This window comes from Ursus americanus, chromosome 22, assembly GCF_024610735.1.
Source record: "Ursus americanus isolate L20-20 chromosome 22, mUrsAme1.1.p, whole genome shotgun sequence".
In the NCBI taxonomy this organism is placed as follows: Eukaryota; Metazoa; Chordata; class Mammalia; order Carnivora; family Ursidae; genus Ursus; species Ursus americanus.
In genome coordinates this window covers 50,068,785-50,211,059 of record NC_142148.1, presented here as the reverse complement: position 1 = coordinate 50,211,059, position 142,275 = coordinate 50,068,785, and the positions used below count along the sequence as shown (strand labels likewise).

At 47.6% G+C, this 142,275-nt stretch overlaps 2 protein-coding genes and 1 long non-coding RNA gene across 9 annotated transcripts in view; 1 reads left to right on the top strand and 2 right to left on the bottom strand.

Moving 5' to 3' along the window:
* Positions 1-21,167: 21,167 nt before the first annotated feature.
* On the top strand, positions 21,168-99,588 carry LOC148108121 (focal adhesion kinase 1-like). Of its 3 annotated transcripts, XM_087853829.1 has the most exons (8): positions 21,168-21,316; positions 25,946-26,043; positions 88,942-89,109; positions 90,372-93,574; positions 95,432-95,669; positions 98,082-98,244; positions 98,883-99,098; positions 99,466-99,588. In XM_087853829.1, exons 6-8 carry the CDS (start codon positions 98,152-98,154, stop codon positions 99,571-99,573), a joined length of 417 nt encoding a protein of 138 aa, XP_087709955.1. In that variant the 5' UTR covers positions 21,168-21,316; positions 25,946-26,043; positions 88,942-89,109; positions 90,372-93,574; positions 95,432-95,669; positions 98,082-98,151; the 3' UTR covers positions 99,574-99,588. The 3 variants fall into 3 exon arrangements, with proteins under 3 accessions (XP_087709955.1, XP_087709956.1, XP_087709954.1); XM_087853828.1 differs by lacking the exons at positions 21,168-21,316; positions 25,946-26,043 and adding an exon at positions 69,416-69,555; XM_087853830.1 differs by lacking the exons at positions 88,942-89,109; positions 90,372-93,574; positions 95,432-95,669; ... (1 more) ...; positions 98,883-99,098; positions 99,466-99,588 and adding exons at positions 60,539-60,765; positions 69,389-72,603 and having other exon boundaries at positions 21,172-21,316.
* A 4,686-nt stretch (positions 99,589-104,274) lies between these two features.
* On the bottom strand, positions 104,275-112,347 carry LOC123779679 (uncharacterized). Of its 2 annotated transcripts, XR_015721041.1 has the most exons (3): positions 112,243-112,347; positions 109,851-110,969; positions 104,275-109,327 (listed from the first exon to the last, which is right to left on the bottom strand). It is a non-coding gene; the product is annotated as an uncharacterized LOC123779679 (long non-coding RNA). The 2 variants fall into 2 exon arrangements; XR_015721040.1 differs by lacking the exon at positions 112,243-112,347 and having other exon boundaries at positions 109,851-111,435.
* Positions 112,348-123,920: 11,573 nt separating this feature from the next.
* Positions 123,921-142,275, bottom strand: part of LOC148108120 (ral-GDS-related protein-like) — a 50,787-nt gene continuing 32,432 nt past the window's right edge. For 2 of the 4 annotated variants that reach the window (XM_087853820.1, XM_087853821.1), the window contains exon 7: positions 123,921-142,275. This exon is cut by the window's right edge and continues 2,349 nt beyond it. The gene's annotated coding sequence lies outside the window, so the exon portion shown is untranslated. The other 2 variants (XM_087853822.1, XM_087853823.1) reach the window with 1 other exon arrangement.

Sequence of the window (142,275 nt, the reverse complement as noted above, 5' to 3'; positions counted from 1 at the left end):
CTTGTTCATTTCTTCTTTGCTTATGCTTCTCTAAACCAGTGATTCTCAACTGGGGAATTCTGTCCCCAGGGGGCATTTGGTAATATCTGGAAACATTTAATGTCCCAACTGGGGGAGGAGGGGTTGCTGGTGTCTCGTGGATAGAGACCGGGGTGCTGCTGAAATCCTGCAATGCATAGGGCAGCCCGACAACAAAGAATTCTCCACCCCAAATTTCAACAGTGTCAAGGTTGAGAAGCCCTGGTCTAAACCAAATCCCATCCACTCTCCAAGCTTCACCTCCTCCAGGAAGCCATCCTTGGTCTGCTGTCCCTGATTATTCCTACTGGCCTTTAATCAGGTTTTCCAGCAATAGTAACCAGCCTCCCCCACGAGGGGAACAGCGTCTACCACCTTAAAAATCACCTTTCTTTGTTCACGTTTGTATCGTAAGATAAAACATCTACAGAGAAACACACATAACCTATGTACAACTTAGTGAAGTGTCATCAACGGGATCCCTTTTAACTGCCGTCCAGGCCAGGAAAGGAAACTGTCGCCCCGCCTCAGCTGCTCGACGGGCCACGTGACGTCATAGCCTTACCTGCCCTGAAGCAAACGCCGCCCCGTACAGAAATGGCTTTCCTGCAGGCTCTGTCTCCCCTTGTCATCTCCCATTGCCGTCGCTAGACAAGGTGGTTCAACTGCGCCCTTTGGAAATACTAGAGTCTTTCCTTTTTGTTGCCAGTGTGGGAGTAATGAACTGACCTGCTTTCACCCCATGCAGGTGACCAGTCAGGGTCTTTGTTTACTCAGCGTGGACACATGGATGTGGACGTAGTTGAAAGTCTCAATCAGTTGCAAGTACGATGGTTTTTCCAGCTGAACTTGACCATCTTTGGCCAGTGGACACTTCTGCAAGTTTGGACCCAGAGATCTTTCAATACGACCCTGGTCTGTGGCGGCTTTCTTGCTCTCTGGTGTGTCCAGATGCTCCAGGCTCATCTTGTCTATTTCCTGCTGCAAACCCGGAATCAGCCATTTCTCCAAAAAGCCTTGGTTTATTTATGTAAGAAACTGCATTTCAAGACCACAGTGTGGACTCCAGGGACGCTCATTTATACTGAGTTAGTCCTTTTTTTTTAAAAACGGCTTTTTTGGGGACGCCTGGGTGGCGCAGTCATTAAGCGTCTGCCTTCGGCTGAGGGCGTGATCCTGGCGTTCTGGGATCGAGCCCCACATCGGGCTTCTCCACTAGGAGCCTGCTTCTTCTTCTCCCACTCCCCCTGCTTGTGTTCCCTCTCTCACTGGCTGTCTCTCTATGTCAAATAAATAAATAAAATCTTAAAAATAATAATAATGAAAATTTTAAAAATTAGAAGCTTTTTTGGTGGACAGAGCTAGGAAATATACCAATATTTCTTTTAACTATAAAGTGCTTCATGAGTTCAAACTGATACTTCCAACTCAAACTCCAGGCCTCCAGCATTTTGACTTAAAGTCTGTCGCACACCTGCTACCCCTTTCCTTGCACGTTTAGAATTCAGGCTCAAAGAACCTGATAATCACATCACAGTATCTCATAATTACTCATTTGCTCTCTCCCTCATCCCACACTCCACCGGCTTGGAGTAACAATACCAGCGTTACTGCCACAGGGATGATTCCCGAGACAACCCACCGTCTCGCAGGCTCTCCCCAGTCTCACTCTGGTTTCTATGTCTCTCCTGTGCCTATGCCGTTGGTAGGATCCGCGATCCTGTGCGATCCTGTGCAGTCCTAGATCCTCACAGACGTCTCTTAGCTTTGGTCCTAGAGCCAATCTTCCTTCCAGACTTTCCCTGGTTGCTCATTCTCCAGATGGTTGTTTGGGACCCTCAGACCCTGGCGGGAGCAGTCCCTGACTCCCCGCAGCCCGTGCCCGCGCACCTCTCCTGCCGGAAGGTCCGGTTTGCTGGAGGCTCGGTACTGGGCTCACATTTACTTTGCTGGGTATCTTACACATGCTTCTCCACTTTCCTCTGGCAGGAAGCATTGCCATTGGAAAGTCTGAAAACAATCGAATTTTCATCCCTGTAAGTCCCTCACTCTTTTTACCTAAATTCCTGAGGGATTTTCCTCCTTTTTCTTTAAAGGATTTTACTAGAATGTGTTTGTATTCTCAAATACACGGTGTGCTCTTGATACGTAGTTCCAGCTCCGATTTCAGGGAAGTTGTCTGGAATTGCAGTGCTAGCGTTTGTCCATTCCTCGTCCGTGACCGCCTCGTGCAGGGGCTCCTGCTACCTCTGTGTTGGGTCTTCTTTGCCAACGGACCTCTGGTAGGCGAGGGTCAGCTTTCTCTGGAATGCTTTTTACCTGCGCCTTTGTTTCTTTTTGGATTTTAAGAGCGTTCCTCCTAGTCACTGTTTTGTTTCTCGCAAGGCTTTATCTACCGTGCTCTTTCTATTTTAGTCTTTATTTCCACAGTTGTTTATTCCTTTGTTTTGAATCTTTCCTGAATTTTGGTGCCTCCTATCCTGGGTTTTCTATCTCCGGTCTACACTGCTCTTTTCCTGGCTTTTACTGTGTCCTTAACATCTGTCAGCTCACCTTGGAATGAAGAGCAGGTTACTTTTCTTCTTTTTCATTTCACGTGGATCATTTTTGGTCCTGAAAACGGTAGGTCACAACTTTGGTCTGGTTTGTGGTGTGTCTTTCTGGACTGCTTTCCTTGTCTACCTGGGGTATTATTCTGCCTTTTATTCTCTCTTTTTACATAAGAACATCATTATGGAATTTTAATCTCAGTGCTTTTCTGTTGCTCACATTTGGGTGAGATTAGTTGGTTTCTGAGCTTTTAGGTGCTATGGTCTGGGACTGCTTCTCTAACTCTCTGAGCCTGCATCTGCCTGCATCGGGCAAGACACATGGCTCGGTGTCTCACATTCGGGGCTCCCTGGTCATTCTGAGGGTTCACGAGGCTCGGCCCCCACACCTCCTGCAGCCCTTGTGCTCACCTGCTTTGGGACAGTGAGACTCCTGCAGCCAGCGGCTGTCCTCTGAGGCTGTGCACGCTGCTGGCAGGGTCCTGGGGCCGCTTGAGGGCTGTCCTGTTGTCAGGCCGCCCAGCTGCATCCTTCTTTTCCACCCATATGGATGTAGGGTCCTTTGGGGGCCAAGCCCCTACTCTGAGGCCCATCCTCTGACGGGTGGAGTGACGGAACTCCAGATGGGTTTAGGGAAACTGAGATCAGAGGGACCTGAGCTCCCTTTTCTGGGGAGAACCTGAACACTGTCAGCTTATCTCCACTTACTTCTATTTTGGGGGTCATGGGGACATCTTTATCTGAGTCTTGTCATAAATGCTATTCTTTGATTTTGCTCTCCAATTGTTCTTTTTTTTTTTTTTTAACATGGGGATTCGGGGGTATTTACAGCTAGGCTGCCCTCCAAACTGCCATCACCTGGAGGCTTCACAAGCCCTTCCATTCCTATGCCTGTTCCATTTGCTCCTCCCGGTAACCCGGAGCAGCATGCCATGTGACCGGCCCCGAGGGGGAAGCAACCTGGCCAAGGGCCCTCACCTGACCTGTGGCCAGCTGGGATTTGTCTCGGGAGATGACATCGTGGGCCGTGACAGCACCTGGCACCGCACCTGACAGCTAGCGAGCCACCCGGCATCCCTCACTTGCTGAGCACCTACCATGTGCCACACCCCGCGTGAGGATGGGGGTGGGGAGGGCAACTCACCACTGGGCAGCCCAGACTGTGGCCCCCACCACCTGCTGATTCTCCACCCAGACACCTCGCCGACCAGCCACTGCCCCTAGCGGGACCTCACCACTGCTCCCTGGACGACAGAATATTGTGTGGTCTCTACCTTCACCCCATACCCGTTCAGTGTCCATACAGCCAGAGCCCTCTGGGGCTCCCTGCTCCCGAAGGACCCGGACCAGCCCCCTGGTGGGGCGTTCTGGACCATCTTGGCCTTCCTCATGTCTGTCTCTCTGGCCACATCTGAGCAGGGCTGTGTGCGGGCTGATACTCATGAGCTGCTAACCGCTCAGGGTTTCCCCTAGACTTCCTGCCACCTGCAGCACTTCCCGGATCTGGCCGCGGCCTGGAGGAGAGTTCCAAGCTCCCGGCCCGGGGAAGGGCTGACGGAGCAGTTCACAGAGAACGAGAGAGCCGGCTGCAGGCCGCCGCGCACCTCCGCGCTCCACTCTCCGCAGAAACACATGGGTGAGAGGCACCTGCCTGCCCCCGGCCCGGCCTGCCTCCCACAGTGCAGGCCAGCCAGCTTCCGTCCCCGGCTGAGTCCCCTGTGACAGTGAGGTGGGGATGAGGAAACCCCGGAGAATGCGGGGAAACTGAGGACAGAGGGGATTGGAGCCCTGGCCTGCACCTTCACACTGGGCTGAGGCAGCCTCACGGACATCTCTGCACCTCAGAGTGTGACAGAGTGTGGGTCCCCATGGGCGCGGCAGTGGGCGCCCCACAGAGGCCTTGCTGTTGAGCACAGAGCACGCGGCCATTCTCTGCGTAGACCAACACCCAAAGGTGACAGAAATGGGGCCACTTCAGCCACGTCAGGGCAGGTAGGTGAGGACTCAGAGGGTCAGAGACCCCACATCCAGGCCCCCACCCCCGGGAGCCCAGGACAGAGGGGCAGTGCTAGGGGACCAAGAATATGCCCACAGCTGGGAGCCAGCTGGCCACAAACCCATGTGGCACTGAGCCCGCCCCAGAGCCACGTGCCACATTTGGCACATGGTAGGAGCTGATCAGTGTTTGCAAAGCTGGAAATCCCACGAACACAAACAGAAGGGTACTCTGTCTCACAGATGAAGAAGCTGAGGGACTTGCACGGGTGACCCAGCAAGACTGGCAAAGCTAGGGTCTGACCTGGGGTTCTCTGAGCCCAGAGCCCTGGCTCCCAGCTGGTCCACATGTGGCAACATGGTCTGGACAGGCCACAGGGGCCCTGAGGCCAAGAGAAAGTGCCAGGTGCTGCCAGGGAGGGTACCTGTCCGGCCGGGGAGTCCCAGGCCCTTGCTGCGGTGGAATTGAGGCCTGGGTGAGTGCGGCCTGGCTCGGCAACCCAGAGTTTTCGGGAGGGAAGGACACCGCCTGCCCCCTGCAGCACTACAGGCCTTCCCTCCTGCCCAGCCCCTCCACATGCCGAGCTGTGCTGGGAAGAGGAAGAGTGTCTCAAACCAGTTCCCCAGGGTCTGGCCTGGCCCTGGGCCCCAGCTGTCCACCCTCCTGAGTCAGCTCTGACTTCCTGATGGACAGGAGCTGGGCCGGGGGCTACCTGGGCCCCGCGCCCTCTACATCCGAGCCCTGGCAGGCTGCCCGGGGCTGCGCCCGCATCCTCGAGCATGGACTGCATGCGCGCTGCGTGGCGGGTGCCAGTCTGGGTGGGGTGGGTGCAGCCAGAGCAAAGCTGAGGGGCCGCCTGGGAGTCAGAGGCCACGGGGCTCCGCGCGGAGACGCGTTATTGTCTGCGGAGGAGAGTCTCAGGTGCCGGACAGGACGGTATCTTCCCAGGGCCCCCCAGCCAGCACACCGCTGCCCTGGACTACGTGCTTGTGTCACCCCAAATTCGTGGTGACACCCTAACCCGCACTGGGGCAGTATTAGGAGGTGGGGCGTTAGGAGATGGTTAGGTCGTGAGGGCGGAGCCGGCCTCGCTCCACCATGTGGGGGCACAGTGAGAAGACTGAACCAGGAGGAGCCCCCCAGGAGCTCCCCCCAGCCGGCTCCCTGCTCTCAGGCCCCTGCCTCCAGACTGAGGATAAGTGTCTGTGGTGCCCGTTACAGTAGCCCGAGCTGACCGAGCGGGGGCCGAGCCCGGCTGTGAGTCCAGGAAACCTGAACCCCAAGTTCATGACAAACACGTGAAATAAATAGTATGTTAGGTGAGGATACATGCAGGCAGCAAAGTAAAGCAGCAGGGGTGGAGTGTGTGTGTGTGTGCGTGCTTGTTCCCGTCTCCGTGTATAGATGTGCGTATCGCTGCGTGTGTGCATGTACACACACGTGTCTGCCTGTGTGTGTGCACATCTGTACCTGAGTGTGCAGCACGTGTGTCACTGTGCATATGTGCACGCACGCGTCTGCATGAGTGTGTCTGTGTGCATGCATGTGTGTGCACGTCTGTATCTAGGTGTGCAGGCACGTGTGTCACTGTGCATATGTGCACACACGCGTCTGCATGAGTGTGTGCGTGTGCGTACCCGGGCATGCTGGGGGAGTGGGCCGGTCTTCTCATGGCTGGAACCTGCCCTGCGGTGGAAGCTCCCACTTGACCTTGCTTGTTCCTGGGGTCTGTCCCAGGCACGTGGGGCAGCTCTGTCTCCTGTCTTTACTCCCTCTCTGCACCCGGGCCTGGCTGGGGGCTGACCCACGCAGACCTCGCCCGCTCTCCATCAGCCTGGGGCTGGAGGGGGGGCAGCTCGGCCCCGGCAGCGAGGGAAGTGGTGAGGACGAGGCCAGCAGCACTGAGCCTCCGTGGAGCACCTGCTGCCCGCTGGGCACCGTGCCGGGGCCTTAGCGGCATCGCCCTGAACCCTCCCGAACCGGGAAACCTCATCATGCCCACGTGAGGGCTGAGGATTCCAAGGCCAGCAGAAGTAGCATTTCATGCCCAGGGTCCCAGAGAACAGGCTCCCCACACCGGAGTCCCCTGCCACCAGACCTGGAGGTGGCTCGCCCAAGGGCATACGGGCCTGGAAGCCAGTCTCCTTTCTGCTGCAGCCCAGGCAGATGGGCCCAGAGATGGAGCATTCATTCATTCATCCATCATTCATTCTCCATGACAAGGTGGCCAGCGGTGCACCGTGAGCCCCGAGGACTGGCTAACCCAGAGGCAGGAGACACGCTCCGCTCCAGCTCTGCTTCTGCATCCGAGAAGTGAGGGTCCTAACACCTCCCTCATGGCGAGATCAGGGCTGGCGTCCTGCCAAGTGCACAGGCTGCCTCCTGAGATGCCCCTCCCCTCCTGCCCTCATTGTCGCAGGGGAGCTCTGGTCTGAGGGGCCAGCAGTCTGCCCCGTGGGAGGACGAGGGGCTCCTCCAGAGCGAGCCCAGCCGCGAGAGTGTGCCCCACAGGAGGGCACGGCGGGGAAGACCCCAGGGTGGGGAGCCAGGGCCCCGTCACCTCCACGCCGCAGACTCACCCCAGCAGCTGGGCCATCGCTCCGGCGACACAGGGTTGCACCTGGAAGGGCTTGGCAGGGAAATCTGTGATGTGGAATGCCCTGCATACCCGTCTAAATGGCACGTGTGGGAGCGGCCTGGAGGCACACTGTTTGAGATACCGCGGTGTAGACAGCCACGCCATGACACGCTTTGTTTTCTTTAAAGACTGATTTATTAGGGCTCCTGGGTGGCTCAGTCAGTTAAACATTCAACTCCTGATTTTGGCTCAGGCTCTGATCCCAGGGTCATGAGAGGGAGCCCTGTGTTAGGCTCAGCAGGGAGTCTGCTTGGGATTCTCCCTCTCTCCCTCTTCCACGGCCCCTCCCCCATAAAATAAATAAATAAATCTTTAAAAATAAATAAATAAATAATTTTAAAAAGAGAAGATATTCTTCTATTTTAAAAAAGATTTTGATTTATCTGTTTGAGAGAGAGAGAGTGTGAGAGCGCCCGGCAAGGGGAGGGGCAGAGGGAGGGAGAGAATCTCGAGCAGACTCCCTGCTCAGCGAGGGGCCCGAGGCGATGCTCCATCCCACGACCCTGAGGTCATGAGACCTGAGAGGAAACCAAGAGTCAGTTGCTCCGCAGACTGAGCTGCCCGGCGCCCCAGCCGTGACATGCTGGGGGCGGGGCACAGATGAGAGGTACTGAGGTACTGAGGCGGCCCTCTCTGTAAATGCACGTCTCTGTTTGGTTCATTTTTGTACCCTGGGCACATAGTAGGTGCTCAGTAAATCTCTGCTCAATGAACAGATCAACAAAGGACGGGCGCTGCTGAATGGTCGTGGGATGACAGGTGGTTTTTCTTTCTTTTTGCCTATTTTTACATTTTTTTGGCAATAATTACATAGAATTTTTAATGTGAGAAAAAAAGAACCGCAGAGATTTCAAAACCTCGTCACTGCACATCTGGTGTGGCCACAAGGAAGTGAAGGGGCTTTGGGGCAACAGCAGCTCTGTGAGGCCCCAAGGGTCACAACGGCCAACGTGACATCTGCATGTGGCTGAGACGCACAGAGGGTCTGGAAGGAACCAAGCCATGGGAGCTGGGGGGCTTTTCTTCCCTCGCTCATGCCCCCTGCTTATCACACTGCTGGGGTAATGGGTCTATTCCAGGAAGGGACACAGGACTGCGGGGCACGAGGGACACGGCTCCAGAGCCTCTCACTTCACTCCAGGGGCCTCGGTTTTCCCACCCGTGAAATGGGCTGACGACAGAGCCCTCGGCCAGTGTGAGAAGTGACTGCTGCCGTCCCAGGGCTTGGCCCCCGCCGTGTCATCAGGCGCGCTTCATTTCCTTCCCTTTTCCTGCCCTGCTGTTCCCAGGGTTAAGCAAGACGTTGCCCATACACGTTACTGCCGGTGGCAGAGGCGCGGGAGAAGGGCCCATTCCCGCATCACTGAGGCTGGCCCGGGGAGAAGGAGGACAGGAGGGTCCTGGGCAAGGAGCGGGGCTGAGCCCACAGCCCAGGGCTGGGTCTCAGCTCGGCCACTCAGCAGTGGGCACAGCACCCCTCTGTGAAGGGGGCACGGCGGGGCCCACCTGTCAGGGCTCTTGAGATGGCTCGCTCTTCCGGTGGGTACCCCCCCCCCCCCGTGCCCAGAAGACCCTCTGTCCCCACCCTCCTGTGCAACCCTGGCTCAGCCGCCAGCCTGTCTCTGCCGCCCGCCCTTCTCCTGCATCCACTCTCCAGCAGGCCCGGGGCTGGCCTGGAGCACAGCTGGGCCTTTGCTCTTCTCCCTCAAAGCCCAAACTCAAGGAGCTTGACTCACGGTACTGACTGGTCTGCTTCCTTGTGGTTTGGGAGGAAAGGAACATGTGAGACACAACATCGGAGCCTTGGGGCCCATCTCTCTGCTCAACGACCCTGTGCCGGTCCCGCTGCTCGTGGCCCCGCGTAAGCGCTGGTGGGCCCACTGTGTGTGGGACTTCGGTGGGACCGCAGGGAGCACTGGGGAAGCCCAAGGAGCCACGGCCCGCTTCCGTGGAGGATCAGGGAATGTGCACCTTCCCAGTGCCACAGAAACTGTGCGGTTTGTGCGGGGTCATTTGCCAGGATGTGTTCCACAGCAGGGTGGGGGCGGGGCCTGCAGGTCCCTGGATCGAACCAGTCCTGATGCCAACCCACATCTCCTATGCCCCACCCCACGCCAGCCACACTGGGGTGGGTGAACAGCTCCGGGCAGGCGCCCACTCAGGGTGTCACCTGCCGGCCCCTCGCCTGGGCCCGGGATACATCCCACCTGCGTCCTCCCCAAGGCTTCTCCCCAGGTGGGAGGCCCTTGGGGGCAGCTCCACGCTTGAGCAGTCATGCCCGTGCAGCCACCCCTAACCACTCAGCCAGGGGAGAAGCCAGTGGGTAAATGCTGCCCCAAAGACAGTTCTGAGATCCCTCCACAGGCTCCCCGGGAGCTGACACAGGATGGACCCCGGGTGCCCCGGCCGAGCCCAACATGACACCTGCGCCTCAGTTCCTCCTCTGACCCTGCTCCCTGAGGTCAGACTGCGGGCTCTGCAGAGTGGCCACCCCTGAACCGGTTACTCCTGGCTCCTGGGTTCAGAGCCACCCTTCTGATCCACTTGCAATCAGAAGGAAGGAGGACGGCAGTCTCCTGTTCAGAGCAGGGGCACGAGGGGGGCCTCCTGCCGGACAGCGGCTCAGGGACGGCTTTCTCAGAACGGGGGGACCCTGGAAGGAAAAGGCCACCAAACGTGTGTGCCAGCCGGCTCTGCTGGGGAACAGAGTCCCCCACAGTGAACACCCATCCTCCCTCCGAGGGCCTGGGATCCGGGACTGAGTCGCCGGCTGCTTCTGCCCCAGGTCTCTCACCTGGAGTCTGGACCGGGCTGACGTGCCCTCGGCCACGCTGTCGCACTCACGTGGCTGTCCTCCCCACGCGGGCCTCTCCACACGCGCCCAAGCGTCCCCACGGCCCGGCGCGCCTCCCCTGCAGCAGCGGTCCGGGGCCAAGACGGAGGCCACGCCGCTGGCTTCCGCCGCCCCCGTGGGTCACATGGGTCAGCCCGCCCCCGATGGGAGGCCACTTCACGATGTGAGTCCCAGGGAGCGGGCTCACTGGAGGTCAGCGTGGAGGCTGGCTGCCCCTGCATAAGAGTAAAAGCTCTGTGACCCGGGTGTCTGAACCGAACCAGCTGATTTGGACACAATGTTACATTTCCCCGTATAAACACCAGAACTAAGTCCCCGCGAGGTCCTTCCTTCGCCCCCTGATCTGCTGCTTCTCGGTTGACACGTCTGGGCAAGGACGGAGAGCATCTAGGACTGGCCTGGTGTTCGCTGGGCCCATGAGAGGGTCCCTCGGTCCCCCCAAAGCCCCCGGTCTCCAGGCCCTGGGCTGGGGGAGGCTGAGCAAAGAGGCGTGACGTTCAGGCACATGGTCAGTAAGGGGTGGGGTGGGGATTTGGACTAGGCTGGCCAGAGCCCAGCCATACGCTGCCCAGGGGAGGGGACAATCTGCAAATAGGGTTGACCCTGGGTCCCACCCCAAGTGTTCGTGTGCCATAGGGCCCCATGCCCCAGCCTCCCACCACCAAGCCCTTTTGGGGCCCTTCCCGCCCCCCCCCCCCCCCCCCCCCCGGCCACTGGCTCATGAGTTCCTGGGCCTTGCAGCTTGGCTCTGCCCCACATGCTGTGACCTCCTTTGTCCTTCCCAGACACTGCAGCCCAGCCCAGGCCATTTGGCCTGACCCAGTCAGTCCCCCTCCAGGGGATGGAGTCTGGAGACTGCCTTTGGCCCCACTAGGGCCAGAGACCCACGGTCTGGAAGCCCTCAGCACTGCTCCCAGCAGGTCCTATCTATTCCGTGTGCACCTACTGTGTGTCAGATGCTGCGCTGGGCCCTGTGACAAGCGACGCCTCGTGCCTGCTCTCAGGGAAGTTACGGGCAGCAGAGGGGACAGGCAGAAAACCAGCGAATGCCTGGATACATTGGGCTCCTTGTTATAAGTGCCTCCTGGCTGGTCACTGGATTCTGTAAGGGGGCTGCGGGGGCGGGGGTGGGGGAGGGGCTTTCCAAGGAGGTGACATTCAGGCTGAGATAGGAAGAACACCAAGGAGTCGCTGAGGCACATAGCAAGGGGAACAGAGCTCTAGCGAGGAGACAGCAGTGCAAAGGCCCTGAGGTTGGAACACTTGGCACAGTGGAGGGACTGGGAGAGGCCAACCAGGTAGGCACCCCCGCCCCGACCTCGCCTCTCTGACCCCAGCCTGTGTAGGAAAAGAGAGATAATAAACCTAGTCCTGGGAACTGAGGATGACGAGGGTGGAACGTCTGTGTGCTCCGTGACTAGCACTAGTATTAACGACAGTGCAGGGGCACCCAGGAGGCTCAGTCAGTTAAGCGTCTGCCTTTGGCTCAGGTCATGATCTCAGCGTCCTGGGATCCAGCCCCACATGGGGCTCTCTGCTCAGCGGGGAGCCTGCTTCTCCCTCTGCCTGCTGCTCTCCCTGTTTGTGCTCTCTCCCTCTCTCCCTCTGACAAATAAATAAAATCTTAAACAAAACAAAACAGTGTAGACAGGCAGTGGGGTGGCAGGGGCAGCACGGTCCTGGAAGGAGGGGCCGAGATGGGGTCTTGCAGCTGACCCTTCCCTGCCTGTGACTTGGGGCCGGGTTCCACGGTCAGATGAAGTTGTATGCTCAGGAACAATGCCCCCGGGGGCCAAGCATCTATTTTGTGCGATCCAGACACAGCCCCCGTGTGCCAGGAAAGTGGGGCTCAGAGGTGGGTGCGGGAGTGGGCCCTGGGTCTGGGCTTCCACAGGCCGTCCTCACCCAGGCCACCCCATCCCTGCACAGGAGCAAAAGAGAGTGTCTCAGGGACCCGGAAGCTGTCCCACCAACCACAGGACAGCTGTGGGCCTAGAGGCTGAACAGCAGACATGGATGGTGGGGGAGCTGTTGTCACATCATCCCTGAAAGGTAAGCCTGGACCAGGGGAGGGCCATCTGTGCAGGAGGAGCTGTGTGTGGGGAGGGTGGGGACACCTGCTTGGAAGCTGGGGTGCTCCCCTCCTCCCTAAATGAACTAGGCCCAGAAAGGGTCTGGAGGACAGAAGCTGGACCCTTGAGGCCCCACTGTGTGCTGGGCTGTGTCTCTGCCCAGCTCCATGCTCAGCTCCATGCTCGGCTCCATTGGGCTTCCATCCTGCTTCTGTCCTGGCCTCCTTCTGGTTTCCAAAGCTTCCAGGAAAGGGCAGGAGGAGGGAAGTGGTGGGATGGGCCGGGAACTGCCTGTTCTCTGAGTTCCACTGGGACAACCCAGAAACTGGGGCAGGGAGGCCCAGACAGAAAGGAAAAAGAGGGGAGGGGAAGGGAGGGGAGGGAAAGCAGGGGAGAAGGAGAGGAGGAAGGGAGGGGAGAGTGGGAGGGGAGAGGAGAGGAGAGGGGGAGCAAAAGGGAGGGAGAGGGAGGGGGGAGAGGGGAGAGAAGGCCAGGAGAAGGGGAGGAGAGGGAGGAGAAAGAGGGGTGGAAGGGAGGGGAGAGGAGCCCAGAGAGGGGGAAGGGAGACCTGGCATCCTGGAAGATGCTGTTTGCACACTCGCTAGGGGGAGTGTCTGGCGTGAATGGCGGCCAGGAGGGGTCAGTGTGGGTGTGTGGAGCAGAGCATGTGAGCAGGAGTGTGTAAGAATAAGTGTGTGCTTGTGAGTGAGAGCAAGCGAGGGTCTGTGTGAGTGTGTGTGCAGGTGTGAGGGGTGCTGTGGTGACAGCCAACAGAGCCCAGGAGGCCCAGGGACCAGGAAGGCCCCCCCCACCCTGTGCAGGACTTTCCCAAGGCTCTGCCCTCAGCCCAGGAGCTGGGCCCCCCACTCCTGCGTCATCCCCATTCCCCTGGGACAGAGAGGGCCTGTCCCACCTTGGAGGGGACACCCCCACGGGCCCAATGCTGAAGTCACCCCCTGCAGCCCCCTGCAGAGCATCACCCGTTTCACTGACGAGGGCGACTGAGGCCCTGGCAGGGTGCGGCTGAGACGGGAGGTTCACCCCATCGCCCACCTCCTGCCCGGTGGCAGTGAGGGAGCCACGGGGCCGGGCCGCAGCAAGCCCAGGAAGGCCCAGGGTCGCTGGGCAGGACTTTCTGCAGGCACTGGGTCCTAGGAGGAGCCTGGAGGGATAGCAGGACCCTCGGCCATGGCAGGCAAACACAGGGACATGACCTTGTCCTGCATGCATGCACGTGTGTGTGTGTAAGTGTGGCTGGGGGGGGGGAGAGTGGGGAACAGGGACCCTCATCTCCTGGCTCAGTCCCATCTTCCTTTTGCTGGTTCTCCCCCAGCACTGACCCACCATCCCCTGAAACCCCGCCCCACCCTACCCTCTGGGATCCCCGTGGGAGTGCTCCTCCCCAGGACCTTGGCTTCACCCCTGCCAGCTCCCCCACCCCGGCTGCCCAACAGGTTGGAGGGGGTTGAAGTGTCCCCCCAAAATTCATGATCCCCCAGAACCTCGGAATGTGGCCTTATTCGGGAAAAGCGTGTTTGCAGATGGCATTAGTTAACACGAGGTCATGTGGGAGCAGGGCGGTCCCTACTTCTAGGGACTGGTGTCCTTGTAGGAGGAAGGGGGACTCACAGAGACACGGGAGGAGGCCACATGGAGACTGAGGCAGAGACGGAGGGGTGCGGCCACAAGCCAGGGAGGCCTGGGGGCCCCAAAGCTGGACGAAGCAGGAAGCATGCTCCCCCAGAGCCTCACAGGGACCCGCCTCGGGGACACCTTGACTTCAGAGCCTCCAGACCCTGGGAGGGTATTTCCTGTTTTCTAAGCCACTTGGTGGTCATTTGTGGTGCAGCCCCAGGACCCAGACACAGGGCTGCCCCCTCCTTCCCTGTCGCCTCCTCACTTCCACCGAGTTCTGGAAAGAGCAAAGCCCCAGTACCTCGGCAGAGGAGGGTTTGTGCAGTGGGGCGGCCCCAGACCCCCACTCAGACCCCCAGCTACAGGTGGCCGCCACCACCCCGGCTTCCCACTCGTGGCGCAGCCCCGGTGTCCCCTGGGTGCTCCAGGGCAGAGACTGAGGCTGGGGAGGGCCACGAGCTCCGGGAGAGGTGCAGGCCACCTCTGATGGGCCACTGGGCTGCAGGACTCCCCGATGGCCTTGCATAACGGAAAGGGACCACGGAATGCTTACGGGCTCCCTCCCTTACCGCACAGACTTGCCCCACAATCCTGCCTGGGCATCTGCTCCCTGGGGGGCCGTGTTCAGTGCTGCCAACACTGCATCGCTCTCCCCACACTGCAGACGCCAAAACCGAGGCTAGAGCAGAGCGGCCTCTCCTGGCCTGCACCCCAGCCTACCCCCTCCGCTAAGCAGCTCTGGGGCAGGCAGTTCCCCCCAGCTGTGGGCCTGGTTGCCATGGCTTCGGAGGAGAAGAAAGAGGAGAGGATTCCTGAGCTGCATCCAGAAAGACAGGCTCGCCCCCCCCCCCGCCCCTCCTTCCTCACTCCCTTTCTCTGACGTCAAAGTGGCCCTTTGTGTAGCCAGAGGCCCGTGCCACTTCCTCCCCGACGGCCATGGCCGGGAGCAAAGGAGGTCAGAGAGCCCAAGGGGCCAGGAAATGAGTCAGGGGACCCCAGCCTGGCCAAGACTTCCTAGAGTGAGGGCTCCAGACCCTCCTTCCCACAGGGAAGGGCTGCCAGCAGCTCTCCTACTAGCCGCTGCTCTCTTGCCTCTGTGCCTTCGGCTATGCAGTTCCCTCCATGTGGGCAGCCCTTCCTCACCCCTCACGTCCAGCCCCACTGGGAAACGTCCCCCTGCATTCTGCACCTGCCTCCATCCCTGCGTCTTCATGGGGCTCTGAGGTCTCCTTTCCACCCGGTATTCCCAGGGCCGGGATAGGCTGCTGCTCAGTAAATGAGTAGATGTTGCTTCATTGTTGCAATGTCCCCTTCCAGATGAAGAAGGGAAGGAAGGAGGGAGCTGATGAGATGTCAGTCCCCCTGGTTATCCTCCCCCATTCGCACTGGACCCAGCACGTGGGTCCGGCTGTCCTCGTGCTTCCCAGCACAGATCTCCACCCTTTGTGGTCTGTCAGCTTCCTGGCCTATGAGAGTCTCCTTCCTGGGGGAGTGGGTGCTCTCTCCACACCACAGAAGAGTGGGTGCTCAGAGAATGTGTGGGAAGGAAGGAAGGAGGGAAGGAGGGAGGGAGAGAGAGAGGGAGGGAGAGAGGGAGAGAAGGAGGGAGGAAGGAGAGAAGGAAGGAAGGAAGGAAGGAAGGAAGGAAGGAAGGAAGGGAGGGAGGGAGGGTAGGAGGGAGGAAGGAAGGAAGGGAGGGAGGGAAAGAAGGAAGAGAGGGAGGAAGGGAGGGAGGAAGGAAGGAAGGAAGGAAAGGAGGGAGGGAGGGAGGAAGAGAGGGAGGAAGGGAGGGAGGGTAGGAGGGAGGAAGGAAGGAAGGGAGGGAGGGAGGAAGGAAGGGAGGGAGGGAGGGAGGGAGGGAGGAAGGAAGAGAGGGGGGAAGGGAGGGCTGGAAGGAGAAGGAGGAAGGAAGGGAGGCAGGCGGGCGGGAGGAAGGGACCCCAGGTTCTGGTCGGGTTCAGGAGTCTCACCCAACCCGTCCAGCACCAGGAGCTCCGGCAGCCCTGACTCTGAGCCAGCCTCAGGGTAAGCAGGAGGTGGCAGGAAGGATGAACATTCGTCCAGGTCTCGGCAGCCCCCACAACGACGCGGGCAGCTAGGTTGAGGGGCTAGAGATGAGGGCACACGGTCAGGGGGCACGGCTGCCGGCCGCAGGCAGACTGACCGGCACCAGCCACCAGGAGCAGGTTATGCTCAGAAGCGCTCACCTGGGGGGCTGGCTGACAGCAGGCGGGCACGCGGCGGAGGGCCCCGAGCGGTCCCCTTGAGGGCGAGTCCTGCACGCTGGGCTCCAGGCCCAAGGTGGGGAGAAACCAGTCCAACTTTCCACTGAAAATAAATACCCCAGCAGGCCTCTGTGGGTAGGGAGGAGGGCTGGCTGTGTGAATGGCTTGCTTTGCACACTTCCATGATTATCTGAATTTTTACCAAGAGCATAGATTATATACATATTTGTTGAAGAAAAGAAAATAAATATCTGATGACCCCAAGGCCTCTGCCTTCCCTGGAAACTTCTACACTGCTGGGCAGTTGTGACAAAGCCCCAGAAGATCTGTCTTCCCTGGCCCTCAACCCACCTGGGGAACATGTCCTATGGGCTAGACCCCTCACCCAAAGGTGGCCATGCATTTTTTATCAATTTGCTTCTTCATTCCTTCACTACTCTGTGTCAGGCCCATGTCCCCTGAAAGCTGCCAGTCTAACAGGGAGACAGGTACGAGGACCACATACCCACCATACCACCGAAGAATGTGGTGTAGAAGTATAGCTGTGGGAGTAGTCAAGGAGGGCTTCACAGAGGAGGTGACCTTTGAATGGGGCCTTGAAGAGCGAGTAAGAGTTTGTCAGAAGGAAAGCGGGTAGGGGAAGGACGTTCCAGGCAGCAAGGAGAGTGTGAGCTCCAATGTGGATGTGATCGAGGTGCCAGGAGGAGTCTGGGGCAAAAGGGACACGAGTGTGGGGCAGGGTGGTTAGCAAGAGATCAGGCTGGATGGGTGTGGAAACCAAAATCACAAAATGCCTAGATGCCGGGCAAGGGGCTTGCAGATTTTCCTTTGGGCCAATGACTGTGAACTTGCTCACCAAGGACACAGCTTTGGGTTTTGGGTTATTTTTTTTTTTTCTAAGATTTATTTATTTATTTGTCGGAGGGAAAGAGAGCACAAGCAGGGGGAGCAGCAGGCAGAGGCAGAGGGAGAGGCAGGCTCCCTGTGGAGCAAGGAGCCTGCTGTGGGACTCGATCCCAGGACTTTGGGATCGTGACCTGAGCCGAAGGCAGACGTTTAGCCGGCTGGGCCACCCAGGCGCCCCTGGGCTCTGGATTCTGACCCACAGGCCACGGTGGGAAGTTCCCAGCTGGTTCTGACCAACTCCCGGGGTTGGTGTCCACTGCTGTAGCTGGGGTCATTGCAAATGTGAGAGTGACAGGATCCAGCTAAAGGCTTGGGAGGACAGTGATCTGCCTGAGGCCCCAGGGATAAGGGGCAGAGCCGGCCTCCAACCCAGGTCACTCTGACCCCAAGACCACCCCTGCTGTCTGTCAGCGTGGGCTGGGGCCTCGTGCTCCCTTTGCTCATGTGCTCAGGGGCTTCCAGGGTCTGGCCCTGCTGCGCTCAGGGACACAAAGGTACCAAGTCATGTTTCAGGCGCTTTGTCTCCAGAAGGGAGCATGAAGCTGTCCTCCGAGCTCCCACTCCCAGCCCCTTCCAGGGGCAGCTCCTGACTTCCTTTCCCTCTCCACACAGCATGGGGTGTCCTCGGAGGCTACCCTGAAAGAGCAGACTTTGGCATGAGACAGACCCGAGTTCACATCCAGGCTGTACCTGGAGGGGACAGGAGGGTCTCAGGCAAGCACGTGCTCCTCCAAGCTTAGCGTCCTCACCTGTAAGCAGGGGTGGAGGGTGGGGAGAGAAAGCATCCCTCAGGGGATGGGGGAAGAGCTTCAGCACAAGGACCTGGGCGCGGGGCCAGGTGCGGAGCCGAGCCTGAGCAAAGCTCACTCCCTTCCCGCTGCCTGCAGGTGCGCCCGGGCTCCACACCTGCCTCACCCTATTTGGAGCAGGATCATGGGGGAGTTTCCACGCGGAAGGGCTGTGTCTGCTGCCAGTTAGGGTGCAAGGGAATTACACGCAGGTTGCAGACGTGTTCTCTGATGACTTCATGAGCGAGGCATGCTTGGGCAGAAAGGTCTCTATTCTCTGAGGCCGGGGACTGTAAAGCTGCAAGACTCTGAGGACTGACCCTGAGCAGTGGTGTTCAGTCCCCTTGGGTGCTGAATACGTTTTGCCAGCAACGCCTTGTGTGGGTGCCCAGTCTATACAACGGATAAAAACTGGGCCGCTCTGCTTGAAGAGGGGGTGTGGAAGGCGGTCCTGGGGAAAGGTCCAGGGTCCCATTTTCCCTGTAGCCCTGGATCCTGGGGAGATGGGGTTGGAGCTGCTCCTGGCTGTGGATCGGGGTAGCTGGGGAGCAGAGCACTGTGGACAGAGTCCAGCAGCCGATATTTACCAGCTGGTATGAAAGGACTTCTGTATCCTCAAAACCGCATGCTGGTGCCAGTGTGGCTGGGCCAGGGAGCTCATGTTTCACAGCAAGAAGTCAGTCTCTACAACAACAATGATCATATGTCTTTGTGAAAAATCATAATGATGTCAACCTTTTAATGTCCCCACGGTCTCTTCTCTTAAACTTGAAGGGATGTTTTATTGAAAACCTCTCTTGTCTAGAAGAACTATTCATATGAATCCAGCAATTCCATTAGCTTCCCTTTCTTTTTCCTTTGTTAAATTCAAGTACAATTACATAAATATAGTACCAATATATGATTCTTCTGGTTTTGTAAGTCTTTCTACCTATCTGTTCCTCACCCATCCTTCTGTTTGTGTATTTGCATGTAAGTCCCCCGAAATGATGTTCACCTAATGCCAGTGGTTATTTCTGGCAGGTGGGACTGGGGCTGGGTTCTCAATTCCATCTTGGGGATTTTTGGCATGTTGTGAATTCTTTGTTATGAGCAGGTAGCACTTTTATTTTGTTTTAATGGTTTTTTTTTCTTAAAAAGTAAGATGGAAAGAAAGCATTAAGATCATTAACCAGAATTCATTCTGGAAACTGAGTACTGAGTACTAAAGCCAGTGATGACTGCTATTTTTCTTTTTAATTTCTAAAATCAAGGGAAAACTATTTTACTTTTAAAATGAGGGGGAAAGGACATTGTGGAGATCGTGAATCAAAAGCGGCTGGCAATGATCTATTCATCGACAAATATTTATTGAACAACTTAATGCCAGGGTCCCGTGTTTCCCGTTCTCTTATAACTTCAGGTTTTCAGTCCCCGCATTCTGTAAAACCTTTTCTATCGCACAGTCCCTGTAATTCTTATAGGCTGCCACTAGGTGGCAGTATGCACACCCGTATTCTGGGTGGCGCTGTGCTGAGCTGCTCAAGTCAGGTAAGATTTCAGTTCAAGACACCTATTACTGCTTTGTAAGTTCTCATTGGCAGAATTATGTCATATATATCGATATGCATATATCGATATATACCTATATAGCTACATCTGTGTCTATATCTATATCTAAAATCTGCAGTATCTATATACAAATACAGATATATTTTAGGATTGGGAACATTACAATTAAGGGTGCTCGACTACTTGTCTTCCTCGAATAAACACTCCAGACACAAGTCAAACAAGAGACTAAAGCAAACAAACACGATACTTCTGCACACGAGACAGGGTGGCCTAGAGGCCAAGCACCCCAGCTTTGGAAGCCAACAGATAGGAGTCCAAATCCTGGATTCATCCATCATTTGCTTCATCACCTTAGTCAAATTACTTGAGATCCTTTGGCCTCAGTGTCCCTGTTTCAGTGCTGGGGATCTAATGGAGTCTGAATCACGGGGTTGTTCTGAGAGTTAAGTGAAATGGGGTAGGGAAAGAAATGAGGATCTAGCTGTTAGTATTCCTGCAGTCATTTCCACCTAGAAAACTCCTACTCATACCTGAAGACCCAGCTCAAAGGTCTTCTCCTCAGTGAAGCCCCTGCTAACTTTCTCGCAGGGAGTGAGACACTCCAGAGGGAGGAGAGTTCCAGGTGGAGCAAACTCTGGGGACCAAGGCCCTGGGGCTCACATTCAGAGACACACTTCCTTGGAAACTTGGATGGAGTCAAAAAAATTCTACAAATAACCGTAACACATTTCATTAAAGAACAACAAAAACATATATAGTAAAACTCTTGCTAAACAAAATTGTTTTATTTTACCTGCTTCTGTTACAACTAGAGTCAAATGATACCTTCTGAGGACAGAACGGTGGGTTACCTTTTTGGGCTTCAGGAGTTCACCTTTGAAAAGGAGTGTAGCCCTAACCTGCCTCCTGGCTTGTGGTGAGGATCAAAGTGACACCATAAAGATGAAAGTTGCCCTGCCTCTGGTTTCATTTCCTACCGCAAGGTTGTCTTTTTTTTTTTTAAAGAACACAAATCAGGTATTACTTCCTGCTTGAAACCCTCCCCAGGCTCCCTGCGGCCTAAAGAACAAAGGCCAGGCTCCTAAGGATGCCTGAAGAAGCCCCTGGACGAGTGCATTTTTGCCCCTTCCACTCGGTGTCCTGGGTCTGCTCAGCTGCCCTCGGCTGGTGACTCCCAGATCCCCGGGGTCCTCCTCTTCTGTCTCCAGCCCCGAGACCAGCGCGCAGGCCCCACATCTGTCTACCTCCAGCCGCCTCCCACAGCCTCTTTCAGGCCGTCTTCCAGGTTCCAATCTAAGTACAGCCCAGCTGATGCCACGGAACACACCCCTGAGCCTCACTCTCCTGTGTGCAGAGGGGCCCGGGACACCTAACTCCTCAGGGTGGGCAGGAAGTCTGGCGAAGACACGCGTGAGGACGCGGGCCAGGCCCCGGCCCACTGCGGGGCGCGACTGCGCGGGTTCCGGCCCTGGGGCTGGGCTGCAGGGCGGCGGGCTAGGGCGGCCCTGCAAAGGGGCCGCGTCCGGGCTGTGCGGGGCAGGGCAGCGGGTGGGAGGGCTTCCCCGAGATCGGTCCAACCCCGCCGGCCCAGAGTGCCGCTGGTGGGAGCCCCGGGACCTCAGTTCGGCGGGCCGCCCCTCCCGGCCCCCGCCGAGGCTTCCCCGGACTCGGCCACCACACGCGCGCTCAGTCCCTCGCAGTCCTGAATGCCCGGCGCGACTGTCCGGCGCGGTCTCGGGAGCGTAGCCCTGTGGCTTGCTGGGCATGCGCGGAGCGCCGGGCGCATGCCCGGTCCTGGGGAGGGGGGGAGGGCGGAAGCTCGGCGCGGGGACGCGGCCGGGCGCGCGCCGTGGCGGTGAAGCCCGCCTCAGCCGGTCGCCGCGCATGCGCGACCTGCGCCGACGCAGCACGCCCTGAGGGCGCTATCCCGCCGCCGCCGCCGCCAGCCCGCCGCCGCCGCCGCCGCCGCAGAGACCGCTGTGCGCCCGCGGCGTGAGGCGTGGGAGGGAGCACCGCCTGTCGGTTCGCGGCGCCGCCTCGGAGTGGTCTGCCCTCGCCTCCCGGCGCCCCGCGCGGTTCGAGTGAGTGCGGGCCTGGGGAGGGGGCCGGGACGCGGGCGGGCGGGCGGGCGGGCCGGCTCCTGGAGCTGGGGGTTGGCAGGGCCTAGCGGGGCCAACCAGCCGGTCCGCGCGGCGGATATGGCGGAGACGGGCCCCTCCCGCGCGGGGCTCGGGAGGCCGAGGATGTGGGGAGGCCGGAGAAGTGGGGAGGACGAGGGAGGGGCCCCGGGAGGACGGCGCTGTGGGGAGGACCGCGGCGCGGGCGGGTCGGGAGATGTGGGGCGGACTGGGGGGTCTCCGGGAGGACGGGGGGGACACGAGAGGCCAGGGAAGGGGGAGGAGGGGGCGGGTTCTGGGAGAACGGCGCTGGGTGGAGGACGGACTTGTGGGGAGGTCGGTGGGCTCTGGCAGGCCTGGGGACGAGGGGAGGCCGGGGGCTCGGGTAAACGGGGAGGTTTGGGGGACATGAGAAGGCCTGGGGGTGTTCGTGAAAGATGGGGAGGTTGGTGGATTCGGGGGTCTCGGAGAGACGGAGGGGCTCGAGGCCGGAGCGCACAGGGAGGCCGGGGGCTTGGGGAGGCCAGCAGGCTTCCTTGGGAGCCGTCCAATTGCCTCAAAAACAAAAGGGGGGAGAGAGGAAGGAGGAGGAAGAGGGAAATCCTTGGGGACCTGGAGGGGGGGCGGGGGAATAGCCCTGACCCTATATGGGGACTCACTGGCCCTCAGGGAAGGGCGGGCTTCGCACCCGGGTCCGCGCGGGCTCCTTCCCCGCAGCTGGCGCGCAACTTGCTGTGGCCCTGTGGTTTTCGGGGCGAAAGCCCTGGAGACCTCGTTGATTCATTGTGCCTCCAAGTTTACCTCTTCCCAACCCAGCCCCCAGCTCTGCTTCTGGCTTAGGTGGAAGAAGGACTTGCTGTTTCTTTCTCTCTCCTTTCCTTTCTTTTCTCAGGAGGAGGAGTGAGTGTGTGTGTGTGTGTGTGTGTGTGTGTGTTACTTGGTTTTATTTAATTGGAGGATTTAGCTTAATGCACTAAGGGTAAAAAGAAATTTTTTTTAAGTCATTTCAACAGTGTCTCATTCTTGCATAGTTAGCCTGCAGCTGGGTTTTTGGCAGTGAGACTAAGATAATAGTAATGTAGTAATTGTGGGAACTGGTTGAAATACATTCAAGCTGAAGGCGGTGTAAGGATTTGGGGATCTGTACTTAAGACGACCAACGCTGGGATTCTTAGGTAGAATGTTGGGATTTTCTCTTCTTCAAAAGGAGTAATTCTAAAGTACTAGAAAGCAGGTGTCCTGATACCCAAGCCGGCACTCTTTTCATATTACGCAATGCGTACAATGTCAAGCAAGTGTCATCAGGTCTTGGGTTCCATATCCATTAGTGATAGCCAGACTATTAAAGTTCTGTAAGCCCCTGGTGAACTTTTCATCTTTTGGGGAGAATGAGGATATAGGAGAAATATTTGTTTTCTCAGGTGTGAAAAAAAGTTGTAACTCTTTAAAGGCAAGCAAGGCCCATATGTCCTTGAATTTTAGTTCTCCGGAAGGATAGCAGGTATGTGTAGTAGATACTCAGTAACCAAATAAATGCAAAAAAATAAAAAAAAACCTTTGCTTTTGTGTATACCCTTGTAGCAGGCGTTGTACTGGACTCTGCAGGGTGATAACTGGATGAGAAATGATCCTCTCCAAAGGTCTTTGCAGCTGAGGGAGGGAGACAGAGAAGTCAGTCAGTGATGATGGTACAGTGGGTAAGTCCTGTGATAGAGGTGTGCCCAGGGCATTATGACGGGTACTCATCTTTCTTCAGTCCCCCACATTCTTAACCCTTTTTATACCTATTGTTATTTCCCCTCTACCCCAGACCTATTTTCCCCATACCTTCCAGTAGCCTCTTAGTAATTTTTCTTCATGGTCATACAGACTCATCTCTTCTTCACATTTGATTTCTGGCTTACAGTTTCCTGGAGATCTCCGTTCTCTTCTTTTCTGAGCTGCTTGCTCCTTCGGTCTTTTATTGTGTTGTCCCTGGATGTTCCTTTGTTCTCATCGTTTGGCTTTTGTCCAGAGTTGGATTTTATGTTTGTGGCAACTCTTGTCTTTGTCTTTCTTCACTGACTTCTTCCTTTTGGTGGCGTTAATTACTTTAAAAAGATAGTACAGTGTTTTTGGACAAGTTGAAGACAGCCTTCAGCATGCCCTCCTCTTGAGCAACACTGCTCCGGCTTGGACTTGTTTCCCTCTCTCCTGGTGCACAGCCACCATTCTGGAATCTCCCTTCATCGTCGTCCTGGGGATTCCCTTATCCCTTCTAATGGAAGCTCATGCCTTGCTCATTTTTTGTTGATGCTCGTGTTTTGGTGGAAGACTTTCTCCAGGGGCTTTCTGACATAGGATGCTTAGGAGGCAAACCTTTTGGGACCATGCATGATTGAAACTTGATTGATGGTTTCGCTGGGTATAGAGTTCTGTATTGGAATTCATTTTTGTTCATAAATTCAAAGATTGCTCCATTGCCTTCTTGTTTTCATGTTACTGTTTTAGAATTCAGAAGCTATTCTCATTTTTCCTTCGTACTAAACTTTTACCCCCCTCCCATCTTTAGAAGCTTGTAGGAGTTTTACAATTTGTCCAAGTCTTTTGAAATATCGTGATGGTGTACCTTGTGTGGGTCGGTTTTCATCCACTGTGCTGCATATTCAGCGGGTCCCTTCATTCTGGTAACTGGGAGTTTTCAGTTCTGGGAATACTCTTTGGCATTACTGTGCTGAGGTTTTCTCTCTTGCTTTTCCTTATTTTGTTTTTCTGGAAGTCTTATTATCCGGAACTTGGCTGTCCTGGGCAAAGGTTGTAATTATCTTAATACCTTTTTCTTCTTCTTCTTCTTCCTTCCTTTGCTCCTCCTTTTCTGCCTTTTTTTTGGGGGGGGTCTTTTTATTCTCTGTTCAGAGAGGTGACTTCAGTTTGACTTAACCTTTTCTTTAGTTTATTATTTCTGATTTCAGAAAGGTTCTTTAGATTTCCAAGGGCTCTTTTTCTATTTTTCTAGGAGAACATCCTGTTTTTCTTTATTGATTGCAGTGTTGTCTTACCTCTATATTATTGATAGTTTGTATAGTCTCTGTTTCTTTTAGGTTGTTTCCTTCCTTTTCCTGTCTGACGTGGTGGGGCCCTTTGACTTTTACATCAGGGTATTCTGGGTGGGCCATGTGTTGAGGGTCCCCAGGGTTAGTATCTTTAGATCTGTCTTTTGGAGCTGATCAGATTCCCCAGAAATATTCTCCAGTCTCTTTCCGGCACAATTCTGACTTCAGAATCTGGAAGCCAGCGGTGTGCGTGTGTGGTCTGTTGTAGGAGAGCTGGAGAATTCACTGTTCACTGTATATACGGTCATTAAGTCCAGCTCTGTTCAGTGCAGCTGGGCAGGGTGACTTCAGTCCATAGACGCCTCTACTTTTCTGGGGAATGCCCCCTCCCATCTTCTTTCAGAGTGAGGGGGCGTCACGTTGTGCCTCGCGTTGAGGTTCTGGTTTCAGCTTCCATGGCCTTCCCCGGCTCCTCTGTATTTGAGGCTATGCCTTCTTTACTCCCGTTCTGTCTACACTGCTGCTGCCACTTCTGGTCTTTTAGGACACTGCTGTGCAAGTGGAAGTGGTTCCCGTGTGTTCCACTGCTGAATTAGGACCTGGCTTTCTTGGGCCTGCTGCCTCCTTTACTCTACTTCAGTCTGTTATAGTTTCTGTCTCCTCCAGGTTTCTTCTTTTTACTTTTTTGTTTGGGTCTCAATCTTCCATGTTAGAAGATTTCCTCAGTACTTCAAAAATCTTGGCTTTTTTCTCCTTTCAGTTCTCCCTGTGCTGTTTCAAACATTTTTTAAAAAGATTTTATTTATTTACTTATTTGAGGGAGTGAGTGTGTGCACACGGGAGAGAGCAGAGAGCACAAACGGGGAGGGGCAGAGGGAGAGGGAGAAGCAGACTCCCTGTTGAGCAGGGAGCCTGACCTGGGGCTCCATCCCAGGACCCTGGGATCATGACCTGAGCTGAAGGCAGATGCTTAACAGACTGAGCCACCCTGGCACCCCTGTTTAGAACATTTTTAAAAAATATCTCTGTAGTATAGTTTTGATGAAAGGCAGTGGAACAGATGTCTATACTCTGTCATTGTATCGTGCACTTATTAGCCAACCACACCCTGTTAATTTATGATTTTTGATATGTTTGAATAGTTTCCAGTTGCTTCACATGTATTTCTTTTTTTTTTTTTTTTTAAGATTTTATTTATTTATTTGACAGAGAGAGACAGCCAGTGAGAGAGGAAACACAGGCAGGGGGAGTGGGAGAGGAAAAAGCAGGCTCCCAGCATAGGAGCCTGATGTGGGGCTCGATCCCAGGACTCTGGGATCACGCCCTGAGCCGAGGGCACACGCTTAACGACTGAGCCACCCAGGTGCTCCTTCCTGTGTGTTTCTTAAGTAGAAATAGGTTTGAAGACAGGGACGTGGTGCCCTCTTCTCACCCCTCATCCCAGGCGTTGCCCAGTAGGCTTGCGTGGGAGGTGATGGAACTGGCTGAGGGGTGAGTTCAGTAGAGCTTCAAGAAGTGAAAGGAAGGGGGTTTTAATGCGCATGTTGTCTCTCCTTGTCAGGTTCTCTGAGGACTATGGAAAGAGGAAAGAGAAACCGGGAGCATTTCCTTTAAACCCACGTTTGATTTCTTCACAGAGTTACCGTGGCCTTCAGAACTGTGAGTATAATTCTCTTGCTACATTTGTGTTTTGGTTTTTCCTTTTGTTTTGATTTTTCTTTCATCTGTCTTAAGGTTTCTTTGACATATACTAGAAACAAATAAAAGCTAGTTGATTTTGCAGAGTAGGTGAGGGAAGAAATATTAGTTGTTTAGTGCCTTTTATGTGTGGAGAGAGGCAGGCAGGATGACAGTCCTGTCCCTGATAGTTGTGACAGTAGCAGCATGTGCCCTAGAAGAGTGGCCCAACAGGGTCAGCACTGGGCCATCCAGCTCCTAGGTGAGTCTCTGGCAGTAATCCCCTGAATGAGGCTACCCTTTGCCCCTGTTTCACATTTGCATAACTGAAACAGAGGTTAAAGGTTACTAAGTTAGTAAAAAGCAAAGCTGGGATTCAGACTCAGTCTGGCTTTGGAGCCTGTGCTTTTTACTTGTGTTTTATTCTTATGGGCTCTGGATTCAGATGTTGGCTTGGCTGCTTACTTACTAACTTCACTAACTACCGAAACCTAGTTTTCTCTCCATGCGAACTCTTCACTGACTACTTAAACCTAGCCCTTTCCTCTGACAAAGGGTGCTCTCCCAGGGTTGTGGTGAAGATGCCATAAGAAATGTGAAATGTGCTCAGCATTCACAAATGTTAGCAATTGCTATTTGGTGGCAGTTCCCCCACTTTAATGAGAGGAAAACTAAGCCCCAGAGATTGGGTTATTTGTGATTTGTTAATTTGTAACCTTGGCACTTGTGCTGCACTCCACAGTTGGGAGGTTATAGAATTGAGATTCTATTCCAGTTTGTCTTATTTCCAAAGACTGCTCTTTCTGGTAGGCCTAGTGGTAAATCGAGGACAGATCGTTGATAGAAGATTCATCAATCTGTCTTGTGGTATTAGCATTGGTAAGATTTTCGCAATACATTGCTTTGGTGTAAAAGCCCCATAAACTTAGACTTCATGGATTCAGAATTCAGAATCATTTATAATTACGTTGAATTTGACTTTGGCATTGTGTTTGTCTTAGGTGTCCAAGGGGCAGGACCCTGGATTGTTTTTCCATTTCCTTCTGGGGGTCAGTTCACTTTCCTCCTTTGTTCTCTTTTCTCCCCCAAACCCACTTTTGTTTCTGCCAGGATTAGGTATTAGGGAAGGGAAGGAAAATTGTGTCACGAAGTTTCAGTTTCCAAGTAAGGCCTGGAAGTCTTGCTCCTTTTCTCTGATTCCTTCTACCCTTTCTTGGCTATGAGAGGCACCTGTTCTGTGTGCTGTGCCAGGTGTGACTCTGCTGTCTTTTGGAGAAGGCCATGCCCAGCTGTTTACATCCCTTGTCTCCTCCCCAGCCTCCCTGCACATTTCGATGTTTCTTCCTGTAACAGTGGGCTATATTTATTGGGTACAAGTCTGTTTCTGCATCTTTAAGGGCAAAGATTTTGTTATTTCGTTTCTGCATGTTTTCTGCTTGACCCATGGGTAGTTTTCACTAAAGGCTGGATGAAGTAGTGTTTAATGCTTGCCACAAAATAAGTTCTCTTTTCTTAGTGGATCCAAACAAGAGGGAGAATATCAAGTATAACTTTTCATCAGCATTAGCTATTAAAAATCGTTCGTCATGTAGAGCCCAAGACAGTTTCATATTTAGCAGAAATTACACAAAATTTTTCTTCTTAATGTGATGTGCAGCGGAACGAAGGCCTGACAGGGAACTGAGAGCCCCGTTCTTGGCTCACTGGAACTTTGAGCACCGGGATATAATCTGCTGCTTATAGTTTGGCGCTCCCCTCCCCTCCACCCCTGTTTGAAAATATGTAAACCCAGGAAAATAACCTTATAACCAGTGTTTCTATAATTGTTTCCCCCAATTCTGGACAACTGGTGAGGCCACACGAGTAAGCCTGGCTTTGTACAGCATCGACTTAATGGTGTTCCTGTGAGATCCGGGGCCCTTGATGTACCTGAGGGCCCTGGTCCACTTGAGCCCCTGCAGGATGGATCAGGTTCTTGGTTCTTGATTTGTTTTGGGGTGTTGCATTCTTAAGGCAGAACTTGGGATGGAGGTGTTTTACAATCAGAATTCTAGGAAAGCAAAGTAACGTTTTGGAGGAGTTGAATTGCTGGGATATGTATGGAGATTATTTTCAGGGTTAATGGGGTGTGGGGAGGCAGTAGACAGAAAGGAAGGTTGCCCGGAGACCCATCTGAAACCCCCCCATTTGATGAATAAAGATAGGTTATTTAGCGTCAGGGCAGCTAAGAACAATTGACATAGATTGAACTGTGAGGTTCTGGGGCTGTTTGTCGAAACAAAGAGTTGCTAGGGTAAGGCGGTGCTGGCTGTCGGCTCCGGAGGGCAGCTGTCCCTCCCTCAGTGTTGAGCCCTGAGATTCGGCTGAGGTTTGAAAGGCTAGTGTGTTGGGAATAGACACTGGTGGTGGGGGTTGGAGGGTGGGGGAGAGTAGAGGACAACCAGGAGGTTATCGGCACGCTGTTCAGGGAACCAGGTGAGCAGCAGCGGAGGCTGGGATTGGAGCAGGAAAACTGGAGGTGGTGAGAAGCAGTTGGGCCTTGGATGTATTTCAAAGGTAGAAGCAGTAGGATTTGCTGACAGATTGGATAAGGGGTGTGAGGACAAAGGGAGGAGTTGAGTTGACTAGAAGGCTCTTGGCCTGGGCAACTAGATGGGGGGAAGGCTGTGGGTGGAACTTGGTTTAGAGGGGCAGATGGGGAGCTCACTGTAGGCATTTTAAGTTTGTGATTCTGTTAGGGATCCAAGTAGAGATGTCATGTAGGCAGTTGTAAATAGGCATTTGGAGCTTGGAAGAGAAGTCTGAGCTGGAAGTGGCCATGAAAACGCAGTGACAGTCTGTGGTCACCGAGGGAGTGAGCACAGAGAAGACAAGCAAGCCTGAGCCTCGGGTCACTCTGCCATCAAGTGCTCAAGGACGAACATGAGCAGTGTTTGGCACAGAGCAGGTGTGAAGAAGACCACAAGCACTGGCACCATGGGAAGAAGGGAAGAAGTGTCCAGGAGGAGGATGTGATCAACTCTCTGAAGTGTCAGGAAAGGTCATGATGAGGACTGAGGTTTGGCCTTCGGGTTTGGCGACTTGGAGGACACTCTGGCAAGTGCTCGGCGCAGTGTGGGGGCGTGGTCAGAATGAAAGCCCGCCTGGACGGTGGTGTGAAGGGGGAGAGGGTAGTGAGACAGATTGCATCTGGGTGACTTAGGTCCAGGGTGTACGGTCATCCTCACACTTACCATCTGGGTGCTGAGCAACGCAGCCGGGTCCCTGAGGTCCGTGGTGGTGTCTTCATGTCACGGGCGGGGAAAGGTCAGGTTCAGAGCTTACAGTAGCTTTCTCAAGAGTACGGAGCCGGCAGGCTGACGCCAGGTCTCAGGCCATGCACGCTGTCCTCAGCTGCCCTGCGTCCTGAGGGTGGAGAGACACTGTTGAAGGGGAAAGGGGGTAGCGTGGTTGTAAAATTGTAGGAAAACACTTATGTCCTGCTGGAAGTGCTTCTGTTAGAGATTCTGTTTCTTTTTCTTACTTAGAAATTTCACTTCTATCAGAGGGTGGTACGTGCATGTGTTCAAAAGTAAAACAGTGTTGAATGGTTCATGCAGAACCCAGCGGGCTCCTGTCCTGCCTCCACCATCCGCCTCCCAGAGCTGCCTGGAATCCTGCTTATCTGTTTCTTGTAGCATTTCTGTCCACGGTTCCCAGCAATATCTATGTAGAGGCAGGGCCATCGATGCGTCACTTTTAGAAAAAGTTACATTTTGAACTCCCATCTTTCCCCACATAGTTGTAGCACAATTTTTGTTTAGAACCATAATTTGGCGAATTGTTTTGACTTTGTTAATGTTGTTCACTATTGAGCTGGTGAATGTAGCATGATTATATTCCCTTTTAGTTCAACTTTTTGTTTTCCTGTTTTCTTGAGCTTAACAGTTGCCACTTTTTTTTTTTCCTGTTTGCTTGATATTCTTAAGAGTTCTCACTCTCCCTGACAGTAAGGCCTCTTAATAAAATTTGCCATCTGCTCATGTGTATTCCTTCTGTCTTCACCCCCAGGGACATCTGTTTTCTTGCATGCTGGACAGGTTACTCTCCCATGGTAGCAGGGTTGAGGTGCGTAGGGCAGATCCTGCAGGAGCAGGCGAGACCAGGTAGAGAATCCTGATGGGGAAGACAGTGATGGGGAGCTCAGAGGGAGGGGGACGGTGTCCTCCTGAGAGAGCAGGTCCGGGCATGGTGAGTGGGGCTCGCGGTAGTTGGGGAAAGGCATTCCAGGTGGAGAAGGTGAGAAAAAGCAGAGCGGGACGAGATCGGTTACTTTTTGTTAACCTACAAAGCCTGTATTGTGGCGCCTCGCTAGGTGGTACATGTTAACTTAGTTACTGACTCTTCCTTTAAGACCTTTAAATAGATTTCCATGGAAAATGTGACATTCAGATCGTTAAACATCTGTCATAAATTTTTTATTTTTTGAAAGATTTTATTTTTTAAGTAATCTGTACACCCAATGTGGGGCTCAAACTTACAACCCCGAGGTCAAGAGTCGTACACTCTACTGACTGAGCCAGCCAGGGTCCCCCGTCATAAATTTTAATATTTTCTTAAAACCTGAGCATAGAATATATCATGACACTTAAATCCAAGAGATCATCTTAAACTGTTGATTCCATGTATTTGTTCATGGAAAAATCTTTATGGATATCCCGTCACTGAGGCGGCCTAGGCAGTCATCGTGCAGTGGTGCGAGTTGTAGATTGGTGGTTGAGTCTCTTCCTATAGCAGCACACACCGCATTCTAGCTCTCTCAACAGATGGGCCTCGGTTGGGCTCCCAGGGCCTGATCGCTTCCCTGGGAATTAATCTCCGTGGGCCTCTGCCACTCCTCTGGGATCGTGGCCATCCGGTCTGACAGCTTAAGTTGCTAATTGACTTGTGGGGAAGACAGATTAAAAATACATTTATATGTGAGCGTGTGAATTTATTTTATAATTGTATTTATGTAAATAATCTGGACATCTATACGTTTACAGTAAAAGGTGTTAAATGCTTTCCAGAAGAGTGATGAAGTTTTATGAGTGCCCAGCATGAGGGAACAGCTCGTGGTGCCTGGCACACAGTAGCCCCTCAGTGAGAATGAATGCTGAGCTCCAGTCTGTCCCCCGCTTGCCCTGATGCCAGCGATGTTGTGAGACACTGCCTCCTCTGCACGGGCCTCGCCCTCAGCTCGGCTCTGAAGGGCTCCAGCCTCAGCACTGCCGGCTGGTGCCTCTTCATGCCACCCCCCCCCCCCCCCCCGTTATGCTTTTGTTTCTCCTTTTCTGCTTGGAACATTCATTCTTTTTAAAGGGGAAACTTTGAGGGTTCTGCCCTAGGGCATGGCTGTGTGTGTGTGTGTGTGTCTGCCTGTCTCCCTCTCTCTCATTTGGACCACAGGGCTGGGCTTTGGCATCTTTGTGCATCAGCTCTGCACACACAGGCTTAGCTGGTAACTCATTCAACTTTCTTTATTTGCTTGTCTCACTTCCTTGGTTGTCAGTTCTCGTGGGCCAGGTTCTAACGTTACTGCTTTTTGAATCCATGTGATCTGACATGTTATCAGCACTCAGTGATTGTTGAGTGAAAATAATCCCGAATTGTTGAAATCTGGGGCATTTTTCTAAAGGAGGTGCTGTTTCATGCCGGTGGAGACGGTGGGGAGAGTCTTCCATACTGTAGGAATTCTGGGGGCAAAGGCACTGGGAAATGAACTTGTGTGTGGAGTGTTTAGGCAAACATGGGCTTTCCTGCTGATTATAGTTGGAGGCTGCGTTAAGGTTCGTGGAGAGAGGTGAGTAGGGAAGGCTTGCTCCTCCACCCACTGTCTCTAAGGGGTGAGGGCGGGGCTCTTGTAAGCCTTTACCCTGCCCCTAAAGATCTGTGCTCCCCAGGTGTGGTTCCAGCCTTTTTGTCTTATCCCTGTCCACCCACTTGACACTGTTCTCTCTTTTCCTGGGAGGCTCACCCACCATTTGGCTTTGCACACCTTGTCTACCTCTGTCCCCCGCTGCCTGGTCACCAGTGCCTTTCCCCTGTACCTGGGGACACCCTGGAAACCACCAAGCCATTCTAGCTTAGATTCCTAGTGTGTGCTCCTTTCCTTGTCAATCCGAATTGTTGGTAAGCGTCAGTGGAATGTGCTTGCGCCCCCAGCATGTGGTAGGTGTGCAGAAGAGGGGAGTTCGTGTTAAGTAGGCCTTTCTGGTGCTGCAAAGAGGCGGGCTGGGCTAGGGGACTGAACACATGGTGCAGGGTGGAGCACCGCAGTAGGGCAGTGCTTGGACAGAGACGGGAGCACAGCCTGGCCAGCGTGTTCTCCGTGAAGGGCTCACCTTTGCTTCTGAGGTCTTAACCGAGAGAGTACAGTGAGCCCCCTTTCAGCCCTAGTTTGGATATTATTAACATCAACTTCCTCATGCACAGAAATAATATGGTGGGTATTATAATTTGTCTCTCAGATTGTTTCACTTTCCTCATTGTGTTTGGAGAAGAAGCCGCTGGTTTCCCCGTGTTCTTTTCATGTGCAGTTTTAGAGCTTTTCGTTTCACGTAGGACCTTTCGTTTCACGTAGCGCGCGCCAGGCAATGTGTGCACCAGCTGATGCTTTATCGCAGGCTTCCGTCCGTCTGTCATGGCCCCCGCCCCCAGTCTCCTGGTTGAGCAGTAATTATATGAACCCGTAGAGTGTGTCGTCCCCCCGATCACCCTCCTCCCGGCACCACTGTCCCCATCTGTCCCGGCGCCCGCTCCTGCTCGCCCTTCTCACCAGCCGGCACACTCTGGGGTCTACTTGTTTGCGCTGTTTGCTGTCCTGCAGTGAAATGCACCGCCCCCCACCAGGCAAGGAACTGCTCATTCCAGATTAATGCTGCACCCCCAGGGCCTCACACTACTAGACTCCTGTAGTGAGCCGATGAGTAGATTGATGGATTTAGTCACCTTGTCTGCTTGCAGAGACAGAGGTTCAGATCACTAGAGGCAGATGAGAAGGGTCATGGAGGTTTTTGTGAAAATTAAAAAACTTCTTTGTAGTGCCTGAATGGTTAGTGACACTGAGTTTTTAAAGCAGATTTCACAAATCTTTCCTTTCAAATTCATCTGTAATTGTTCAAACTATTAGGAATTTATTGTAAATTTAACAGTTTTCTGTATTTCATAACTTTATCTGTTTTCAGTTAAAGAGAAAAATCCATTTTGAAACAATTATCACTGAGTGGTTTTGTTTTGCCTTTGAGTAATATTTGTATAAATGGTAGTGTGATTGACTGTAGCTCCCAGAGCGGAGGTTTATATGCCCGTCTACATTATCTTCTTTACCTTCTTCAGATGATACATGTCGGCATTTCTATACCTTTCTCCTGAAAAGTTGTAGAAAATGAGTCCTATTCTAAATGTTGTATAGGAGTTTGATGTTGAAAACCAAGCAGTGGTGGTAAGTTTTTCCTTTGAGCGTGAAGACCAGCGTGCCGTTGGCTTCTTTCCTGTGCTCTGACGCTCCGGAGTGTGTGTCCGTGTCGCCCTCTGCGCACAGTCTGCGGCGGAGTCTTTGGTCAGGGGGCGGTGCTTTGCCAGTGACAGCAGCTTCCGCAGCTGACAGGCTTCGGGTTCCCTTCTGTTTCACCTGGGGCCCTGTCACATCTGTGCATCGATTTGGGCGAACTGGCCTGTGAACAATAGTGTGACTTCTGGTCAACCTGTCCAGGTAGCGAGGTCTGTGAGCTCCCTCAGTTGTGTGCGGTACGTCTCAGTTTGGAGGGCTTCGTGCTGTTCCAACGCTGTTGTAAGGGGCAGCGCTTGGCTTATGTGTGGCAGTGGTTCATCTTGTTCGTTTATCTCGTGGCCTTAATATAAATTCACTTATTGGTTCTGGTGGTTTACTGGAGCAAGTAGAAAATCCAAAGAAATCTATGCTCGTGTAATCTGAAAATAACCTTTTCTGTCCAATCTTTATGTCTTTTATTTCTCTGTCTTGCCCTCTCGCCTTGACCGGCACCTTCATTACAGTGTTCTTGTCATGTGCTGGCCTCAGGGAGCAAGTTCTCAGTGTCGAGTAGGGTTCAGTTCTCGTTTTGTCTTTGTTTTGGTAGAGGTCCTCCGCTGAATGTAAAAATTTTCCTTTTAACTCCTGGTTTTCTGAGAGGTGTTGTGTTTTTGTTTTTGTTTTTAAATCGTGAGAGGGTGTTGCATTTTGTCAAGTGCTTTTTCGGTGTGTATTGAATTGCTTGTAGAAATTTTCTGTTTTATAAAATAATGGGTGAATTACGTTTCGATTGTTGAATCAGCCTTGCATTTCTGAGGTAAATCCCACTTGATCATGTTGTATTATCCTTTTATATATTGTTAGATCGATAGGCAATATTTTGTTTAGGAAATCTGTATCTATTTGCGTGGGGGTATCAATCTGTCATTTTTTTTCTTGTGACCTTTTTGTGGTGCTCTCATTTCAAGTACCGCCATTCTCATAGAACAAGCTGGGAGGTGTCCCCTTACGTTTCCGTTTGCATGACCAGTGTTATGTAAAGTTAGGGACACTAATCTCTCGTGGCAGTACTGGGAGTCTTAGTCCCATTTGGTGGCGAGGTACTAGTCACAAAGGGCTGTAAAGCAGCAACAGGAATGTGTTATGTCTTGTGGAGTTGTATTCCAGGGATGGGGATGCACACACGCATGTATGCGTGTGCTCATGTAGAAAGCCGTGGAGCTCTGCGCTCGGGATTTGTGCATCTCACACGTTAGGCTCCAGTCCAGACTAGCAGAATTGGACCGTGTGTGCAGCCCCCACGCAGCGATGCAGCTCTGGAGGTCTGGCATTGTGCTCAGTTTGGAAAGGGAAGATCAGACGCATCAACACGGTATCTTAAGCCAGGTTCCTAAAGCCCAGGGAAAAGAGTATATATAAAATCTGAGATACGAGATTTTAAATGCTTAAAAATACCCTAATATTACACGTGTAATAAAGTGGTACAGCGTTAAAGGAATTTGTTAGAAAAAAATGCAGACAAAAACTTATAACAGAAAAGGAAACCATTTCCTAGAACCAGGGAGCAAGGAGAAGAATTGAGGCTTGAATGTTGAGGAAGGGGGCCGAGAGCCGCTGGGCAGGGATTCAGGGGATGAAGGGCGGCTCCTGCAGAGTCGGACTGGAGCGGGTGCCAGAGAGGCCCAGTGCTTCCTTCTGTGTGGCTCTGCTGCTGGGAACATCTGATGAGCTTCCGTCAGTGGCTGATGCTGCAGGTGGAAACATTTCAGACCGGAGCTGTGTTTACACCCCCATCGCTTATACTGTAATGTCTCTGTGCGGTGCTGTGAGAGGTGTCAGGATGTTGCCGGAAGAAAGAGCTCTGCAGCAGTCACTTCCACAGGGAGGGTTCCCCTGATTTTCGGACACCTTGCTTTTCAGACTGTAGGTGGTTTCAGTGACCTGCAGATTTTATTTGGATTGCAGCTTGAGACTTTTTCACACAGTCTTGTTTAATGTTATGTAATGAGTTTAGGGGACGTGAATATAAACTTTCCTTATATTTATGTTGGCCAGAAAAATGTTGTATTGAAAGATATACGTAGTCTGTCTTATATTAAAAGCAAACAAACAAAAACCAAGGAAAAAACTTAGGACCTTGTTAAGCAGGATGAGGCCGTATGTTGTATTTCCCCCAAGGTCTGTTTTGTTAACCATTTCAAATTTTTTTAAGAGAAACAAAATACTTCCAGAATATCATATACTAACTTTACTTTTCTACTGTGAAAATCTTACCTATTGTAAAGTTGACAGAATCATTGAGAAGATAATATCAGACTGTCGGGTATTCTGTTTGTTTTAACTTTTATGTAAGATCATGATGGAATGGTGTACTGCTGGTATATTTTCAGTTTAGAAAAATGCATATTGTCTTTTTATAGGGCAAGGTTTAGCGGAAAATTCTTGGAACACTTGTGCTTCATTTGGTCATTGGGTTTAATTACAGATTTCAAACATACCAGATAGTATCATAGTGGGAATGATAGTCTGTTGTTTTCTTTTTTTGACAAGGATTCATAAAGCTTTGAAGTGTGGCAGGAAAGATGCTTTTTAGGGCTATGATGGGACTTTTGAAGTATTAATTAAATGGGGGGGGCCTTTTAGGCTTTCCATTTTGAAAACAATCTTAGCATTTCCCTTTCATCGGCCTAGAGAATTCAGGTTATCCCTCCTAAGCACTGCTGCCGCGGATTGGATGCTGACATCGTCTCTAATATATCTTGGTAATAAGCACTCTACCTTCATTATCTCCTCTAGGATGGTGGGTGTTACTGCTTGTGCTCTGCAGACAAGGAGCCTCTAATAATTTAAGAGTCACTTGTTGGGAGCGGGGGAGGCAGGTATAGTCTTTAACATTAGTAACACGCACTGCTTCTCAGTCGGGATCTTGCTCAGAAGTCACGGCCTCTGGAACCGTCACTGAGACTTGTCTCTTCGGTAGAATTCACAGCCTTCTTCAGTTATAGGCTCAGGGACTAGATTGGGCTCATTCTTTTAAAGGTTTATTTGTGTGATTTAGGTGAAGTTTTAGGTGTCCTATAATCTCTAGGGTGTCTTGCCCATAGAAAGTAAATGGATGGCTCAAGGCAGAGATGCTTTAATAGTCTTGATAATCCAAGGGATGTGCCTGCCTAACCACTGAAAGTCGTCAAAGCCATAATAGTTGAAATGCTATTGTAGTACATTATTTTCCCCATCGTAGGTTGTTAACAGCGTTACTATGGAAATTGCATTCTTTTTTTTTTTTAAGATTTTATTTATTTATTTGACAGAGATAGAGACAGCCAGCGAGAGAGGGAACACAAGCAGGGGGAGCGGGAGAGGAAGAAGCAGGCTCATAGCAGAGGAGCCTGATGTGGGGCTCGATCCCATAATGCCGGGATCACGCCCTGAGCCGAAGGCAGACGCTTAACGCTGTGCCACGCAGGCGCCCCTGGAAATTGCATTCTTGCACTCAAAATTGGGGATTAAGTGAAGTTAGCCACACTTTCTTTCTCTTTGGCTCCCAGAATCCTGTGAGGAGTCTTTTACCTGATCTTAGCAGGAGATGGAAACGTTCTTTTATAAGGGGACTGGTCCAAGAGAAAAGGCAGACTAACGTTCTGGGGTCTCTAGCCAAGCAGCTGATTCTCTGCTCAGCGCAGAGATCATCAGGTCGCCCGCATGTACAGGGCTCCTCGACAACCAGGTGTTTAAAGACAGCGTCTGCAGCACAGCAAGAAGAAACAAGTGGGACAACACCAAACTAAAAATTTCCGTGCAGCAAAGGAAACCATCAAACAAAGGGCAAGAAAAGGGCAGCCTGAAGAATGGGAGAAAATATTTGTAAATCATATATCTAATAAAGGACTAATATTTAAAATATATAAGCAACTCATACAACTCGATACCAAAAAAAAAAGTGTTGAAAAAAATGGGCAGAGGATCTGAGTAGACATTTCTCCAAAGAGGACATCCGGATGGCCAACAGATACGTGAAAATATGCCCAGCATCATTCATCGTCAGGGAAATGCGAATCAAAATGACCGTGAGGTATCACCTCACACCTGTCAGAATGGCTGTGATCACGAAGACGAGAATAACAAGTGTTGCTGAGGATGTGGAGAGAAAGGAGCCCTCATGCACTGCTGGTGGGAATACAAACTGGTGCAGCCACTGTGGAGACAGTATGGAAGTTCCTCAAGAAATTAAAAGTAGAATTAACCATATGATCCAGCTGTTTCACTATGAGGTATTTATCCAAAGAAAGTGAAAATACTAATTTGAACAGATATATGTGTACTACAGGATTATTTCCAATAGCCAAGACATGGAAGCAACCCAAGTGTCCATTAATGAGTGAATAGGTGGAGAAGATTGTGTGTGCGTTCGTACACACACATATAAATACATACCGTGTAGTATTATTCCGCCATTAAAATGAAATCTTGCCATTTGCAAGAACATGGGATGGATTGTGAGGACATTATGCTACATGAAATAAGACTAATCTTTCAGAGAAAGACAAATACCTTGTGATCTCAGTAACGAGTGGAACCAAAAAAACCAAAACAAACGAACAAATAAAACTAGATACAGAGAAAAGAACGGTGGTTGCTCAAGGGGGGCTTGGAGGGGTGGGCGAAATGGGTGAGGGGGTCAAGAGGTACAGAATTCCAGTTATCAATAAGTTGTGGGGCTATAACGTACAGCATGCTCCCTGTAGTTGATAATATTGTAGTGTATACCTGAAAGATGCCGAGAGAGTAAATCTTAAAAACTCTCATCACAAGAAAAAAGTTCTTTTTTTGGGTGACTTTTTATGGTGACAAGTGGTAACTAGACTTGTTATGGTGATCATTTCATATTGTATACAAATGTCAAATCGTTACATGTACACCTAATACTAATATGTTGTATGCCAATTATATTTCGATAAAAAAAATAAAGACAGCCTTTGCTTTCAAAATGTGAAGCCAAAACAGAGAGAGAAAACAGTTTTGAGTAACAAAGAGGAAACCACAAGCAGAAAGAAGCTAAAAGAAGATAAAAAATTTAAATGTCAGTAGAACTGCATCCATGAAAGACCAACAGAATCCTTTTTTTTTTTCTTTTTAGGATTTATTTATTTATTTTTGGGGGGTTGGCAAAGGGAGAGGTGGAGAGAGTCCCAAGCAGACTCTGCTGCTGGGCGCAGAGCCTGACGCAGGGCTCGCTCCGACAGCCCTGAGATCACGACCTGAGCCAAAACCAAGAGTCAGATGCTTTAACCAGCTGCGTCACCCAGGCACCCCTAGAATTCTTTCAAAAAGTGCATTCAAAGAAGAGGAAAATTGAAAGCACCAAAGTAGACATAAACTCAGTAAGAGCAGTGGGAAATAATGTGGAAGATATCTCTCAGAACATGTGTAGGAAAGAAAAATGAGGGAGAAAAGAAAGCAAGTAGGATGAGTTGAGAAGGTCCAACATCCAAATAATAAGAGTTGTAGAAAGAGACAAAAGGATTAAATCATCAAAGATCTGATACAAGGACATTTTCTGGAAGCAAAGGGTAAGGGTTTCCAGATTGCAGGTTCCTGGATACTGAAGCCCCGTGGCTACCCCTTGGGCCTCTCCTCCTCCGCCCTTCCCGTGGCAAGACAGCCTCCTTGCGGCCTTGCGGCACCTGTGCAGCTGTGACGTTCTAACTGTGGAAGGGGTGAGGTCTCTTCCTTTACAACTCTTCCTACTCTTGCCATTTTTTAGTAATATTTATTACAGTTGTAATTAGTCACATGTGTGTATCTCCCTTGACTAGGCTGAGAGCTCTGCAGGGTAGGGTCATATATATATATCCACACATCTGTTCCAGTGCCTAGCCTAGTACTTGGTAAAGTAAGTATTTTCAACTTAACTAATCTAAGGGTGGTGTGGCACATTCATTTGCCCCTGGGGGACAGGCATGGCTGGATGACTACATGAAGCATTGTGGCCATGGAAAAGCAGGCAGTAGCAATAGCATATCCAGCTGACCCTTGGCCCAGGACAGGGGTGTGTGGTAACAACATGATGGGCGAATACCTGTTGCCACTCCACTGTGTGTTGCCACGCAGGAGTGAGACCCGCCAGTGACAGTGTTTTCAAGAGAGGATGGGAATCCAGCAGCAGCAGGGCTTGGCAAGCAAGAGCCCAGTCTTGAGGTAGACTGCCTGGCTGTGAGGCTCATGTAGGAGGCATGTGGCCTTGGGCGGGTCACTTCTCTCTGTTCCCACATGTGGAAGGTGGGGAAAAAGAAGGTCTTTTGCTTTGTTTTGTTTTTAAGATTTTATTTATTTTGTCAGAGAGAGAGAGAACCCAAGCAGGGGGAGGGACAGGCAGAGGGAGAAGCAGGCTCCTTGCCGATGTGGGACTTGATCCCAGAACCCTGGATCATGACCTGAGCCGAAGGCAGACACTTAACTTACTGAGCCACCCAGGCGCCCCCCAAAATAAGGTTATTATGAGGATTAAATTATTTCATTTTTAAGTTTTTAGAACAGTCCTGGCATGGTAATGTTGCATCAACAATTACCTACAGAAACCTCTGGAAGCCCTGAGTCTAGGTGCAAACCTTCCTGTCTCAGGAGCAGCTTTTACCATGATGAGGTCCAGGTCAGTGTTTGTATAGTAGGGAAATTGCTCTTTTATTAGGCACAGCAGTTTAACTCCACATTGGGAGTCCTTGTCATTATGCTGTTTTGCTTTTGCAAAATGCTCGCCAAAGAAAGAACCTATGGAAATATTTTCCCAAAGGTAAATTTACGTCTCTTTCTTAGGAGTACAAAGACTCTGTTATAGCTGTGAAATTATAGGGGTTTTTTGAAAGACTTCAAAGTGCCCCAGTCAGAATATCAGATGCCTCCCCCTTCACCCCCCAGCCTGAGAGCAGATGGGGTCCACCAAGCCTTATTCCGTTTCCCAGAGTTAGCTTCCAGAAGTCCAGCTCCCTGCTCCCCACTCCTTGACTCCAAGCAGGAAGCATCTCTATTCGCATGAGTTCAGGCATGTGGGGCTGTATTGTTCCCAGTAACAAATACCAAACCGAAGTAACTCTTCTGTTTCTTGCTCATCCCTATTCCTCTGACAGTTTCTGCCCCTCTTGTGTTCTATATCTCCATGGAATGGTATCACTTTTCCACTCAGTTACCTGAGCAAGAAAAATGGTTGCTGACTTTCCTTTAATTGTATGTGGGCAATCTAGTCACTCCCTGTCCTCTTGATTTTTTTATAGCTCTCAAATCTTTCCACTTCTTGGGCCATAGTTAGTGCTGTCAGGATTATAACAGAAGCTTTCAGATTGGTCTGTATGGGCTTAATTGCTGCCCAGGTGCAAATCCTAAGACCGTTCAGGCTCCCCACCTGCCTCTGGAGCTGGGCCTGTCTAGCTTCTCTGCTGTTTGAATTAAAGCCGTGTTGACCTTTGCATTGACTCCCTGGATCACTAACATACACCTGCAGCCATGTCTTTTGTTGGGTGTAACTTTAGACGTACCCATTCTCAAGATCCCGGCTTGGAACTCATATTCTAGGAACTCGACCATGCCCCATGTCTGGGCGGTACCTGTTTTCCCGGCATCACCCCTAACACCATGTTCTTCATGTACTTGTCTGTGCTGGTCTTTCTTATAAGGGCCATAGGGGCAGGGGCTATTTCCTGTGTCCTGCTCTGTCCTGATGACCAGTCTGTCTCTTTCCTAGTATCAGTCTGTCCTGATACCCTGATGCCCAGGAAAGCACCTTATAGTCTACTATAATACGTTTTGGTTGGGGCGAGGGGATGAATGAGTAGGTGGGAAGTAAATAAATACAGTAAAGAAAATTAGAACGTTTCTTTGTTTTGATACAGGTACCTAATGTTGTGGCTCCCAGACAAAACTTGCATAGGGATCTCATGGTAGTTTTGTTGAAGTACAGATTCTTTTTTTTTTTTTTTTTTAAGATTTTATTTATTGGAGAGAGTAAGCGCACAAGCGAGAGCACAAGTAGAGGGGAGAGGCAGAAGCAGCCCGCCGAGCAGGGCACCTGACTCCAGGCTCGATCCCAGGACCCCGGGACCATGACCTGAGCCAAAGGCAGATGTTTCACCAACTGAGCCCCCCCCGAGGCGTCTCTAAAGCACAGACTCTTCTTAAGTAGGTTTGTGGTAGGGCTCTTACAGCCTCTTGATGATAGGATGCCTGTGCTGCTAGTCCGTGGACCGTCCTCGGATTGGCGGGTGTCTAGTGCGGAAGGGAAAGACAGACTGTGAGCCAGCACAGGGAGTCGCAGGGTCTGGGGCAAGTCGTGCAGCCGCTCACTGTCTGCGCCCCCAGATGAGGCTACTCCTGGGAGCTGCCGTGTGGGGTGGGGTTGCAGATCAGACCCTCAGACCGAGCACATCAGTTCCTGCTGCCTGGTGGACAAGTGTTCATGACCAAATGAATCATTGGCATTGGCTTCCTCGTTGTGTATGTAGCACATTCTAGATCACATTGTCTTTGTATATGTTTTTATATTCAATCCGTGTGATAGTCCTGTGAAGTCACTGCTGTCCTGCTGTCAGCACACTGGTGTTCACAACTAGGTTAAATGTCCTGTTGGCATGTTAACCGCATGTTCGTGGAGCTGGATTTGAAGCCAGCCCAGACCTCTGTCTCAGCACCGTGATACCGTAGCCCCTCCTAACTTAATTTTTCACACTAAGTTCTGGAGTTAGTTTTAAGAGACTGAAATGTTAAGATGATGATCCAAGCCCATTAAAAACATTAATTTTTTCTTTGTGAACCACTGGACAGGACTATTTTAATGAACGAATGAATTCAAATACCCAAATGTTCAAGGGGAGTTCCATGGAGAATTTGGAACTTTTTCTCTGCACGACTTCTGGCAAATTCTAGTTGTCCTGCCTCTCTGTTCTTCTTGAGCTCATCAGGCTCTGTTTGGGTTACCGTCCCTGTGCTGCTGTCCAGAAACTGCCCCCTGGCAGAGAGCCAGGTCTCACTCCATCTGTCCCCTCCTTCAGAGGTCATGGTGAGGTGCTGCGTGTGTCGGGGTAAAAGCAGCTGCTTCCCATGTTCTGTGCAGTTTTCTAGCTGCTTATTGAGGAGGGTGGTCCATCCAGACCCTGCTCCTCCCTCATTTTTATGTCTTCGTTTTTCTCTCCTGTGTTGGGAGGGTTAATGTGTACTTGTTAGGATTTGTATCGGGATTACATTAAGTGAGTAATGTATATAAAAAACTGCTTAGGTGGCTAGCACATTGGCAATATTAAGTAAAAGGCTTTTTGTTTTTTATCTTGTAATACTAGACTCAATTTTGCCTTTTTTTTTTTTTTAAGTAAACACTACCCCCGATGTGGGCCTTGAACTCACAACCCTGAGTTCGAGTTTCATGCTCTACAGATTGAGCCAGCCAGGCGCCCCAGGTTTTTTCTTATTTAGTAGAGGCTGAGTATATACTGTGTTCGAGTACAGTGAGATTTTAGTCATGTATTCAGTGAACATCTGCAAAACCTGACCTGACCTGTTTCCAGTTGGTATATCTGTTGTGTGGCTTTCATGTGCCATGCACAGGGCCAGCAGAAGTCCCTGCCTTCTCTGCAGGTGGGTCCCCATGTCTGCATTCTCCCTTTTCAGCAAAATGCCATGAGTTCCTTGCGTGTCCTGCCTGCACCTCCTTTCTTTATAAGCTCTGTGGAACTCCCTCTCAGCAGGCATTTCCTCCCCCCATCACTGCACTGGGGTGCAGAGAGAGGTTCTTCCTTTGACCAGGTCGTGCGTTTGGCACCTCCTTCCTTGACTTGGTCTCTCAGCCTCTCGGTTTACCTCCTAGCCCACTGGGTGCAGCTTCTTCGTTTCCTCTGGTAACAAGGAGCTTTCCCTGTCTGTCTCTAGACATCACAGAGGGCTAGGCGCTGTTGTCACACCTCTTTCAAGTTGGAAAGTGCTTTCAGGGGAACAGACATGACGCTTCAGCATCTGTAACCCTCCCAGGGCTCAGGGATCCAGTACAGGGCGCATTGCCTAGCAGGGCTCATCACAGGGGATCCAGGAGCCAAGCTTGAACCATTACTAAGAACAGGAGGTAGCAAGGAAGTGGGGGAAGCATGAGAGCCCTGTTAGGGAAGACTGCTCTGGAGTACGGCTGTGGAACATGGCGAGGAGAACGTGGGTGCTTGAAGCCGGTGTAGGCCAAGTGCTCACGCCTGTAGAGAAGAGGTTCCGGAGGAGCACCCTGCCCCCGGCTACAAGCGTGATTTTTCTGCTCTTCGAAGGCCTCGTATTGAGATAGTTTCTTTGTAAGGAAAGTGTTTGGATGCAGTATGCACAATGATAGATACAAGCTCAGAAATGTTGCAGTGCTGGAGGAATTAGTTAATGTACGTTTTCTGCATGGATTTTGAACGCCTGCATTAACTCTGTTTTATTTTACATTTTTAAACATATAATTCAATTATAAAGTAATATTATAGAAAAATACTTTAGCTGTGTTTCTTTTCTCTGGGAGATTTGCAATTAGTAACAAAGATGTGCTCGAGAATGTGTATCATTGATTGATGTGCTCAGTAGAAGTAATTAGGAACCAGGCATGGACCTCCTCAGCCTGGCTTTAAGGGGACAGCCCTTACTGCTGTGATTTCCAGGAAACCTGGGGGTCCTGTCGTGTGACACAGACACACCAATCCAGGCTCCCACCGGCCGTCCACCCGTTCCATCTGGCCATACTTCCTCTATTTCTTTTCATCACGTTAGCTACCATTGATTGAGTGATAAGGAAAAAGATGTCTTCCTGCCTTCTTCTTCCCATTGCCAGTCAGTCGCGGGGAAGCTGCAGTAGGAAGCCCCGTTCCAGGATGTGCCAGATTTCTCTGGCCTTTCCTGCCATAGGTGTGACAAGATGTGCCGCACCCATCAGGGTACACTCTTTTACTCCTAGTGTGGGGACTACAGTAGTTGTGTGTGTGCACACGCATGTGTGCATACTGATGAAAGTGGGCTGCTTCCCCCAGGTCGAGGGTTTCAGGGGCAGAGAACATTGTTAGGTGGGGGTGAAAGGGCTCCCTAGTGTTTAGATGTATGGTGTACCTTAACTGAAAGGACTTCAGAGCCCCAGTGTCACACTGTCACCACCTGGCCATGGAGGAGACTTATGTCCTTGGAACATGCAGCGTCTTTCATCTTAGACTTTTATGTCGCTGTAACCAGGCAAGCACCACCCACCTCTAGCAGTTGAGGTGGAAATGAAATTAAACGAGATGACCTATGTCTTTCTTGCATGTAGAGTCACCCAGGAAGTAGTAATTTTGTTTGTAATGAGTGTTGGCAGTGGCAGACATTTGCCTCCGTTGATTGGACTGTTGGTCTTAGAGCTGGGGTCCAAGTTTGAGTTTTAGGGGATCCATGAACTTTTCAATCATATACAAAATTTTGTGTGTTTTAATGTATATGCATTTTCTCTTGAAAATGTTCATATTTTTCAACAGATTCTCAAAGATCTCTGTCATATGTATGTCAGTACGTGTGTAAAGAACTCCTTTCATAGAAGATGGTGAATGAATGGTAATTTGGTATTTGCAAGCATCATTCATTTTACCTGTTTTGCACAATAACATGTTCATGTACAATTAGAAGAGAGGCCTAGGCAGAAACGTAAAAATCAAGAACAGTTGCCGTTTATGAAATGTGCCCACGTGAATCGTTTCTTTGTTAGGTTGATAATTGTGGCTCAGGCAGTTGATTTTAGCCAGTGCATTTGGCATGGCATGTTGCTTTTGGTCATTTGTCTTCTGGGAAAAATTTTTGTTCTCATTTTGTAAATAAATGTGTGTGTGTGTGTGTGTGTGTGTGTGTGTACTGTAAAATGCATACATCTTGTGTATCCTGGTATAGGTTTAACTACTACCTTCCATATCAGTGTTTACAACGTCACCAGCCCCAGCAGCCTCCCTCATGGTTCCTTTCAATCAATATCCCTGGGAAGGTGACCAACATTTTGATTTCTGTCACCATGACTCTGTTTTGCCTATTTATCATAATGTCCGTGAAATTCATCCAAGTTGTTGCATGTAGCACTTCCTCATTTTTCATTGCTATATAGTATTCCATTTAAGAATATACCACAGTTTGTTTTATTATTGATGGATGGTTGGGTTGTTTCCAGTTTTGAGCTATGTGAATGGCGCAGCTATGAATACTGCATGCGTCGTCGTCGTCTTTTTTTTTTTTTTTTAAAGATTTTATTTATTTTTGACAGAGACAGCGAGAGAGGGAACACAAGCAGGGGGAGTGGGAGAGGAAGAAGCAGGCTCTTAGCGAAGGAGCCCGATGTGGGGCTCGAACGCAGAACGCTGGGATCATGCCCTGAGCCGAAGGCAGATGCTTAACCGCTGCGGTACCCAGGCGCCCCCTGCATGCGTCTTCTGGTGGCCCTGCGCCTGGGTCTCTCTTCGGCATGTACCTAAGAGTGAAGTGGCTGCTTGTAGTGTGTGTCCCGGTGCTCTCCAGCTGTAGCAGAGATCGTTTCCGACATGCCTGTATCAGATTATAGCCCAGCTACCAGCATAGAAAAGCTCTATTTGCTCCACATCTTTGCCACGCTTATTAGCATTGTTGGTGTTTAAGATTTTGGAGCCATAGAAAAACTATACTTAAAAAAAATAAATTTTATTTTATTTTATTTTTTTTTTAAAGATTTTATTTATTTATTTGACAGGGATAGAGACAGCCAGTGAGAGAGGGAACATAAGCAGGGGGAGTGGGAGAGGAAGAAGCAGGCTCCTAGCGGAGGAGCCTGATGTGGGGCTCGATCCCATAACGCCAGGATCACGCCCTGAGCCAAAGGCAGACGCGCTTAACCGCTGTGCCACCCAGGCGCCCCCAAAAAAATAAATTTTAAAAATGGAGATAAATTTCACATAACAGAATTTCACATGTGACGTGAAATTCTCCATGTGGTTTTAAGTATACACACAGGGTTGTGCGACCATCGCCGCTGTCCGGCTCCGTCACCCCAAAAAGAGACCCAATACCCATAGCCAGGCACTCCTCATCTCCCTCCCTCCAGCCTCTGGCAAGCACGTACCTGCTTTCTGTCCCCTTGGATTTGCCTCTTCTGGGATTGTCATATAAATGGATCCTACAACATACGGCCTTTTGTCTGGCTTCTTTGACTTATCCCAATGACGTCAAGGTTTATCCATGGTGTAGTGGTACCAGGACTTTGTCCTTGTTATGGCTGAATGCTCTTCTGCTCTGTTGTATGGATAGGCCAGTTTGTTTCAGCATTCATATCACTAAATGTTATTGTTCTGTTAGAATAGAGAAGATGGAAATTATTAAGCAGCACCTTTACATTTGTGTCTTGATCTGACCTCTGGCTGATTGGCTGCAGTTTATCGAAGTTTGCTTGGAGCACATGGATGGCGTCTGGGAGGCAGCCTCAGTTCCCTGCGGGTGCTCCTAGAAACAGTGCAGTGTGCGTGACATGTTCCTCTATTGGGTGACTTCGGCTAGTGGCCTCTTGGAGGCCCTTCTTCTTTAGTTAGGCCACTTCTGGGCCATTTTCCTCATCCTGGTTTCTCCAGACCACCTTTTTATCCATTTCGGTTCCTTTTGTTACTGTAGCGTTAATTGGATCTTAGCTCAGCACAGTGGCTTTGTTACAATATTTAAATATCTAGCTACCTAACACAGAAGAAGATGCTAACACAACAGTCACGAGAAACTGGGGGAACCTTCATTATGGCTGGTTTTCTAGTTCGCTTAAGGCCTGAGAGAAAAAGTCTCTTGGATCAGGTTGGTCCGTCTTGGATAACAAAGTGGACTTTTTTTCCCCCTCGTATCCGTCAGTTATTTCCCCTTTTCTAAATTATTGACCCAGTATACCTGTTGTACAGTTCCGCCTTGGCTATCCAGTGAATGGTCGAGAATGACTATAACATCTAAGCCTGTGAGCCGATGAACTTTTGCTGGTGAGGTGAGCCCTTAGAGCTTGGGCTGGTGTCGTGTTCCGTGGGCCGTAGCTACCGGTAACATGGTCCCGTGCTCTCGGCTGGGAGCTCCTAGCCAGCATAGAGACCCTCCTACAGACCGGGGAACTACAGGTTTTCAGACCCTCCGACCGTTACTAAATACAAGGAACTGCAGAGTTCATTTGATCAGGTATGCTGGGGGCGATCACCTGATTCCACAAAGAATAGTTGGGTGGTTATGTTTTGAGAGGATATACATCTATTGCATGTGATACCTGGCTTTTAACAGTCAGTCTGTAATTAAATTGGTCTCGGTGGGGCATACAGATACCCTGAGAGAATTTAAATAGAGCCATACTAGTGTCGGTGTAGTTCTCTGAGGAAGGCTGCTGGCCCAGACTGTTGATCCTCGGGGTCACGTGTTCTCCCGATTCCTCAGAGTCCCTGAGCTCCGTTGGGGCTCAGGGAAATACCAGTATTGTTGGTTAGTTAGTGGCGCCTGGAGCCTAGTTTAGGTGTCTTGGGGTTAATAATATTCTGGTATCGGAGGTGAAAGGAAATGTGATTCTTAGATTTGGGGTGAAGTACAGTACCATTTGTGTTCCTAGCTTCAGTTCTAAGGTCCTTGTTAGAAAGTTGTAGGGGTAGAGAATCAAATAGACAGTTGGACAGATTGTCCGCTAATGTGCTTGTTTTGGAAAGACAGGGAAAGGGAAAGATAGTAGGAGGGCAGAGAGGACTGGAACGGTCACTGAACTGGTTAGTAGACTGAGCCAACATAAGATAAAGATGTCTAGTATCTGTGAGTTTTGGTAGGGTCAGTTGGGTTATCTGATTGAAGTCCTTCTGGCTTCATTAAATCGAACTGGACAACTGTTTCATGATACCGGAAATAGTAGAAACATAAGACCTGCTTGTTGTGTGTAGGGCCTCCGGGATTCTCCTTTTACCTTCACAGGTGTTAGTACAGGCTTCAGGCTTTAAATGGGAGGACATATGCCTGTTAGAGCCATCAGTGCAGCCACCCGAGCTCACAGAGGTGGCTTCCGTAACATAGCAATCAGAAGTTTAGAAATCCAGGGGCACCTGGGTGGCTCAGATGGTTGAATGTCCAGCCCTTGGTTTCCGCTAAGTTCATGGTCTCATGGGTCATGGGATTGAGCCCGGCAATGAGTCCTGCATCCCTCCTCTTGTTGGGCTCTGCACTCAGCAGGGAGTCTGTGTGAGATCCTCTCTCTCCCTCTGCCCTCTCCCCACCCTGCTCACATGTTTCCCTCCCTCCCCTTCCCTCCCTCTCTCAAATAAATAAATACATCTTTAAAAAAATTTAGGAAATCCAGCACAGGGTATGCCTTAATTATTTTTAATATTCTAAATTGACAAAGCAGTTGTATAGTTTTGGTTTTTGTCAAGTACAAAAAATGAGAAGGGTTTAGCAATGTTAGAAATGTCCAATGTAGAAAGTTACTATAATATTCAGAAAGGAAAAGATCAGTTTTCCATCTGGATCCCAAGATAGAATCTCTTTCATATTTGTTTTAGGTGTGCTAATTGGATCCATGGAAAAGATTATTTCTGATTGTTTCTAGGTTTTCCTCCTTTTATAGATGACAGTGTTGGCCAGTGGCCACCTCTCTGTTTCTGAGTTTAAATATATACAAGTGGGGGCACCTGGGTGGCTCAGTTGGTCTGCCTTCGGCTCAGGTCATGGTCTCCGGGTTTTGGGATAGAGCCTCACATCAGGGTCTGCTTCTGTCTCTCCCCTGTGCCCCTACCCCCTCCTCCTCCCCCTGCTGTGCTCTCTCTCTCTTTCTGTCAAATAAATAAAATTTTTATTTTTTTTAATGATTTGTTTATTTTATTATGTTAGTCACCATACAGTACATCCCCGGTTTCCGATGTAAGGCTCGATGATTCATTAGTTGCGTATAACACCCAGTGCACCATGTAATACGTGCCCTCCTTACTACCCATCACCGGTCTATTCCATTCCCCCACCCCCCTCCCCTCTGAGGCCCTCAGTTTGTTTCTCATATCCATAGTCTCTCATGTTTCATTCCCCCTTCTGATTACCCCCCCTTCCTTTATCCCTTTCTTCCCCTACTGATCATCCTAGTTCTTATGTTCCATAGATGAGAGAAATCATATGATAGTTGTCTTTCTCTGCTTGACTTATTTCACTTAGCATTATCTCCTCCAGTGCCGTCCATGTTGCAGCAAATGTTGAGAACTCGTTCTTTCTGATAGCTGAGTAATATTCCATTGTATATATGGACCACAACTTCTTAATCCAGTCATCGGTTGAAGGGCATCTCGGCTCCTTCCACGATTTAGCTATTGTGGACATTGCTGCTATGAACATTGGGGTGCATATGGCCCTTCTCTTCACTACGTCTGTATCTTTGGTGTAAACACCCAGTAGTGCAATGGCTGGATCATAGGGTAGCTCAATTTTTAACTTTTTAAGGGACCTCCACACTGTTTTCCAGAGTGGCTGTACCAACTTGCATTCCCACCAACAATGTAGGAGGGATCCCCTTTCTCCACATCCTCTCCAACAATTGTTGTCTCTTGCCTTGTCAATTTTTGCCATTCTAACTGGCGTAAGGTGGTATCTCAGTGTGGTTTTGATTTGAATTTCCCTGATGGCTAATGATTTTGAACATTTTTTCATGTGTCTGTTAGCCATTTGTATGTCTTCATTGGAAAAGTGTCTGTTCATATCTTCTGCCCATTTTTTGATTTGTTTATTTGTTTCTCGTGTATTGAGTTTGAGAAGTTCTTTGTAGATCTTGGATACCAGTCCTTTATCTGTAGTGTCACTTGTAAATATATTCTCCCATTCTGTGGGCTGCCTCTTAGTTTTTTTGACTGTTTCCTTGGCTGTGCAGAAGCTTTTTATCTTGATGAAGTCCCATAAGTTCATTTTATTTTTTGTTTCTCTTGCCTTTGGGGATGTGTCATGAAAAAGGTTGCTTTGGCCGATGTCGTAGAGGTTGCTGCCTGTGCTCCCCTCTAGAATTTTGATGGATTCCTGTCTCACATCGAGGTCTTTCATCCATTTGGAGTTTATTTTTGTGTATGGTGTGAGAGAGTGGTCAAGTTTCATTCTTTTGCATGTAGCTGTCCAATTTTCCCAGCACCATTTATTGAAGAGACTGTCTTTTTCCCACCGGATGTTTTTTCTTGCTTTATCAAAGATTAGTTGCCCAAAGAGCCGAGGGTCCATTTCTGGGTTCTCTGTTCTGTTCCATTGGTCTATGTGTCTGTTTTTGTGCCAGTACCATGCTGTCTTTGTGATCACAGCTTTGTAGTACAGCTCGAAATCCGGCATTGTGATGCCCCCAGCTTTGTTTTTCCTTTTCAACAGTTCCTTGGAGATTTGGGGCCTTTTCTGTTTCTATACAAATTTAAGGACTATTTGTTCCAGTTCTTTGAAAAATGTCCTTGGTATTTTGATCGGGATAGCAGTGAAAGTGTAGATTGTTCTGGGTAGCATGGACATTTTAACTATGTTAATTCTTCCGATCCATGAGCATGGAATATTTTTCCATCTTTTTCTGTCTTCCTCAATGTCTTTCAAGAGTAATTTATAGTTTCTAGAATATAGGCCCTTTACGTCTCTGGTTAAGTTAATTTGAAGGTAACGTATGGTTTTTGGTGCTATTGTAAATGGGATGGATTCCCTCATTTCTCTTTCTTCGGTCTCGTTATTCGTGTATAGAAATGCAACTGATTTCTGAGCATTGATTTTGTATCCCGCCACATTACTGAATTGCTCTATAACTTCTAATAGTTTGGGAGTGGCTTCTTTTGGGTTTTCCATATAGAGTATCATGTCATCTGTGAAGAGAGACATTTTGACTTCTTCTTTGCCGATTTGGATACCTTTGATCCCTTTTTGTCGTCTGATTGCTGTTGCAAGGACTTCTAGTACTATGTTGAATAATAGTGGCGAGAGTGGGCATCTTTGTCGTGTTCCTGATCTTAAGGGAAAGGCTTCCAGCTTTTCCCCATTGAGAATGATATTTGCTGTAGGCTTTTCATAGATGGCTTTTATGAGATTGAGAAGTGTACCCTCTATTCCTACACTCTGAAGGGTTTTAATCAGGAAAGGATGCTGTATTTTGTCAAATGCTTTTTCGGCATCAATTGAGAGGATCATATGGTTCCTGAGTCTTTTCTTGTTGATATGATGTATCACGCTGATTGATTTGCGAATATTGAACCACGCTTGCATCCCAGGTATGAATCCCACTTGATCATGATGGAGAATCCTTTTAATGTACTGTTGGATTCTATTAGTAAGTATCTTGTTGAGGATTTTGGCGTCCATATTCATTAGGGAAATCGGTCTGTCATTCTCCGTTTTGAGGGGGTCTTTGCCTGGTTTGGGGATCAAGGTAATATTGGCCTCATAGAATGAGTTTGGTAGCTTTCCTTCTGTTTCTATTTTTTGAAATAGCTTTAGGAGAATAGGTATTATTTCTTCTTTGAATGGTTGGTAGAATTCCCCAGGAAAACCATCCGGGCCTGGAGTTTTGTTATTTGGAAGGTTGTTTATCACTGACTCAATTTCTTCATAATTAATTGGCCTGTTTAAGAAATCAATTTCTTCCTGTTTCAATCTTGGTAGTTAATAGGTTTCCAGGAAGGATTCCATCTCTTCCAGATTACTTAGTTTATTGGCATATAGCTGTTGATAAAAATTTCTAATAATCCTTCCAATTTCAATGGTGTTGGTCGTGACCTCTCCTTTTTTCATTCATAATTTTAATAATTTGGGTTCTTTCTCTTTTCTTTTGGATAAGTCTTGCCAGTGGTCTGTCAATTTTATTGATTCTCTCAAAGAACCAGCTTCTAGTCCTGTTGATCTGCTCTCCTGTACTTCTGGTTTCTGATTGATTGATTTCTGCTCTAATTTTGGTCAACTGCTTCCTCGTGAGTGGATTAGGCCTGTCCCTCTGTTGCTGTTCCAGCTTCTTGAGGTGAGAATATAAAAGCTGCATTTTAGATTTTTCTATTCTTTTGAGTGAGGCTTGGATGGCTGTGTATTTGCCCCTTAGGACTGCCTTTGCAGTATCCCATAGGTTTTGGACCGTTGTGTTTTCATTCTCGTTCGTCTCCATAAATTGTTTAAGTTGATTTTTGATTTCCTAGTTTATCGAGTCATTCCTGAGCAGGACGGTTCTTAGTCTCCACGTGTTTGAGTTTCTTCCAAATTTTTCCTCTGGTTGAGTTCCAATTTCAGAGCGTTGTGGTCTGAGAATATGCAGGGGATAATTTCAATCTTTTGGTATCGGTTGAGACCTGTTTTGTGTCCCAGAACATGGTGTATTCTTGAGAATGTTCCATGGGCATTAGAATAGAATGAGTATTCTTTGGTTCTGGGGTGTAGTGTTCTATATATATCTATGAGGTCCAACTCGTCGAGTATGGCATTGAAAGCCTTTGATTCTTTGCTTATTTTTTGCCAGGGTGTTCTGTCTATTTCTGATAGTGGAGTGTTGAGGTCCCCTACTATTAATGTATTTTTATCTGTATGTCTCTTTATTCTGGTTAAGAGTTGGCTTGTGTATCTTGCTGCTCCCCTGTTGGGGGCATATATATTTATAATTGTCATATCCATTTGTTGAATACTTCCTTTAAGAATAATATAGTGCCCTTCTTTTTTTTTTTTTTTAAGGTTTATTTATTTATTTATTTGACAGAGATAGAGACAGCCAGTGAGAGAGGGAACACAAGCAGGGGGAGTGGGAGAGGAAGAAGCAGGCTCACAGCAGAGGAGCCTGATGTGGGGTCCGATCCCACAACGCCGGGATCACGCCCTGAACCGAAGGCAGACTCTTAACCACTGTGCCACCCAGGCGCCCCAATATAGTGCCCTTCTGCATCTCTAACTATAGTCTCTAGTTTAAAATCCAATCTATCTGATATGAGAATTGCTACCCCAGCTTTCTTTTGAGGTCCATTTGCGTGAACTCCATCCCCTTACTCTCAGTCTGAATGCATCTTTGGGTTCGAAATGAGTCTCTTGTAGACAGCAAATGGATGGGTCATTTCTTTTTATCCAGTCTGCAACCCTGTGGCGTCTTATGGGAGTATTTAAACCATTTACATTGGCACTAAGAACTGAGAGATAGAATTTTAATGATGCCATGTTGCCAGTAAAGTCTTTGTTTGTATTGGTTGTGACTTTCTTTTCTGTATCACTCTTGGGGCCTTTTTACCTTTATAGAACCCCCCTTCATATCTCCTGTAGGGCTGGTTTCGTGGTTACGAAATTGGTTAATGACTGGCGATTCTGAAATGTCTTTATTTCTCCATCAATTCTGAATGACAGCCTTGCTGGATAAAGGATTCTTGGCTGCATGTTTTTCTCTGAAAGAGCTTTTAAAATGCCCCCCCCCAACCCTTTCTCTCATTCCAGGTCTGTGTAGACAGGTCTGACGTAATTCTGATGCCTTTGCCTTGGTACGTGAGAAATTTCTTTGCCCTGGCCGCTTTCAATACTGTATCCTTGGATCTAATATTTGCGATTTGCACTATGACGTGACGTGGCGTAGGTTTGTCGTGGTTGAGCTTGAGAGGGGTCCTCTCTGTCTCTTGGACACGAATGTTTGTTTCCCTTGCTAGATTAGGGGAGTTTTCAGCTACAATTTGTTCAAATATCTCTTCTAGACCTCTGTTTTTCTCCACCCCCTCGGGGATGCCGATGATTCTGACATTGGATCATTTCATTGAGTCAGTAATCTCCCATAACCTACATTCGTAAATAAATAAAATCTTTAAAACATAAATACATAAACAAACACAAGTAGGTTATGATGACTTAACTGCTATGACTTAACTACACTTGTCACATTAACTTTAGATTTAAAACATGTTCATCTTAACAACACTTTGTTAATGTGGGTTTTACAAATAACATATGTTTAAATTGGCTGAATTAAGTAAGACTGTATGTAACTCAGCACAGTTGTATTCTTTATATTTTGCCATTCCTCATTTCCTTAGGAATTTTTTTAAGTCTCCAAAAATTATTCACCAATTACTTTCAAGGTCTCGGTGTTAGCAGTCTTAGAAATTAATTTATAGTTGATATTAAAGTCTAATGTTGAATATTTTCATGAGATATATAGCATTAAAATTTTTATAGTGATATCTCAAGTAAAGTAAATGATTTACATAGTTTGCCATATTATCCGAAATCCAAAAAACAGTCTGTGTAATGAAGATATTAGTTGAATTGTTATGCCGGCAGTCCATGCTTTGCATGGTTCCAGTATGTACGAATATCAGTTTCTGTGGCTTAAATAATGCCCGTCCTCAACAGAATGGTTCCGTTTTAGTTAACACAGGTATCACCTGTGGGCAATTGCATCAAGTACAGACTCGGTCTGCAGATCACTATAGAAACAACAGATGTGAAGTGTGACCAGCGGCCGGTCACGGTAGCTCTTTCCCAGTCTGCTGCTGACTGGCCACCCTGTGTCTGTTACTCAGTTTATACACAGACAGCAAATGTGTAGTCGTGGTGCCTTCTTGTTTGCCAGGGATAAACCCCTGTGACATTTTACAAAAATGGATCATCATAGGAGGGAATTGGACAACAAAGATGAGTTGCAGCGTTGAAGCAGGAAATGGTAACACTGGAAGTGAAATCGAACGGGCCGAGGTCCTGTGAAGCTGGTGACCGTGGAGCGGGAGCAGCCGAGCCCTCGGCTTGCATGAAGCCGCCCCAGGAACCAGCGGACTTAGTTGCGTTACTCTGGCCAGTGGACCCAGCAGTTATTTCAGCTCTTAAAGCCGGTGTGTGGAGTTTGGGCAGGCTCTGCGTGCTACAGCTGGAGGTGATGCGGACGCAGAAATCCCAGCAGTGCGGCGGGAAGTAACGGAGAGTGTAAGTGTGTGGTGTGCGGTGCGGCAGAAGCTTCCTGCGCCGTGCGGGTCACCGTGCAGCGTTCTGACTGAGACGGTCACAGAAGCACATAGCTGACTGTAGGAATGTTGACTTTGCTGTGGAGCCAGACTTTCTAGTTGTGTGGTCAGAGGAGCTTTGCAAATAAAGGTGAACTTATTGACAAGTGAGGAAGAGAGTTGTGACAAAAAAGAGGATGTTCCGGAGGAGGAGACGTGGCAAGAAAGTTCGTAGCAGAGGCGGTTTCGGAGGTGGCTTTTGACACTGAATGTACGAGGCTACGATGATGGAGGCTGACCCAAAACTTAGAAAGGAGCATGACAGTTTGCCAAGGCATTGGAAAGATACTTACTCTGTGTCTTTAGTCATAGAGCGAGGGGAAGAAGAAGGCAAGTGCTGTTCAAACCACTTTTGTCAAGTCATCGTAGGCCCCACGCTCCTGTGCAAAGCGAGAACCACCTGTGCTTCCTTTAGTTGGGATCCATGCGATATTAGTTATCTTTGCTGATAACAAGTCATCCCAACACTTAGTGGCTTAAAATGACAAGAATTATTTTGTTCCAATCTGTTGTCTGGACAGGGCTCCAGAGGGACAGCTGTTTCCATGTGGCGGGAGCTCAGGAGGCACAGCGGGCAGCCAGAGGGCCCACTCGGAGGCTGGCTCTGCCACGGGCCTCGGAACTCGATGCTGCCTGTCAGCGGGCAGCTCAGCTCAGGCTTTGGTTCTTGGAGCTCAGTTCTCGGGCTTCTTGCGCTTCTGGGTAGCATGTGGTTGGGTTTCATGAGCGAGCAGCCCAAGAGAACCAAGGGAACCTAGTTTGCCTCTTAATACCTGGCGCGGGATGTTTCTTAGGTGCGTCAGGAGCCCCCCCAGATGTGAGGGGAAGGAACGTGGCCTCCACCTGTGGAAGAGAGAGGCAGAGTCACACTGGAGCAGGAGGCACTTTCACGGCGACTTTTGGAAAATACAGGCCGTCACGTATTGATATAACATTAAATATTTAAGTAACGTTAGCTCTTTGTTAAGTAAAATCAATATAGGAAATTTAGTGTATTCAGATTAGACTCTTGATGAGAAGAGAAACCCAAATCTTGTATGAAAGAACAACATTTGGGAGAGGAAAGTTTTTACAGCAGTCTAGTTTGTTTAAGGATTTCCTGTAACTAGGGTCATCACCAACTTCTTAAAAACTCTCCAAACTTGTTTATGTCTGAAGTTTTTAAAATTGAGCTGTATCAGTTTGCATTCTTTGCTCCTTCTCTCATGTTCTGGCAGACATCTCAAGTTTTATTAAAGGGCTGGCATATTTCAAGGAGAATCAGTTTGCTGTCTTGGTGGGATCTTGGGGTGTTATAGTGAGTATCATCTAGGGAACTCTGGGAGTATTTTGCTTCCTCTCTTGCATCTGTGCTATTTTATGGAGTATTTATATCAGACTGTGGGGTGAGGCCCAGCTTGAACTCCAAGGTTTGTCAGCACCTTGTTTCCTCACACCCTGACTTGGGACTGCCCTACTTCTTTCAAGAGCAGAAAAGGTGTCTATCTCCTGTGTTCAAGGGAGAGCCGAGGCTCCGATAGTCAGCAGCGAGATTAGCATTCCGTTTTAGGAAGCCCTGCCCTGCACCCCCCTCCCCCACCCTCCCCGCAGTGCTGCCTGGGGCAGTGTGCTGAGAGTCAGAGCTCTGATGCCTGAGCAGGTCTCAACTATGGAATGAGAAGTCCCAAGCGAGGCTTTTTGCTACACTTCCCCATTATCAGCATCCCCCAGCAGAGTGGTACATCTGTTATAACTGGTGAACCTACATGGACACATCAGTTATCGCCGAAGTCCACGGTTTACTGTCGGGTCACTCTTGTGGTGTACGTTCTGCGGGTTTGCACAGATATATAATGACATGTATCCTCATTATACTGTCCTACATAATCTTTTTGCTGCCCGAAAAGTCCTTTTTGCTCCACTTTTTCATCCTTGCCCCCCCCAAACTCTGCATCCACTGAAATTTTTACTGTCTCTGTGGGTTTGCCATTCCTAGAATGTCATGTATTTGGAATCATATAGTGTGATCGGCTTCTCTCACTTAGTAATACGCATTGAAGGTTCCTCCAAGTCTTTTCATGGTTTGGTAGCTCATTGCTTTTTAGCACTAAATATTCCACTGCCTGGATAGACCACAGTGTTTTTTATCCTTTCACCTGCTGTAGGGTGTCTTGGTGGCTCCCGTGCTCTGACAGTGTGACGAAGACTGCCGCAAACAGAGACCTCTGTTTGAGTGTTTAACCACCCTTGCGTTCCTCTGACGGATCCCTCTTGGTCATGATACATTATGAAATATTGCGTGATGACATTTGCTGATTTTTTTTTTTTTTTAAGATTTTTGCACCTGTGTTTATAAGAAAGATTGATTCGTACCCTTTCTCATATTGTCCTTGACTGGTTTTGTATCAGTGTTTTGCTGGTTTCATAAGATAAGTTGGGAAATGTTCCCTATTTGTTCAGTGGAAGAATTTCTGTAATTATTGGAAGAATTCAGATATTCCTTTGTGGGAAGAATTTTAATTGCAGATTGACCATTTTTAACGGAATAGGTCTATTTAAATAGGCTTTATATTTATGGTTTTGGTTTCGTACAGCAGCAGTTTCTAATGGCTTGGGCTTAAGTTGTACTTTGCAAAGAATTGTGTATGCCCCATCTCAGGGTACCTGGGTGGCTCCGTCGGTTAGGTGTCCGCCTTCGGCTTTGGTCCTGATCCCAGGGTCCTGAGATCAAGCCCCAAGCTAGGCTTCCTGCTCACTGGGGAGCCTCCTCCTCCTTCTCCCTCTCCCTCTGCCCCTCTGCCAGCTTTTGTGCTCTCTCTTTCTCTGTTAAATAAATAAATAAAATCTTTTAAAAAAGAATTGTGTATGCATCTCAACTTTTATGTTCATTGACATAGTCATGATATTCTCTTAATAATATCTGATATTCTATCATTACTTCCTATTATTAACATTCTGTTATCTGTTCTGCTTCATTCTTGCTGTCATTAGTTTTCGCCTTATCTTTTTTTTCCTTGATTAGTCTTGCTAGAGGTCTATCAGTTGCATTATTCTTGTTAAAAAAAAAAACCAAACCTTGATTTTGTTCAACTTCCAAATTGTACTGCGAAATATGGATATTTAGATGATTAATTTCCAATCTTCATTTCTAATACATGCATTTAAGAGTATTGATCTTAGGGACGCCAGGCTGACTCAGTAGGTGGAACGTGCAACACTTGATCTCAGGGTTGTAAGTTCAAGCCCCAGGCTGGGTGTAGAGATGACTTAAAAATGAAGTCTTTAAAAAAAATAATAAAAGCGTAGATTTTATTCTAATCACAGCTCTGTCTGCATGTAGTATTGATCTTTCTTTTTAATTGTATTGTTGAATTGAGAATACTTTGAGTTTCTTTTTGGCTAATGGGTTACTTGAAATATGTTGCTTAATTTCCAAACGGTGATTTTTTTCCAGACAGTTGGTGATTTTTTAATTATTTTGTTGTTGTCCAGCTTTAATGCTAGAGACAGAATATACTTTTAATAATTTTAGTCCTTTGATATTTATTGAATCTTGCTCTTTCACCCGCCACGTGGTCAATTTTAGTGACTGCCTCCTGTGCGTAGTTAGTGGGTACTTCTCTTGCGGAGGTGAATTGCGCTTGGGTGTAGTGCTTTCTGTTGGTTAGATTGAGTTTGTCTGTCATGCTGTTCCCGTTTTGTCTGCTGGGCCCAGGTGGACTCCTAGTCTCTTCTGCCTGTCTTCAGCTTCACTGAGTTTCTAATGGCTCCCTTTGGGCTTGGTTTCAGGATTGGTAACTATCTTAAAGGGACAACTAGCGGAGTGTGTGGCTCAGTTCTCCACCCTGTCCTGCTCACCAGAGTCCTAGGGTCCCCATGCTCATAACTTGGTCTCTCACTGCCAAAAGCTCAGCCGGTTTCTCTCTCATTGGTGGCTTTTTCTTGGATCTTCAGGCTCTTGAAGGCCCAGAATTGGCAAATGCCCTTTGGGAAGAGGCAGCTGTTGTTCAGTGTCTCTTCATGTCTCCACCTATGTCCCCTGCTGTCCTGGTTGCCTCACAACATCTTGGACTCCAAACGTTGGTCTGGTTTTTTTGGTTTCTTTTTTTAAAGATTTTTATTTATTCGACAGAGATAGAGACAGCCAGCGAGAGAGGGAACACAAGCAGGGGGAGTGGGAGAGGAAGAAGCAGGCTCATAGCAGAAGGGCCTGATGTCAGGCTCGATCCCACAACGCCGGGATCACGCCCTGAGCCGAAGGCAGACGCTTAGCTGCTGTGCCACCCAGGCGCCCCGTTGGTCTGGTTTTTAACCTGACTTTTCTCAGTGGGAGTGTTCATGTTCGCCAAGCTATTGCCCCACATTCAAATGGAAGTCTTCCTATCACACCGACAGACCAGACAGTGGTTGGTTTGTGCTTTCTGGTTTCGTTTTATTTTCAGTTGTGACTTGTCTGACTCTCCTCCTGCTGAGGGACTGGATAAGTGGGAGGACTTGGTTTTAACTCTGGGGTTTTTGTCACCAGTGCCTAGTATGTGTCATGACCACTCATTGCATTTTTATTGTATGAAGAAAGAACTTGCATCTCATGTATAGGTTTTCAGAAGTAGTCAGCAAAATTAACATATTTGGCTTTCCTGTGAGGTTTTCCCACAGATTTAAAGGCTATGATTTTAAAAGGGTGGACGGTGAGGTGACATTGTTCATAGATAACATGGTGAATTTTTGACAGAGCTAAAATAGGACTCCTGGTCTTTTAATTTGTTAAGAAAATTTAACAAATATTTGTTATGCTATCGTGAATTCGGTAGTGCTCCGGGTGCAGGAGAGTACAGCGATTATCTTGGTCAGTCAGGTCTCTGCTCTCCCGATGCTCACCTTCTGCATATGACATGACCACAGGGGAAGAACACAGAGCAGTGTTGTTAATATAAGGATCAGTATATCATGTTTTAATAGATTTTAACCACATTTTAATAGATTTCAAATATGGTACACTGACAGCTTTTTTCCCCCCTTCTAGAGTATGACAGATACATAGCATCTAGCAAAATAATGGCAGCTGCTTACCTTGACCCAAACTTGAATCACACACCAAATTCGAGTACCAAAACTCACCTGGGTACCGGAGTGGAACGTTCCCCTGGGGCAATGGAGCGAGTGTTGAAGGTCTTTCATTATTTTGAAAACAGCAGTGAGCCAGCCACTTGGGCCAGTATGATCAGGCATGGAGATGCTACCGATGTCAGGGTAAGTGCATTTTCCTGGGAGAGACCCTTCATGGACATTAAAGTTACATGGGCCTAGGTTAATGGCACACACCAAAAAAGATAAAAATTTTTATTGCCATATTACAGTGATGTTAACTTTTTCTTTATATTATTTATTCACTTAATATGTGACTGACAGAATTTTAATTGTAAAATATCTTAGGAAAATAATAACTGAATCATGTTATTCATATAATGCTATTGATGTTTTTCTCTCCTTTTTTTTTTTTTTAAACTTCTTAGGACATAAGAGAACAAAGCAATTAAAACAACCTCTAATACTTAGGAAATAAATTATTTTCTATAAAGTGAATTTTGAAGGTATCTGCATGACTCCAGATAGGATAGGTTCTTCAAAAACTGATTGGTTCCACACACCAGACATTTGTCAAGGTTCTGGGGATATAAAGGGTCCCTGCTCATACAGCTTACTGTCTACTGTGGTGGGGAGGAGACACCCATGGCCTTAGTTGCAGTGCAGAGTGTGCTTCCCAAGGCAATCCTGGTGGCGAGGTTGCCTGTGTGAGTAATGTTGAGTGTAGGTGGTAGCCTGTGGGCGGTCAGTGAGCATCGTGGCCAAGAGAGGTGAGAGGCGCTTCGTGGGCCAAGATTGCTGAGAGTGGGGGATGAGAGGGTAGCGGTGTGGTTTCAGAAAACTGAGTTCAGGACGCCAGTTTTCAGCAGGTGTTTACTTTGGCCAGGTGTTACAGAGAAACTGCTCCTTCCTTCCCTCTGCCTACTCCGTGTTCATCTCTAAGGAGGACAGTGTCCAATGCCAGGATGAACAGATACATCTTTTTTCCCCCCTTTCTTTTTATACTAATGAAGCTATTTAATCTGCTGCTCTTAAACTTATATGCCTTAAGTACTTTTAAGCAAATTAAAGGGATTGACAGAATTTAGATTGAAGGGCACAGTATTACATTGAAGTTCTATGTAATTTCCATTATCTCTATAATATTGCAGTACTCACTGTTCAGATGGATTATTCAAAGGTGAATAATTCATTCAGGGTTTAAATATGTACTAACATCTACTTGCGGTATAATTGAAATATAGTAGTCTCTTGTTTTAAAAAGCTTCAACTTTTTATGAAGCTTGATGGCTTTTTCTAGCTTTCCCATAGTTTTATTTTATATTTAATTTTATAAACAGAGTCACTTGGTAGAAAGGCCAGCAGCCAGTGTTCTACCTTAATGTTAACTGGAAGATTCATATTGGAGAGAAACCTTGCAAATGTAGAGCTTACGGGAAGGCTCTTAGTATATGTTCTAGTCTTTGTGAATTTCAGTTACAGTGAATGAGGAAGTCTCTTAAAGCACTGCATTAGCCTTAATAAACTTCCGAGTATTTGTACAGGAGGGGAGCCCTTTCAGAGATGTGAATTTGACAAGACATTTAGCAAACATTCAAGATTGATTATAACTGAAAATGCACCGTGGAAAGGCTCCGCGACAAAGGTGTTTTGGTATCAAATTTACTATACACAAGAGGATCCATATCAAGGAGAAAACCAATGATCCCTGGGCACATGTCAAGCCTTTAGCCAATGTTACAAACTTACCAGATGAAAACATTTATATTGTGAAGAAGAACTTAAACCAGATTCACATTCCTAAGTTATGAGAACATATTTGTCGGACTTTTATGAAGATCAGTATGAGCAAATCCATGTGCCTGAGAACCAGGTGGTTTTACTTCATAGTAATTGATAAATGTTTGAAATTAAATAAGTCCCATCAGTTGATGATTTTCACCTTGAGGCAAAGAACTCTGAGTTGGCATTGGTTCACCACAGCTTTTCCTGTGATGGAAGGTGGGCGTTATTCATCACTCACATTCATTTAATGCTATAACATTTGAAAATGCAGTAGTTTAATTCTAAAGTAATGGATTTGCACAACTGAACAGAAGAGTACTGAATGAAGCACATGTCCATGCAGTCTTTCTCCCCAAGAAGCACCACACAAGGAACACTACAGATAAAGGAACCGGCATATATCGTTAGGGGTACAGTGGAAGGAACGTGGCAGCATTTGAGGCCCAGTGACCTCCGGCAGAAATGGGGTGGGGGGCTGAGTTCAGAGTGGAAGCATAGGCACTTGGTAGAAAGCAACAGACCATTTAATAATGGTAGCAAAGAGGAAGCCAGGCCGCCCAGTTTCTGAAAAGAGATCGCTTACTGTTATCCAAAGTAACCGAATATTAGAAAACAACCCAAAGGAGCTGAATAATTCGATTCAGACCCCACCCTGCTGCACTGCCTGCTCCGGGCGCCGTGTGCAGCAGGTGGACACTCGGGCGTAGCCAGTCTCAGCCGATGTCTTGTAAGTGTAAAAATACAAGGTTTTGAAGACTTAGTGTGAAAAAAGAAGGTAAAATATCTCATTAATAACCTGTTTTGATTGCCTGTTGAAAAGATCATGTTCTTGACATATAGTAGGTGAAATAAAATGTTATTAAAATGGAATTCACCCATTTCTATTTATTTATTTATTTTTAGAAATTTTAAAGGAACATGTACAGCTTGCATTTTCATTTCTGCTAGACAGTTGTGCTCATTAAAAGTAATTTGCTTGACTCAAGAACCAGCACCTTTGGAGATGTTGAGAAAATATCTGGATTCTTGTTGTAATTCATTATAGAGGTTTTATTTCTCATGCTGCAGTTAGTAATTTTACTCCTTTTACAGATATGTGCTACTTTAATTAATTTAAATGTTTGGTTGTTGAAAGGATTCCTAGGACTCCACCATTTATAGGCAAAGCGTACAAAGCAGTGTCTCAGGTGCAGGCCTCATGGCCTCGGACACTCGGAGGCCATCCCTGGCCCACGTGGCCACCTGTGTAGGAGGAGGCCCAGCACCTTCTTCGGGCGGGGGGGGGGGGTCTGTGAGATGGGCACGTAAGCACGTTCTGTCTACGTCATCTGCCTCAACCTGACTGGTGTGGCTGCCCAGATGCGACCAAAATCAGGTGCGAGTCATAACGCCGGTCATGATTCCTGCCAAGTGCTGGCAGACTGGTGCATCCTGCCCCTAAATAAGCAGCAGCCCACGGAGGCAGACATCACCTACCTCGGCCATAGCGTTGGCCCCGGGTCAGTAGCAGGCCCCAGGCAGCTCCGGAGCTCAGATTGGGGTTAACTCATGCTGGACTATATTGAATTAGAATGGTCATCTAGAAACATTGTAGTGGTACTTCAGAATAATAAGGGTGTATAGAAAATTCCAGATTCTACCAGAGGAATCCCCTACTTGGGAAACAGAATGACATTTACTTTTCATCAGCAATGCTGGATGCAGGACAACACTGGAACAGCATCTTCTCAGGGCTCAGGAAAGTAAGTTGTACCGCAGAAGTCTTCCAGACAGACTACCAATCATGAAGACTGGGAATGAAGATGTCTTTAGAGAAATAAGGGTGTAGACCGTTAATCCCACAGGCTGTCTTTAAGAAAACAGGAGACATAATAGAACAGATCCGTGAACCCAGAAAGAAGTGCTGTAGGGATGCAGGCGGCCACAGGTCACCACCGTGCTGTGGTCTCCGTGCAGCCCCCGTGCACCTCTCCTCCATCTTCTTGGTCTCTTCAAGCTGTGACCACCGTTTAATCCAGCTCTGCCTTTTCCACACCTGCCCTCATTCTGACTGGTCTCCCTCTGAACTTGGGACCTGTGTGCCGCCCAGCTGCATCTGCCCCTCTCCTCCGTCTCTACGCTTCTGACTCTGAAAGGACTGTGTGTCAGTCTGAGGGCTTCCCTTCTTTCAGACACTTAGAATCATCTGTTCCTCCTCCTTTGCTTACGTCCTACACCCAGTACGTTAGACGGTCCTGCCACACGGTCACCAGATGCACCTAGAATCCTCCCACTTCATCTGACCCCTACTGCGACACCTTCTTCGAGCCACATGGTCTCCTGACATCCCGCTGTCCCCCTGGAACCCCTGAGTCTGTTCACAGCCCAGCAGCCAGGTGACCCTATGAAAACGAAAGCCAGAGCGTGTCACTCCTCAACTCAGAACCTTCCTGTGGCTTCCTGTCTCATGTAGGGTGAACGTTCAGGTCCTTCAGAAGCCCCTGACTCTCCTCTCCCTGTCACGCCCCATGACCTTCTCTCCTCCAGCTCGCTCCCTTTGACTTTCAGCTTCCTGCGCTGTTTCTCTAACATGCCAGTCTTGTAATCAGTCATTTGCTCAAAACCTCCAGCAACTCCCCATTTCTCTCAGAGGAAAGCCAGATTCCTTCAGCAGCCTACGAGGACCTACAGGATCTGGCTCTTTGTGGCCTGTTCTTATTTCCAGTGACTGCCCTCGTTCCCTCGGCCTCCCAGCCCCGGAGAGCTCCCTCTCTGCCACCTTTTCTATTGCCCGTCACCCCATTTGGATGATGATTGGTCCTTGCTGAGATTGTCTTGTTTCTTGATTGGTTTGCTCTTTTATTCTCTGCTTTCTTCCCTAGACCGTAAGCTCTGTGACAGCAGGGGCCTTTCTGCCTCCTGGTATTGTCCCCGGCATCTTCAGCAGGGCCTAGCAGGCACACAGACTGGTGCTTGACAGAGCCCCATTGGAGTAACTACACGAATCCTAGATGAAATGGAGTACTTCTGACAGAAATGTAAATTAGGAACATTGGTTGCAGAAGTAGAAAGTAGTAGACTGATGACCGTAAAAGAAATTGAATTGATAATCAGAGATTACACCTATTGAAAACCATACCTGTCCTTACTGATAACTTCTGTTAGACCTTCATTCCTACCTTGTTACTATTTTCCTTAAATCACAGGGTCTAGAATAATCCATTTTCTACCCAGACACCAAATCTGGGCAAATACCATATAATGCTGCTAAAGATTAAGTTGCAGTTGAGTTGTTGGACAATATTCTTGTCACCTTCAAAGTTATCTTCAAGTTTATTAACAGGCCCAGTGCCCTTTCCTGACTACGTAGTACACTGCGAGGTTTCAGTGCTCGTCGTGAGCCTCTAGAGGAAGGTGATGTAATTACCTGAACCTGCAAGAGGAAGTGAACACAAGAAATTCAGTCCTGTAGTTTGCTAAAAGGTGAATGGAGTTGGTTGGATTAGGACTAACTATTGTAACCAAGCTGGTAGTAGGAAGAATAACAGTAGAGAGAAGCATTCTGACCAATTTAAAATCGGCTTGCTGACCAGAGTGGGCAGACACGTGAACAGTGTGGCATTCTCTGAGTTTGTGGGAGTTAGGAGCTCTGTGAACAGTGCTGTGCTAAGAATGGCTAGTGGCTGTAGGGGAAGGCAGCCAGCGGGCAGTTTTCCCTGAGTTCAGCCCAGAGGGCTGCCTGGGGAACTCCGTGTGTGGTAGTCCCGTGGTCTCCAGTGTTCACTGCTAGGTGGTGTCACAGATGCCTTATGTGTGTCTCAGACGTAAACTTCTTCTGTCTGATAGAGGATCGGGTGAATGCGCATTTAAAAGCTCGAACACTGATTATGGTTTTTCAGATAACTTTGGTGCAGGAAAGGACTACAGAGATTTTAGTTAAATTATTCCTTTAATGGAGGGAGAGTATCATCCAGGAAGAAACTAGAAAGAAAATCCTTAAGGAAAAAAACAGACTCAAAAGCAGTGTTAAGAAGAATATGGGACAGTAAGAGCATGAGAAAGAATTCTCTTATCACTAGATGCTTAGAGGTGGCGATTGTGGTAGGGAGAAGAATGGCCCTTAAAGACGTCCACATCCTAATCTAGAACCTGTGTATATGTGACCTTCCATGGCAGAAGGGACTTTGAAGATGTTACCGAGATGAAGAGGACCTTGAGATGGGGGAGATGAGGAGCCGCAGACCTTTTCTGGCTGTGGTCCGAGGGAGGGGACTGCGGATGAAGGGTTGGCTGCAGTGCAGACGCACAGAGGGGCCTCTAGCAGCTGGAGAAAGCCAGCCGAGATCTTCCAGAAAGCAGCACATCCCTTCCAACACCTGGATTTTAGCCCAGTGAGACCCATTTCAGATTTGGGATCTTCCAGAACGGAGAAGTATACGTTTGTGTTCTTTTAAGCCCCTCCGTGTGTGGTTATTGGTTACAGCAGCAGTAGGGAGCAGATAGACACAGGCGTGCTTTGTCTTGGCCGAGTTGGGGCCGACTTCTGCGTGAGTGCTGAGCCGACAGAAGGGCTGCACTCATGTTGGAGAGCAGGGTGTGGATCTCCACGCCTTCTTTGTGGTACAGAAAGACCTGCACAGGAGGAGCCGAGGACAGTAACAGCTGTCAGTTTCCTTACTGTGAGGAGCATCTGAAAGAGAGACGCAGAAAAATAACGGCTGGATGTTGTAACAAACAGATCAGTAGTGATGAGTGCACTTGTAACTCCTGGGGGGAAGTAGAGACACGAGCACTGTTCACAACACAGTGTGTGGTTTTAGATCTCTCTCAGAATAAAGACATCTTGCAAATCACTGTGAGAAGACAGCTAGACACAGCAAGTATCTCTTGTTATCTTGTTGCCACCTTCCCCACAGACTGTTCATGCTCACCTCTCTCCTTCTAGATTAAGGCTTTGGAGGCTAAGGGTGCTGTCTTACCACCAGATGTAGGCTAGATGCAAATGACCAAAAGAGTGAGTGAACATTCAAGAGTGGATGAACATGAAGGAATGGTTTGCAGGATTTCTTTCTACCAGTGGAAAGGTCATTATTTCTTTCTAGAGCATAGTCTGAAAGATAAGTGACCAAGTGGAACCAAGCAGAATCATAAAAAGAACTTTTAGAAATGAAAGTACAGTGTCATCTCACTAGTATATAATGAGGGAAATGTAAATTATAATAATGAAATGCCCCCCCTTCTATGGTCCGTCACATCGATAAACACTTTAAGATTAATTTTACCCAGCATTGGCATGAGGTGAAGGACAGTCTCTAACATTGTGTGCCAAGTATAATTGGTATAGTTTCCCTGGTGGCTCTCGGTAGTGAATTGGTAGAGCTGGGACAGGAAGACAAAGCGCTTTCGTGGGAATTCGAAAGCGGTGCCAGTGCCTGTCCTGTGCAGCTCAGGGATTTGTGTTGTTGGCAAGGAGAAGCTGCAGAAGTTGCCGCTGAAAGAATTACTCGAAATGTCTGTCTCTTCCCCCTAGGCAGATCCCCTGCCCCAGAGCACAAGAGGTGAAGACTAGGGGGCGGGCTGGGTTTCGGCTCCCGCTGCCCCGTGGCTGGGTGCCCTTGGGTAGACACAACCTGCAGCGTCTTTCGTGGTGGCCTGACAGAAATTCTGGGCCTTGAATCAAAAGCCAGGAAGGACATTTATGCTTACTTCAGTTTCACCCAGACATCTGTAGGCTGCACACATCCTTCCTGTCCCACAGAGAGCTCATCTGCCTTTGACTCCTCCAGCCTGTCCTTTGTCCGTGCTTTCTCCCCGATGATGTCACTCTCCCGTGCTTGATACACAACCTTCTCCTGGGATCCAGTAGTCTGAAGGGGAGGCTGACCACGGGCAGGTGATGATGCCTTTAGTGTGGACACACTGGGTCCTTGACAGGTTTTGCATATATAGGACACGTTACTTATCTTTTCTCATGAGTAGGGATAGGAACATTCTTATTATCAACAGCATCATGCCCTAATATAGACATATTTAGTATACGTAGGAACTTTTTAAGATGTGCCTTATATTACAAGTAATATGATGCTTTCAGTTAATTGCTAATTTAAAAAAACAGTGATTTTCTTTAGCAGTCATTTGCATGTTAATAGCAGCCTCATTAAAAATTATGAATGGCCTGAAGTGTTGAGAAGAGTGCAGTGGTTATCATGAGCACACCTTCACGTAAGGGAGCGGATGGTCTCTGCTGTATTCCCATGTGAGTCTTCCATATGTGCTGCCCATTTACATCCCTGTACGCACGAGACCTCCACAACCGTGAGAGCACAGGTCAAGACTCGGGGTTACGGCTTCCTTGCCCTCGTCCCAGGATAAGCTTCATCTTTGCGAGGCAGCCTTCCCTGCCGCCTTCAACTCTGAACTCATGGGCACGTGTGTCAGGAGCATTAGGTTTGGGGACTATTTTAGATTGCTGCATTGTAAGCGACAGAGAGCTCATAGTAGATTGGGTAGGCCTAGCTTCCAGTAACTTCTCCTACATCATCGATACTATCAGAAGCGTGGCCTTCATTGTATGTTTCTAACTGTGTTTCTTAAGAAATGACATGAAGTTGTAGCCTGGTCTAAACCAGTATGCTGTCCTGGGTTCAGAAAGTGGGACCCCCTCCTTAGGTCTAGTTCTCAGCACGTGACCTCCAGGGGGCGGCCGGAATGCTTGGTCAGGTTTTGGGGGTGCCGCAGAGGTAGAGCTGCAGAAATGCATGTTACGTTTCCGTGCCTCGGTTATCACTAATGAAAAGGGAAGAGCCTCTTGTGTTTTATTCAGAACTCTTCCTTGTTCATAAAAATACTATTTGAGAAAAAAGATTCCTGAGAAAAATGAAGTAATTTATTTAACTTGATACTCTTTTTACCAAAGATTTCTGCTAACTAACTAAAAGAAATGCACATTGCATTAATTTTTAGCATACAGTTGTTTTTTTTCTGTTTGTTTATAACAGTCATTTTTGTGGGGGGTATGTTTTAGGGCATCATTCAGAAGATAGTGGACAGTCACAAAGTAAAGCACGTGGCCTGCTATGGATTTCGCCTCAGTCACCTGCGGTCAGAGGAGGTTCACTGGCTCCATTTGGATATAGGTGTCTCCAATGTGAGGGAGAAGTATGAACTTGCACACCCACCAGAGGAGTGGAAGTAAGATTACATACCTACTTTGGCGTGACTCACACTTGATTTGTTTGCATATTAAATCACACACAAGAGGATGAACGTCTTTGCTTAATTTTCTTACTGATTGTAATTACGACTCCTGTGTAAATACAATTGGCTGGTAATGATTAACCAGTGATCTCTTCTAGACTTCTGTTCCGTCTGTCTTTGTGGCACCACCGACTCTGGACTGCCTGAGCTTCTCAGGGGTTCTGTGGTGATGGCCTTTGGCTAGTCACACTTCTCTTGTCAGGACTCCTTTGTTTCAGCCTCGGCTCGAAGAGCTCAATTCCTCATTTTTTTCCTATCTGGCCTGTTAGCATTCTTTTGTGCAGCAGGACTTCCTGAGCCCTGAGGAGACCACATCTAATTATCTCATGAACAGGCAGCATGGCTCGCGAGCCGAGCCCGGTACGCTCCGGCTCGCCTGAGAGGACTGGGTGTGTACTTGACATTCACGTGCTACAATTAAATGAGGTAGTGACTCGTCCTGACCTTAGTGAGACTGCTGTGACTGAAAGTGAATTAAAAGGATTCTCTACAATTGTCCTTTCTCTGGTTCTCTCCAAAAAATAATAATTTTTTCCACTGTTAAGCAGAGCAACACGTTAGCCGGAAACCATATGTGTAAAACACTAGAGTGTGAGAGGAGGTGAGCCCCGTGCGCAGGCACCCTTGTTTTTGTAGACACAGTCACAGAGACAAAGGTGGTTGTGGATTGGGGACGGTACTCAGTGTTGGTCACTTTCAGTTCAGCACCCAAATCGATTAGAAGACACATTCGAAAAGAAAAACAAACATGTGAAGGTTAATAAATCTCTAGTCAAATGCGATCTTGTCCTAGTTACAGTTTACCAGAGAAATATGCTTGTATTTTCAGCTTTATCAAACAGCTGGAACTGACAAGCTAACAGGATATTCCGTGATAATATAGTTTGGTTGGGTTACATCAATGGCTAGCAGAGATTTGACCTCCAGCTCTTTTGCCAGTCAATCAAATAAGTGTTTAAAAGCCAGGAATACCTAGAAGTTAGTTAAAAATACCTGCAGGTATTTTTATTCCATACAATTCTATTACCTTCTTAATTTATATGGATAAGTCAGAGGCACAGTGCATTATGACAGTAGCCCTAGTGCTCAGTAAGATGCGGAGTGTAGACCGCTGCATATACAAGCTCTGTTTCTGTTCTTTTAAGCCAACTTATTTTGCTTGATATCAAGTAAAGGTGAGTGGGCACTACTCTTTTTCATGGAGCCTGAACCCTCAAAAGTAAGGCAAGCATAGACTGGGCGAGGTAGAACTTTGCCACACGCAGTGCTGAACCTGACGCTGACGGAGGTGGTGAAGATACCGCCACTGCTGTATCGTCACCGAGGCGTGGCTGGAGCCAGGCGCCAGGCCAGCTGTGCACTCTTTGTACATTTGCAGCCTGTAAAATATGTATGTCACATAGCTCTCCCCAGTCTTATAAGGTGAAGACGGAGGAAACAAGCAACAAACTTGATTTAAGTTCCAATTACGGACAGAGCTCGGGACACAGCTTTGACTTGAATGTAGCTGACTTCACAGTGCAGGCTTTTTCAATGAACGTGCCCATCTCAGGAGGACTGCTGCGGTTTTAGCTCCAAGAAGTGGTCTGACAGTGCACTGTCTGCACCAGTGAAGGTGTGTGGACAAGAGGCTGGAGGCACAGGTGGGCCCTGTAGGTGCTTCTGGGAGGGTTAGGCTTTATACTGCCTGTCCGTGCATGCCAAAGGAGGCGGAACGTAAAGTGTCAGTAAGAAACAGGAGACTATTCTAAAAAGAACCAAGTAGATTTGAAAAAAGGCCAAACACAAGTTCTAGAAACCACTGGATGGATAAAACAGCAAATTAGATATAGCTGAAAAATTAGTAAACAGAAGTGTGGATCTGAGAAAATTTTCCCAAAAGATAGCCCACAGAGATAAACATGTGGTAGGTATGAAAACACGTTATGTAGCATGAAGAATGAGAATGTCAACCCATTTCTGGGCAGGGCTCTCAAAGAGAATAGAAAGAATGAAGAAAAAGAAATACTCCAAAGAGATAATGGCAATAGCTGAGAATTTTCTAGAAGTGGCAAATACCAGAAGTCCTCAGGTATAGGACTAACGTAAGATCCCAAACAGGGTTAATGAAATAAATCTACACTTTGGTGGATTATAGTCAAATAGTGTACAAAAGAAAAAGAGATGATGCTAAAAGCAACCAGGGAAAAATTCACAATTCTCCACATTTCTCTCCAAGTGGTGAGAAAAAGTAACTGGCGACCTGTATTTGTTCGTCAGATTCAGTTGCCATTCAAGAGCAGGGTGACAGAGGTACTTTCCTCAGAGAGTTTGCCACCCTACAAACATATTTCAGGAGAAAGAAAAGTGATTTCCGAAGGAGGTTTTCAGATACAGGAAGGAGTACTAGGGAAAAAATTGGGTGGTTCAAAGTAAGCATTGGCTCTAAAAACAAATAATGATAAGAACTGATTTTTTTATATTAAAAAAGTAGAACCCAAATACTGGATGCATGTCAGAAGAGAGGCTGTCAGAATTGAAGCTATCAACCACGTTTTAAAATTATGTATTAAAAAATAAAAAATAAAAAAATTGTATATTAAGACAGCCATGAAACATTAGAAGTAGATTTTATAAGCTAAGTAATATGTGGGTGAGTAGGTGTTAGGGACAAACAGCAAGGATAGAAGGAAGGGACTGGAAAGCAGGACAAAGAGGAGTCACAGACTAGACTTTGGAAATAAGCTCAAGCAGACTAACAGTAACTGGTCAGAGATTGTTAGTGTGTGATTAAAAAATAGAGTCCAGCTATCTGCTCTTTATGACAGGTATCTAAAACAGTGATGATGAAGACATTTTTATGTGACTTACAGGAAGAAATATTTTACCTTAAGATGCGGTACACATATACATGTACGTGTCTCAGAACTATGTACATATAGGTCTACATATGTACTTCACAAAACCATACCCAGCCTCACTAGAACACTGAATTCTAAGGTTTTCATCCTGAGGCATTCTATTCTGTTTAATTTTATTTAGATAGATGGATGGTGCGCAGGTGGATGAATGGATGGGTGGGTGGGTGGATGGATGGATGGGTGGATGGATAGAAAGATGGATAGATGGATGGAAAGATGGATGGATGGGTGGGTGGATGGTGGGTGGATGGGTAGATGGATAGAAAGATGGATGGGTGGTGGGTGGATGGGTGGTTAGAGAAGGGGATGGATGGATAGAAGGATGGATGGATAGAAAGATGGATGGATGGGTGTTTGGAGAGATGGATGGATGGGTGTTGGGTAGATGGATGGATAGAAAGTTTGGTGGATGGGTGGATAGATGGATAGAAAGATGGGTGGATGGATAGATACAAAGAGATGGATGGATAGATAGATGGATAGAAAGATGGATGGATGGATAGAGATGATGGATGGTGGATGGATGGGTAGAAAGATGGATGGATGCATAGATACAGGGATGGATGGATGGATGGATGGATGGATGGATGGATGGATGGATGGATAGAAGGATAGATGGCTGGCTGGCTGGAGAGATGGGTGGATGGATAGATAGGAGAGGGATGGATGGATGAATAGACAGAAGAATTTTCCTACCTACTCACCAGGGGGATGAGGGGATTGGTATTGCTTTATTAAAACCCTGTTTTAAAAGTTTCAAGACAGAAAAACATTCTTAGGGATATGGAGAACAACCACATAGTAATAAAAGGCTCATTTCACAAGAATTTATGAAGAGTAGAAATAGATGGAACAATTAAACTTGTAAGTTTCTAAAAACATTTCTCAAAATACATAAAGCAAAAATAGTAATAAAAGATTAAAACTTAGCTCTCCTAATAATTAAAAAGAAAACAAACAATAGTAAACAATTTTTAAATTATGATTTTCACTATCCTTTTTAACATGGAAATACAGAGGCCTGCACATGGCAATGTGTTAATCAGTTTGAAAACACATTCCTAAATAGTTCATAGTTCCAAGTAAAACTCCCAGTTTGCTGAGGATCTGGCTTGCTGCCTTTTTCTATACCTCCCATGGGCTCTTCCCCTTCGCACTGCAGTCCACCTTCCTTTAGGAGCTGATGCTGTCAGTCATTTCTTACCTAACAATGTTCTGTGCTTCACCTCTTGCGTGCCCAACCCTCCTACTTTACTGACGATTCACTGTCTTCTGCTTAGCATTTAAATTTGGGGGCTGCTCCAGTGAACTTTTTTCCTCGTTCTTGTCTCTATAGACCAGCCTTTGGCATCGAAATCACACTTTCATTCAATAGACCTACAGGAAACCAATAAACCAATTTTTGCCTAACCAGACAAAAATCCTAAAAGCTGGTAGCTTGGGGGAGCAGTAATAGAAGGAGTGAAAAGCAGTTATACAAGGATTTTTTAAGGTAGAGCTCATAGGACTTGCTGAAAAGTCTTTAAAAGTATACACATCCAGGGAAATATGTAAATCATTTCTGCAGAGGCTTCCAGTAGTTCCTCATCATCCGTGGAGCCAACTCGAGAGTCCTGATCATCTCTCAGCCCCATCTCCTTTTGCTCTCACTCCCCTTCCTGCACTCCGGCGGCTTGCACTCTGACATTTCAGTGTTCCCTTTTCAAAAGTACTGGGTCAGGATCTTCTCTGCCGCCAGCTTTCTTGCCTGGTGAATGGGACAGACTTTTATCTTGGAGAACTTTCCACCTGCTCCACCCTAGCCACATGGCTCTCTTCCTGGTTCTTGAACAAGCCAAGTGTGTATTGCTCCTTGGAGTCTTTGTACCTGCTGGGACTCTGGTGAATGTGCTCCCCTGCCGTTTCCAGCATGGCTTAGACCTCCCATCATTTAGGGCGAGTGCTCTGCTCTCCCCTCTTCCTGTGGTCTTCTCCAACCGTTCTGTCTGTAGGGCCCACTGCCGATCCACTGGATGACTTTTCTCCCACAGGGCCTTGGTCTTACTGTCTGATCTGTGCCTCGTTTCTAGCTAGTTGTGCCTGGTAAGTAGTAGGCACCCAGTAAAAACTTTTTTTTTTTTTTTAAAGATTTTATTTATTTATTTGACAGAGATAGAGACAGCCAGCGAGAGAGGGAACACAAGCAGGGGGAGTGGGAGAGGAAGAAGCAGGCTCATAGCGGAAGAGCCTGATGTGGGGCTTGATCCCGTAATGCCGGGATCACGCCCTGAGCCGAAGGCAGACACTTTAACCGCTGTGCCACCCAGGCGCCCCCCAGTAAAAACTTTTTAAGTGAGAAGTGAATTAGTGGTGGTGAGAGTGTCAAGTAAGAGGAAACACAGTATGGTGGAATAGTAACGTGTATTCATTACTAGTGTGTGTCCGTTGCAGTGTTTTCACACTAACACATGTTGCTTACTATGTGGAGGGCGTTGTGCGAAGCACTTGGCTTACTTTACCAAAATTAATTCTTACTATGATAGTTTTATCAAGTGGGTGGGTACTCACCTTTTTCCACTTCACTTGTGAGAAACCTGCTGTTCTGAGAGGTTTATTAACAGCTTCCTTGACATCCTACAGCTTCCACTGGTGGAGGGTAGAGAGTGGAGTCCATGTACTCACCTATTTCTTGTCTACTCCTGTGTAAGACAGGTCGGACAAGAAATGAACGATTGATAGTGTTTTCTCCTCGCTAGCAGGCATCTTCTCAGTTCATGGGTGGCTTTGTGAGGGCAGCCGCACGCCTGGCTTTAGTTTTGAGAAGTAAGGTCTTAGTCAAAGGACTCACCAGAATAATTGGATGTCAATCTCCATTCTCGGGAGGTTTTTGAACATAGATTTTTTTTCTTTTTGGACTCTCTGCTATAGGCTCTGTTGATATGGTCCAGTAATCCTGAGATAGAAGCGTGCTCTCCTGAGTCCTCAGCTCTTCAAACACCTCTGTGAGCTAGCTTGCAGCACACAGTGGGTTGTAACTGAAGCAGGCAGTGTGACCTCACAGAGGCATCATGACTCACCACTGGGGAAATGAAAGGGCTGATTTGATAAATGGCTCTCCTTGTGGGAAGAACAACAAAGTTAGATCCTACCTCAAGTAATACACAGACACCCACTTGAGATGGATCAAGTGAGACAAAGTTTCATGGAAAATAGAGTTGACTGTGTCTCTGGTCCTGCAGTAGGAAGATTTAATACCCCCAAAGTGTTCACTATAAAAGGAAAGAAAGCAGATTTGACTTTATTAAGATAAAGAACTTCTGTATATCAAAAGGTATATTTTTAAAAGTGCAAAAAGCAAGTTGCAAGTGAGAGGTGATATTTGCCACATATGTAATGAACAAAAGACGGTGTCAAGAGTTCTTCCGGTTGATATGAAAATTGCAGACAATTCACTAAATGGGCCAGAAACACGACGGTATCGTCATAAAGAGAACACAAGTCTGGCCAGTAGTCATAGGCAGCCACTGTCGGCTTCATTCGCCCATTAGGGAGATGGGAATCTGGGCCGCACGATCCGTCTGCCACTCTCCGCGTGGCCAAAAGTAAGTTGTTGACAGTGGAGAGGCGGTGGCTCCAGCAGGCTCTTGCCTGCACTGCTGGTGAGAAGGTAAATGGGTACAGCCATCTGGTGAACAGCTTGAAAATCGGGCGTTGCCCACTCTATGCACTTCCACTGCAGATTTTGTCCTTGAGAGACTCTTAGGTGTCTGTTCCGGGCTAGAGTTGCAAGAACGTCATGCAAGTAAAAATGAACGAACAGTAGGGATGTGCAGCAGTATGGACGAATCTTAGCTACGTAACTTCGTGGCAGAATTGAGTCTTCCAGGAAAGTGTTGTGAGTACACTAAGTACCACTGAACTGTACACTTTATAAAAAGGCTAATGTTTTGTTATGTGAATTTTACCTTAATTAAAAAAAAAAGTAAGTCCCAGAAGATGACATACAGCATGATAAGCTTTTGTAAAGTGAAGAAAAAAAAACCTAAAAGAATATTGTTGGGAACACATCAGTTAAGTAAGACAATGTGGCTCATGTAAGTAAAGGACCAGAGGGAAGTCATCCAGAGCCTCTCTGGGAGGAGCAGCTTGCCCCCCAGTCTCCATAAGGGAGACACCCCAGGACGTCACAATACCGTCCTAATCGATACTGCAGCAAACAGTGTCCTGCAGTTTTGAGAGATTTCCACCAGACAGATTTCAACTTCGAAGTTTAGCACTTAGATCTTTCTAATGAACCAAATTTTGGTAATTAAATTTGGGTATCTGGAGTCACCTGTGTAGAGTGGTCTGTTTGGCTTAGTCAGGTATAAATAGACTGTCTGAGCTTTGGGGGAAATGGTCCAGTCCTTTTGATTGTCGAATCCAGGGCTTCGAGGGCCAGGTCTGAGACATGGCTCGTGTGGCCTTTGAGAAAGTGTTGTGGGGCTTTGCCGAGCAAGTGCAGAGTACCCTCCTCATTGTTACCAAGACACGGTCCTACTTAGCACTGCTCTGTCCCTGCCGTGTAGCAGCCCCTCGCTCTGCAAGGACACCACTGGTTTCAGACCTTGGCAGGAGAAAAAGTCTTTTATAGAGAGGAAAGGTGCCATTTTTCAAAGATGACAAGTGAAAATGAATAATGATAGTTTAGGAAGCTTTCATTTATGCTTCATGGTTTCCTGTGTTACCTTGAAATGACACTGCCTCTGCTCATGCCTTCATTTAAAAGTAAGTCTTTCATTGTAATCCTGCATTGCTGAGATTTAAAGCAGAAAGACAACAAAGAGAGGAGCGCTCTGACAGGTTTGGAAGTGATGCCTTTAAAATGAGGACGGACTTTCAGTTTTCTGGTGTTAAACATGTACTGGATGCTTCTGCACCAGATACGAGCAGCAGGGAGATAGGTCAGTGTCCGTCCGTGTCCGTTGGGTCTGCGGCCACAGATTGGCTCCAGAGAGGCTGGTTGGAGAGCGGTTCTGGTGGGTGTTACGGGTGTTGTTACCACAGTTATGGAACAATCAGTCTGCGAATTTCTTTTGATTCTCAATATGTATCAAAAGTTGGAAGAATAGTTGACAGAAGCCTTGCATACTCTTCACCTCGCTCCCCTAAAATGTTGAAACTTTCATAAACATAGTATGTAATTGAAACCAGGAACTTAACATGGATACAGTGCTATTAACTGATCTACAGATGTTACTCAGATTTCCACAGGTGTCCCACTTACCATCCCTTTCCTGGTCTAGGATACCATGTGGCTGTTCACGGTCTCCTTACGTCTTCTCTAATCTGGGACAGTTCCTCAGTCTGTCTATGTCCTTCATGAACTTGACACTTCTGAAGAATAGTGGCTGGTTATTTGTACCGTGTCTGCCAATTGGGGTTGGTCTGGGGTTTTTTTCATGGTTATATTGACGTTGTGTGTTGTTGGCAAGAGTACGACAGCCAGGCTGTTGAAGCCGTCACAGCACAGCTTATCGGGAAGTCTGTGATGATGAGGCGACTCCTTTTTACAGGTGATTTGCACTTGGATCATTTGGTTTAAGGTGCTGGCCAGGTTTCTCCACTGTGAAGTTACTGTTTTCTCTTTTGTAATTAGAAGTACGTGCTGGGGGATATATTGAGACTATGCAGGTATTCTGTTTCTCATTGATTTTCACCCATTAATCTCAGTACTATTGATGATTCTTTCTTACAGCTATTACTGCTGCAATTTTTCCTAACGATGAATTTCTATCTCCATCCTTCTTTGAGGATTTTTAAATGGAAGTCTGTTGTAAGAAAGAGTTGTCCAGTACCACGTTATTTGCAGGACCCATCAAGAAACAACAATATCTGTGTTGTTTCTGGAGATTGTGGTTTGTTTATTTCCTACACACAGACTGGCTAGCTGACCCTTCTCAGTATCAAGGTTAACAGATTCTTTGTCCAAACACTTCCTACTCCACCTCGCCATTAGTTGATTAGCTTATGGATATCTTGGTGCTCATTGTTGGTGGTAAGATTGAGGAGGTTAGTGTCAGTGGTCTTAATAGGAAGTTATTTCTTAGAAGAAGCAAAAGGATGATTTATTTGGGGCCTGTTATATTTAGCTGCTATGCAGAAATCCATGGAATGGCAGAGAGCAGAATAGTGGAAATGTGTCTCAGGATGCAGCCAGGCTCTTAGAATGGTAACGGAAGGGTAAGGAGAATGGTAAGTTTCATGGACGAGAGGGGAGTGGGGATGTCAGCACTCGTGGGCGAGTAGGCTGTGGGGGTTGGGTGCTGTGGTTTAAGGACTGAACCAGGGTGATGGAATGCGATTAGATCAGGCAACCTTGGGCAGTTCAGCAGGGCTGTGGGGGAACAGACAAGCCAGACTGTACCGATTGAAGCAGGGACCAGAATCCTTCCCACGATCTGAAGAGCTAGCCTGCCAGCACAAGAGTAAGGTCAGTTCTCTTCCTCTGTTTTTGAGCCACAGGGGCCTTCTCTTAGTTTCATTCTGCTCCGCGGCATTTGTGCATGTACTTGCTGCAGAGGAATCCCTGTCTGCCTCTTCCTACCTGTGGGACCTTGGGCCACTTACCTAAAGCCCTGAAGCGTTTTTCCCATCAGTGAAAACAGGGTGAGATACTAACCTGGTTCATTACTTCTCAGCCAGGGTACTGTGCTCGCCTCCGGGCCTCCTGCTTCTTCCTCTGGGCCCTGTTGTCTGTCCTACACACTGTCACCTGCCTGGTCTGAGAAACGTACATCGTGTGACGACCCTGCTGTGCTCCCAGTGCTCCGAGCTCCGTAGTCAGGACGTGCGGGCCCTCTGTGATCTGCCACTTCCCGATCCTACCTCTCCCTGCAGCCCTCCTACTCAGTGCTTGCGCTCTGGGCTCGAGCTGCCTTTGCCTTCCCACTCATCCTCTAGCCTCAGGGCCGTCGCCCATTCTCTTCCAACAGGTCAGAACTCTTGTCCCTGCACATGACTGAACGACTCCTTTCCTCCCCTCAGATCTTCATTCAGATGTCACTGAATCAGAGTGTCCTCTGCCAGCTGCCCTGTGTGGAATAATGCTTCCTCACTTGTTATTCACCCTTAACTCGCTTATTTGTCTTTGTCACGCTTACAGCCACCCCACGGATGTTTGTGTATCTGCTGTCTGACTTTCACCACAAATTGTATATAAACTTTTAGAGAGCCGGCACTTTGCCTGCTCTGTTCACTGGGTCTTCCCAACCCCGGGAGCTGTGCCTAGGATGCGGTTGGTGCTGGAGTCAGTATTTGTGGAGTGACTACTAGGGTGATAAGTAATCCGTGGAGCCCGCGATTATTGTGTGCCGGTGCGTGTGCTCGGTGTTCTGCGCTCCCGACAACCTTGCCAAGACACCAAGGTGCAGAGAGGCGATGGCAGACCGTGGATGGGCCACGGAGCCAGAGTCCCAGCCCAGGCGGTCCCGGTGCAGAGCCCACGTCCTTCCTGCTTCTGTCAGGGCCACGGCTGACTACAAGGAGGCTGTGGGTCACGTCCTCATAACCATCACTGTCAGGCCCTGAGTAGTCATGATGTGTCCGTTGAGGCCATCGTCAGCATCGTCAGGGTGCTGGCTGGTCACAGCAGGGGTGTGCAGCCAGGCTGCCCAGTGTTTGATCCAGAGTCTGTTTCCTTATCATTAAATGAGATGACATTCCTAGTGAAAGCCTCCTGTGTCCTGTCTGACCCTGAGCGTGCAGCCTCAGGACCGACCGCTACTGCTTGCAGAGCACCGTCTCCTGGCCTGCCAAGCGTGGCTCGGGACCGACCGCTGCTGCTTGCAGAGCACCGTCTCCTGGCCTGCCAGGCGTGGCTCGGGACCGACCGCTGCTGCTTGCAGAGCACCGTCTCCTGGCCTGCCAGGCGTGGCTCGGGACCGACCGCTGCTGCTTGCAGAGCACCGATTCCTGGCCTGCCAAGCGTGGCTCACTGCACTCTGTTCTCTGACAGCTGCATGGCTTAGGAGAGAGTGCATGTGAAGTGCCTGGTAAGTCCTCGGTTCAAAACGAACTCTGGTGTGCTTCCACAAATGACCGCCCCACGCAGAATATCTGCAGTAAATTGTTGACCTCGCTCTGAGTAGATGTAGAAGGGAAACTCGTTGTTCAGCAGTTGTGTATTTTAATGAAGATGGACACTTAAGACTCTTAGCAGAACTTGTGTGTACCTTGCATTTTTTCCACCCTTAACTGAACCAAAAGAATTGTATTTACTACTTTGTTTGCATGTTTTCCTTGTGAGACTATTACATTTTTTTAAACGTCAGTAATAAAACTTTAGAAAAAATAGATCTTCTTATAACGTTTGGGTAGGCAAATATTTTATAAACAAAACATTAAAAGAATTTCCTAAAAAGGAAACGAATAAATAGGGCTGCATAAAAATTATGAACTTTCTTCCTCAAAAGATAACATTAAAATAAAAAGATTTTTAAAATAAGTTTTGCAAGATACCACCAAGAGAGTGAAAGACAGGTCTTGGAGTGGCAGAAGATAGGAGTCTAACAATGGCCTCGTGCCCTGAATATGTAAGGCATGCCTACAGGTCAGATGGGGGTTGGGGAGGGGGAATGACAACTCTTTAGAAAAAACAGGTGTTTCACAAAAGGAGATTTCCAAAATGGCCAGTCATCAAATGAGGGTGTTCCCAGTCCTCTCTACACTTACTGCCGTAAATATCAGTGACCACGGTGAAAGAGAAATGCCGGGTGGAGGTGGGGGTGGAGAGGATCCAGAACACCCCAGGCTGATGGGACTTTGAATTGGTGTGGCTTCTTCAGCTCCCGGATAGGTGACATCTGCTAACGCAGGGGTGTGTGTGTGTGTGTGTGTGTGTGTGTGTGTGTGTGTGTGTGTGATAAGTTCATGAAATTGAGGAGACTTGTTCTTGTTCTTTTGCGCATAGTCCTGCAAGAAATACTACTGATGAGTTGGGCTACATTACTGGACTGAATAATGATCCCTCTAATCCTGTTTTTAATTTCTCATGCGGAGTGTTGTGATTTTGTGTATGATTCTTTAAGATTTTGTTTTTGTAAAATTCCTACATGTGGAGGGGAAATTCTATATCTGAGCAAATCATTCCAAAAATACCCTCACGTGTCGGAAAGGAACTTGAAACCCAGAGGTAGGTGGGAAGAAAGCTCTTGCTGAATACTCATCAACCAATGAACATGGCAAAGAGGAGCCCCAGGCCGGTGTTGTCCCAAGGGCCAGAGGGAGCTCTGTGGAGGCTCTGCAGATGGTTGTACTTTCCCTGCAAACACACATGGCATGAACGTGTGATTGAGGTTTTTATGACGTAAGAGGAAAAGTTGGCTGGGGAGGGGAATAAGGGGAAAGCAAGGGATGACGCTGGTACAGCACCCTGGTGGTGGCCACTGTGGTGAGTGAGAAGGGAGGGGAAGTACAAACAAGAAAGCAGGTGCAAGTGCGGAAGAAGACGGCAGAGAGAGACCAGAGGCCGGGCAACGATTAGCAGCCCTGAGCTACAACCGGGGCTGGCTCTGCCCCCCCAGGGGCATTGTCCAGAGACATTTTTGGTCATCACAACTGGAGGGAGGGCAATGCTGCTGGCCTCTAGTGGGTAGTAGCCAGTGATTATTCTACAGGCATAGGACAGGGCCTGCACTAGCCCACGACAGGGAACATCAGGCCTCAAATGTTAGTCGTGCTGCTGTGGAGAAGCTCTGACAGAGGAAACAGAACCCGTGGTACAGCGGAGAAGACAGCAGACCTGTGGTGTGGGCTGGAGCCACTGGCCACCTGCATCTTGGTACCGGTGCCCTGGGAGACAGAGCCTGGCTCTTTTGTGGGTGTGTGCATGTGATGGTGACTAGCTGTTGAGTCTGGGCACACGCATTGAAGGTGAGGCCCCTGAATGGCAGAGACCTGTGGTCCGTGGGGAGAAGGGGAGGAGCCCTGTGCACACACGTGACCGGTGCATGTGCAGTATGAAGAGCTTTCCGAGGAGGGGCAAGACTTCTAGATAGCGATGAACCCTTTCACTTCTGAGACTGTCATTAAGGAAAAATCAACCAACAATGAAAGTCCCAGTGTAATCAACAGCAATCTGGAGGTTTTCACGTATTTTGTATTTTAGTGAATACGAAGGTTCGTAATATTCTCACTCCCTGACTGTGTCTTCTCTGTCTCATTTCCTGGCCTCTGTTTTCTTTGACCCCAGATTCCAAGAATTGACCAAGTTCTGGGCTTGAGCCTCTTCTGCTGTAAGTCCACACTTGCCTCCTTCGGGCTCGGAGCCAGCAGCCATGTGGCGTGAGACTCTCACTCAAGCTTTTTGTCTGGACCTTGCTTCTTGTTTGCACACTTGCCTTTTAAAATGCCCCCTGGTGACGTTGACTGACATTCTAGTGGTGTCTTAATGATGATGAGGCCAGAGCTGAGCTTATTTTCTTCCCTAACATCAGCTTCTCCTCATGACTTGACCACTTTAACGGGGCTCGTGTCCTTGTGTGCGTATTAATTTCAGCCCTCCCATGCTGCTCGTCTCCAGCTCCTCCACTGAGCCATCCCTGGACAAGCCATGCAGGGGGCTTTCGCACTCCTGCTCCCTCCTTTTCCTTTGGCCGTGGTTAGCAGCATGCTCCCTGGAGCCCCACACCTGCTGTGTCATCCCTTTCTAGCCTATACTGTATATGTCATGCTGACAAAACATTGTTTTATCATAATAGTCCAGGACTTAAAAATCTACCCTAGTCTGTCCATTAACGTTGCCCTGTTGCGTTCTGTTGTACCCACGGAAGGTACCTCTAACCATTTAATTTGAGTTCAAGTGATCACGGTCATATAATTGAGGATAGAGGTCATATTCTTTATAGAGTAAAGGACTAGATCATAGTATTTCAGGCTTAGTTTATCACACGGACTCTGTTACAGCTATTTAGCTCTGTCTTTGTAGTGAGAAAGGAGCCATGGACAGCACATAACGAAGAAGCGTGGCTGCGTTCCCGGGGAACTTTATTTAGGAAAGTCACTTGGCAGGCTGGATTTGGATGACAGGCCATACTTTGCAGGCCCTGATCTGTAGCAATGTTTTAAGCTCTTGGACGCCAGTGCTTACTATAAGACTAGATATGATTGACAAAGCTTGTAAATTTTGCACACGAGATAATGCTAAACTGATGTGGTTTTACCTTTATTGTGTAAACTGTTAATTTACTATATGGAAAGTTTTGTCTGCATCCATTATTGACATTGCACCGCTGGCAGAGGGTGCTCTAAATTCTGCATGCCATTTAGTCCTCACTCCAATCTAAATTCAGTTCTGAAGTAGCTTGGGCCAAGTAGGTAACTGCAGACTACTTATGACCGAACTTCTGAGACATCTTTGTGCCGTGAAGCCAAAAAACATTTTATTTACACCTTCTCATTATTCTTCATCAAATCTAATTTGAAAGCATGTATGTGAAATTTAAACTGTAAGGCTTGTGCATGTGAAAATACGAAGTAGAGATTCTTGAAGGGGCATGGGTTTTAACATTTGCATTCTATTGCCCTCTTGTGGTCAACGATGTATTGTTCTTTTTGGGGGGGGGCGGGATTTTTTTGTCTGTTCTTTTTTTTTTTTTAATTAATAATATTTTTTATTCTATTATGTTAGTCACCATTCAGTACATCCCTAGTTTTTGATGTAAATTTCCATGACTCATTACTTGCGTATAACACCCAGTGCACCATGCAATATGTGCCCTCCTTAATACCCATCACCAGTCTATCCCATTCCCCCACTCCCCTCCCCTCTGAAGCCCTGTTTGTTTCCCAGAGTCCATAGTCTCTCATGGTTCATTCCCCCTTCTGTTTACCCCCCCTTTCTTCTTCCCTTTCTTCTCCTACCGATCTTCCCGCTTCTTATGTTCCATAAATGAGTGAAACCATATGATAATTGTCTTTCTCTGTATTGTTCTTTTCAGGATGGCAAAATGTGACTTGTTTCCTAGTGATTTCGTTTTCAATTTTAAAGTGTTCAGAGACTATTTAATATTTAGGCCTAAAGGCCATTAAGGTTTAAAATGTGCATTCAGGAAGCTCATGTTCTCAGTGAGGGAGGTAAGATGTGTGTGTATGCACCAGAGAACAGTGCATGATGGAAGAAGGTCAGATGTCCATGGGTGTGGTGTCGAAATAAATGCTGACAAGGGGCCCCGAGCGCAGAGAGGCTCGTGGCAGGGGCTAACTGTGCAAGTGTCCTTGGCCTGGATGGTTTGGTAGGATGCAGGCAGTGGAAACAGATGGTAAGTGAGGGGAGACGAGGTTCAGTGGTGCTCAGGGCAGCCTCAGTTTACTGCTGCCCCCAGCAGGCAGGCTAGCAGTGAGTGGTAGAAGCTTCAGGTGGGGCAGTTCTGGTCTCGGGGTCACTCCGCTGGAAACTTGTCTTCTTACCAGTGTTTTTCTTACCTGTTGTGACCATTTGTAGGTCATGAAGTCAACGTATCAAAAGCCAGTCTTTTGGGGCGCTTGGGTGTCTCAGATGGTTAAGCGTCTGCCTTCGGCTCAGGTCATGATCTCCAGGTCCTGGGATCAAGCCCCACACTGGGCTCCCAGCTCAGCGAGGAGTCTGCTTCTCCCTCTCTCTCTCCCCCTGCTTGTGCTCTGTCTCTCTCTCCCAGATGAATAAATACAATCTTTAAAAAAAAGGCCAGTATTGTTTTAAAATAATGGAATAGAATAGAATAGGATGGACCGAAACATTTCAGAGTACCCTGCATATTCTAAGGATTAGTATTTCTTTGTAAACCTTCTAAAACAACATTTATTATCCAAATGCATATATGTTTCCGTAAAATGTCTTACTTAGGTTATGGGTCTGAAAAGTTCAAAGCACTGCTCTAAAGGTTATTTGTCGATTGTGTTGTTTTGTTGGTGTTGGTTTTGTTTTAAAAAATAACTTTATGTTTTAAAAAGTGAATGTTCATTAGACAAATAGAGTCCCAAGCCAATCACTCAAAATACTGCCATTAAGCAACCACTGTTGATGTTTGTAGAGTATCATTCCAGGTATTCCTACGTGCGTCTGTTTGACTGCCGGCCTGGCTAGCTAGAGAAGCAAATAAGAGCCTGGCAGAGCGGAGATGGGTAAGGCAGGATATAAACAGAGAGCAGCCTGGCAGACAGACAGGAAGGCTTACAGAGGAGCTGATGGACGTAAACTAACTCATCTAACACAAAGCCTTGCTTATAATAAAGTGTTAAATATCTCATGTAATTTATTGGATACCATACTAGAAGTGAAAAAGAGAATGGTTATATGGGTACAAAACGGTAGTAAGTGTATCAGGTGTTTATCCTTGCGATCCCAGGGCTGACTGAGAGCTGTAGCCACTGCCACCGCCCAGCGCCACAAGAGAGTGTCATACTACATATCCCTAGCCCAGGAAAAGATCAAAATTCAAAGTACAGTTTCTACTGACTATGCATGACTTTCGCACTGTCATAACGTTGAAAACTTCTGAGTTGAACTGTCCTAAGTTGAGGACCATCTGTATTGGAATTCCATATTATGAATATATTATTTATATGTGTACACATATATTATCTCTTTCATATTTATTATTTTACCCAGTTTTATTCTTTTATATATATATATGCATATATATTTTTTATCCAATTAGAGTTATCCAAATAATTACCTGTTTATTGCACTTTTATCTCTTCCTAAATCTCTGATCCAGAATTATTTTCCTTCTGCCTAAAGAATAACTTTTAGTATTTCCCTTAGGTCAGATCTCCTGGTAAAAGTTTTTCTCATTTCTGTATCTGAAAATTTCTCTATTTTGCTTTTGGTTTGGAAGTGCAGTTTTTCTGGATATTGAATTCTACCCGGGCATCTGTTCTCTCTTTGCGCATTGAATATTTGTTGCATTGTCTTTGAGAAGTCATGTGAGGTCACGTGGTTGCTCCTTTGGAGGAAATGTCTCTTTTTTCCTCTGGAAGCTTGTAAGATTTTCTGATTGTTCTTGGTTTTCAGCACTTTTACTGTAAGGTACTCTGTATTTACCCTGCTTGTTTGTGATTCTTGAGTGTGTGGATTGACATCTTTTACCAATTTTGGCAAAATTCTCGGGCATTCTCTCCTCAAATATCATTTCTGCCCTCTTTTGCTAATCTTCTTTCCTTGTGCCTCTGCAGCCAAGTATAGGAGCAGCTTTTCATTGTGTTCTTTCTCTTGCCTTCCTTTCTGAGTAGGCCGTCCTTTCGTCTCACCGTGCTTCACTCTGGGTGTTTCCTTTGGTTTTTTCATCCTGTTTTCAGCCATGTCCATTCTGTTGTCAGTCCATACCCACTGAGTTTTTCATTTTGGTTATTTTATTTTTCAATTCCATTTCCATTTCTTTTTGAAACTTTCTTTATCCTGATCTCCTATGTCTTTAAAGTATTGTCTGGTTTTTATTGTGGTGTTGTTAATGTTGACTTCTTTTCTCATATTTCTGATTTTTAATGAACATGCTACATATCATATTAACCAGACAGTTTGTACAAATCATTTGGATTTTACTGTGACCTTATTTTCCTACAGAGAACATTTCTCTTTGCTTCTTAGGAGGAGGATAACATGATATACCTTTGATTTTGGATTTGGATTACCTCATTGTCTACATTTGTCCAAACTCATCACATGGTCCACTTAACATTTGTGCATTTCCTGATTTATAAATTTTATGTAAAGTAATTTTGTAAAGAAATTTTGAACTCTAAGGAAGTGATATGCATGTTGAAATGTTTAGGGGTGAAATGTACTGATGTTTGCAGATTTCTTTGCAATGCATCAAAAATAAAATGGGTTGAAAGAAGGATAAATAGGGGTGGGTTGATAGGTATGTGGTAAGCAAATCTAGCAAATGCTAATGGTAGAATCTAGGCGGCAGTACATGGTATTCACTTTAAAGTATTTCTACTTTATTGTATGGGTGAAAATATTTGTAATACAATTTGGAACAACATTAGAGTGGGACACCATTGTAGTTTGTCATACTCTTCTTTGTCTTTGTTGATCTTTCTTGAGATACAAGTCAGAATATTTGTCACATTGATATGTTACCTTCTTGTTATAACACAGACTCCTCTATTCTGGAATTTGATGTGACATCGATGGAAATGTATATATTGCATGAATCCTTGTTACACTAAAGTCTGCCTGTCATTGGATCCTGTAGCGTGAACATTAAGGACAGTATGAAATCTCTGAATCTTGAGATTTCAAGACCTAGAATCATCGCTAACTTACTTTGTAACCTTGGGAAAATATCTCATGTGTTCTGAGCCTCAGCTTAATTTTTCATTTATGGAATGAAAACACTTCTGTAGTATTGAGTTCCTCTCCTTTGTGTTTACCCCTCAGTCAGAAATATTCCTTAGAGCTAATACTCAAAAGGCAAATACATTTCTCCTTTACCGTTTTGTTTATATGTTTGGACTCTTACATTAAATCAGAAGTCTTACATGCATATGTGTAAAGAGAGTCTGTAATGTTCAAAAGTTCATGGGGTGCTGTGTGGCTCAGTCGGCTAAAGTCTGACTCTTGGTTTTGGCTCAGGCAGTGATCTCAGCATCATGGTATTGAGCCCCGTGTCAGGCTCTGTGCTCAGTGCTGGAGTCTGCTTGCTCTCTCCCTCATCCTCTGCCCTTCCCCTGCTGGGCACATGCTCTCTCTCTCTCTCTCTCTCTCTCTCAAATAAATGTGAGAAATCGGAAAAAAGAAAGTTCACATCAATGTGCACAGTGCTACAGCTGGCCAGAGGCTCTCCTTCATGTGTTTTCTGCGAGCGGCATTCACTAGCATACCAGTGAGCACAGACACCTGAGTACAGTCTTGACTCATTGGTATGCTGGTGAATGTGGGCTCCCAGAAAGGGATGGTAAGGTGGAAGGGAGGGGCGAAAAAGAAGGAAGGAAGAGAAAGACAAAGGGGAAGAAAAAAGAACGGCTCCAGTTATTAGCCAACTTCTGTGGTGTAAATAATCCTCCCGTCACCAGCACGACATCCCTGCACATGGAGTTAGCGGAGGTGTGACAGTTGGCTGCAGCTGGCTGCAGTAGTCTGTCTGTTGTCTTATACTCAGTTTCTAATTCATTGGGCTGTACAACTGTTATGGTTTATGTAGCCACTTAAAGTATCTGTGTAGGCGTGCGTGTTGGCTCTTTTTGTGAAAAAAATATTCAGAATACAGAAGTTCTTTGTAAATTGCATGACATTTTCTGGCCCAATTGAAAATGCCTTTTTTCTTCAGCAAGTTTGGTGTGCACAAAAATATCTGGCTCCGTATGTTTCAGAGGAAAGTCCGAACTTGGTGGTGGTGATTAGAAATGTCTGTTATGCGTCTGTTACAGTGATCTGAGCAGGTGTGGAGTTAAAGGGAGTCTTCTCTTTTTATTTTAGGCGTTTTTGTTGCCTTCCTGTGACATCGCTGTAACAAGGAAGGTAGTTCCAGTGTACAGAAAGTGGATCCTCCAGGACAAACCTGTGTTCATGGAAGAACCAGATAAAAAAGAAGCTGCCCTAGAAGATGCTGAAAAATTAGGATTTTCAGAGACTGACAGCAAAGAGGTAATACGTTGTCGCTTGTTTCAGTTGGGAGTACACATATTTTAGCAAAGTCTACCCGATCGGGCGAGGGTGCCAGTCAGTGGGGCACAGGCCAGCGGGGCTCTTTTATCGTAGTTGCTGCTCTCCAGTTGCTGAGTTCCGTGAGGACCTGCTTCAGTGAGGCTGCTTCTGGGCTGTCTTCAGGATCATTGGTCACCTCCTTCCCCTCAGGCTAGGTCCGGCTGTGCATGGCAGCTTCGTCATTCACTGTGGCGGCAGAGTTGTTTTATGAACCATCGTATGTTCACACGTCTGCGTATGAGACTAAAAATGTCACTGCCGTATTGGTATTGACATGTTTAAACAAATAGCATTTGAGAAACTAAATTTAGAATGTTTTGGCAGTCTTGTCTTGTGCAGTGGCCTGCCCAGAGCAGCCGAAAGGACTAACCCAATAATGAGTGCTATCTCCTCTCTTAAGAAGCCTCACTTCAGGGCTGGGTGCTGTCCTCAGAGTGAGTGCTGCTGGAATGGAACTTTTCGTCCTGGTTAGGTAAAGCTAGAGGCTGGAAAAACCTAAAACGACACAGTGGGATCTCTTCCTGAAACAAAATATCTGTCATGTTTCTATTTCTGGCATGCTGTTTTGAAACTAGTCTGAGTAATTATTTTTTTTAAAGATTTTTATTTATTTATGCGACAGAGAGACAGCCAGCGAGAGAGGGAACATAGCAGGGGAGTGGGAGAGGAAGAAGCAGGCTCCCAGCGGAGGAGCCCAATGTGGGACTCGATCCCGGAACACCGGGATCACGCCCTGAGCCTAACGCAGACACTTAAGCACTATGCTACCCAGGCGCCCCTGAGAAATTATTTCTAAAAGTGGGTGTTGCAGCAATTAACAACAAACATTTAAGACTATTTGTAATCAAAGGCATATCACTTTTAAATATCTATATTAATTCCATAATTTTTGATTTTTTAATATTGGTGAAATCATTTTAATAACTGGTCATGAGGTCAAAACGAATAGATAAGCAAATGGAATTTATCACACATTTTAAAGGTCTGTTTTAGAGACTCATTCAGTCACTGGACCTGTGTTTATTTCTTCAGCACATACTAAACACTAGGCACTGTTTGAGATGCTGGAGGTGGTGAACAAAATGGAAAAAAGACTCGCCCTTCTAAAATCTCTATTCTCATGAACTTTGGTGAGTGTAAGGAATTAAATATGTGAACATGTACTTCTTCCCCCTCCGTTAACTGGTTTTTATCTCCTAAAGACCTCATCTGACGGTTCTCGTCATAAGCGATCTTCCAGTTGGGGACGAACATACTCCTTCACGGGTGCAGTGAGCAGAGGATGTGTGACGCAAGAAGAAAATAAGAACAGGAAAGCCGGGGCCCAGGCTATGCTGCAGGTACGTGGCTGGCCGGAAACATAAAGACCTCCGGTTGGAGTCCATTTGAACATTTTGTTTATTGTGATAGCATCATTAAAGTACAGTGATATTTGTATCTACCTGTCAGTAAACAGCTCTTAAGTTCTCATTCTGAGTTTTCTTCCTGACCGCTCATCTTCAGTTTGTAAAGATTCTTTTCTAGTCGAAGGAGACCTATGAGCCGGTTGCAGGTTTTTGAGAGGGATTATTACGCAGTGAATGTGAAATGACCGAGATCCAAATCTTAAAAAGCATGTCCTGAACACATATGGGGAGTTAGTCCGTCATCTGGACTCTAATTTGCAAGACAAGCATGGTGATTCTATAATCCCATAAAGAATATTCTTCTTAAAAATTGCCTGTTTGATGATAAATGCTGTACTTTTTAAATCTTTATCTATATGAATATACAAAATAGAACCAGTGCCATTTGGGAACATTGGAAAGAACAGCTTTGGCTGATCACTTAATCTTCCCAGACCTCAGGATTTTACCTCAAAAATGGGGATTGGGAGATTGATTACCTCTTGGCTCCCATCTAGGTGGAAGGTTGTTAGGTCTCTAAGTGAAAACACAGAATGCCCCTTTTTCCCCTGCTCCCTGGCGCCCACCCTCTACCCCATATCCACCTGAGCTAGCATAGGCATAGCTTGCCTGTTGCCCAATTTTCAATGACATGCTTTTGTCATCCATCTCTCAGTAGGATTCCTTGTCATGGTATCCTTTTTGCTTTCAGGTTCATTAGCAGTTTAATACTCTGTAACTATTGAATCTTCTCATTTTTCAGTGAAAATCAGCAAATAATTGGAAATCAACTTGAAACAAAATGAAGATGATTTTACTTGAGTAGCTTCAGAGAACTCTGGTGCCAGTTGTTAGGAAAATCTGTGCCCTCACCAGAGAAGTGCATGCCGGAGTCCCTAGCCTGTGTCCCTTGGTATTCCTTGTCCTCCAAGTGGATTGCCATATGCCATCCTCAGCCATCCCACTGCCAGTATCTCCCTAGGTTCAGGAGAGTATTAATTTGTTTTCTGAAAGGATCAGTTACATCGACTTGGCCAGACCAAGAAAAAATACTTTCCACTTGATTGTAGCACAACAGTGTTCAAAAATGTTTAGTTTGGATTCTAATAGCTGTGTTTGTTCTCTTTGTATCCAGTATCTTTGGTCCTTTCCTTGGTTCATTAGGAAAAAGTGGCCAAGTACAGGTTGAATAAGCTAGTACTCTTCTCCAGTTGCTGTTGAGAGGTACAATTTGGACGTATTAATTTCTTTTTAATTTTTACCTTAACCAGTACTGACATGGTAGTGAGAAAGATTCATGGAGTTGGCGTTTTGATCTTTTTAAAAAAGAAAATGAGCGGAGAATATAATATATGAAGACTCCTCACTTTTACTTGGGAGTATGCAAAGTTTCCAATTCACATCAAGAAACCAAATACCTTGAGGGAAAGATCTGTCTTGCAGCAGATCGTCTATGCCCTACGTCTTCCAAACACATGGCCGCGAGGGGCAGCTGGGTGGCTCAGTCGGTTAAGCCTCCGACTCTTGATCTCTCAGCTCAGGTCTTGATCTCAGTCAGGGTAGTAAAAAAATAAAGTGGCCACTAAAATTATACTACCACTGCTAGAGTTGGTTAGTCAAAAAGTTCTTTGTTTTCCTTTTTCCCACTTGAAAGCTAGGAAAGTCTTCACAATTGCTGTTATCATCTGTTACCAATTATTACAGTGCTTATTTAGTAATTCTTTCTAGAAAAGTAGGCCCTGACACCTTTTTAATCTTGCACAAGATAATCTTAGAGGCTGTCAATATCTAAATTCACCCACTTGACTTTTGAGCATGTTTATTTTAATTTCTTCAGTCCGTTTGTGCATCTATTTTAAGATGTTGTGTTGATAGATTTCATTCCCAGGTGAGCCAGAGAATTCTGTTTGTTCCCAGATCCTTTGAATTTGTACTGCTGAACACAAGGGAGACTTAAGAAGGCATAGGATCTAGGTAGATGGTACCCATCCACCTTCATCACCAGACTGACAACTCAGTCTCCTAAACTGAAGGGTCACTGGAGTCGTCTGTGTCAGTAGTAACACAGTGGTAACTTTACTGTAGTGCCCCTAAGCAGTCACTTACGACTACGTAACAGGCCACATCTGTGCGTCTCACAATTTTCTACTGAAACACCCCTGACAGGAACTTGTACCCCAAAGGTCTGAGGTAGAGTGTAGAGCTGTTGGCTGGTCATCTAAGTTTTTTTAAATCTGTTTTTATCTCAAGAATTCACATAGGTTTTATATCCTACTGCCTAATATCGTTCTCCTAGTCAAGGTATATGCACCTGGAAGCTATGTACTGTTGACCATGTGGCCTTGCCGGTTTCCTGCCTCCCTACAGCTACTAGAGATCTGCGCCCGTGTTGGGTGGTGCTGGCCGTGCTTCCTACCTGCAAAGTTCATGTGCTGGGAGATTTCACAGCAATCAGATGGTTTTTCCCAGCCACTGTCTGACCACTGCTCCTCTTCCTCTCCCCGTCCCCGACCCCAAAATTTCTCACCCAGAAGCAGTGATCCTATCTTACTGTTTTCCCCTTTTCTTTTGAGGTAATGTAAAAAGAAGTCTTCAGAAACTTTTCTGATTCATAAATTTTCTAAAGTTGCACTATTAATTTGTATTAATAATTTTTTTCTAGGAAAGGTCTTTCAAGTGTGTCAGGTGATTCTAAGAGAAGCATTTTAAAAAATCTTGAGTATGTGTTGGTACCACTTGCCTTAGTTGAAATGACTCCAAGGTGATTGTTTAGTAGAGGGAAATTAATATCATTATCTTTAAGAAAAATTTGTTCAGATTTATGTGTTTAGTTCCATTTATATGTTTACTGTAAAATTTGTTGATTTCAAGGTATTTTTGACAAATGCAGCAAACGTCTTTTTGTTGGAACCATGTCCTGAAGTTCCCATGCTCTTAAGAGAACAAGCTGATGCCTGTAAAGCTGTTTTGATTATTTGTAGGTGCATGATAATGGAGCTTACAATGAATAAAAAGACATGGTAAGTTTATTTCAAATTCATTAATTCTGTAAAACATGTTTCTGTTTTTCAACATAATAATTAGAACGTGAAAGCCTCCACTTACTGATGGCTTTACAAAGTGAACAGTAAGATGATAATCAATCTTCTGTAACAGTTTCTGTGAATTATGAAGAAGGTAAGTATCCAGCACTTTGATAGTTTATTTTTATTATTGGCTTTAAAAATGTTACTGAATGAAAAGTAGTCATATTACTTAATAGTAGATTTTTCCATTTTAAATTGTCATCAGACTGCTTTGTGGAAAAGCAATGCAACTGGTGTTTTCTATCATTCTTCATAAGCCCAGGAGCGGTTGTTAATTGCTCTGAAATGCTGTTAACTGATTTTTATTGCTTCCAATTTGAAGCTTTGAATTCACTTTGGAAAACCAATTATCTGAAATGACAGACTGTCAGAATGACCGAATAATAGTACCGTCAAACATATAGTGGCATCATGAAAATGTGCTTATGCGAAATGTTTTCTTTTTTCTCCTTTGTTTTTGTTTGGTGTCTCTGTGTTTATAATACCCCGAAAGTACACAGTGCTGTGGGTTTTTCCCATGCCCCCGTCCCATGATGAGCACATCACTCCAGCTTAGGAGGTGCTTTCAGATGTTGTCAGCAACAGAGACCTCAGAGCCACTCTGTAACCCTCTTTCTTCATGCCCCTCAGTTCTAGTTGTAAAATGCCTCTCCAGCCTGTCCTTTACGTGTTCCTCCCACCCATCGCTGCCCTGGGGCGGCCTGGCTGGGTCAGCCCTGCTGTCAGTGGGCTTTGGCCTCTGTGCTCAGTGCTCAGGGCTGCTACAAACCAGCTCTGGTGGCCACTTCCCTCCTGGAAGTCCTCAGTGGGGCCCCGTTACCACACCTGTGTTCTGGATGCTTTTTCTTTTCTTTTTTTTTTAAGTTTTATTTATTTATTTAACACAGATAGAGACAGCCAGCGAGAGAGGGAACACAAGCAGGGGGAGTGGGAGAGTAAGAAGCAGGCTCACAGTGGAGGAGCCCGATGCGGGGCTCGATCCCATCATGCTGGGATCACGCCCTGAGCCGAAGGCAGACGCCTAACCGCTGTGCCACCCAGGCGTCCCCTGGATGCTTTTTCTGGATGTCCTTGAGTCAGCACTAAAGGGAAAGCTCTGTGTGCACCTGGTGGAAAGCATAGAAATGAGGCAGGACTGACCTGGCAGGGGCCCCTAGGGCTGTGGAGTCCAGCCTTTTCCTTTCTCCCATGAAGGGAGGGTGGGCCCAAAGGAATCCCATCAGGTAGCAAGTTCACTGGTACAGAAACCACAGGAATCAAAATGATTATTTTAGGATGTAAATTCCAGGGGCGCCTGGGTGGATCAGTCGTTGGGCATCTGCCTTCGGCTCAGGGCGTGATCCCGGTGTTCAGGGATCAAGCCCCGCATCAGGCTCCTCTGATGGGAGCCTGCTTCTTCCTCTTCCACTCCCCCTGCTTGTGTTCCCTCTCTCGCTGGCTGTCTCTCTCTCTCTCTGTCAAATACATAAATAAAATCTTAAAAAAAAAAAAGAAGTAGAATAGTTGTTATACCGAGAGTTTTGTCTTCTCCCAAGTTACAGCCAGGACCAGCTGCAGACACCAGGGGATTTTGAACCAGTAGTTTTGTTCATGATAATAGCTGATTTCTCCGTAGCTCAGATCCTGATTACAGTTGATCAAATAAATTTTGAGACGCTAAAAGAAAATCAAGATCAAGTGCTTTTTATTTTAAAGTTCATTTTATTCCTAGTAATTTAAAATATTTTGTTAAAACTCATTCTTCTTCCAAATGAGGGTGATTCAGTTCTCTTGTTGGCTCGTTGGTTTTAGACGCTCATGGTGGCGTGGATCCGAGCAAACCTGTGTGTGTACATTTCTCGAGAGCTCTGGGATGACTTCCTTGGTGTGCTGGCCTCCCTCACGGAATGGGAAGAACTCATAAACGAGTGGGCCAACGTCATGGACTCCTAGACAGCAGTGCTGGCGAGAACTGCTTACGGAGTTGAGATGACAAACCTACCTCTAGACAAACTAAGTGAACAAAAGGAAAAGAAGCAGCGAGACAAAGGTACTTCTACTCTTACAGAGGAATACCAGATGTCTGAGATGGAGGCGGAGTGTGTCTATACATATAGGCAATTAATGCATGGAATTTTGGAATAAACCATACAGGCCGTGTCTTTTTAATGGTGGTGTCGGATGGTGTTTCATAGCACTCTGTCCTCGTAGTAAGGATGATGAATTTATGAAGGGGCTGTGGAGGAAGAAAGAAGATGAAGGGGAGTAGCAGTAGTAGCAACAGGAATAATAATAATGGCTCGTGCTTGTATGTATTCTCTCTCTTCACCCTCTTGGTAACTTCTGAGTTACTATCCAGGTATCACAGACAGAAACTGAAGTACAGAGAGTCCATGGTGATGGGCTCACTCAAGGTACCTAGCTGAGAAGTGGGAAAGCCAGAAATCGAAGCTGGGCAAGTCCAGCTCCAGGCACCACACTAGAAAGACGTATTCCAGTGCCTGCTTAGGCAAGGTAGAAAAATTCTGAGTGTTTCAGATGGGAGTCATTTTGGCTTTTTTTGTTTCTGGGTAAAAGTTGTTTTGAGACCTCGAGTCAGATCAAGGTGGAAAACATCAGTGGTGGTTTCTACTGGGGACAACAATTTGTCTTCATTACTGTTTGAAGGCTGTGACACAGTCTTGGGATTAATTCCCTTGTACTCCAATTTATTGTGTAAAGATTTTGAGGCAGTTCATAGAAGTACCTATAATACAATAGATAAAATGGGTAAGGACACTGGGGCAAATTTAAAGGGAGCGGAGTTGCCGGAGTGGTTAAGATGCCAGAATGCATGCCAGAGAGCCCTGTATACTTGCTAGGGAGGGAGAAGGGGAGCAAGCTTAGATGTGACTCTGATCTTCACAGGGTTACAGCAGAGGATCACAGATTCCAAATGGGGAACATCGACAGCTTAGGTGATACATAGCTTTTCTTGGTCCTAAAACTTGGGAGGAGTTTCTTCTCCCAAGATGCATAAAGTATACATTGCTTGCTTTGGGTAGACTATAGCCTCAACAATAGCCTTATTATAGACTGTATCAGCTTTTCCTGTGTGACAGATCACCCCAAAACATAGTGACTTAAAGGAACAGCCAGTTGTTTAAATCATGATTTTATGAGTTGGCAGTTTGGGTTGGACACAGTTGGGCAGTTCTGCTGGATTCCCTCCTGTGTTTGTAGTCAGCTAGGCTGTCAAATAATCAGCCAGGCAGCTCTAGGGTTGGCCAGCTGTCAGCTGGGGCAGTGATGGGGGGACTTGGCCACATACCTTTTATTGCCCAGCAGGCCAGCTCAGGCTTTTTTGGTGAGGTTTTAGGTTTCCAGGAGCAGCAACAGGGCAAGCCCAGATTTTCCAACGCATTTCAAATCTCTGCTTGCTCATTTTGCTAGCAAAGCAAGTCATGTGATGAAGCCCAGGGTCATTGTGGGAGAGGCCCACAGAGGATGTGGATGTGGGGAGGTGTGAACCAATTATGGTGATTACTTAACCATATAAACATGTCATTAATGGGACTGATTCTTATAATATCTTCGCTGCAGTCTGTGAGTGGCTGTATTTATTTATAGGAAGGTAAACAATCTGAAAAACACTGTTTATGGAATGATACAGAATGAATTCAATTATGTAATTAATGCCTTTGGCAAATATTTCCGATTGATCTATCATCTTGCTTATGAGGAGATAATGCTAAGTGAAATAAGTCAAGCAGAGAAAGACAATTGTCATATGGTTTCTCTCATCTATGGAACATAAGAACTAGGAAAATCGGTAGGGGAAGAAAGGGATAAAGAAAGGGGGGTGATCAGAAGGGGGAATGAAGCATGAGAGACTATGAACTCTGAGAAACAAACTGAGGGCTACAGAGGGGAGGGGGGTGGGGGAATGGGATGGGCTGGTGATGGGTAGTAAGGAGGGCACGTATTGCATGGTGCACTGGGTGTTATGCGCAACTAATGAATCATCGAACTTTGCATCAAAAACCAGGGATGTGCTGTATGGTGACTAACATAATATATTTTTAAAAAAATTTTTTTTAATTAAAAATAAAAATGAATTCAAATGTTCATTATAAAAATACTTGCCTTCTAAGCACTGGATTTGTGGAAACAAAATATACTCTCAGGAACCTGGGTGTGAAAACGACCCTTAGGTGGCAGCCACCAGCACATTACCTGTTCAGAAATCTCTGTCTCGGTCTCTTATCTCCTGTATTTCTCTTGGATCCTTGACCACTCATTTGAAATACTTGACCAGAGCTCTAGGAGAGGAAAGTAGAGAAGTGATACCTAATTTTGCAACAAGAGAAGCTGCTGATTATATACAGTTGGATTTATGAAATCTGCTGAGTAACACAGGCTGTGCAATGAATGATAAGGAAGTCAGCCTTTAGATTATTTTTCTTGTCTTATGCTTTATCAGGCTGTGTTCTATTCTCCGAAAGGAGCCACCGTGGGGAGATCCTGTTCTCTCAGCTGGCGGAGCCACCCGGATGTGGCCGAGCCAGTGCGATCGAGGAGCGCCACCACATCTGGGGCACCAGGAGCTGAGAAAGCAAGAAATATTGTTCGCCAGGATACAACTGGTAAACGTTTATTTAAGTGCTTCTGTGAGGTCCAGTTGCTATCTAAGATGGATTTATAGGAATAAAATGTTTTAAAAGCTTTAAAATTCGACTCAGAACATAAATACATGGCCTTTTATTAAGTAGGATGTTTCCGTATCTTTTAATTGTCTCTTCTGTTCTCTTCAAATCTGTTTTTGATACTTATTTCTGAATCATTCATTGTGAAAAAGAACTTGAGCTGTCACTACTGAGTGAGATATATGTGCAAAAGAGAGAAAATAGATATTTTGTTAGAAGCCTAAAACAAATAGATTCTCAGTAATCGCACAGCTGCATCATGTTGTTGAGCAGCGTGAATCTTAGTGTGGCGCTGTTCCAACACAGAAAAAGAGAATAATGCACATAGTTTGCAGGACTGGAGGGGGATATTGAAGTGCCTTGCTTCTGTTGGGAAGTGGAGCTTTACATGCCTGGAGCTGTTGTCCTTCTACCCTGTTCCCTCAGTGAAAAACAATGGAATGAAATCCACGGTCTCCACCCAGGCTCAGGCCAGATTCTCAGCTCCCTGAGGTCCAGCTCTGACCTGTGACCCCTACGTAGGACATGCGTCTTGCATGGGAAATGGCTGGGTGAACCAAGGTCCCCCTGTTCTCTAGGAGCTGTTCAAGAAGCTGCTGCCCCATCAGTGCCTGGGCTCCGTCTGGTCCAAGCGCAACAAGCCTGGCAGTGAGCACCTGGCACCCACGGTCCGGGCCACTGTCACCCAGTTCAACTGTGTGGCCAAGTGTGTCATCACCACCTGCCTTGGCAACCCAAGCATGACAGCCCGGGACAGGGCCATAGTGGTGGAGCACTGGATCAAGGTGGCCAAGGTATGCAACGGGAAGCCCAGCCGAGGTGCTCTCCTGAGTCTCGGGCACTGCTCTTCCCTTGATCAGGTCTCAGGGAGGAAGGCCCTGGTCTTTGCCCTAGGACTGTGCAGTCCCTAGGCTCTTCCGTCCAGGGATATGCTGACCTCGCCTTGCGTGGCCCTATGCTGGGATGCTCCGTTTCTGCCTGGCTCCTTCCTTGGAGTGAGGTAAAATCCTCCTCCTCCTCTTGGCCTCACGTGTGCCCTTCGGCAGGTCCCTGGACAGCGGCTTCCTCCAGCAGGAGCGCTTTCCCCTGAGGGGGACTGAAGCTTGAGAGCCAACCAGGTGCCGGCTCCCCACATGACAGCCCATTCTCTTCCCTCCCCAGGCCTGTCAAACCCTGAGGAACTACTCGTCCTTACGTGCCATCCTCTCGGCTCTGCAGAGTGTCTCCATTCACCGCCTCGAGAACACGTGGGGGAAGGTTTCCAGGTGAGTAGGCCTCTCTCCATGGAGGGACCAGGATGGACGAGGGAGCTCCCAGAGGCTTGTCCTCTTCCCCCTCAGGCAGCTTGGACCTTCTGGGAGGTGGCAAACCCCGACCACAAGACCTGGGCTGGTGGGTGCGTCTCTCAGACTTCCTGGTGAAGAGGCCACCATGCCTCCCACTTTAGAAATCAGTTTTGCCAAATGTCCCACACGGGGCTGAGCTGCATTAAATCTCTTCACGTGTTTCCTTGACAGCCACTAAGCTCTCTGCCCATTTGAACCCCAAATTGACCCAAACAGCGTTTCTCAATGAATATGGGAAGGGAGGCCCAGGACGAGCCACATGAGAGCTCCCTCCCATGTCCTACAAAGACCTTAGTGCTCAGAGGATCCCAGAAGAAACCCTCAACCAGGCAGGTTGACACTTTGGGGTTCTCAAAGAAAAGGCACTCGCACTCAACCCTGCCACATTATTCGTCCATTGATCCTGCCTCCCTTGCCTCTCTTCAGGAAGCCATTGAGGATCTTTCAAAAGCTGTGCAGCAAGGACACCGCACAGGGCAGGAACCTGCTCATCAAGGTAGCCTGGAAGGTGCAGGTCTGGAAAGAGAGGAGGGGTGGGAGGGAACAGGGTCCTGCGAGGATGAAGTCGGGAATGGTCTGAAGCATTCCTTGGGGAGGGGAAGCCTTTGTCATGAATGTGGCGACAGCCTAGGTGAGGATGCCTTTGGCGGTGAGGGGGCAAGCAGGTGGTGTCCAAGCAGACTCCCTAGCCTTGACACCCTCTCTCTTAGTGTCGACAGCTGCTCCACGTGGTCACCTGGGGTGGGCCAGGAGGCTGGAGCTTTTTCAGGGGAGGGTCCTTGTGGGCAACAGAGAACAGTGACTCATCCCACTCTCCCCCTTAGGACACAGGGTGTCGTGCCCTTCCTTGGCACTTTCCTCACCAAGTTGCTGATGTTGGGAACCGCACTGGAGGTCTATCTGGAGGTGGGTGAGCCTGAAGATTGTGGGGGATGGACCAGAATCTGGACCTTTGGGAATAGAGCACCCCTGTAATGAGCCCTGAGCTCTCAGGACTCGGCTAAACTACCCTCATGACAGCCTCAGAGCTGCGTCTGTGAGGCCGGGGTCTCTTGCCCATCTCAGCGATGAGTGAGGCGAGACTGCAGTTAGGACATGGCTCCCGGTGCCCAAGACTGGTGAAGCAGCAGAGCTTCCTGAAGGCAAAGCTGCATGAGGTCTGTCTGAGTGGACCTCAGCCTCCCCCGGTGAGTTTGCTCGTGGGGAGAGAATGAAGTCAGGACCCTTCACATCAGCAAGCACCTCAGTAGCCGCAGCAGCCCCTTCCTGCCTGAGGCTTCGGCCTCCCCTACTGTCTTCCGAGAGGGTGGTGCTGCAGGGTCCCGACCTGTAGCCAGTCCATCTGCCCCATGTCCTCCTTTCTCTGGACCCCAGAGCCTGGCCTAGATCCCAGGCCCACTATCTGTGTATGCACGGCCCCTCACGGGTCCTGGCCATGGTGCAGCATGAGAAGGGATGGGAATCAAGTGCTCCTAAGAACCAGGGGCTGCATTCTGATGGACTTTGTCTGCATTCCAGGGGAATGAGATCAACCACCACAAAAGAAATAAGGTGAGCATATGTGGCGCTTCCCGCAGGGAAGGGTAGGGAGTGGGCTTCAGAGATGTCCCTGGGAAGAACATTGCTTGGCTCCATCCCCTCCACCTCACATTTCCTGGGATCCCTTGAGAAGAAAGCAGTGCAAGTCCCATCCCGTTAGGAGATGGGGACAGAGCATGGCATCCAGGAGGACTTCCCGGAGGAGGGGCTACTGATACTCATCTCTGAGAACAGGTGGAGACCGGATGAATCTGCAGGGAGGAGGATGGCCATGTGTGCCAGGACCTGGGATGGGTGCCTGGTCCCGCTGCTCAACCCTCACCAGACCCTGCAGCTCCCCGCCCCCCCCCCCCCCCAGGCTCCCTATGCATCCTGTGCTTCTCTCTCTGCTCAGGAATATCAAGTCATGACGGACATCATGCTGCTCCAGGTGGCTGCCGAGAATTACACCCTAGAGCCCGAGGATCCTTTTTGGGCCTGGTTCCAGGCTATGGAGCCGCTCAGCGAGGCTGAGAGGTGAGGCCCATCAGGAGCTGGGTCGGTGAGGTTCGGGGTGGACTCTTTCTGCTGGCCACTCCTGGGATCCTCCTTCCCTGGGCAGCCTCAGGCCTTGTTGCCGGGGCGCCAGACTCCAGCTGTGGGCAAACACTGGCAGGGACTCTTGAATGGAAGCTCCTGGGCAACTCACAGGTGTCCCTCTGTCCTTAGCTACACCCTGTCCTGCCAGCTGGAGCCCCGGTCCTAGCTGGTCAGCAGCACTCAAGAAGGAGAAGAACTGGCCGCAGTCAACCTCAGGGCTGAGCAAGTGTCCAGTGGCCCTGCAGGGATTCCTCAGCAGCTGCCTATGGGCGGTCCTTGCGCCCTATTTTCTCCACACCCCTTCCGCCCATCTATTTCCTTATGTAGGGGGCACCATTTAGTTGTTTTAAATAGTACCCTGATAGATTTGCATGTTAGGAGAGTAAAGCCCTTGTTTTGTTTTAGAGCCCAGGTGTGTGGTTTGGGTCTTTTACTTCCTGCAGTAATGGAAAACTTGCACAGACTCTCGTATTCGTTCCTGACCTAGGAAATCTCCCAGAGTCATCAGCTACTGTATGTGGGAGGAAGGAGAAGTGCCAGCCTTTCTCCCTAGCCACTGGAGGGCACCCCGAAATCCCCCTTATTCTGAGCACGGGTCCATTTCAGTCAATGAATTTGGGCAAACAGCAGAGATAGCCCCTCAGAACTCCTGAGATTTAGAGGTTGCAGGGACTTTCCCAGGAATAGCAACAACCACTGAAAGTGGGAGTCTTTAAGACTTGTACGCCCCAGAACTCCTTCCTGCCCCAGGACTGGGGTTGCCTTTCTCCGCTCTAAGGCCAGGAAGACTGTGTCCTGCTTCTTCCGTTGAGATGCTTTTTTGGTTTAGTGTTTGGTTTTGTATTGCCCCCGTATTTGGAACTTGTCGTATTGTAGTTCAATCTCTGGAACTGCATCAGCACCTAGTGGGGAAAAACACGGAAGGAGATCAAATCCTGCGTGTGAAGGGGACAAAGCCAGAGGAAGATAATTTGCAGATGGACTCAGGGCAGGCAGGACTTTCCAGCCTCAGTCTCCCCGTTGGCCGTTTACCAAGTTTGGAATCTTTTGGGATTCTTGTCAATGATCTCTGGATTCCCTTTCCTGCTTGTTTTGTGTGTTGGGAAAAGATGGGGAGGGGTACTTTAAAGGGCACACCTGAGCCTGGTTCCATGAACATCTATGCTGACCTAGGAGCCAGGATATCCAGCCTTCGTGCATCTCCTTATGCAGTTCTTCTGAAGCAGCAGTTCCCTCCAGGCCCCAGGCTCTGGGTCAGATGCACAATAGCTACTGTTCCCTGGCTGGCATCTGATGGATCAGGGATGGGCTCTTTCTTGCCAGGATAATGGGCCATATCCTTGACCAGAGAAACCCCACACTCTCCTTGCTGTCCGTCATGACTTTTAGGTCCATGTTTTCTGAAGTCCATCATCTCTATTTCTTTTATAATAATTTTTTTTTTATTATGTTAGTCAGCATACAGTACTTCTCTAGTTTTTGATGTAAAGTTCCATGACTCATTACGTGCGTCTAACACCCAGTGCACCATGCAATAGGTGCCCTCCTTAATACCCAACACCAGCCTATCCCAATCCCCCACTCCCCTCCTCTCTGAAGCCCTCAGTTTGTTTCCCAGTGTCCATAGTCTCTCGTGGTTCATTCCCCCTTCTGTTTACCCCCCCTTTCTTCTTCCCTTTCTTCTCCTACTGATCTTCCTACTTCTTATGTTCCATAAATGAGTGAAACCATATGATAATTTTCCTTCTCTGTTTGACTTGACTTAGCATTATCTCCTCCAGTCCCGTCTATGTTGCAGCAAATGTTGAGAAATCGTTCTTTTTGATGGCTGCGTGATATTCCATTGTCACTAATATTCAACAGTTTACACACTCAGTCTCAGTTTGCACACTTACACTGACTTGTCCGAAATTAGGTACTCAGCCTGAGCCCCCAGACCTACTGGGTCCCCTGCACATTGAAAGTGAGCAGATGAGAAGCATCTCGCATGCAACTGGTTGCCAAAACAAAGCAGGGGTATGAATACTTCTATCAGACAAAACAGAATATAAAAAAAAAAAGAGTAGTGACTCACAAAGAAGGACACTGTGTCCCAATCATGGAGACAATGCAACAAGAAGATAGAACAATTTTAAATTTTTAGACACCCATCATAGGAGGACCCAAATACATAAAACAGTTAATAACAAAAAGCAGGCAACTAATTGACTGTAATACAATACAGTAGGGGATCTAACACCCCCCTTCTATTAATGGACACATGATCCAAACTGAAAATCAACAAGGAAACAGTGGCTTTGGGTGATGCACTGGTTTTAACAGACGCATGCAGAACATTCCATCCTCCAACAGCACATACTCATTCCTTTCGATTGCACATGGAACGTCCTCCAGAGCAGATCACATATTAGGCTACCGAACAAGTCTCTACTAATTCAAAAAGATGGAAGTCATGGCATACATCTTTTCTGACCACAATGGTATGGACTAGAAATCAACCACAAGAGAAAAACCTGGAAAGACCATGAACACAAGGAGGTGAAAGAACACGCTCCCGAGAAATGAGTGGGTCAACCAGGAATTCAAAATAGGAAAAAAAATTACATGGAATCCAAGAACAATGACAAGACAAGCGTCCCAAAACTTTGGGATACAACAAAAGTGAATCTTAGAGGACCGGTTACAGCAATACAGGCCAGCTCCAAAAGCAAGAACAATCTCCCATCCCATCACCTGACACAAAGGGATCTAGCATAAGAACAACAGAGAGCTCTAGAGCAGGGGATCAGCCTTGGCGCGTTGGAGCTCTTGCTGTTGGGCCCATGCATAGCTTCCGTCCTTGCTCCATTTCCCAGCAGGTATGGTGTTCTTTCCTTTCCTGCACAACAACTCCCACCATGTCCACTGGGGAATCAACCCTTTATGGAATTCTAGAATGCTAGAAACTGCCAAAAAGGCCCAGGAAACAACCGTGCCTTCCCCATTTGGTATATCAAGGTGCCGATTAGCTTTCTCTTTGGGGAACATTCAACAGTGGTTTTTGAGACATCGTCTTAGGCCTGGATCCCCTGGGGATCTTGTGAAAATACAGATTCTGATTCAGTAACACTGGGAGGGACCTGAGACTCTGCATTTCCAACACGCTCTCCGCGGATGCTGAGGCCACTTGTCCACGGACCACCCTGACAAACGGTGCCAGCAGGCCATTTGACCAAAGTTATCTGTTTCACCACTGAAAACAGAATTTTCAGCAACAGTTTGGCCGCAGCGAGGAGGCCTTTTTATTGCCGGGAAGATAAACAGCCAGGGCAGGGCTTTGTCCACACCTGCAGGCCTCTCCTCTTCTTCTCTTCCAGGGCATATGGAGGCAGGATGGAAGGAGGTCAATAGTTTAGGAGCTTCTTTAGGTCAGTGGGTTTTCTTTCCTGTGCCCTCCTGTATCTCTGCAATGTGTGCAGAGCACAAAGTCCTTCCAAGAGGGATGGCCGAGGCTGAAAGGGGGTAAGGTGGGAGCCTGAGCTCCTGAGTCAGCCCTGGCACGTGGGCAGAGGCAGGTGCTAGGGGCCACTCTGTGTGTGGTGCACGGGCTCCCTCGCAAGTCCCCATGAACGGGCCAGAGGAGCTTCAGAGAGGACGGGCAGAAGACCCAATATTGCTCCAGGCGACAGAGGAGGGAAAAGACAGGTTGGTTCATGGCTGAATGGGCTTGGATGTGGCTGCAGGATGGAAAGTGGCTGCAGATATACTACAGCCCCGTTCAGGGTAGTCTTGATAGAATGCAGCGACGGGAAATTCTTTCGAGCATTTCAAAATTCTTTCAATTCTTTCAGGTGGTATGGAAAGAAAAGCAGCCTGAGGAAAGAATATACATTGGCTCGTGGCAGTGGTAGATGATTTGGCTCGTTGGTCAGGGACTGGGAGGAAGAAGATTTATGACAATTAGTCGTGGGGAACAGACATGTAGGTGGACCCATGGGAGTGGGCACCAGGTATGATGATCTTTGCATCACACATTGACATCCGCCCAAGCGCATTCAACCTGGAAAAGGCACTAAGCAGCCGAGTACATCTTGGCCACTTGATATCCATTCTAGCCTCTCACATTGCCCATCCCAGTGCTAGCATAACGGGCTCAGGAATGGACATGGTGACATGGATGGAAGGCAGGGCCCCAAGACCTTCCCATTTCTTCTTTCAGCAACTATGCTCTGAGCGCTCAGCCTGTGCCAGGTGAGTTGGTGCACCCCAGTGCAGTCTGCAAATGGCCAAGTTGTTTCTGCTGTTCTGATGGAGAACACCTTGAAAGCAAGACGTGTGAAAGAACAGAGCAGATATTATACTCCAGTTACCAGCACAGTGTAGTAGGGAGGGCTAGGGAGTCACAGGAGAGGAGGGTCTGGAAGGCCTCCACATGGTGACATCTGCTGGTAGCAGATTGACAAGAGGGAGCAAGAGCTGCACACCTCTGGGAACAGTGTGTCAGGGAGAGGGCACCGCTGGGGCCAAATCTCTCAGACAGAAACTAGTTTGACGAAAGAAGATTCGGAAAGTGGCCAGAGTGGCTGGTGGAGGCTGGGAGGTGAGAACAAGAGATGGCAGTGGATGGGAGGGCCAGGTGCCGAAGCCTGGTCAGCTGAGTTAGCTATCTGTTTGTCTCTGAGAACACTACTAGAAAGCTTAGCACTTCTGAAGCGTGATATTTCCTAGCTCCCAATTCGGGGGGGCCTGGAATCTCCGCACAGTTGAGACTGGGTGTTTCTGCCCCCAGGTCTCTGTGTGATGCAGTCTGCGCCTCACCCGAGGCCCAACTGTGGTAAGATTTGCTCCCAAGTCACTGATGTGACTAATGTCAGGATTTAGCTCAGACTCAACAAAGTGGGTTTAAGCGAAATCCTGAATTTGAGTTCTTTTCTGCCTATTAGCCTGGGCACTCCCTAGGTTCCTTCCTCTGTGGGCCTTTATGTAGGGCAGTTCTAAACACCAGTGCTTGCTTCCCCAGTGCAGGGATACAGGAAAGAAAGGAAGGGAACAGAAGAGAGTAACAGGAAAGTGACAATGTTCTGTCATATTCTCTTGGTCAGAAACCTATTAGCAACCAGGCAGTGGATAGACAGGGAGGTATATAGCACGGGTGGGGATCCCTGGGAGCCACTGTGGAGTCAACGTGGTGGTATAGTCAGCACATTTCATCCAGATCATGGAACGGAGGTAAGCTTTAAAGTCGATGTGTGTTATGTTAACATGGGTTTGACTCCTGTGTGGCACTTAAGAGACAAAAAGAAAGAACAAAGAGAAAACAAACAAAAAACCAGTCTCAAATGCAGAGCACAGACTGGGGATGGCCAGGTGGGGGGATGGGTGAAATAGGTCATGGGGATTAAGAGTACACTTATGGTGCTGAGCACTGTGTAATGTACAGAACTATTGAGTCCCTGCTGTTCACCTGAAAGGAATATAACACTGTCTGTCAATTATAGTGTAGTTTCAAAACTTAAGAAAAATCGGTCCTATGAGATCTAAGCTTAGAATACGCAGAGTTTCCTCATGAGGTCTCATCGGGCTGAACGTCAATCCACATGAAAGGTAAATGAAAATGTCCAAAGACAAAAGGACAGTCTGTTTCTATGGAAAGGCCAGGGCCCACCTCTGTGTTCACGTAAAAGGTAACGTCCTATGCTACTGGCAGTTGGAGCAGAGTTTCACTCGAGTCCTATTGGAGCGATGCTCCTCTGGTGTTCTCATTCTACTGGGTTGTGTGTCTTCACGAAGTAATTGAAATAACGATTCCTAACCTTTGTCTCGTGGATGAAGCAATATTCGACTATCGGTAGCCATCGAACGTTTGTAGCGGGAACAACTTTCGGAAAATATTTAGCATTCGTATCTCTCATCGTATTACAGATAAGGAAGCTGAAGCCCAACAAGGGCACCCGGGGAACAATAACACAGAGGAGGTTCTCCTGACACCTGGTTCAGGGTCCTAACTCATTGAGGAAGTGTGAAGAACGCCCAACCCTCCAGGGTCAATGGACATATCATTTGAACGTGTCATTTTTAAAGAAAAGTGAAATGCAGTCAAACATGGAAAGACAGAAAATAACATCCTTTTAAAGAAAATCCACTATGATCCTCTACACTGTTTCTTACGTTCCACATATGAGTGAAAACTGATGATAATCATAGGGGAAAGGAGGGAAAACTGACTGGGAAGCCATCAGAGACGGAGCAAAACCATGAGGGGCTCTTAAGCACAGAGAACAACTGAGGGTGGCTGGAGGGGAGCTGGGTGGGGGGATGGGGCAATTGGGTGAGGAGCATAAAGGAGGGCACGTGATGTGATGAGCACTGAGTGGTATATGCAACTGATGAGTTATTCAACACTACATCTGAAATAAGGATGGACTGTATGTCGGCTAATCGAATTTCAATAAAAAAATAACGGAAATCCAAGGTTCTGTGTTTTCTTGTTTTCAATACGAAAAATACCGGATGATTTCTTTTCTTCCCACAAGCAATGAAGGGAGCTAGCCTATTCAAGGTGAGGCAGTTTTCAGGGCATGCTGCCTTTTTCATTTCAGCCCTAAAGAGACTTTCAAACATGCTTTCAGTTCCAGGCCTCTTGCCCTTCGAGTCCATTCTGAGCACCCTTGACAGGGTGGCAAAAACTTTGTCTCTTCAAGGTGGGTCACCTCAAGCAGGTAACATCTGTACTTGCCACAGAGTTACTACAGGTGTGCACCCTCCATCACTTACAAGTGCCTCTCGACAAGATTTCCTCACAGGCGGCATGAATACTGGTGGCTGATGGTTTTCTCTTTGATGACATTGATCCCATTTTTTCACTTGCACGATGACTGGGAGTCGGCTCTCGGTCTCATTCCTGGTGGTGATACAGCTCTCCAGCTCCCCCTCAAACATGTCCATCTCCTCTCTCCCAGAGAGGAACCTGCAGAACTTAGGGACCATGAACTGGGAACACAGAGCAAACATATAAAGGTCTTGCCTGACTTCAGCTCAGCATAGGAGGGACATACTGTTCCCCTTTGGTTTGACCCCAGTGTAATTTAGTACTCTAACCTTCTTTGCCATGGACTCCAGACAGTGGCTCACCAAGACGGGAGGGATACGGAGTTCCTTGCAGACACGCCCACACACCACGTTCATCACCTTCTAGCATGTAAGACTATGTCCCTCATCTGATTAAGAAACTCTTCAAACGTTAATGGATCAGAGTGCAATGAAAGTCTAACTTGGAAGAAGGGCTGAGCTCGGGATTCCGTCCAGTCATATGTCTCACTGCTCCCATCATCCACGTAGGTGCTGCACAAAATGGACAAGGTCCCATTTCCAGTACACAGCTCATGCTGGCCCATCATACATATTCCTATCCTCTTGCGATCACATAGCGTCATGACCCCATCATCATGCCCGTGCTTCTCCAGTTCATGCTGCTCTCTTACTCCACTAATGAACCTTTTTCATCTCGGAAGTGCAGTCCAATAATATTCATTTTCATAGCTTCACAAAATAGGATTTGGCCATGCTTTAATGGATATGACCTGCAAGGCACAGGATAGAAAAGAAAAATAAATTCACGTACAGGACATTCAGAATACTTACAATCTTTGTGACTTTAAAGACATTAGCAATGAAGTAAAAACACAATCCACAAGATGGGAGACCATATTTGCAAACTGTCTATCTGGCAGGGGCTCAATATCCAGAATGAATAGAGATCACATGAACTCAACAACAGACAACAAAATGAATGCAATGCGTGAATGTGCAAATTGGGAATAGGCATATCCTCAAAGATGTGCACGTGAAAAGAAATTTGAAAAGATACATCACTAATGTTAAGGGAAATGCAAATTATAAAAAGCAATGAGATACCATTTTACATCCTTTAAGATGACTCTTCCAAAAAAAAAAAAAAAAGCAATCAGAAGGGAAAAAAAGAGCAAGTGTTGGCCAAGATGTGGAGAAGATGGAAGCCTTATTCAGTGTGTGTGGTAGGAATGTTTAACAGCATAGTTGTGAAATCAGTATGGTAGTTTCAAAAAAAATGAAAATTAGACTTACTATGTGTTCCAGTAACTCCACTTCTGGGGTGTATACCCAAATTAATTGACAGCATGGTCTTGAAGACATATCTGAACACACATTTTCATGGCATCATTATTCATAATAGCTAACCCATGAAAGCAATCCAAGTATCTGTCGAGGGAGGAACAGATGTTGTATGTACACATATTGGAATAGCATTGATTCTTCAAAGTGGAAGAAGACATTGACATATGCCACAACATGGGTGAACCTGGAGGATATTATGCTAAGTAGATGAGTATTCATGAAAATACACACTTTGACTTCACTCTTAGGACCTACCTAGAGTAAATTGCCAAAGATAGTAGAATGGTGTTGCCAAGGGCTGGAAGTAGGCGGTCATCGGAAGTTTCTGATTCACGGTATAGAGTTTGAGTTTTACAAGATACAATGAGATGTGAAGCTGGGTTACAGGGAGGTTGTTCAAACATATTAATGCATGGAATACACTTAGAATGTACTCCATGAACTTAATGGACTTAACGACATGAAAATAAATGTAAACTGCAAATACGGAGAAACGAACTCGGGACAATTTCGTCTAGCCATTTATATCCTTTCGTTTAGGTCCCATCTCAGACATTTTGCTTCAGCCATTTTCCATGAGGCGACTTTGATCAAACAAAATGTTCTCATTCTGTGCCCACTTGGAAGCTTACAATCAGAATTTTCCAAAACATGAACAGTTTTTTCAAAAGTTACTATCTGAGGTCACTTATTAAGACTTTCTATTCTTTGACAAATTGTTAAATGGAACAAAATTTTAAAATTCTATTTCATCTGCTTTAATTTTAATTCACTGATTTTTAATTTCAGAATCGACTTTCTATGCCAATGGCTTGAAGTTTTTAACCCCTAGGATAACCTACTGGCTTTCGGTTCTGCTGTTTTCAGTTTTGTTTACGTGACGTTCTTTTTACCATGTCCAATTTCCTGATGCTCTCTATGAATATTAAAATATTTTTTTGCTCCAGTTGTTTTGATACATTTGACATACAGAACTGTGTATGTTTAAGATACCTGGCGTAATGATGTTCCTTTCGTATACTGTGAAACGATCGCCAGAATAAATTTAGTCCGCCGCCATCATCATCTCTAGAGATACAAAAATGAAGTAAAAAGAAAAGAAAGAGAGGTTTTTCTTTGTGATGAGAACTCTCAGAACTTGCTCTTTTCACACCTCTCAAATACACCATAGAGCAGTAATGAACTGTAGTCCTGGGGTGTACTGTAAATCCCTATTCCTTATTGATCTGAAACTGGAATTTGTACCTTTTCACCATTCACTCAATTCCTGCACCCCCTCCGCCCTCTGCTTCCGGTTACTTTTATCTGATCTCTTGTTCTGAGTTAGTCTTCCTCCTTTTCTCTTCTTTGTCTCAGATTCCACAGAGAAGGGAAAAATAGAGATCCTGCTCCTTTGCTCTGTGACTCTGCAAAGGCACTGCGTTGAGGACCCCCGAGAAAAGGCATGGCTTTTTTTGCTGGTGTGCCTGCGTGGGGCTGTGCCACCTGAGCTGGAGAACTGGGTGCAGGGCGCTTCCTTGTCCATGGTACCTGGTGAGTTCTGCTGGAGGAACTGGAGCAGGAAGAGTCAGGCAGAGGCCATTGTGGTTGTCGCCCCTGCCCAGAAACAGCTTGAAAGTTTTAGTAGCATTCTGCAGTCTAGGTGCTTAAGAGGGGAGGTGGGCTCCAAGATCTTCTCAATTATTCATTCAGTAACTACACACTGAGCACTGCCCTATGCCAGGTATCTTGCTGGGCCCGTGCGCGGAGCTGAAATTACCTAGGGCTCCTTTGCTTTAGGAGCTCCCAGTCTACACATGGACCAAAGCTCCAAAGAGAACGCACGTGAAAGAAAAGAGCAAGCGCTCTGTACTAGGAATGAAGTGTGCTACGGAGGAAGGCTGGGGAGTCATTGCATGGAAAGATATGAAAGGCCTCACTGAGGCTGAGGTTGCTGAGAACAGATTGACCAAAGGGAGCTAGGCCTGCACACGTCAGGGAGCAGCGTTTCAGGAAGAAGTGACTTGTGCTGCAGACACTCAATAACAGAAGCCAGTTTGGCCAGAGGAGTGAAAAAGGCAGCCAGGGTGGCTGCAGGGACACTAGGAGGAGAGCAGAGGGGAGGGAGGAAGGCAGGGACAGATGCTGAGGCCTGGGAGACTGTTACTTATCTAGAGTTGCCCCAGGACTGCATTGCCCTGATACCCTGCATGTGCAGGTGCATCGCTTTAATTTCTAACAGTATTTGTGGGTGAAGAATGCGGGCCCAAATTAGCATGGTTCCCCAGGCTCAAGGTGTGTCAGTGGCTGCGGCTGTGACCAGGGCCATACTGGAAGAGGATTTTGTCATAAGTTGGCTCACGTGACTCGGGATGCCATCCGGACTCAGAACCTGAGTTCCTGTGTGTCTTTTGGCCTTGGCACTGCCTCCGTTCTCTATCCTGTGAGCCTCTGTAGATGGCAGCTCAAAATATCGGTGCTTGGTTCTGCTTCAGAGAGAGAGAAGAAGAAGGGAAAGGGAAGGAGTGAGTAGTGGAACATGATGGAAAGTAACTAGGGAGTGAGAAACTCTTTGCATGGCATGTAGAGAAGCTCTAGGCATGGTACTTCATCACGTTGAATATGTCCTGTGGGTCAAAAGCCAGTCACTGACCACTTAGCGGTTACAGTCTGATGCCTATACCACAGGTCAGGATCCCTGGGAGCCATGGTGAAAGCCGCTCCCCTCATAGACCCAAACGAGGTAACGGGGTCTCGTTCTTCATATAACGGGAAACAATTGCATGGTTTTACTACAGAGGTTGACGATGCCTGCATCTTCTTGCTTTTCCAGACCATCATGGTGCCCACCTTAAAATGAGGCCAAGAGGGAAAGTGACAGTTGCAGTATTACATGGCTGGAACCCAGGCCTCTTCTGAGCGGCCCTCCATGCCAAGTCCCACCCCTTCTTGTAATTCTTCCATCTTGAAAATTGTGCCTCAGATACACAGGGGACCACCCCACACATGTAATAAATACTCTTATCCACAGACACCAGAGGATGTGCCAAGGAAGTAGATTCTAGCCTGATCCCCACACTGCAGGCTGGGAAAGTGGGGACTACGTGAGAGACGCAATGACATAGGACACACAAGTGCGCAAAGAAACACAGAACGTAAGGTCTGAATTCAGCTCTGCCTCCTGAAGCTTCGGACCCTAGTTCCATTTCCAGAGAGTGGTGGCTATGGCCTTTTTGGCTCATTGTGTCCAGTTCAGGAGATGACATGGGGGAGAAAGCTAAGGAGTCAACTGCCAAGAAGGGGCTCTGGGTAGGTCTGACTGAACACATGGTCCCAGGGATTAGAATCTTGAAAGAGTGACCTCACTTCCTCTGTGATAGGCCCCAACTGAACTTAGAACTCTGGTAACCGGGCACCCAGATTCAAAAGACAACCTGCTCTCCAGCTCACTTGAGTGGAGACGTTCGAGAGAACAGGATGTTCTCTTGCTGCCTTCCTCCCTTCAGGGTCTCTGGGCCCAGGCAAGCCCAGAGAGAGAGACTTTCAAATAATTGTAGACGTCGGCTCAGCCCGCTTTTCCGAGCCCTCTGGACATGTGGCAGGAGACACCAACAGGTAACACGAGGCAGCTCAGGGCAGCCCACTGGAGAGCAGGCAACAACTGTGATGTCACCTCAGCAGGCCCACACCTCTTGCCCCTCATTATGTGTGTCCCTGTGTGTGTGTTGGGGTGGGGGGCTGGTTGTCTATGTGTAGAGAAGGGGACAGAGGATGTGGGACACACCCTTCCTGGGCAGAAGGAAGCTGCCAGGTGTTGGAAGCCTGGCCCATCTTTCATGTTCACACCCCAGGTCATAGCAGGCAGGATGAGAAGCTGAGCACTGGGGACCAAGCTCAACTACCTCGATGTTAATCACGAGCTCTAGAGTTTCATCCGGCTACCTCCTTGCTCGATGTCTTTTCAGCTGCCCCTCTTTGCCTCAACTGGAGAACAGGATTTCTAATGCGGGTGGCCCCTTGTGGCAATGTCCCGGGAGGACACTAATGTCTCTTGACCCCATGTCTATGGGGCACTGCATTTTCAGAGCTGCACCCAGGAGGTCATCGAAGAGCTGGTCTGGGACTTCAACTACAACGCCCTAGACAAGTGGCAGGTGCACCAGGCCACCCAGGATCAGTGCCGCTCTGAGGTGAGAATGGGAAGAGGGTTCCATGCACCCAGGGCCCCCACACAAATATGGGGACAAACCTGGGGCCCTCCCATGGTGTTTCTATATGAGTGCCCCGCAGGCCCAACCACAAAGTCATCCCAGTATCCACACCTCCACCACCAGCTGTGGGAGAAGGTAGGAAGACACTCTTCACATAGGTGGGAATGGTAGAGAATAGTGTTCATGTTTTTTGCAGTTTGGGGCGTGGGTTATTCTGTTTCATTCTGTTTTGTGTGACTTTTCCCACAGCCATGAGTGTCTTTGCATTTTGCTACTGTTTTGAGTATTTTCTTGACTCACCCCAGCCATCCTGTGTAGAACCCAGCTCCACTGTCCTTGGAGAACGTGTTCAAGGCCTTATGAATCCTCACCCCACACAGGGTGATTGAACATAAAAGGAACGGTGGGATGAAGCCATTCTATATGTTCCTCTGTAACGTATCACCTCTCAGAACACATCGACTCATTGTATGTCCCCCGGGTCACAAGCTGTGTCCTCATATGTCTTTTTGGACCTCCGTATGGGAGGTTTTCTGCCACCGTGATTCAGCCTTTCAAGCACGGATTGGGTGCAAGGCCTCTGATGCCTCCTGGCCCAGGTAGTGGACTCTGTCTTTTCAGAGTTCAATCCAGGCCATCTTTGAGGAGCTGCTTGCTCCAAGGGCTCAGCTACTCCATCTCCCTTGACAAGCAGCAGGTGCCTCGGCCCACAACAGCATCCAATGCTGGTCTGGGGTGAGAACAGGTCCAGATTGATGTCCAATCTCAGGACCCACAGATGATCACGGCAAGGCCAGAACCCACACTAGAAACAACCGGCTCCCCTGGGGCCTGCCGAGGAAGGTGGATTTCCCCTGAACCTTTCTCCCCACCTTAGGAACAGAGCAGGCCGCAGCAGCCTAGGGAAATGCCATGCATTCCATGCTCTGGACAGTTCTCAGGCCCAACGTCTATGATCTCGAGCAGCGTTGGAGATGCTAAGCCTCTGCTTTCTCCTGTCTGCAGTAGGGATGTTGACTGATGACTCAAAGGCATACAGTTCTTAATAAAGCCTATTCAGAGAGAGAAAGGCTGTGGTGGCTCAGCTAACAAGATGTGTTGAAGTGACCAATGCTTTCTCATTTCACCCCTAAAGGCAATTGTACTTTCAAGCCTAGAGCCTTTTTCTGGGTGGGCCCTCAAGTCCCTTTTCTTGCACAAGTTCCCGAAGGGATGGGACTCTCTGGTCTGAGCACCAGACCCTGATCATCCTGGTGGTTCGTGGTGTTGAAGCTGACTCCATTGCCCCCCACACCCCCCTTCTCTACCTGGTGGGAAAAGGAATCATCCCTGTCCCTGGATGAGGCCCAGACGATGCTGAGGCTCCGAGAAGGCACAATGGAGCGTTTCGTACAGTCCCTGGTGCCATCCTTCCCAGATGGGAGCATCTCAACCACCTCAACGATCTTCTGCATGTACGAGATGTTCACTTCAGCCACACAGGTCCTGGGCCAGCAGTTCAATCGGTGAGTGCCCACCCCATGCACAGCACAGGGTGAGCCTCCCATCTACTGGGTGTACATCTCGGGAATGGCCCTACCCCTCTCTGACCTTCCCTTTCCTCTTCTGAAAACTGGGGTGGTTAAGAGGATGAACCTCATACAGGTACTGTAGGAAATCATGGGAGGAAACATGGCACGGGCTACTCTGGTGCTTGGCTCTGTAGAAAGGGCTCCTGGACGTGCTGGGCATCTTCTTGCTTAATAGTTCTCTCTCTCCGGTCAAGAAGCTCTCAAGTGCAACCCTCACAGGCCGGTGGCCCTTCTGGGTTGACGAAAGGAAATGCAAAGCAGGCAGTTTCTCTATGTGCAAAGGACTTCTGAGATTCCATCTAGATGGTTCTGGTAGTTGTCCTTTGTGTGAGCAGCTCAGGGGCACACTGGGAGCAGGCAGACCAGCCCACGGGCCACTCAGGATTTGGAAAGTGCGGGCTGGGAAGTAGTCATTCAAGAATGTATATTAAGCACCTAGGAATGTGAATGGAGAGAGGAGATACAGTGTCTGGGTCTCAGTTCTAGTCAGAGGGTCAGATAGGCACTCTGCACACCCTAAGCATGCATGTCCAATGGTTGTTAGATGTGATATCTTCGTAGCCTCCTCTAGCTTTGAAAGGATCCACCAAGAGCTGGATCATAGGACAGATGAAATGATCAAGTAAAACTGGGACAGGGGTTTGGGTCCAGAAGCAGGGCTGGCTGCCTCCACAGAGCAGGGTGGGGGACTACAGGGGTGGTGGCTGGGGAGGGATTTGCCGAACCAGGGATCTCACCGATCTCTTGATTTCCAGTGGGTGGGCTTCATCTGGGGGGCTTCATGTGAAGAAGCAAATGAGTCAAAGAAGGCTGTGGAGGGGGTCCCGGGCCCTCTGGGCGGCAGAGCACAGTCTGGGCTCAGTGGGTGCCTGAAACACCCATCCCTTTGACGGTCCCAACTTGCTCTGCCTGCCCCTCCCTGCTGACCACCCCAACCGGGGCCAAGAACCGAGGGTGTGCTGAGCCGACCACTCACAAATCTGCCTCCAACCTGAGCCTTGATACTGGTGTGCATGGAGGATAGAGTAGACCAGGCCCATGGCCAGGTAGAGGAGAGGAGAAGTGGAAAAACCAGACTCATTCAGGTTTTCAGGAGGACCAGGCCTCCCACTACGAGGGCAGCTAGAGAGGGGTTGGAAGGGGGCTGGGGCCATCCTCTGGGACCCATACAGAAAGAACGGTGCTGTGGGAGTAGCATGTGCAATGCAAGGCCAGGCCTCTGACTCTGCTCCACATATGACTCTCCCCAGCACCCTGTCTCCCATCTTGGGTACCTGGCCTGACCAGAATTTGCAGGCTATCTATCAGTCCCTGGGCTGTGACCGTGTCGAGATCAAGGTGGACTATGTGCATGGGGCCATGGTTCTGAAGTGGCATGCCTGGGACCTGACAAACCATGTCCCCCTTCTCCTGATGCAGCGGGAACTTCTGGCACTCACTGAGGCAGAGGTGGAGGGTAAGGGGGATGGCAAGCTGGGAAGGCTAACTGGGATGCGGTTCATGGGCTGGGTATTCCTTTCAAGGCCATGGGGTCTGTCCTGGTTTTGCAAAGGCATCCGGAAAGTCAGTGATGTGGATGAACCTTTCTCTGTCTCCTGCCCCAGCGCCAGCTCCAGGGCTCCTTCCAGCGGCAGAGCCAGGAACAGGGCCTCCTATAGAGCTAGAGGCGACCCCGGCTCTGTGTCAACTGTCACCTGCAGTGTCAGAGCCAGCCTCCCCTCCGTCAGCTGTTCCAGAACTGCAACCCGTGCTCCCATCTTCTGCATGTGTGCCGGGTGCTGAGCAGCAGTCAGCTGGACCACCCTTTTTGCTAGAAAGTTTCACTCAGGCAACAGCCACAGAGCCCACCGCGGCCCCAGAGGCTTCCTGCCACCGCTGTGTCACCCCAAAGAACCAGCTGGGTGAGGAGAAGCCCGACCTCCTGGACTTCCCTCCCAGGCTGGTGGCAGAGCAGCTCACGTATATGGATGCGGTGAGCAGCTGGGCTCTCAGGGTGGGCCAGGGGCAGGCCTTCCTTCTGCTCTCACCTGCCCCACACCTGCCTTTCCCTGATGTGGACTCCTATGGTCTGGGACCAAATCTCAGCTCCACCACTTCCCAACCCTGTCAACCCATCAAGGTGCTTAGCCCCAAGCTTTCACTGTCCAGCTGCGGACTGTAGCGAGAGACCCTGATAAGCACTGATACGGAGGTACTAGGGAGAAGAAATGAGCCAGAATGGAGAGACCAATGGGCAGGCCCTGGTCCCGTGGGTGGAGGAGGGCAGCTCCCTGTGTTCAGTCAAGTCCATGGGTCACCCACTCATGTGCCTTGGAGGATGAGTACCCTCAGCATTGATTAGGCGTCTGATGTGTCCATGAGGACAGGGCAGACGGAAAAACGTGTGGTTGCAGCTCCCGTGTGAGAATGTGCATCTGAAAGGGGGGAAGGACCAGGGGGATGACCTGTTGGAGGGGAGGGGAAGAAGCCCCCTTGGGTTGGACCACCTTGCAGTGCCACCTGGAGCTGGGAGTTCCTGAGCATGATCAGGGTGCCAATGCCCTCCTTCCTTCCCTTGCTCTGTTTGCTCCTGGGTCATTGTGTACTGGGTTCCCTCAGGGAAAAACAGTGGAATGAAATCCACGGTCTCCAACCAGGCTCAGGCCAGATTCTCAGCTCCCTGAGGTCCAGCTCTGACCTGTGACCCCTACGTAGGACATGAGTCTTGCATGGGAAATGGCTGGGTGAACCAATGTCCGCCTGTTCTCTAGGAGCTGTTCAAGAAGCTGCTGCCCCATCAGTGCCTGGGCTCCGTCTGGTCCAAGCGCAACAAGCCTGGCAATGAGCACCTGGCACCCACAGTCCGGGCCACTGTCGCCCAGTTCAACTGTGTGGCCAAGTGTGTCATCACCACCTGCCTTGGCAACGCAAGCATGACAGCCCGGGACAGGGCCATGGTGGTGGAGCACTGGATCAAGGTGGCCAAGGTATGCAACGGGAAGCCCAGCCGAGGTGCTCTCCTGAGTCTCGGGCACTGCTCTTCCCTTGATCAGGTCTCAGGGTGGAAGGCCCTGGTCTTTGCCCTAGGGACTGTACAGTCCCTAGGCTCTTCCGTCCAGGGGCATGCTGACCTCGCCTTGCATGGCCCCATGCTGGGATGCTCCGTTTCTGCCTGGCTCCTTCCTTGGAGTGAGGTAAAATCTTCCTCCTCCTCTTGGCCTCACGTGTGCCCTTCGGCAGGTCCCTGGACAGCGGCTTCCTCCAGCAGGAGCACTTTCCCCTGAGGGGGACTGAAGCTTGAGAGCCAATCAGGTGCCGGCTCCCCACGTGACAGCCCATTCTCTTCCCTCCCCAGGCCTGTCAAACCCTGAGGAACTACTCGTCCTTACGTGCCATCCTCTCGGCTCTGCAGAGTGTCTCCATTCACCGCCTCGAGAACACGTGGGGGAAGGTTTCCAGGTGAGTAGGCCTCTCTCCATGGAGGGACCAGGATGGACGAGGGAGCTCCCAGAGGCTTGTCCTCTTCCCCCTCAGGCAGCTTGGACCTTCTGGGAGGCGGCAAACCCCGACCACAGGACCTGGGCTGGTGGGTGCGTCTCTCAGCCTCCCTGGTGAGGAGGTCACCATGCCTCCCGCTTTAGAAATCAGTTTTGCCAAATGTCCCACACGTGGCTGAGCTGCATTAAATCTCTTCACGTGTTTCCTTGACAGCCACTAAGTTCTCTGCCCATTTGAACCCCAAATTGACCCAAACAGCGTTTCTCAATGAATATGGGAAGGGAGGCCCAGGACGAGCCACATGAGAGCTCCCTCCCATGTCCTACAAAGACCTTAGTGCTCAGAGGATCCCAGAAGAAACCCTCAACCAGGCAGGTTGACACTCTGGGGTTCTCAAAGAAAAGGCGCTCGCACTCAACCCTGCCACATTATTCGTCCATTGATCCTGCCTCCCTTGCCTCTCTTCAGGAAGCCATTGAGGATCTTTCAAAAGCTGTGCAGCAAGGACACCGCACAGGGCAGGAACCTGCTCATCAAGGTAGCCTGGAAGGTGCAGGTCTGGAAAGAGAGGAGGGGTGGGAGGGAACAGGGTCCTGCGAGGATGAAGTCGGGAATGGTCTGAAGCATTCCTTGGGGAGGGGAAGCCTTTGTCATGAATGTGGCGACAGCCTAGGTGAGGATGCCGTTGGCGGCGAGGGGGCAAGCAGGTGGTGTCCAAGCAGACTCCCTAGCCTAGACACCCTCTCTCTCTGTGTCGACAGCTGGTCCAGGTGGGGGCCTCTACAAACCTGGAGAGCCCAGAGGACAGACCTGTGCTCAGTGATGGGGTTGGGCTGGGTTGAGGGCCACAACAATGATGAGAGTAATAGGACCCTGAGTCCTCAGGAGACCATGGGAGATAGGTGGAGTTGTCACGTTTCCCGATGAGAAAACAGGCTTGGGGAGGCCAGGCTGCAAGCTCAAGGTCACACATGGAGTGAATGTTGGAGTGAGTTGTTCTGGAATCACTCACGGCCTGCTTCTGGCTAATGGGGCCTCAGGATCAGTATGAGTTAGGTCAGATGTCTAGGTTCTGAAGTCCAAGATGGTGGGGGCAAGTGGCCTGAGGGTATGATGGTCTCAAGGAACTTGTCCTTGGCCCTGCAGGAGCGACCATCCAATAGATTTGCCACCCTGGTGATGGCCCTCCGGGGAGCCCAGAAGAGGATGCAGAAGAAGGTGAGTGTGCCTGAGGCCCAGGGCCTCCAAAGTCAGAGGAGGAGGAGGGCTCCTCCCTGAGGGCTGGAAGCCTCCCAAAAAGGAAAGATCAGGAAGGGGGGGGCCTTCCCACTCCAGCTGCGGCTTCTGGGGCCACAGCTTCTACAATTCTTATTTCAAAAGGACCAGGAGGAGGGTCCAGAGTGGTCCATAGAGAATGGGTTTTGCGGGTGGGGAGGGACCGACCTAGTGCTCCATTCCCTGGCATTTTTGAAAAGCAGGCCCTGAAGGTGATGAGGAGGAGTCTGATGTTCTGGGGGGGGAGGGGAAAGGACACCCGTGGGGGGGAGGCTGCTAAGGGTCCTAGGCTGCTCCACGTGAGCCCCTGGGGTGGGCTAGGAGGCTGGAGCATTTTCAGTGGAGGGTCCCTGTGGACACCAGCGAGCAGGGACTCATCCCAACCCTCCCCCTCATGACACAGGGTGTCGTGCCTTTCCTTGGCACTTTCCTCACCGAGCTGGTGATGTTAGATACCGCCATGGAGGACTATCTGGAGGTGGGTGAGCCTGAGGATTGTGGGGGAGGGACCAGAATCCGGAGGTTTGGGAGCAGAACGCCCCTGTACTGAGCCCTGAGCTCTCAGGACTCGGCAAACCTCTCCTCATGACAGCCTCACGGCTACCCTGTGAGCCTGGGGGCTGTTGCCCATCTCAGGGATGAGCGAGGTGAGGCTGCAGTTAGGCCACGGCTCCCGGTGCCGAAGACTGGTGAAGCAGCAGAGCTTCCTGAAGGCAAAGCTGCGTGAGGTCTGTCTGAGTGGACCTCAGCCTCCCCCGGTGAGTTTGCCCGTGGGGGGAGAATGAAGTCAGGACCCTCCACGTCAGCAAGCACCTCAGTAGCCGCAGCAGCCCCTTCCTGCCTGAGGCTTCGGCCTCCCCTACTGTCTTCCGAGAGGGTGGTGCTGCAGGGTCCCGACCTGTAGCCAGTCCATCTGCCCCATGTCCTCCTTTCTCTGGACCACAGAGCCTGGCCTAGATCCCAGTCCCACTATCTGTGTATGCACGGCCCCTCACGGGTCCTGGCCATGGTGCAGCATGAGAAGGGATGGGAATCAAGTGCTCCTAAGAACCAGGGGCCTCATTCTGATGGACTTTGTCTGCTTTCCAGGGGAATGAGATCAACCACCAGAAAAGAAATAAGGTGAGCATATGTGGCGCTTCCCGCAGGGAAGGGTAGGGAGTGGGCCTCAGAGATGTCCCTGGGAAGAACATTGCTTGGCTCCATCCCCTCCACCTCACATTTCCTGGGATCCCTTGAGAAGAAAGCAGTGCAAGTCCCATCCCGTTAGGAGATGGGGACAGAGCATGGCATCCAGGAGGACTTCCCGGAGGAGGGGCTACTGATACTCATCTCTGAGAACAGGTGGAGACCGGATGAATCTGCAGGGAGGAGGATGGCCATGTGTGCCAGGACCTGGGATGGGTGCCCGGTCCCGGTGCTCAACCCTCACCAGACCCTGCAGCTCCCCGCCCCCCCCCCCCCCCCAGGCTCCCTATACATCCTGTGCTTCTCTCTCTGCTCAGGAATACCAAGTCATTACGGACATCATGCTGCTCCAGGTGGCTGCCGAGAATTACACCCTAGAGCCCGAGGATCCTTTTTGGGCCTGGTTCCAGGCTATGGAGCCGCTCAGCGAGGCTGAGAGGTGAGGCCCATCAGGAGCTGGGTCGGTGAGGTTCGGGGTGGACTCTTTCTGCTGGCCACTCCTGGGATCCTCCTTCCCTGGGCAGCCTCAGGCCTTGTTGCCGGGGCGCCAGACTCCAGCTGTGGGCAAACACTGGCAGGGACTCTTGAATGGAAGCTCCTGGGCAACTCACAGGTGTCCCTCTGTCCTTAGCTACACCCTGTCCTGCCAGCTGGAGCCCCGGTCCTAGCTGGTCAGCAGCACTCAAGAAGGAGAAGAACTGGCCGCAGTCAACCTCAGGACTGAGCAAGTGTCCAGTGGCCCTGCAGGGATTCCTCAGCAGCTGCATCCTTGTGCCCATTGTCTCCACACCCCTTCCCCCCATCTATTTCCTTATGTAGGGGGCACCATTTAGTTGTTTTAAATAGTACCGTGATAGATTTGCATGTTAGGAGATTAAAGCCCTTGTTTTGTTTTAGAGCCCATGTGTGTGGTTTGGGTCTTTTACTTCCTGCAGTAATGGAAAACTTGCACAGACTCTCATATTCGTTCCTGACCTAGGAAATCCCCCAGAGTCATCAGCTACTGTACGTGGGAGGAAGGAGAAGTGCCAGCCCTTCTCCCTAGCCACTGGAGGGCACCCCAAAATCCCCCTTACTCAGAGCACGGGTCCATTTCAGTCAATGAATTTGGGCAAACAGCAGAGACAGCCCCTCAGAACTCCTGAGATTTAGAGGTTGCAGGGACTTTCCCAGGAATAGCAACAACCACTGAAAGTGGGAGTCCTTAAGACTTGTATGCCCCAGAACTCCTTCCTGCCCCAGGACTGGGGTTGCCTTTCTCCGCTCTAAGGCCAGGAAGACTGTGTCCTGCTTCTTCCGTTGAGATGCTTTTTTGGTTTTGTGTTTGGTTTTGTATTGCCCCCGTATTTGGAACTTGTCGTATTGTAGTTCAATCTCTGGAACTGCATCAGCACCTAGTGGGGAAAAACACGGAAGGAGATCAAATCCTGCGTGTGAAGGGGACAAAGCCAGAGGAAGATAATTTGCAGATGGACTCAGGGCAGGCAGGACTTTCCAGCCTCAGTCTCCCCGTTGGCCGTTTACCAAGTTTGGAATCTTTCTGGGATTCTTGTCAGTGATCTCTGGATTCCCTTTCCTGCTTGTTTTGTGTGTTGGGAAAAGATGGGAGGGGTACCTTAAAGGGCACACCTGAGCCTGGTTCCATGAACATCTATGTTGACCTAGGAGCCAGGATTTCCAGCCTTCGTGCATCTCCTTATGCAGTTCTTCTGAAGCAGCAGTTCCCTCCAGGCCCCAGGCTCTGTGTCTGATCCATGGTAGCCACTGTTCCCTGGCTGGCATCTGGTGGATCAGGGATGGGTTCTCTCTTGCCAGGATAATGGGTCATATCGTTTTTTTTTTTTTTAAGTTTTTTAAAACTTATTGGACAGAGAGCGATAGTAAGAGATTGAACAGAAGCAGGGGAGTGTGAGAGGGAGAAGCAGGTTTCTGTTGGAGCAGGGAGTCTGATGCAGTCCTGCATTCCAGGACCCTGTGATCATGACCTGAGTCGAAGGCAGAAACTTAAAGGCAGAGCCACGATGGTGCCCCATGGCCCATATCCTTGACCAGAGAAACCCACCCTCTCCTTGGTGGTCAAGGGGACTTTTAGGTCCATGTTGTTCTGAAGTCCATGTCTCAAACATTCTCTAGTTTACACACTTAGTCTCAGTTTCCACTCTTACACCAATTTGTCCAAAATTGGGTACTCAGCTTGAGCCCCCAGACCTACTGAGTCCCCTGCACATTGAAAGTGAGGAGATGAGAAGCATCTAGCATGCACGTGGTTGCCAAAACAAAGCAGAGGTAGGAATACTTCTATCAGACAAAACAGAATGAAAAAAAAAAAAAGAGTAGTAAGACACAAAGAAGGACACTGTGTCATAATCATGGAGACAATGCAACAAGAAGATAGAACAATTTTAAATATTTAGACACCCATCATAGGAGGACTCAAATACTTTTATAAAATAGTTAATAAGCGGTGCCTGGGTGCCACAGCGGTTAAGCGTCTGCCTTCGGCTCAGGGCGTGATCCCGCCGTTATGGGATCGAGCCCCACATCAGGCTCTTCCGCTATGAGCCTGCTTCTTCCTTCCCACTCCCCCTGCTTGTGTTCCCTCTCTCACTGGCTGTCTCTATCTCTGTCGAATAAATAAAATCTAAAAAAAAAAAATAGTTAATAAAAAACAGCAGGCAACTAATTGACTGTAATGCAATACAGTAGGGGTTCTAACACCCCACTTCTATTAATGTGGACTTGATCCAAAATGAAAATCAACAAGGAAACAGTGGCTTTGGGTGATGCACTGCTTTTAACAGACGCATGCAGAGCATCCCGTCCTAAAACAGCAGAACACTCATTCCGTTTGCGTGCACATGAAACGTCCTCCAGAACAGATCACTATTAGGCCACAGAACAAGTCTCCACTAATTAAAAAGATGGAAATCATAGCATGCATCTTTTCTGACCACAATGCTATGGACTAGAAATCAACCACAAGAAAACACCAGGGAAGACCATGAATACATGGAGGTCAAAGAACATTCTCCCAAACGATTAGTGATTCAAGCAGGAATTCTAAGATGAAGTAAAAATTAAATGGAAGTAAAGAACAACGATAAGACATGGGTCCCAAAACTTTGGGATACAACAAAAGTGAATCTTAGAGGACGGGTTACAGCAATACAGAAGCAAGAACAATCTCCCATCCCATCACCTGACACAAAGGGATCTAGCATAAGAACAGCAGAGAGCTCTAGAGCAGGGGATCAGCCTTGGCGCGTTGGAGCTCTTGCTGTTGGGCCCATGCATAGCTTCCGTCCTTGCTCAATTTCCCGGCAAGGATGGTGTTCTTTCCCTTCTTCCAGAAAAATTCCCATCAGGGCCACTGGAGAATCAACCCTTTATGGAATTCTAGAATGCTAGAAACTGCCAAAAAGGCCCAGGAAACAACCATGCCTTCCCCATTTGGTATACCAAGGTGCTGATTAGCTTTCTCTTTGGGGAACATTCAACAGTGGTTTTTTGAGACATCATCTTAGGCCCGGATCCCCTGAGGATCTCATGAAAATACAGATTCTGATTCAGTAACACTGGGAGGGACCTGAGACTCTGCATTTCCAACATACTCCCAGCAGATGCCGAGGCTGCTTGTCCACGGACCACACTGAGAACAAGGAGCCAGCGGGCCATTCGACAAAAGTTATCTGTTTCACCAGTGAAAACAGAATTTTCAGCAACAGTTTGGCTACAATGAGGAGGCCTTTTTATTGTCAGGAAGATAAACAGCCAGGGCAGGTCTTTGTCCACATCGGCAGGCCTCTCCTGCTCTTCTCTTCCGGGGTATATGGAGGCAGGATGGAAGGAGGTCAATAGTTTATGAGCTTCTTTAGTTCAGTGGGTTTCCTTCCTGTGCCCTCCCGTATCTCTGCGATGTGTGCAGAGCACATAGTCCTTTCAAGAGGGGTGGCCGAGGCTGAAAGGGGGTAAGGTGGGAGCCTGAGCTCCTGAGTCAGCCCTGACACGTGGGCAGAGGCAGGCGCTAGGGTCCACTCTGTGTGTGGTGCACGGGCTCACTTGGAAATCTGCTAAGTGGGGCAGATGAGCCTGAGAGGTGTGGCATAAGACACTGCTATAAACTACACTGATTTCCCAAAGGATTTTGCAAGTGCTCACAAAAGTTTGAACCTGAGCCCTGTGAGTCCTTTAGGAACAGGGAGATTATGGTCAGGCTTTGCCACAGCCTAAGGGTGAGAACAACAGGGCCTTTGTGGAGTGAGGCATTCATATTGAAGATAAAATATTAGCTGGGTGGTCCGGGATAATGAAGGCATTTATTACCCCGGCCAAGCACAGGTATGTCAGCCTGATCCTCAGACTGCCTGTGCAGAGTCTGGGTTCATGAGGTCTCCAGAGGGGTGAGGCTGGCCACGTAAAGAGTTGGGATAAAGGCACCAATGACCAAAGCGGCTCAGGAGGACGAAAGAGTTGTGACCTGGGGATACAATGGAAGGATGGAATACCATTGCCCTGAAACTGAGACCGGTTTCCAAGAGTGTCCTTATAAACTCTGAACGACAGAGAAAATGGTCTCAATCCAGCCTCACAGGGAAAACACGTACCAGAAAAACAATGGACATCTATGAAGGGTTTAGGAAGCCAGGTGTCCCAGTGACCTGAGCACAGGCCCACAGTTGGCATGTGGGAGGACAAACCACTGGGTTGGCCATGACCTGAAAGTGACCTTGGAGCAGCCCATTGCCTTTCATTTTCCTCGTCTGCTGGGGACAGAGGTTGACTCTAGGTTCCGGAGTTGGCAGGCCTACAGCAGAAGGCAGATCAAAGTACATACTTACTCCATTCCATTCTGTTTACAAAAGATAATTTGGGGGCCCCTGGGTGGCTCAGTCAGTTAAGCGTCTGCCTTCAGCTCAGATCATGATCCCAGGTGCCTGGAGTCAAGTTGCACGTCAGGCTCCCTGCTCAGCAGAGTCTGCTTTTCCCTCTCCCTCTGGCCCTGCTCGTGCTCACGCTCTCTCTCTTAAATCAATAAATAATGAAAAAATATTTTTACAGAAAGACAATTTGGAAGCCTTGGTGGAATACCTCTCTAAGAATGCCAGTTAAGGAGTAGAATTTTCCAGAATAGGAGTACCAAATGGGCCAGGTACCACACCCCCTTATCAGCTCTAGGGGAAAATTTTTTTAAATTTTTTTATTATGTTATGTTATTCCCCATACAGTACATCATTAGTTTCTGATGTAGTGTTCCATGATTCATTGTTTGCCTATAACACCCAGTGCTCCATGCAATACGTGCCCTCCTTAATACCCAGCCCCGGCCTAGCCCAATCCCCCACTCCCTCCCCTCTGAAACCCTCAGTTTGTTTCCCAGAGTCCATAGGGGAAGACGTTTTTAAACAAACACAATTTGATGAGTTTTGACACATGTATATACCCATGATAATGAACATAGTCATCATTCTCAAAAAATTCCCTGATGCCCTTACAATCCTTCCCTTCCCCAACCGTCCCGTCACCAGGTAATCACTGGTCTACTTTCTGTCTGTCTGTTTATTTTTATGCAAGGGTGCTGTTTATTTTTTTATTTAAATCCAATTAATTAACATATAATGTATTATTTGTTTCAGAGGTAGAGGCCAGTGATTCATCAGTCTCATATAATACACAGTGCTCATTACATCACGTGCCCTCCTTAATGCCCAGCACCCGGTTACCCCATCCCCCACCACCTCCCCTCCAGCAACCCTCAGTTTGTTTCCTATGATTAAGAGCCTCTTATGGCCTGTCTCCCTCTCTCTCATCTTGTTGTATTTTTCCTCTCTTCCCCATGATCCTCTATTTTGTTTCTTTAATTCCACGTATGCATGAGATCATATGATAATTGTCTTTCTCTGATTAATTTATTTTGCTTAGCGTAATCCCTCCAGTTCCATCTACATCATTGCAAATGGCAAGATTTCATTGTTTTGATGGCTGAGTAGTATTCCATTATACATACCACGTATATATATTCCATTCCATATATACCACATCTTTATCCATTCATCTGTCAATGGACATCTGGGCTCTTTCCATAGTTTGGCTGGTGTGGACATTGCTGCTATAAACATTGGGATGCAGGTGCCCCTTCGGGTCACTATATTTGTATCTTTGGGATAAATACCTAGTAGTGCAATTGCTGGGTCATAGGGAAGTTCTGTTTTTAACTTTTTGAGGAACCTCCAAATTCTTCTCCAGAATTAGATACCAGTTTCCATTCCCGCCAACAGGGCAAGAGGGTTCCCCTTTCTCCTCATCCTTGCCAACATCTGTCATTTCCTGACTTGTTAATGAGGTGGTATCTCATTATGATTTTGATTTGTATTTCCCAAGTGATATTTAACATTTTTCATGTGTCTGTTGTCCATTTGTATGTTTTCTTTGGAGAATGTCTATTCGTGTCTTCTGCCCATTTCTTGCTTGGATTATTTATTCTTTGGGTGTTGAATTTGAGAAGTTCTTTATAGATTTTGGATATTAGCCCTTTATCTGATTAAGACATTTGCAAATATCTTCTCCCATTCCGTGGGCTGCCTCTTAGTTTTTTTGACTGTTTCCTTGGCTGTGCAGAAGCTTTTTATCTTGATGAAGTCCCACAAGTTCATTTTTTCTTTTGTTTCCCTTGTCTTTGGAGATGTGTCATGAAAAAGGTTGCTGTCCTAGAGGTTGCTGCCTATGCTCTCCTCTAGGATTCTGATGGATTCCTGTCTCACACTTAGGTCTTTCATCCATTTGGAGTTTATCTTTGTGTATGGTGTGAGAGAGTGGTCAAGTTTCATTCTTTTGCATGTAGCTGTCCAATTTTCCCAACACCATTTGTTGAAGAGAGCGTCTTTTTTCCATTGGGTATTCAGTCCTGCTTTGTGGAAGATAAATTGACCATAGAGTCGAGGGTCCACTTCTGGATTCTCTGTTCTGTTCCATTGATCTATGTGTCTGTTTTTGTGCCGGTACCATACTGTCTTGATGATTACAGCTTTGTAATATAGCTTGAAGTCTGGAATCATGATGCCTCCAGCTTTGGATTTCTTTTGCAATATTACTTTTGCTATTTGGGGTCTTTTCTGGTTCCATACAAGTTTTAGGATTGTTTGCTCTGGGTCTATGGAAAATGCTGATGGTATTTTGATAGGGATTGTGTTGAATGTGTAGATTGCTTTGGGTAACATAGACATTTTAACAATATTTGTTCTTCCAATCCATGAGCATGGAATGTTTTTCCATTTCTTTGTGTCTTCCTCGATTTCTTTCATAAGGTTCTATAATTTTCAGAGTACAGACCATTTACCTCTTTGGTTCTGTTTATTCCTAGGTAATTTAATGGGTTTTTTGGGCAACTGTAAATGGGATCGATGCCTTCTCTTTCATCTGCCTCATTCTTAGTGTATCAAAATGCAACTGACTTCTGTGCACTGATTTCATATCCTGCCACTTTGCTGAATTCCTGTATGAGTCCTAGCAATTTTTGGGTGGAGTCTTTGGGACTTTCTCCATAGAGTACCTTGTTTGACTTCTTCTTTGCCAGTTTGGATGTCTTTTCTTTCTGTTGTCTGATTGCTGAGGCGAGGACTTCCAGTACTATGTGGAACAACAGCAGTGAGAGTGGACAGCCTTGTCATGTTCCTGACCTTACGGGAAAAGCTCTCAGATTTTCACCATTGAGGATGATATTTGCCATGGGTTTTTCATATGTGGCTTTTATGATGCTGAGGCATGTTCCCTCTATCCCTACACAGCAGAGAGTTTTTATCAAGAAAAGATTTTGTATTTTCTTAAATGCTTTTTCTGCATCAATTGAGAGGATCGTATGGTTCTTGACCTTTCTTTTATTAATGTGGTGTATCACATTGATTGATTTGCAGATGTTGAACCATCCTTGCAGCCCAGGAACAAATCCTAAATGGTCACGGTGAATTATCCTTTTAATGTACTGTTGGATCCTATTAGCTAGTATCTTGGTGAGAATTTTTGCATCGATGTTCATCAGGAATATTGGTCTGTAATTCTCCTTTTTGGTGGGGTCTTTGGTTTGGGGATCAATGTAGTGCTGGCCTCATAGAAAGAGTTTGGAAGTTTTCCTTCCATTTCTATTTTTTGAAACAGCTTCAGGAGAATAAGTTATTAATGCTTCTTTATATGTTTGGTTTCCGCTGGTAGGCCATCTGGTCCTGGACTCTTGTTTGTTGGGAGATTCTTAATTACTGCTTCAATTTCTTTGCTGATTATGGGTCTGTTCAGGTTTTCTATTTCTTCCTGTTTCAGTTTTGGTAGTTTATATGTTTCTGGGAATGCATCCATTTCTTCCAGATTGCCAAGTTTGTTGGCACATAATTGCTCATAATATGTTCTTATAATTGTTTGTATTTCTTCAGTGTTGGTTGTGATCTCTCCTCTTTCGTTTGTGATTTTGAGTCCTTTCTCTTTTCTTTTGGATAAGTCTGGCTAGGGTTTATCAATCTTATTCTTTCAAAGCATGAGCTCCTAGTTTTGTTGATCTGTTCTACTGTTCTTTTGATTTCTATATCATTGATTTCTGTTCTAATCTTTGTTATTTCTCTTCTCCTGCTGGCTTTAGGCTTTATTTGCTGGGTTTTTTCCCCATCTCCTTTAGGAGTAAGGTTAGGATGTGTATTTGAGAATTTTCTTGTTTCTTGAGAAAGATTGGTATTGCTATATACTTCCCTCTTAGGACTACCTTTGCTGCATTCCAAAGGTTCTGAACTGTCGTGTTTTCATTTTCATTTGCTTCCATTTTTTTTTTTAATTCTTTAATTTTCTGCTTGGCGCCTTCATTCTTCAGTAAGATGTTCTTTAAGCTGGGGCGCCTGGGTGGCACAGCGGTTAAGCATCTGCCTTCGGCTCAGGGCGTGATCCCGGCGTTATGGGATCGAGCCCCACATCAGGCTCCTCCGCTATGAGCCTGCTTCTTCCTCTCCCACTCCCCCTGGTTGTGTTCCCTCTCTCGCTGGCTGTCTCTGTCTCTGTCAAATAAATAAATAAAATCTTAAAAAAAAAAAAGATGTTCTTTAAGCTCCATGTATTTGTGGTCTTCCAAATTTTTTCTTATGGTTGACTTTAAGTTTTACAGCATTGTGGGGACACCTGGGTGGCACAGCTGTTAAGCGTCTGCCTTCGGCTCAGGACGTGATCCCGGCGTTATGGGATCGAGCCCCACATCAGGCTCCTCCACTATGAGCCTGCTTCTTCCTCTCCCACTCCCCCTGCTTGTGTTCCCTCTCTCGCTGGCTGTCTCTGTCTCTGTCGAATAAATAAATAAAATCTTAAAAAAAAAAAAAAGTTTTACATTATTGTGGTCTGAAAATATGTAGGGAACCATCCCAGTCTTTTGGTACCTGTTGAGACCTGATTTGTGACCCAGTATGTGATCTATTCTGGAGAATGTTCCATGTGCACTTGAGAAGAATGTGCATTCTGCTCCTTTAGGATGAAGTGCTCTGAATATATCTCTAAAGTCCATCTGGTCCAGTGTGTCATCCAAAGCCCTTGTTTTTTGATGCAAAGAGTGAGATCTTGTTGATTGTTGATCTTCTGCTTAGATCATCTGTCCATTGCTCTTTGCAAACTGAAGGGTAAGAAATCAGAGAAAGACAAACCTTATGAGACTCTTGACTCTGGGAAACAACCTGAGGGTTGCGGAAGGGGAGTTGGATGGGCGGATGGGGTAACTGGGTGATGGGCATTAAGGAGGGCACGTGATGTAATGAGCACTGGGTATTATATGCAACTGATGAATCACTAAACTTCACCTCTGAAACATATACGATACATTAATTTTTTAAAAAAAAAAGCAGGTAGATAGAGCAATGGAACAGAAGAGAGAGCCCCCAAATAAATTCACACATACATGGATAAATGATCTTTGATGAGGGTGCCAAGAGTACACAATGAGGAAAGGATAGTCTCTTTAACAATCAACAGAATGAAAAGGCAGTCTATAGAATGGGAGAATCCAATTGCAAACCTTGTATCAGAAAAGAGACTAGGGGCCCTGGGTGGCTCAGCTGATTAAGCATCCAACTCTTGATTTCAGCTTAGGGCATGATCTCAGGGTTATGAGTTCAAGCCCTGCTTTGGGCTCCATACTCATTTTGGATTCTGCTTGAGATTCTCTACCTTGTCCTCTGCCCCACCTACTACTTGCTCACTCTCTCTCTAAAAAATAAAATCTTTAAAAAATAAAAAAGAGGCTAATATCCAAAATATATAAGAAACTGCTACTAATCATTAAAATAAAAGTGTTTAATCCAGGGGCGCCTGAATAACTCAGTTGGTTAAGCATCTGCTTTCTGCTCAGGTGATGATCCCGGAGTCTTGGAATCAAGTCCCACATCAGGCTCCCTGCTCAGCAGAGTCTGCTTCTCCCTCTGACCCTCCCTCCTCTTGTGCTTTCTCTCGCTCTCTCAAAATAAATGAATCTTTTAAGAAAGTGTTTCACCCAACATAAAAATGGGCTAAATATTTCAATAGACATTTTTCCAATGAAGAAATACAAATGGCTGACAGACATATGAAAAGCAGCTCAGCATCATTAATCATCAGAGAAATCCAAATCAAAGGACAATATCATGTCACCTGTTAGGATGGTTTATATATATGTTGGTAAGAAAATGGAAATTTGAACATTCATATACTGTTAGTGAGAATGTAAAATGGTACAGCCATTATGGAAAACAGTACTGAGTTTCCTCAGATAATTGCAAATAGAACCACCATATGATCCAGTAATCACATATCTAGGGATACATCCAAAGGAAATGAAATCAGTAGATGACCCTAGTATTTGTTATGATAGTCCCCAACTCCTGTGTCGTGTTGAATTCAGAGGAAATAATTTTATCTTCCATCACTATTGTTAACTATAAACTGTAAGTGTCCTTCATCAAGTTGACAAAGTCTTTAATTCTTATTTTGCTGAGAGTTTTTAAAATCTTGAATGTATGTTGAATTGTCCTAAGTGCTTTTTCTGTATCTGCTGAAATGATCAAGATTCTTCTTCTTCAGTCCATTGACTTGGGAATTACTGTATCAGTGTCCCATTGCTGTAACCAATTACCACAAATGTATTGCCTTCAAACCTCATAAATATAGTGTCTTACACTTCTGCAGGTTAGAGTCTCATATGGGCCTCACTGGACTAAAATAAATACGTCTGTAGGGTGTTCCTTTTTGGAGGCGCTGGGAGAGAATCTGGTTCCTGGCTTTTTCTAGCTTCTAGAGGTTGTCTACACTCCCTGCTTAGTTGCCCCTTCCACCTCTAATGCCAGCAATAGCTGACTGACTGCCCCACATCCTAGTGGACTCTTCTGCTGCACTTCCACTTTTAATGACCTTGTGACCACTTGGATAATCCAGGATCATCTCCTGATTTTAATGTGAGCTGATTGGCAACCTAATTCCATCTGCAACTTTAATTCCCCTTCCCCATGTAAGGCAACATGCGGGCAGATTCCAAGGATTAGAACATGGACATTTGTGGGGGGCATCATTCTGCTAGAGATGGTACCCAGGGCTGAGTGTCAAGGAGCAGGGACATATATGAATGCAGGAGCCCATCTCCCCATGGTGCCTAGGGAGAGAATAAGAGGGACTTAGGGTTGCCCCTTTCTGGAATCTCAGGGAGCAGAGCTCTTGAGCATCTATACACGACCTGTGCCCCTCTCATTGTGCTCCTCACTTTCTGCACAGATGAGAGCTGAACTTTTCTGGGTGGAAGATTTGTGGGGGGCCCCTCATTCAGCTCTGGTCCACTCCCTCATTCACCCAACTCACTGTTCTACTTGTCCCTCCCCCATGCCAGGGTCTGTGGTCCAGGTGGGGTTGACTCAGCCACCCTCAGTGTCCAAGGGCCAAGGAGAGATGGCCACCAACACGTGCACTAGGGGAGCAGCTCAGCTTCAGCAACACCTGGGCTTTGTTGCCAAACTCCTGACCCCCAGATTTGCAATTGCCTCTCAGAAGAGCTTCCTGGGCTCCAGGTCAGGCAGCCAGGCTTCTTGATCTCTGGGCTTCAGCCTGGAAAAGAGGCTGATTATTACTGCTTAGTGTGGGACAGCAGCTTGATGCCTACATTGTCCTCAAGGCCCACAGGGAAGTGAGATAAAAACCTGTTGGCTGTCTGTACCTTCTCACTGTCCAGAGTTATTGCTGTCATTTTGTGGCCAAGTGGCTGCTGCTGAGTTCTGGAGTAGTGTAATGGGGGCCGTCCTTTCTCCTCTGGTTCTCTGATACTGTGTGGTTGATGCACCCCCATTTCTAAGATCCTGGGTATGGTTTGCTGACCCAGCTGTCCACAATTTCTGGAGCTTTTGGTCAGATCACTCAGTCCTGCACTGGAAGTATTGGTGTGGATTATTATGTTAGTGACTGGAACCAGCTTTGCTCTGGGAAAAAAATGCAGAGTCCCTCTTCTTCCCTTGAAAGTTCTGCTTCCCTCCAATTTCCTGATACCATATGTGTACACCCAAACAACAGACCCAATCAACCCTTGGGTCCAGTATCAGGCAGAGGTTAACTGACGTGTGCCAAAGAGGGCTGGGTGGTCCCTCCCATTCCTCAGAGTGGAGCACCCACAAGATGTGCTTAGCGCTCTCTCCCTCTCCTTGAGGCCTTCCCTATTTTGTCCCCCAATCAGGAATGATGGAGAGAGAGCAACACAGGATGAGGTGAAGGGGATCCCCCTGACTGCCACAGTGGAAAGTGGGTTGGTCTTGGCTGATCTGTCATGGTCTTTGGTCCTTCTGCTGTTCTTTTTTTTTTTTTTTTTTAAGATTTTATTTATTTATTTGACAGAGAGATAGGCAGTGAGAGAGGGAACACAAGCAGGGGGAGTGGGAGAGGAAGAAGCAGGCTCCCAGCAGAGGAGCCCAATGTGGGACTCGATCCCGGAACGCCGGGATCACGCCCTGAGCCGAAGGCAGACGCTTAACGACTGCGCTACCCAGGGGCCCCTTCTGCTGTTCTGAATCTGGAACAAGTTCTCTCTGAGGTTGGGTTCCCTCTGGATCCCCCTCTACAGTGATCTACAATGGAGGAAGAAGCTGTGGAGGTCACTTCACTGAGTACAAGGCTGTGGAAGAGGCTGCAGTCTTAAGAGGAGGCTCCTGGGCAGTGAAGAGACCCCACTCTGGGAGGAGGGGATAGTGGACAGGTGGATGGGCATGCAACTCTCTCTCCAAGGTCCCCTTCTGTATGTACATCTGGCCCTAACACAGCAGGAGGAGTTGTGGGCCTGCCTTGCCACAAACCCCTGGGGTACATCAGCTGTGGGAGGCCATCAAGGGGAGGGGAAGGATCTGCATGACTTCCCTGTCCTCCCTTTGAGTGGGGCCAGTAGGTAAAATCGACTTTGGGCCCCGCAGGAAGCAGAACTCGAAGGGTCTTTCCATCACAGCCTCGTCCTCTTTCCTCCCCACTCCTCTCACTCTCTGCTCAGGTGATTTGTTGACACTGGATCAGGGGAGGCCCTGCCACTTCCTTCTTATAGACATCATATGACCTCAGACTCACCATCCCTGTGTCTCTTTCCATTTCAGGGCCCTGGGCACAGTCTACACCGTCTCGGGAATCTCAGTGTCGGGGTCTCCTGGACAGAGAGGTGCTGTGTCTCGCACTGGCCTCGCAGTGCGTCATTGGACTTTGGCACAGGATGAATGCTGTCCTCAAAACTGTGACCCTCTGAAGCCCCCGCACTTAGCTCCCTCTGGTATTCTGGTGATGCATGCTGCTTCAGTTAGTTGTGAAAAGTCCTATTCAACGGAAAACTGAGTATATTTAGAATGATGTGTTCATTGAATAGATCGATGTAAGAAGTGACCTCTAAGGATTCATGTGTGAGTTCTTTTCTCTAGGAAATTGTCTTGATGACTCATCCCATGTCTTCCGTGACTGTAGGATTAACCATGCTTTTTTGCCTCAATTTGGACAAGTCACTTAACTCCTTTGCAGGTAGGCTGCATGCAGAGGTGACCAAACTTATTTTACAAGTTTGGACTAAATGAACAAATGCATTGACTGCTTAGGACATGTGGAAGACCCCTGAGGGTGGGTCTTTGGAAAAACCCTGAGAGACCGTGGTCAACCTGGCCGGGAGGGCAGTGACACCACAGTGCTCCTATGTATCCTACATCCTCTAGACTCCAGGAGAGACATCCAGCTGTAGCCACCCATGTTTTAAGAAAAAGTGGCAGGGAAAAAGACAAAATGTCAGACACAAAAGAAAGAACTGAGAAAATAATGCCCATAACATAGGTTGACTGGGGTTGACTGTGACAATGGAGAGAGACAGCTGTGACAAGACAAGGATCTCAGAGCTGCAGAGAGGCGCATGCCTCTCTGAGTGATCATGCTTTGCTCAGAGGACATGACCCAGTAATGTGAGACTAGGCTGTCAGTAGGCCACCAACCAACATTTAGTGAAGGGTAGCATGACAGATACATCCCAAGATCTTACATGAATACAACTTCTCTCTCTCCTCACAAATGCCCCCTTGAGGAATGACTGTTAGTCCTGTTTTCGACATGAGGAGACATCTCCTAGAAATGTTTTTTGATCCTGCTGTGTGTCATGTGGTGTGAATGGCAGAGCGAGGCATGGTGCAGACCATGCAGATTCAGATCCTGCACCCTCCCCACTGCAACGTGTTGTCCTCACTGCACTGTCTCTGGAGAATCTCTGTCCCGTTCACCAGGTGCAAGGAGGTAAGTGCAGGATTACTGGTAAGAACTTCACATTCTCTCCCTCCATGGATCCTAATTATTCTTGGGAAGATATACATAAAATAACCACACAATAAAAAGGTCAACTAATAGGAGATCCCTGAAAAAGATGACCTGGGCACAGCTCTAGTCAGAGAGATTTTGGGAGGTTCTCTGGAAGAGGGGCTGACTGAACCCCTATCTGAGGAATGCATTCAGGTAACTTGGGGTGCAGCCTGGGTAGTGGCTGGAGTGGGCAGTGGAGGAGGAGGTGATGCCTGCAGAAAGAACATCATATGGATGGAATCAGGAGGCGATGAGGAAAGTTTGAGGACGAGGCGATGGGAGGTCAATGTGACTGGAGCTGTTTCGCAGTCAACAGACAACTCGTAACCAACCAAGCAAACCGCATGCTGCCTAGACACAGCTCAGTGCGGTCAACTCAAAGCCACAGTAATGCTGTCGTGAGGCTCAGACTTCCACTGTGACATGAGGCCCAGCGAGAAGCCGAGTCCTTCCCAACCCGTCTGCTGCACACACGTCAGTGTGATGTACGTGTCTGGAGTGGTCTCCAGGCAAACAGGATGATGAAAATCAGCTACTTCCTCTTGACTGCTCTAGCGAGGCCTTGGGCAATTTGGAGCAATTTTACATGTATTTTTTTTATTTTTTTTTAAAGATTTTATTTATTTGACAGAGAGAGAGACAGCGAGAGAGGGAACACAAGCAGGAGGAGTGGGAGAGGAAGAAGCAGGCCTCCCGCCAAGCAGGGAGCCCGATGCGGGGCTCGATCCCAGGCCCCTGGGATAATGACCTGAGCCGAAGGCAGACGCTTAACGACTGAGCCCCCCCGGTGCCTGTACATATATTTTAAAGATACAGTGTGGATTTAGAATGATAGGCAGCTTTACACCATATCTTGGAATCTCTGTATATCTTCATGTTTTCTTTCTATATAGTTCAAGCCTTATCAAGATAAGTAAAATATACATGGCCAAAGATAATTGATTTTATTCCCAAATAACTTTCTCTATGACTGTGAAGATGAATTAAGTAAATTTACAAGTTCAAGAAATCATACATATATTAAATATCCAAACTCTACCATTACGAAATTGTGCATATGATAAGCTTTAGTTTTTTTTTAAGTTGGAGGAAGAATATAACAACAAAGCCCTGTTTAATGACCTAAATTCAACCTGAGGATCTGGTTGGTCACTATTATCCAGAGGTGCCACGTCATATTATTCAGTATACGATTTTAAGAAAATTCTTTTATTTTTTTTAAATTTAATTCCTTTTAAAGTGACACTCTATTTTGAAGCTGAGTTTCATGTCTGTGACCTAACAGTGTGCACACAACTGCATGAGGAGTCTCTCTGAGACACAGTTTACGTTGAACTGTGATTCCTGCAAACACCTGAGGATAATCAGTCATGGACTGTGGCTTGAGTATGAGTATGATGTGGTGAGTGACTTTAGTGCAAATGGCAGCTTAAAGACCTCCAAAAATTCTCTCCTCAAAAAAAAATCAATGAGGAAACTGGCAAAAATTGCCACCAACATCTTAAGAACTCTGGAAATAAACTCAAACTTGCAGCAGTAGAGGGAATGTTGATACTGGTGGAAGAGGGAGGAAAAAAAACAGGTGAGTCTCAGTCAGAACCATGAGTTTTGTGCTGTTTTAACATGGCCTAGTCCCATCCCCTGCCCTGTGGCTGCAGAGTAGTTCAGAAAACTAAAGCCCATGTTCACAGTGAAAGACAGCAATGCGGCAGCCACTGGAGAGAACAGAATGGGTCCGGAGCTCCCTCAAAACCTCATTTCTAGAGAATTACCACTAATGGGTCTGAGGGATGTCTGCAAGACCCTACTTGTTCGACTGTTTGTGTTTAATCTCACTTGGAGCTTGCCCAGAACAAAAAGCCTTTTCCCAGCATAATTGTCAAAAAAGAAATTATAGGCAGTTGCTTAACTTGTGGTTGGTTGGTTAAAGTGATAGATATTAGTTGGAGCAAACAATAGAGTAATAGAAAGCTTACAAGGACCACCAAAAAATGAGATTTCCATGAGGGGATTTGAAAAGTTCTGACTTATTCTTACGAATCTAGAACACTGTAAGCATACCCAGGAGAGACCCTAGAAGGCCCTTAGCTCTCCCCCTGCCTGACCTGGATGTTCTGCACAAGCAACAATGAAGGTTTTCAGCTACCAGCTGAATTTTGAAGATACGATTCAACATGCTCACGAAGCCCTTCGACAAAGACTGAATGACTTAGTTCTAGGCTGTTCGTGAGATCTCTCTCCGGCCAATAGCTGACCGCCATAGAGCTGAGCAGGGACTACAGTGGTCACACGTGACAAAGAATACAGACTTTGGAGAATTAGTTCATTAAAGTCACTAATGAGAAAGCAATGACAAAAAATAGCAAAGCCAACAAATCCTAGGGAAGAGTGAGAATCCGATTTCTAGAGTTGTCATATGATATTATTTTAAATAACCAATTTACAGTCCCCCTCCCCAGTAACAAGATACCTGCAGGGAAACCAGAAGTCTGACTGTGCAGAAAAAAGTTGGCATACCAGGGCCAAGTGTGCTTTTCTATGACAGGCCTGCTTGTCAGACTGACCCTGTCTGAAGTCTGGGAACTTGGAATCAAGAGGGTCCCCACCATTCTCTGGTAAGTGTGGCTTGCTGTGCCTAGACTGTTGGTGCAAACCCTGTGGTTTATGCAGAACATATCTTTGCTGATAGAACTCTGAAATTCAGGTATGTGCGAGGCAGAGGGTGCCTAAATGACCAGTTCCCACTAAAAACCTCTGAGTACAAAGTCTCTAATGAGCTTTCCTGGAAGATGTTTCACACTTTATTGCTGGAGGAATGAAGTGTACCTTTGTGATGCCACTGGAGCAGTTCTCTTGAAAGCTTGTGGCTGGTTTTCTCTGAACCTCCCATGCACCTTTCCCTTTGCTTATTTTGCTTAGTGTGCTTTCACTGTAATAAATCATAACTATCAGGATGGCTATATACTGAGTTCAGTTAGTCTTTCTAGAGAGACGGATGTTGGAGGTGCTCTTGGGCTGTCCCCCACACATAAGCTGATATACAAGGAGAAAAAAGCAATGAATACACACTGTCCCTAAGCAAAGTCCAGACACTGGACTTACGAGACAGATACTTTGTATCAGCTCTTTTAAGTATATGTAAAGAATTAAGGGAAATGATATTTAAAGAACTAAAACATAGTATGAGACTTATATCTCTCCAAGTAGAGAATAACAATAAAAAAGATGTGAATTATAAAAGAGAAACAGATATTCTGGAGTTGAAAAGTATAGTAACAACTGAAAATGTCACTAAAGGGGCTTGTATTCACTTCCTAGGACCGCTGTAAGAAATTACTACACTCTACATGGGCTAAAACAATAGAAATTTACTCTTTCACACGTCTGAAGGCTGGAAATCTGAAGTCAAGCTATAACTTAGGCTCTGCTTCCTATTGAAAGAGCTAGAGAACTATCTTTCCTTGCCCCTTGCTATCTTTTGGTAGTTTCTGGAAATTCATGGCTTTCCTTGGATTGCATCTGCATCACTCTAAACCCTGCCTCTGTCATCACATGGTGGCTTTCTCCCCTCTGTGTCTGTGTGTCCAAACCTCCCTGCTCTTATAAGGACAGCAGCCATTCAATCAGGGCACACTCTAATCCAGTGTAACCTTATCTTGATTATATCTGCAAAGACCTTATTTCCAAATAAGGATACTTTCACAGGTACTGTGGGGTACAACTTTAATGTATAATTTGGGGAGACACAAAGCCACAACAAAGCTGAACAACAGATTTGAGCAGGAAAAAGACAAAAATTTGAAGATAGATTAATAGAGATCCAGTCTGATGAACAGTGAGTTAAAAAATATGGATGGGAGAAAAAAATAGCAGAGCCTCGCGGACCTGTATAATACAATAAGCATGCCAACATATGCACAAAGAAAAGTCCCCAGAAAAAGAAAAGACAGGGAATGAAATATAAAATAAGTAAAAGATAAAATAAATAAAAGAGAGGGACAGTGAAGATATGTGAAGTAACAATAGCCAAAATCTCACCAAATTTCATGAGAAACATTAATAAAAATATTCAAGAAGTTCAAAAAAGTCCAAGCAGGATAAACCCACCTCATAATAAAATTGTTCAAGGCCAAAGACAAAGAGAAAGTCATGAAAGCAACTAATCATTTACAAAGGCTCCTCAATTTTATGGCTAATTTTCATCAGACACCAGAGGCCAGAAGGCAGTGGGATGACATGAAAAGTGCCAAAAGACAGAAACTGTCAACCAAGAGCTCTGTATCTAGCAGATGTCTTTCAGTAATAAAGGAGACATTGAGACATTCCCAGATAACATTTGAGAGAACCCACTGCTTTCACAAGGCCTACAAAGAAATACTAAGGGCCCTTCAAGCTGAAATGAAAAGACAACAGAGTAACTTAAATCTACATGAAGAAATAAAGAGTTGCATAGGTTAATATACAAGAAAGTGTAAATATATAAGTATGTATATGTTGGCTAATGAATTTAAATAAAAAATATAAAAGTATGTAAGATGTGTATAATTGTAAACAATGTATTATTTTCTCCTGATTTAAAAGGCACCACCTGAAGTCAATATTATAAACATGCTGACGAGCACACAGTGTATAAAGATATAATTTGTATGACCATGGCAATAAGGGGAGGGTGTGCATTGAATCTACATGAAGGTAGTTTCTATATGCCATGGAAATTAATCTGGTATTAATCCAATTAGAATGTTATAATTTAAGGTGTTAATTATAATCTGAGGGAAGCTACTAAGAACATAACCCAGAATATATAGCAAAAGAAGCACCATGGAAATGTATTCGGTACGCTAGAACATAACATAAAAAACCGGTAACGGAGGACTATTAGAAAAGAGATGACATATACAGCCAAAAAACCAAACCAAAACAAAAAACAGATACCAATGCTAGCTGATTAGTAATTAAATATTCATGGATTATATACTCCAATTCAGAGGCAGATATTGGCAGAATGGATTAAAAAAAACCCTATAATCTCCATTTGCTGCCTATGAGGGAGTCACGCTTTAAGTCTAAGACAGAGAGGTTGAAAATAAAAGGAAAATAAATGCTAAGCAAGTAGTAACCAAAAGAGAACGAGACTGGCTTTGATAATATAAGACAAACTTTTATGACATTTTTCTTCTAGAAAAAAAAAGGACATTTTATAATGACAAAAGGGCCCATCCTTCGAGATTATGAACGTTTTACAAGAGAACTCCAAAATATATAAAACAAACTGACAAAAATGAAGAGAAACAGACCCCTCAACAATTGGAGACTTCAATATTCAACTTCCAATAATGAAAAGTCATTTCTTGTGATGCTCACAGGGTGGGAGGAGTAGGGGCTGAGATCCATATTTCATGGTGCAGGTACTGAAATTTAGAGATTAAGTGACTTTCTCAGAGTTGCAGCTCAACTGCAACTGAATGATGGTTCTGAGTCAGGGGATACAGACGGTTCCCTGGACATAGAGATCCCTGATCACCTGAATACGAGATCAGGTCCTGGACACCTGAATTGAGCCCTTTCCTCACTCCCTTGCTCATATCCTCTTGCCCCAAGGTTTCTGCAGGCAGACACCTGGTATGTCAAGGAGGTGCCTGCACCAAGAGGATGGCTCAAATCCTGACCCAACTCCTCGCTCTGTGTTTCAATCCCTGACTCAAAATACATTGTCTTTCCTCCAAATGAAGAACAACCCCTGATGGAGTGGGGGGATCTGAGCATGTCTCCATCTCCCCTCACTTGCCCCCAGCACTTGATTCTATCTGCTGCCTTTCAGTGAGACTCCCTGGTGGTCAGGTGATC

Excerpts from the sequence above, each read along its gene's own strand:
- LOC148108121 (XM_087853829.1), top strand. The coding sequence starts at position 98,152 with ATGTGGCCGAGCCAGTGCGATCGAGGAGCGCCACCACATCTGGGGCAC. Across the intron at positions 98,245-98,882 it reads TGTTCGCCAGGATACAACTG|GAGCTGTTCAAGAAGCTGCT; the intron begins GTAAACGTTTAT and ends CCTGTTCTCTAG. Across the intron at positions 99,099-99,465 it reads ACTGGATCAAGGTGGCCAAG|GCCTGTCAAACCCTGAGGAA; the intron begins GTATGCAACGGG and ends TTCCCTCCCCAG.